This window comes from Dipodomys spectabilis, unplaced genomic scaffold (assembly GCF_019054845.1).
Source record: "Dipodomys spectabilis isolate Male_0828 unplaced genomic scaffold, ASM1905484v1 ptg000260l, whole genome shotgun sequence".
Classification (NCBI taxonomy): Eukaryota; Metazoa; Chordata; class Mammalia; order Rodentia; family Heteromyidae; genus Dipodomys; species Dipodomys spectabilis.
In genome coordinates this window covers 971465-1115643 of record NW_024870937.1, presented here as the reverse complement: position 1 = coordinate 1115643, position 144179 = coordinate 971465, and the positions used below count along the sequence as shown (strand labels likewise).

General features: G+C 39.7%; 1 pseudogene; it reads right to left on the bottom strand.

Moving 5' to 3' along the window:
- Positions 1–136319: 136319 nt before the first annotated feature.
- Positions 136320–136890, bottom strand: LOC122125087 (annotated as a pseudogene).
- Positions 136891–144179: the final 7289 nt, after the last annotated feature.

Below are 144179 nucleotides of genomic sequence, written 5' to 3'. Positions count from 1 at the left end.
GTGGAGTTTTGCTTTCAGTCCCACAGGAGAACAAAGGATAACCAGGAGATTACAAAATACTCCGCAAATATCAAATGGCAGAGAAAATTCCAAAAGTAATTCCTTCTAATGTTGCAACATAGCCTTCCACTGAGACCTCATTGATGTGAGTGGCAGCTGAAGTCCCAACTCCTAAACACTGTAGTTAGCCAGAGGATTCCTAGCACAATGATGTCTCCTGGGGACCCAGGATTTCACCTTCCCACTCAAGATGCACACCAGAAAGTGAGAGGCCACAGGATGTTTATAAATAGTAAATAATCAATGACAAATGTCTTTTTTCCTCTGTGTGTGTGTGTGTGTGTGTGTGTGTGTGTGTGTGTGTGTGTGTGTACTGGGACTTGAACTCAGGGCTTCAAGCTTTCATTTGGCTTTGTTCTTGGTTAAGGCTAATGCTCCAGCACTTGAGTCACAGCTCCACTTCTGGCTTTTTGCTGATTAATTGGCAATAAGAGTCTCAGGGCTGGCTTCAAACTTTGATCCTCAGATCTCAGCTTCCTGAGTAGGATTACAGGCTCTTCTTTCTTCTTATACAAAATCCTTGCTCCACATTATACTGCTGCATAGAACTGTTTAGAAAACCAAAACAAAGCACAGCAACCATCAGTATGAACATGTACTGCACTTACTGTGTCCCACACATATTTCAAAGTATTTTACATGGAACAACTTGCTTAGTCCTCCCAGAAACTCTGTGACATAGGAATAACCATTGTCCCAACTCTATAGAAGCTGAGGTGCACAAACAGGACAGGAAGGTAGCCACAACTGGCTAGTTGGAAGTGATGGAGCTGGGATTCAATCTAGGCTGTCTGCCTCTAGAGCGGGAAGCTTAAACAGGCTACTAGGAGATGGGAAAGCCCTTACGCATGCAAATATTATACAAAATTTCACTGCTATTCTCATTACTTCAAAAAGACCTCCTTTACATACTGAGTACCAACTTTTCATTTTAATATGACTTAAAGATAACTGTAAGGTGCAGGGAAATGCACAAGAAAGGCACAGCAGCTTTACAAAATTTACCCTCAGCCATGTGACTAGTGAAAACATCTGGCCCTCATTGAATCTATTAGCTGGTTTCAATCTGCCACTGCCTTGTTTTAGGCAATATCTGATTCTTGGCCCAGGCAGCTGTGTGCTTGTCTTCCAGCAGAGTTGTAGGAAGACTCACGGTCCTTCCCTTCATCTCCACGTCAGTCAGTGCTAGATGGACTAAAAATGGAGCAGCTGATGTCTTTTAATGCATGTGTGAAATTTCTGCAAGTTCTTCCTGAAGGTCAGTTCTAAGGAAAGGACAAGTGGAATGGTATCATAATTGGTTAGGAAGATCTACTACCTGTTGCCTAGTCCTGATTCCTGTGAGTCTGATCTAGAATTGGACACTAGACAGCTCACTGGTGTCTGGTGAGCAGTACATTTTTTGAGTTAGTAACTGCAGTGATCCAAGCTGAGACCACTGCAGGTTGAAAGACTAAATTAAGGATGTTGATTAATTAATAAATTAAAACCAGCCTTAATGATACAACCACTTAATTATGCTTGCAAACTGAAATGAGACTGATCTCATGTTGTGGGGTTTTGTGCTAGTATCAGGGCTAATAATGGGCTTCTCAATCTTGCTTGTTTTTGTTGTTGTTGTTGTTCAAGGCTGGTTCTCTACCACTTAAACCACATCTCTACATCTGGCTTTTTGCTGGCTAGTATTCTGACTGGGCTAGTTTAGAACCTTGATCCTCAGATCTCAACCCCCTGAGTAGCTAGAATTTCAGTACAGACATGAGCCACCAGCACCCAACTTCTCTTCTCATCTTACCATATGGAGGCCAGATAAGCTTTACCAGTGTTAGAGTTATTACAGATACACACAATGGCAGTCCCACAGATGATCAGGTAGCTGAAATATCCCTATCACTTAGGAGCTATACTGTGTCTTTCCTATATCTTGATACACAAACCTCATTTGCTTGAAGGGCTCTGTATAGTAACAAACAGTACAGGTTTGTAGCCTAGGCATAATAGACTGCACAATAACCCAGTACATTGTAGCCTATACCAGTTTGTTTGTGTTAGTACACTTGAATACATTTATACAACAAAATGGTGTAATGATGCATTTCACAGAACACTGCATTATTAAGTGACACATAACTGTAGATAGAATTTGATTTTATTTACAGTCCATGTGGTTTGTACACATTCCTTTTATTATTATTATCATTATTTGTAGAGTGGGTTTTACAATACCTTCTGCCTGGTGAGAATGAATGGTACACTATAAATAAACACACCATATGAAAGACACTCAGGTGGTGGTGGCCGTAATTGCTAACTACAATGCATAAAAGGGTTTAGGAACCTTATGTTACCTTTAATCCATGCATACCCACTCAGAATCATGTTTTGCTTGAGCCCAACTTATCAAAATGTTAACCATCCTCTTAGGAAGTTGCTGTTGTTTACACAGACAGGGAGACTGTCACCTATTTTGTAGACCAAGACATTAAAGAAATACCACCACGGGAGATAACCTCCAAAACAGAAGATAATGCAAACTTTTCAACCCAAAGAAAATGTGTTTATATTCTATTCGCTTCCTGCATGCCAGATTTTTTAAAAATGCATATTTGACATCTTTTTTACTCCTCTATACATTAGTTTCTTTCTCTGTAAAAATGAAGGCATTAGTTAATCTCCAAATTCTTTTCTAGCGAAAACCGCCTATTAGTGTATTGATGAGGTGAGGGATGCATGATTTACAGGCTCTAGGTTTAGCAATTACGGATTTTAATTATCAAACTGCTCCCTACAAAGCAAGTCACTTTCTATTATCTGTTGCAGGTGGCAAGAGGAAGCTGTAAGTCTCAAGAGCAGAGTTACTGTTTTAGGCACAAGGCTTTATTGAACAACAGAGAGGACAAATTACTTACAAATTCAAGGAATGAATAGGGCTGTAAGAAGCTTCTGGTCTGAAAACATCTGAAGCTAGGAAAACAGGCTGGCTTCAGAAACACAACTACATGAACCTTGCCTATGGTTCATTCATTTCTAGTTGAAAACACCATTCCGGAATACAAACACATTCATTCCTTGACAAGTTTTTGTTTTATTTTTCCATGTTGCTTGGGGGCAAACTGCCCATTTCTAAAGGCAATAAGCATTTTCCACCCACACAAGGTGAACAATGTGACACACCTTGGATTTGAAGAGCCAGAGAAATTTAGTAACCTGCTCTAAAAAGTTCAAACAATTAATTTAGAAATCACGACCTACATGGAAAACGAGCGCACGAGCAGTACAACTCTGTGAGTGTCCTGAAGGGGGCGCTGTCTTAATTCATCTTTATGTCCTCAGCACCTGCCACACAAAAGGGAGCTATTTCAGTAGTAAAGAGAGTATTGAAATTTGCACAAGTGTATGTAGTACTTTTCCTTGAAACAGTTGAGCAACTTCTAGTGTTCTATCAACTTTTTCTCAAGTCAATCTTTACCTGTTCATTATTTCACTGAATCTTTAAGAAAATAGAATTAGCTGAGTTACTTTAAAAACTAGGAGTGATTCTTTACCCAGGCTCTGACAGTCAATTCAAAGCCCAAAGCCCATCTATGCTTTAAAAATAGTCTCTCTCTCTCTCTCTTTTTCTGTGTCACACACACACACACACACACACACACACACACACACACACACACACACACACACACACACACACACACACACACCTACAATGTTAGAATCCAGGAAGGGATAGGCGTCTGGAGTTCTGTGAACTTCAACCATTCAGCTGTATGAACTGCACGGATTCCTCAATTCTTTCAAGCCTCCGTTTTCTTGTCTGAAAAATGTCTTGAACTCAGGGCTTGAACTCAGGTCCTTGTGTGCTTGCTTTGACTTTTTGCTCAGGGTTGGCTCTCTACCACTTGAGTCATAACTCCCTTTCTGGTCTTTTGTTGCTAAGTTGAAGAGTCTCTGGGAAATTTCTGCCCTGGCTGGCTTTGAACTGGGAGTCCTCAGATCTCAGCCTTCTGAGTTGCTAGAATTACATGTGTGAGCAAGTAGCCAGACTTCACTTTTGTTTTAATGAAGAGTAAAAATGACATATATACAACCTTCTAGCACAATTTCTAGCATGTGAGGAGCTATTATGAGGGTCATTTTTAGGAAGTGTTTTTTCCCACTGCTAGTGAGATAGATTTTTCTGCTGAAAATCAAAACCTCTTGCTTGTCACTTAATTAAGTCTGGACACATTACCATGCCCCCACCCTCCGCCCCCTTTCTGCTTAAGGATCACATGTGGGATTTGAGAATCGACACAGACAAGTGAAATGTTTAGCCCCTTACCTCCCACCCTTAGGTTCTGGCTCAACCTGACCCAATCGGAGTGGAGGACAAGGTCCCCAGCAAGGCAGAGTGACTGGCATGCAAGCGCCCTTGTGACCCCTTAACGAGAGAGGAAGGGACTACTCTGTCACGCTCAGGGACGCAGTGGGTGTCTGGGGGTGTCCTAGCGTCTAGGTGCGTAACTGGGCTGCAGTCTGAATGCGGGGTGATCAGCCAAGAACGTAGCTGAGCCCAAGACTGACGATTCACGGAGGTACCAGGGGCAATTAGAGATTCATTACAATCCCATAGTTTGTATCATGGCTCGGGGTCAGCACAGGGTCACCGCACATGGCAAACTTAGAAATCTGTGTCTGGCAGGATGACGCCAGCCTCTGCAGCTTGGAGAGCCAGCGGGGCGGGGGGCGCAGGGCCACAGCCAGGGACTGGCGACAGCCGGATGTGGGGCCCCGGTTGGGGAGCAGCTGAACCGGCTTCCCCACCGCCATCACTGCCATCTCCAATTAACCTCCCAGGCCCGCAGTTCCCAGAGACTGGCAAGGCCAGGGCCCAAACAATTTTATTTAAAAGAAAAAAAAAAGTAATAATTGGGGCCTGACGTAGGGTGCCCCACTTCTTATTTTGCAGAGGAAGGACATTGACCTCACACAAGACAGTCGCCACCTGCTACCCCATCTTTTCAGAGGAGGAAGGCGATTTTTACACTCAGTAATGTAGGGAGGACCTAATCACAGGATAAATGACAGTCATGTAAATTTAATTAATTTAGTTCACCAAGTTGTGGTTGTTTTTCTCATTAACTATGAAGACTTAGGGCAACTCTTACTGCCTGGCTTTAACCTTTCTGTTTTCCAGATTTTTGCACTTTGGCAAGACTTGGGGCATAGTTATAGTGCAGAATAGTTGGGGTGAGTTTGGGGTGGGGGAATCACACTACAGATCTCATGAATTTTATGAAGAAACACTTTATGAAGATTTCTTTACAAAGAACTTCATAAAGAAAAATAGCTTCCATCCCTTTTATCTTTAATCCTTTCTCTATACATTCTTTTCACTCTTCAGTTACAAAGAAAAGAAAGGAAAGGAAAAGAAGAACTCGGCTATTAGTTCATTTCATTAGGGAACCTTTCAGAATTCCATGTTAAAAGGTTCTAATAGATTTCGCTTGGAGTTTTTGACCATATTTTTTTTTCTTGTAAGTGGACACAGCACTGATAACATATATGTAAAACTCTATTTGTAAACGTCTTTCACATTCCCATTTATAACCTCATTTAATATTATCAATTGGATGGATAAGGAAACTGAAGGTAAGATTTGCCTAGGTTTTAATACTCAGTGAGTGTGGAGCTAGGTGGCTTCCACATCCTCTGGCTCTTTGTTCCATATTCTTTCATTAAGTAACAATCACACAATTCGGAAAAAGGGAAGGAACTTACTCTGTTCTGTTCTCTGGAAACAACTGGAGAAATTGTAACAGCCACAATTTAATTCAGGTAGCTACTCAGGGGCAGTTATCTAAGGATCCCAGTTCAAAGCCAGCCCAATCAGGAAACTGTGAGACTCTCAGCTCAATTAATCACCAAAGAGCCAGAAGTAGAGCTCTGGAAGTAGAGTACTAGCTTTGAATGAAAAAGCTAAAGGACAGTGCCAAGGCACTGAGTTCAAGCCCCAGTACACACACACACATACACACATACATACACACACACAATTCATCTAGGTTAGTCCCCAAATGAAAAGCCATATTCTGTCCCGAGACACTCTTAACAACTGTGGTCCAATTCCAGTGCTACAGTGCTAGACACTTAGGGCCTTATATTTTATTCTAAGAGGACTATTCTGCTGGAGGGGAGGGGGGAGTCGTCAAAAGAAGAAAAGGTTTGGTTGTTAAGAAAATCAAAGGAAAAGAGACATCAGTATTTTACTTGTATCCAATGATGTCCTTCTTGTTTGCAATTTTAGATTGTTTTGACTTGAAAGACAGTTTTTGGTACCTCTTTTTATTCTGTCAAATAAACTGGAGGCCAGTTTATCAGATTCAAGCGAGAGGAAGTGGTGCCCGGAGGATGGGAGTGGGGAGGATGCTGTGGTTTGGGTGATGGACAGCTGGCAAGTGTCCCCTTGTGTGTGACCAGACAGGCTGCAGGTGGCTCCTGCACCTGCAGAGGCTGAGGGGACCCCCCTCCCCCCCAGGACGTGCAGGCTCTCCCTAGGCATGGGGTCACCTTCGTGTACTGTGACCTTTTCTTCCAGACTTCTTTTCCCTAATCCTCATCTAGCAGGCTAAAATGCTTCTGGAATTCTTCGCCTGCCCTCTCAGCTTTATTTCACTCTAACACCAACTCTCAGCAAGACCTAGAACTGACAGGAAAGGAGGAATTCAGTTTTCTGGGAAAGAAGGGCTTTGACCTTAGAGGTTAAAATCAGGGATCCTCTTGTCTGTCTGTCTGTCTTTCTTTCTTTCGTTCTTTCTTTCTTTCTTTCTTTCTTTCTTTCTTTCTTTCTTTCTTTCTTTCTTTCTTTCTTTCTTTCTTTCTTTCTTTCTTTCTCTCTCTCTCTTTCTTTCTCTCTCTCTTTCTTTCTTTCTTTTCTTTCTTTCTTTCTTTCCTTCTTTCTTTCTTTTTTGAACTGTGAAGGGCTTTGTGTTTTGTTTTCCCAGAATGGAAAGACTAGATCTCTAGGGAAGCTGGGACTAATAGTTTTGTAAATTTTAAAATTCTTCTTTTTTTTAATGTAAGGAATTATATAAGTTACTGTTTTTCATATGCTAATGTCAGTGTCATTTGCTTGATTAATGGAGCCAAGATATGATCCCAATTAGCTCCTAACTCTAAGATTAAAACTGACCCTTCATATGAATTAAAATTAGCTTTGTATCTGAGTTAATAGGAAGACACCAGCATAGCCTATGTTAGCAGCACTGGTAGAAGCTAGTGATGGTTATATGTACAGAGACAATGTGAGTTTTGAAGTCAGAGTTTTAAATTAAATCAAATTCAGCTGAGCGCAGTGGCCCATGCCCATAATCTTAGCTACTCAGGAGGCTGAGAGCTGAAGATCCATTCAAAGCCAGTCAGGGTGAGACTTTGATCTCCAATTAACCAGCAAAAAGCCAAAAGTAGAAGTGTGGCTCAAGTGGTAGAGTGCCAGCCTTGAGTGGAAAAAGCCAAGTATATACACGAGGCCCTGAGTTCAAGCCCCAGTACTGGTACAAATACACCAAAAATTTACATCAAACTCATTTTCTTAACTCTTTAAGTTATTTCTAAAAAGTAAAACATTATTGAAGAAGTAATGTGTTGTTTATCTGTATCCTCAAATGTTGAGGGTTAGGTAGGAATTTGCTGCTGTTTTGGGTGCTGCTTGGTTTGTTTTTTGTTTACTGTCTAGGTAATAATCTAAAATACTTCTTTGCTTGTTACTTGCCATGTTGTTTCCTGGGTAGCTGATTATCTTTCTCATGAATTAGTAAGCAAAAAGTCCTTCACTTTGAGCTAATCAAAATTACTTTGCTTTTGGAGAAATTGCATAATAATTACCATCCATATGCTATTTCAATATAATCCTCACAATAACAGGTAGCTACTATTGTGCCCATGTTGCAGTTAGGAGAACTGAGGTACAGAGACAGTGAGTGCCTTATGCAAGGCCATGCAGCCATGACTGGCACCTCTAATAGTTGTCACCTGCTGGATTTCATTCAGCTATTCTAACTCATTAAGATCATCTTCCACATACATTCCACATTCACATTCACTCAGTCGTTGATTGACTTGTGTATTCAACAAATGTTTCCAGAACACACGGTGTTAGGTACTACAGAACTAGGCAAATGTGCTTCCTGCCTTTGCCCCTCATTGAGACAAACAAATGAATGGATACATATTTCAAGAACTGCAACAGGTCTGTTGAAGAAGGAGGAGGAGGAAGGAGAAAGTAAGGGAATGGAGAAAGAGGGAGCTAGGTAGGAAAGAAGATGGCTATTTGGGGGGTGGGGAGAAGGGTCTGAAGAAACAGCATTTGGACTGGAACCTAAGGGCAGTCAGGAGAAACACAGAAGAGAACGGTGAAGCAAGTACCCAGACCCCAGGAGGGGGAAAGCTGGGCTTCTTTCAGAGAGGATGGAACAGAGGTAGGAGGAAGGTGAGAGAGGTGGCCAGGGCCTAGGTCACCACAGGGTTTTGTAGCCTGTGGCAAAGAATTTGGGTTTTATTTTAATTGTGATGGGAAGCCACTGGAAAGAGACCCGGTCAAATTAACATCTGAAAAGAATCACTCTGGCTGCTGCCTGGGGAACTGCAAGTGGGGGCCCTGGGCAGAAGCCAGGAGATCTCTGCAGGCACCCTAGCCCGGGATGCGGTAGCTTAAGGGAGAGTGAGAGTTTTCTTCTAACCCTGGCTCTAAGATCCATGCCTTCCGGACAATAAACTCTAATACTGAATGCCTTTTGGCTCAACCATGTAGATCTCAACCTGCCAAAGTTGTGGGCCCAGAACAAATAACACATTTTGCATTCTGAGTGTCTCTGGGAAAGGAAGAAAAAAAAGGACAGGCAGAAGGGAACAAAGAGTGTGTATGTGTTTTGCCATTGTCTCTCATGTGCATTCAATTCCTCTCCACCCCCCCCCCCACTCTCCTAGGGCTTATTTTTGTCCCACTAACTTTTACATCATCACATGTGGCCTCTTCATACAACTTCCCTGTAAGGAGACAAGGCTTTTCTCCTCAATAGTGCAAGAGGCATGATAGAAGATAGCACGTTGATACAGCTCTTTCAGTCAAAATCTTACAAAAACAGTCCTTTAAAAAAAAAAAAAAGTATACTTTTAGCCAGGTGCCAGTGACTCACACCTGTAATGAAGCTACTCAGGGGGGTGAGATCTGAAGATCACCATTTGAAGCCAAGTCAGGCAGGTCTGTGAGATTCTTGTCTCCTCCAGTTAATCACCAAATAGGAAGTGGAGCTGTGGCTAAAGTGGTAGAATGCCAGCCTTGAACAAAAAAGCTCAGAGACAGTGATCAGGCCCTGATTTAATCCTGGATACTAGCAACAACAAGAAGTATACTTTCAAGGTGATTTCATATTGGTTGGAAAGTATCTTGGTCAGTGAATGTTTCCTGATTCTAAAGCATCTTTTCCAGAGGACATTCTTGGACTAGTGTTGCACAGGAGGCTTCCAGGTGCTATTTGGAAACAAGGCTTTCCTTATCTGATAGTTCTTCACTGTTAGATTTCTCACTGGTTTTGCTATGCTAATGTCCATTGCAAATAACCTGAGAGTGACATCATTTATAGTCTCTCCTTAAATTCTCTGCCCATGGAACTCTTTTTCCTAGTCCAGAGAGCATATCTTGAAACTGTGGTTATGGAAAACACACTTTAAAAAAAAGATTATAGCAGAAATCATGGTAGATAATAAATTAGGTAGGCTTTTCTTCTGATCATTATAAATTTTTAAAATATATACGCACACCAAAACCTATAACAAGAAAGAACACTTCACAAAGGCTTGAATTGTCTTTCTTTCAAACTGTTTATCAGGAAGGCTGAAAATTGAAGCACAGCAAAATGCTGACTAAGGTTATTCCAGAGTGAAGAATAGAATTCATCACTTCCTGCTTTATAACCAAATCTATTGTTAGTTTGTTGGAGATATAAAAAGGGATTATAAGGGTTTTGTTTTGTTTTTGGTTTTTGCTAAAGGCTATGCTACTAGGCATTTTCTTTCTGGAGGGAAGAAAGTTGCACCAAAGTTAGTTGTTGGAAATGAATTCTTCAGATTCAGTGGTCACTTGGGCACTCTATTTTTTTTCACAATTTCACCTGAACTTTGAAATATTAAAGGTGATCCAGCTTTGCTTGTCCTTTATAATTGCTCATGTACTCCAAAAGTGGCCATGAGCAGACTGCATTTTTAGGAAGTGGCTGTAGTGACCTGGGATAAAGCTTTTGGAATGAATCCATAACTATGGTTCTGGGCATAATGGAGTTTCCAGGCCTCCAGCAGTTATAAAAGTGGTCTGGCGAAGTAATGCAAACAGAATGTATAGCAAATAATTAATCACTCAACAGGAGGCAACTGATACCAGGTTATTACCCAGATGTGAGCAAGCCTATCCAAACCTATGCTCACCTTCCTTCCATGAGCATTCAATAGAACCTGACTGAGAACCAATGAGTGGAAGCTACACTAAAGACAACTGCACATGGAAAGAACTCAAGAAACCCCATGAAGGGATATATTTATTTTGTAAGATATAGACAATCTTCTATGCCAGATACTAGACCTTAATTCCATTATAACTCTGTCTATCTGTCTGTCTGTCTAATGGTCTGCACTAGGGCTTGAACTCAGGGCCAGAATGCTCTCCCTTTGCTTTTTCTGTTCAAGTCTGACCTTCTCCCATGTGACCCATACTTCCACTTCTGCTTTTTGCTGATTAACTGGATTAAGAATCTCACAGATTTGTCTGCCTGGTCTGGCTTTGGCCCACAATCCTTAGATCTTGGCCTCCTGAGCAGCTAGGATTACAGGTGTGAGCATATTAACAGCACTAACTTGTTGTGTATTTATATGTGTTGGTTATAATCTCTTACAATCTATTAGTTCTGTATGCGGACTGTTTTCTTTCAGTTTAAGTTGTGTCACAACTCTCAGGCAATGAGATTTGCATATAGTGCCCTTTTCAGCAAGAACAAGCTCTTAATACGTGCTCCGTTTTGGATAGAGAGAAACCAATTTGTCAAGGGAGCAGCCTGGAAAGATCTTCCTAGTATAAACACATTCCTGACTCATACAATTCATTCTGAAATTGTGAGATGTTATGACATCATATCACAAGATCAATTGGGTCAAAGGTACCACCTCCTCTCAGGTGCCTTTCTAAGTCTGAGGTGAGGCCAATATTCTTTGGAATATGTCTAAGGCTTTCTATTTACCAGTTCAGCATAAACTTCTCATGCTACTTCCAATATGTCCTGCCTCACGTCTGGCCCCCTAGCCTTAGACATTCCCACATATACCTAGCTCCACATTCCCTACTTTCTCTTTTTCTCTAGGACTTCCTTTGGAGCCTCATCTCACATCATTTTTACTTCCTAAGTTTACCTACCTGATGCACACACTAATACATGCAGGTAGATACACATATATACATACATATATGTACATGCATGCATGCATATGTGTACACAGATAACTACTACCAGCTATATATTGTTAAGGCTGTCTTTCCAGTAAGTCCCTAAGCTCCTTCAATAGTTTTTATAAATTTGCTCACTGTCTCATCCTTTGCACCTGTGTGCCAAGAAAATATTGTTCAGGTAATGAATAAATGAATAAGTACAGCTTCCCTGATTTTTACACAATGTTCATAATTTAGTGAGCACAGTACTAAAATGAAAAGAGAAAGAGAAATTGAAAATGTTGATCAACTTTTTGTAAATTATACATTTTATCTGGAATAATAATACTAAAAAAAAGAGGTGAAGAGCTTAGGACTTAGAACTCTTCCTGTCTAAAAAAGTCAGTACTGGTGGCTCCTGCCTGTAATCTTGCTACATAAGAGGCTGAGATATATGGATTATGGTTGGGAGCCAGCCTGGGCAGGAAAGTCTATGATACTCTTATCTCCAATTAACTAACAAAAAACTGGAAGTGTAGCTATGGCTACACTAGTCTTGAGAATGCTAGTCTTGAGCAGAAAACCTAAGGACAGTGTTCAGGCCCTGAGTTCAAATTCCAGCATTGGTACAAAAACAAAAAAATCTCAGATTTGGAAAACAAAAAACAAAACAAAAAAACCTGGCAGATTTCTGAAGAAATGTTCAAAAGTCCCAATCTTCACTTTTCCTGGCTCCTTAGGGGCAGCTGATAAGTATTTGATGGATATGGACATAGAAAGACCAAGGCCTGAGATTCTAAAGATCTAATACTTGCCTGTGGTGGTGGTAGTTCTTCTTCTTCTTCTCTTCCTCCTCCTCCTCCTCCTTCTTCTTCTGCTAACCTAAGGAATGTAACATTTTGCAGATTTTCTAAAATTAATTGGGTCTGGGTTGTAGAAGTGGATCACTTTTTTTTTTTTTTTTACTTACTCATTAGTTAATGTAGTAACCCCCCAAAATAATGAAATCAAACCCTCAAGGGGTATAGGGGGCTATTCAGTATATACATAATTCATACATAATATACAGAATTATGTAACTCCTGGGCAGGGATGGGAAGGGGAAACTGGAGGAAAGCAAAGGATGACATTGTCCAAAAAAAAGAAATGTACTTATAAGGTCTGCACAGGGACAACTCCCTCCCTTTTGGCTAAGTTTCTGCCCAGTATCTATTCTAGGTAACTGGCAGACCTGGAAACAGTCACCTTCCCCTCCTGCTAGGTCACATCCTAGGCCACCTCTGGTCACATGCCTCCCCTCTGACCTTAGGAGGGTCCCAGACCCTGAGGTCACATCCAGATCCAGTGTGGCCACACCTTTCCCCCACCTGACCACACCTCTTCCTGTCCCTGGCCTAGATAAGTCCTGGCCCAGGGGTGGGTCACCCCTCTTCTTCCCCGCCCCCCCCCCACCTTGCCTTTTCAGCCATGCTTCTCCACCATGCATAGCGGGGGCAGCAGTTCGGTAAATAAACTTCTTTTCCTGCCTGAATAGTGTGTGCTGTTCTCCTCATTGGCTACCTAATGAAACCTACCTAGTTAATATACCTTACAGTACTCATTACCTGACTTATGAAATGGTAACCCCCCTGTACAACACCTTAATAACAACAATAAAATTATATTTTAAAAATAAGACAAAAATAAACTTGATTTGTGCAACAATACCTAGTGAATGAAAAACAGAAAAGTCAATAAATTTTTGGAGAGAAGGTATGCAAAGATAGGATTTCATTCGACATCTAGGATCAGGTTCAAACATTTCCTTTTTCTATAGTCTGGGATTATTAGGGAATTTAAGGAGTATCCTTTATAAGCACTGAGGATCTCACATGCACATACGCATTTGGTATTTTACCACAGTTGTCATCTAAGGGAGAGATGGCAATTGTTCATACTATAACACATCTAAACATTTTGTCGTACAGAATAAGCATTTAACCATATTTGGCTTCCTCAGGTGCTAGTGGTTCACATCTGTAATTCTAGCTACCCAGAAAGCTGAAATCAGAGGGTTAGAGTTCAAAGCCAGTCCTAATAGGAAAGTCTGTGAGACTCTTATCTATAATTAACTAGCAAAAGCTGGAATTGGAGCAGTACCTTAAGTGGTAGAGCACCAGTTTTAATAAAAAGCTAAGAAACAGTGCCTGGGCCTTGAGTTCACAAATACACACATACACACCAAACACACTCACACACACACACACACAAACGCGCACACGCACATATTCATGCAAACCAGAGTTAAACTAGAAATGTTGTTGTCCTCGTAATAGAATTGAAATAGTTTTCTGAGGGACTCTAAAACATCTGGACTGTTCTACCAAAGTGTCAGTCACTCTTGCCATCCTAATTAGACCAGGATGAGACTAAACTAGGAGTAAGTTTGTGTGTGTGTGTGTGTGTGTGTGTGTGTGTGTGTGCGCGCGCGCGTGCGCGCTAGTCCTGGGCTTGAACTCAGGGCCTGGATGCCATCCTTGAGGTTCTTTTGTTCAAGGATAGCTCTTGAGCCACGGTTCTAGTGCAGCTTTTTATGGTAGTTTATTGGAGATAAAAACCACACAGACTTTCTGTTGGCTTCAAATGGCCATCCCTAGATCTTAGCCTCCTGAGTAGCTAGAATTATAGTTGTGACCCAGCAGCATTTTGCCTATGGTGCTATTTTTTGCCTATGGTCCAATTTTTCTTGCGTGAGTGGCTCCTCATTCTGTTCATTTGAGAGGCTATCATCCCTGGACATTGCCCTGCCATGGGGTATCAAGGACAGAGCCAGGGTCATAAGTGTGACCGTGTGACCCATGTCATCACAGGGCCCCCACTCAGAAGGGCCTCGTTCTGTTCTCACATTCTTAATAAGTTCATCTCTGGACTCGAATTTGGAGGTTAAGTCCGTGGGAAAATGGAGCCACAGTGGACAGTGGGAGGCACTTAAAGCAAGTCTAGAACTTGCTTCCAATATAGCAACAAGGCAATGGGCATTCTAAAAACTCTGATGGTCCAGAGCTTACCAAACCTTGTAAATTCCCAGTTAGGCTGAAAGGGATGATGGGGAAGGAAAAGGAAAGATAGAGCAGTCTGTGGCTCCTGCCTTTCAGTCTGTATTATTCATCAAATGGCTAACGAAACTAGAAGTCTGTGCACAAGGAAGAAGCCAAATATGAACAACTGAGTTAGTTTGATGCATCATTCATACTGTTTTGATGAAAAAAATATATACACTTAATTTGTTTCTCATGGCTTATATAGATATATGTATATACTATATATGTATATAACATATATATGCATGTACATATGTATGTATATATGCATATATATTTGTGTATGAGCTGTGGGAAACAAATAGCATCATTTCAATGATACCACATGGTATGCTATGCTATTTGATAACACTATCATTACAGGATATGAAAATAAATGGTGAGCCCGGAGCTGGTAGCTCACACCTATAATCCTTGTATCTCAGGAGGCTGAGATCTGAGGATCCTAGGCAGGAAAGATTTTGAGACTCTTATCTCCAATTAACTAGCAAAAGCTGGAAGTAGAGCTGTTGCTTAAAAAGTAGAGCTCCAGTCTTGAGTGAAAAAGCTAAAGGACTGCACTTACAGAGCTGAGTTTAAGCCTCAGTGTACTCACACACACACACACACAATATGAAGAGTAATAATTTTTTGTTTGTTCTGTATTTAAAAAGACTTTAGTTAATAACTCCACACACACAAAAAAAACACAACAAAACAAAAACCAAACAAAAAACCATCATGACAAGAAAGAGACCATGGAACACAAAGAACATTTTCTGTTTTAATACCTTGAATGGCACATATTTTTGTTTGTTTGTTTGATTTTAAGCAAGGGGCCCATGTTTTCATTTTGTACTGGGTCTACAACTGGACAGCTTACTTCTGGTCACTGATTTCTGTGCTATGAGCCACTAGGACTTACTGATGAGCCTCTGACCACGCTTCCCGTTCAGGGCACTCTGCTCTAGACAGAAGCCTTTGTTAGGGATGTACTCCACTTGTATGCTGAGCCCATGTGGAAGGAGAAGGAGGGTTTAGCTCAACTGGAGAGTCCAGGTGTATCCAATACAGTGATTTCAAAATCCCTCAACCCTGTGCTACTTAGCAAGTAGTGCTACTAGTCATTACAGCCAAGCTTTGCTTGAAATTGCTGACGCCTTAGAAACTGCTTAATGATACATAAAATTCTATTTTTTCTGTGTGGAATGCCACTGGGCAATTGGGTATTACTTATAGATGTATAAATATTGTGCATATTAGCATGAAGAGTCACTTACAAGTCAATAAGCTTTCTGACTGTAGAAGAACAAAAGAGGAAGAAATCACAGAAAAATGAATCATTTCATAGGATTTTGCTCGATTATTTCTTAACCTTGAAAAAAGCAATACATTTCTATAAAAGGGTAACTTTAATTTTATTTTGAAGGTAACATTAAATTAGTTTTCCATTTTATCATGTAGCCTTGAAAGGAAAAAAATTGCTTTCATTATAGAGTTCCAAGTGGAACAACAGATTTTTTTCTTCCTTCCTTCTTTCTTTCTTTCTCTCTCTCTCTCTTTCTTTCTTTCTCTCTCTCTCTTTCTTTCTCTCTCTCTCTCTCTCTTTCTCTCTCTTTCTTTCTGTCTGTCTGTCTTTCTCTTTTTGAAATGTTATAAAGCTAGCATTCATTGTCATTTCTTGAATCCTTCTTGCCACTTTGGACTTTGGCTATGTTCTGTTCTGATCTGCATCTATTGTTTTTCCCATGAAACAATCATATGCATGAATATTAATGATAAATACACCTCCCTACAACTACGACTTATTAGCATTTGAGGTCAAGGATGGCCTTTGCTGTGGCAGGGCTGGCTGTCTGGGACAAGTCCTGTGTTTCAGGTTCCAGTTCCCAAAGAATATCTTTGCTTTTGCTTGGGATTCCTCTTAATAACTTCATAAGGAACTTAATTCAGTGTGTCTCATTGAAATGAAAACATCCAGAGTCTGATAGCTGAGAAAATTGGACTGAAACTATTTGTGCAGCTCCTGAAGATGATCAATCATCTTCCTGGGAGCTGGGCACCAGTGGCTTACATAGCTACAGTGGTTTACCTAGCTACTTAGGAGGCTGAGAGCTGAAGATCATAGTTCAAAGCCAGCTCAAACAGGAAAGTCTAGGACTCATATCTCCAATTAACCATCAAAAAGCTGGAAGTGGAACTGTGGCTCAAGTAGTCTTGAGTGGAAAAGCTAAAGGACAAGTGGGAGAAAAATGAGGGAGGGGGCAACATATTAAACAAGAAATATACTTATTACCTTACTTATGTAAATGTAACCCCTCTGTGCATCACGAATAAGAATAAATAAATTATATATATAAAGCTAAGGGACAGTACCCAATCCCTGAGTTCAAGCCGTAGGTCCAGCATGTACAGAAAAAGTCAGCTTACTGGATTTTTTCTTCTCTTTTTGCAGAGTGTAGGTAAATGTTTCCTTCTTGGGTTTTGGTAGGACTGAATGAAGCAGCACATACAGGGTTGGATCTATAATATGCTGAAATGTTCCATGACACTGCTTCTTTCTCTCTTTTCTTTTTATATAAAGCTTTTGGGGTTTTGTTTGTTTGGTTGTTTGGTTTTGGTTTTTAGTTAGTCATGGTGCTTGAAATCAGGGCCTGGGCTTTTTCACTCAAGGCTAGCATGCTACCACTTTGAGCCACAGTGCCACTTCTGGTTTTCTGGTGGTTAATTGGAGATAAGAGGCTCGTGGACTTTTCTGCCCTGGCTAGCTTCAAACCTTGATCCTTAGATCTCAGCTTTCTGAGTAGCTAGGATTACAGGCATGAGCCACCTGGGCTGGTAGCCTTTTTTTTTTTTTTTGCTTTTGGTGGAATTTTATATGTAAATACATTCCAGGTAAAATCAATGTCTCTGTTTCCTTCAGTCTACACTTTAGAATTGACCCTATGTGGTAATGTCACTCCTTGTTCCTAAAAAGTAGCCGTGAATTACCTAATGTCCTAGGAAAGCAAATGGAGCTTTTGGTCTTAAGATGTCATCTCTAAAAGCCTAGCTAACCAATCCTGTGTTACCTAATTTATCTGCCTTCAAAGAGTGAAGGATTGAGTTGAAGCTTTTGAGACTGAAATCTTTAGTTCTAGGGAAACTTGTGATTTTTTTTTAAAATAAGTTTTTTATTGTGAAAATACTGTACAGAGGGGTTACAAGATAGGGACACAAGTGGTTTTGTCTTTCTTGCTATTGTTTCTAACGTATTTATAAGGTACCGTGTGATTTTTGTTGTTGTTGTTGTTGTTGCTTTGTATGTCCCTCCCCCACAGTGATAACCCCTATTTAAACTGTATTTGATGTTGGTATAATTTGGGGAGGAGAAGGGAAAAAAATAAATTGTTTAAATAGGGATACAGGTTGACCCACTGCAACAATAAGATGTACAAGATGCTATGTTGAAAAACGAACTTTACTGGGCTGGGAAGGTGGCTCAGTGGTAGAGCGCTTGCCTTGCATGCCTGAGGCCCTGGGTTCGATTCCCCAGCACCACATAAGAAAAAAGAAAAAAAGCCGGAAGTGGCGCTATGGCTCAAGTGGTAGAGCACTAGCCTTGAGCTGAAAAGCTGAGGGACAGCACCCAGGCCCAGAGTTCAGGCCCCACGACCGGACCCCCCCCCCAAAAAAAAAAACCCCAAAAAACACAAAAAATGAACTTTACAATTTAGGCGGGGAGGAGGGGGGGACTGTAGTTGAGGAGGTGAGAGGGAAGGGTAGGGGAAAAACAAAGGAGGAGGCAACAATGCTTGATAATGTTTTTTAAGATAATGTTTTTATCATAACAAAAGTTTCTGCTGGGCGCTGGTGGCTCACGCCTGTAATCCTAGCTACTCAGGAGGCTGAGATCTGAGGATCACAGTTCAAAGCCAGCCTGGGCAGTAAAGTTTGTGAGACTCTTATCTCCAATAAACCACCAGAAAACTGGAAGTGGCGCTGTGGCTCAAGCGGTAGAGCACTCACCTTGAGCTGAGGAGCGCAAGGACAGCACCCAAACCCAAAGTTCAAGCCCCACGACCGACAAAAACAAAACAGTTTCTAAAATTCATATTGGTAAGAATTCTAATTCCAAATTTCTGGGCCCAATTCAAGTGACATCTATCCCCAAACTCTGGATTTAAGTGTTTCTACCTAGCAAGTTAGCACATATCACAATATCCATAGTCACAAATGAGGACATTCTATGCATGTATTATGCAAATTACTCTCCATATCTGTACATAGTCCGTGTTTTTTATATTTTTCTATACCATCATGCTGTAAATCTTTTCTTTTTTTTTGGTACTGTTGCTTGAAGCAAAGGCCTGGGTGCTATAACCTTAGCTTTTTTATCCAAGGCTAGCCACTCCTTCATTTCTAGCTTTTTGGTGGTTAGTTGGAATAAGAGTCGCACAGTGCTTCCTGCCTAAACTGGCTTTGAACTGAATTCTTCAGATCTCAGCCTCGTAGAAGCTAGCACTACAGATATGAGCCACCAGCTCTTAGCTGCAAATCTATTTACAATTGACTTTTGATTTTCTGAATTTTGTTCGCCCATCACTGCTGCAGTGAACATATTATAGAATATATCTGGGAAAGTGCTCATGTAGGAGTATATTCCCAGAAGTATAATTGCTAATTTAAAGGGAATATTTACTTTTAGTGTGTGTGTGTGTGTGTGTGTGTGTGTGTGTGTGTGTGTGTGTGAGCTGGCCCTGTTGCTTAAACACAGAGCCTAGACACTGTCCCTGAACTTTTATGTTCAAGGCTAATGCTCTATCACTTGAGCCACAGCTCCACTTCCAACTTTTTGGTGGATAATTCAAGAGTCTTGTGGATTTTCCTACTTGGGATTGCTTCAAACAGGGATCCTCAGATCTCAGCCTCCTGAGTGTGAGCTACCAGTGCCCAACTTATTTTTAACTTTGATTGCTTTCTGTGTTTCTTCTCCAACTCCAGTTCTACCATGAAATTATTTAGTATAAAGCTTAATTTAAAAAAATTAGTTGGGCACTTTTGGCTCATACCTCTAATCCTAGCTATTCAGGAGGCTGAGATATGAGGATTATGGTTCAAAGCCAGTTCAGGCCAGAAGTCTCTGAGACTCTTATCTCCAATAAACCACCAGAAAACTGTAAGTGGAGTTCTGGCTCAGTGTGGTAGAGTGCCTTTAGCAAAAGAGGTCAGGGACAGGCCCTGAGTTCAGGGCCCACAACTGAAACAAACAAACAAACAAAAACCTAAAACATTAAAATGTTATTGTCATTCTACCTACCAGGTAGTTGTAAACACAAATGCTTGGTGAAAAGCTTATATCAACCTGAAATATTCGGGCAAAATTTGGTACAATTTAAATTATAACATCATCATACATAATAATAACATTTTAGCTGAGTGCCCGTGGTTCACGTCTAAAATCCTAGCTATTTAAGAGGCTGATACCTGAGGATCACTGTTGGAAGCCAGACCTAACTGACAAATTTGTGACTCGTTAAGGTTGTGGAAAATAGTCCCACAAGAAGCAAGCAGCTCAGAGAGTTGGAGAACTCAGGTTTGTTATGCTGGATAGTTCAGAGTATTTCCTACTTCAAATTCTGAGCCTGGACCAACAGGAGTATAGACCTTTCATATTTGGGTTCCGGGTTTGAGGCTTTAGGTAGAGCACAGGTGTTTTGAGTTTTGGTATACCCCAATGATCATAGTTTCTTAGAAATTACTTACAAGCTGGTTCTGGCAATATCAGCTTGAGCTAGTTGTAATAATGTCAGGGTTGAGTTAATTTTTGTAATGGCAGGTTTTCCTTATCATTATCTCTAATTAACTAACAAAAAGCAAGAAGTAGAGGTGTAGCTCAAGTGGTAGAGAGCTAGCTTTGAATAGGAAAGCCAAGCAAGAGAGCGCCCAGATACTGGCACACACAAACCCCCTAAAAAATCAATTAAATTAAATTTCATCACTGAGGATCAAGAGCAAGGCCTTGACTGTTTTAGGAGTTTAGGGAGACAAAGTCATGTTTTTAGAAGTCTGGAGGATAGTGTAAGATAGTGTGGGATAGTGTGTGTGTGTGTGTGTGTGTGTGTGTGTGTGTGTGTGTGCGCGTGCGTGTGTTAGTACTAGGGCTTGAACTCAGAGCCTTACTTTCTTGCAAGGCTGGTGCCCTACCACTTGAGTCACACTCTAATTCTGGCTTTTTAGTAATTAATTAGAGATAAGAATGTCATGGACTTTCCTGTTCAGCTTGACTCCGAACCTCAATCTTTAGATCTCAGCTTCCTGCATAGTTAGGATTACAGGCATAAATGCCCTTGGTATCTGTCCAGAGTGGTTTTTTTTGGAAATCTATAGGTTTGTTTTGAAATCAGTTATTATATTTGGACATTTTCTCTTTCATTTTTTTCCTTCTTTCTTTCTTTCTTTCTTTCCTTTCTTCCTTCCTTCCTTCCTTCCTTCCTTCTTCCCTCCCTTCTGCCCTCCCTTCTACCCTTTCTTCCTTCCTTCCTCCTCTGGGGCTTGAGTTGAAGCCTAGAGCATTACACACACCAGGCAAGTGTTGTCCTCTTCAGATTCATACCTCCACATGGAACATCTACTCTTGAAAGCTATCGCTATAAACGCCAAACCTTCCCTTGGATCCTTTTCACTGAACCTGTGCTGGATCCTAAACCTAAGGAACAAAGAGAAGAAGGCCACACGAATGGACTGTTCCCCAACAAAGCCTTCCATAGCATTACACAATCAGTCACAAAGGGAGATGCTCTCTGGGTATTTTTCTCAGACTTGGTAAGCTTCCCTAAGTGGTTTTAGAAGCTCAAATTACAAACAATTTCCTAATTGTCTTTGAAAACCAGCCTTCCTATGAGTGTTGAGTTATTGCTGATTGAGTCTTATCCTTGGGTTTAACTGTGTCCTCAGAGACATGTCCCGGATCCAAGGAAAATACACAGAAGTCTCTGAAAGCAAAGCTTGCGCTTCCCCATAAGAAAATGCTGTTATTGCCCTGCTGCTGTGGAGCCAGGGAAACAATGTGTGCCTTTCATCCCTCTGTCTATAAGAGTCCTCATTGTATCTGCCCTGTTGGTGGATGAATTCCACCCCACAGGAAGTGACATGGCACCATGACGTCAAGAATATTCTTTATTTTTGTTCAGTTGGATGACACTAAGTGTCCACCTTCATAAAAAGAAGGTGGTGCTAACCTGCCTTCCGTGTGTGTGTGTGTGTGTGTGTGTGTGTGTGTGTGTGTGTGAGGTTCCTTAATCCTCTGATTGGCTTATCTGAATGAACCTTTTCGATCAAAGCCGTGTCATATATTTAAATCATGTAGCCTCCGGGGAAATTCTCTATAATAATCTATTTTTTTAAAGTGGGGGTAATTTATAAAATAAATAGGTAAGCAATGTCATCCCTCTTCCTCCAGAATATTTTGGCACCTAATAGTGCAGCTAGCCTATATGGAATGCTTATGATGTACCAAACTTTTGTGTGCTTTATCGCTGAGTTTTACACCTCTGGAAGGTGAGGGCTAGTATGTCCATTTATAGATAAGGAAATAGAAACAGAGAGGTTTAAATTGTTTTCAAAACTACATAGCTAGTTCAAACTCAAATCCAACTCTTAAATCTTGGTTTTTCTTTTTTTTAATTTAAGTTAATTGTAAAGGGGATGTACAGAGGGGTTACAGTTACTTATGTAAGGGAATGAGTACATTTCTTGTTGAACATTGTTACCCCCTCCCTTGTTTTTTTTCCCATTTTCCCTTCCCCTCAGGACCCCCCAATCCTGGTTTTGCTATCATATAAGGTTACCTCTTAAATAAAGGGTCTCATAGCTCCTATGTAAGAGTAAAATACTTAGTTAGCAGTAGTTTCTGGGAGTTTGAATTGTAGGGCCCCACTCATGTGTGGCTTGCCTGTTTGGAGGGCAATCTATCACTTGAGCCATGCTCCAAGCTCTGTATTTTGCTGGTCTCACTGACTTTTCTGCCTGGGCTGGCCAATATTTTCCTAATCTCCCATGTAGCTAGGATTATAGGTGTGAGCCACCAGTTCCTGGCAAGATTTGAATTTCCTTAAATATATAAACTTTTTCCGCAAAGTAAAAATTTTCTTCACAGATCAGTGATCAGGAGAAATTCTTCCTCTTACCATCACAGCTATAAATTATAGAATCTTTCAATCCATTGTTGAATGGATCAGATGAAAATGATGGGGAAGATTTTCACCATATTTGAAGAATGTGTTTGAGATTCTTGGATTTAACTCATAGGATAATGGCTTGCACAAACTTTACTTTGAGGAATCACAAAGAACCTAGAAAGAGGTCATCTAGATTAATAGAAACTGAGGCACCCAGGGAGCTCTGTGTGACTGTCAGCTGGCAGAGACTAAAGACAGAGGGCCCCTCACAAAAAACCAAAAAAGCAGAGCTGGTGACTTATAGAAGCTCCAAGGCAAATATCTCAAAATATCACTGGCCTATACAAATGTGTTTTAGAGTTGACCTGCTTCTCACCTGAGGACCATGGGTATTGTACTAGGGAATGAACTGTACCTAGAACTTTCTTACCTAACAATGGCCAACATATATAGTAGTTTGGGTTGTTTTAGCAATAACCTTTGTCTCTCTAGTGGGTTACTAATCCTTCCCACAGAGCTCCCTCAGTCTTCTTATTGTTAAAGTGTACTTGATAGAAAAACACAGCAGCAGGCCTTGAACACAGCCATGCGGTAGAGGCTCTTGCAGTTAACAGCTAGGCCGACTCCACATCCTAAGTGTGTAGAGCCCCATTTAAATCTGTTGTCTTGCCCTGGTAGGCTCTCTGCCTCTTTTAAGGAAATGGTTCAAATTTCCCAGATTGAGTAATAAGTCATATGGTCACTTAGGCTTAGCTAATATGAATGAATCGTTGAGTCCCAAGTTGAGTCATGAGGTTACCACTCTCAAGTAGGGGCTATAAACCCAACCTGGCAGCCAAGCTGCAGGTCCCTTCCTAAAGAGTTGCTTCCTGGGAGTGCAAACTATGAGTCAATTCTCCAGTAGCCCAAGCTATCCAGAAAAGGCAGAATTCCCCACCCTGAAGGCTAACTGTGGCTGGTGTAGACACCTAGAAGGTCAAGTAGCCAACAGGATGAGTGGTGCTCATTCTCTAGGTAACGTAGGCTCTATTAATCCTCCTAATCCTATCTCTCCCATCCTAGATGCAAAACTCTTGTTATCTAAGATGCTCAATAACTATTTGTTGATTTATTTATATTGTTGATTTACTGTCAACTCTTGTGGACCAGCTTAAGCCTCCACTCCTTCATGCCAGTGGCTCTCTCTCCATTTCCAGCTGGTAAAGAATGCCTACAAGACAGTATTGTGCCTTCAGCCAAAAGCTTCCATAATTCCATATCTCTCTTCCTTAACATACCTGTGTGTGAAACAAACAATTGTGAATATTTTTGAAGTCTCTGAAAGCTCCAAAGAAAGAAGCTAATAAGAAAACAATTCGAAATTCTATTCCTTGAATTATGCTAAGGAGAGAGACAGTCCTTGGACACAGTAAACACATATTCTTGGAGGGGAAGGACTGAGAAGATCGTCTTCTCCCCTTGACACAGTGTGGCTTTGTTTATCATCCTGGCAACTTGCCACCGAGGAGTCCCTCAGAGCCCTGAGGAGATGGGACTGAAGATGAATACATGCTTGTGGGTTCCTTGAGGCCAGGGTCTGATCGTTTATCATTTGTCTCTGTAGAAGCAGAGATGTAGCAGGTGTTTGATAATCTTTCTTTAACAGAACCATAGCAAGAAAGACCCACAGTGTTAGGCCCAGTCTGAAGATTTTCTGTACGGTATGGAATAGAATTCTGAGTGCTGGAGTATTAGGACAAAGGAGTTCTCAAAGGACAATCAGTAGTTTAACTGGGAACTGGCCTAATGTCCATACCTTCCTGGAAGTCCAGAGCCTGGCAGAGACTTAGTTCTTATTTGGAGCAAAGAATATGTCTACTGTGAATAGGCACCCAGATTCTTGGGCCCTGACACCCACTGACCTTAATTTATTTCCTATGGATTCAGTCTAGGGGAAAGATTCATTGTTTTCTGTCCATTAAAGAATGAAAAGCAGGAAAGCGTTTCAGGTAAACACAGTAAGTTTATTTGAAAGTGAAAAAAAAGGCAAAAGAGGAAAGAGTGAGACTATCTAGTGAGAGGCATTGAAGAGAAGTCTAGTGTTGTCCTCTTAGAGGGCAATTATTGTAAGTAGGGGGCTCCTCCCATATCTTTTCCCCTGGGCTTTTCACAAGTTGCTTAATGGTTTGTGTATATATCACTCTTGCTCTTTTCATTGGTTGGGTGGGCACCCAGGACATTATGGGAAGAAGAAGCATTTGAGCAAAAGCCCATAGCACTATGGGAACAAGAACCACCAGTTTATCTGTCATGTGTTGAGTCCTCGATTTTTGTATCCCTATCTGCCCAACAGTTCTCCTTTCATTCTCTCTCTATCCCACACAAAGACTTTTTACAGATCAATGTTTCACCAAACCCCAGACTGATTGTTTCGTTGTTCTCTTTGCCTATCATCTTTCTCTCCTCCAAGATGCTGGTTTATTCACGTCGCAGCCCAGGCACTCTGTATGCCAGCCACCTCCCCTTAGAAAAATACATCACCACCCACCTCTTCAGTGTTCTCATGTCAGTGTGGGCACAACTTAGTTCAATGAATTGGAATTGCTATTTACTTCTCATCTTCCCACAGAGTAAGCTCTGGAAGTCAAGAAATTTATCAGCTTCACACTGGTGCTCCTAAAACTTGGCAAAGTCCTCATGTATTTTAAGTGTTTCATAAAAGTGTGTGGAATTGGCCTAACCCTTGTCTCCATACTGCTGATCATTACTGTGCATTAAAACTCCATGGGTGAGCTGTGAAATATTAACTATAAAATTTAATGCTTTCCAGTTTATCTTGCTTTGAAAAGCCAGAGGCTAAATTTAAGCAGCCCCTTGCTAGTTTATTTATTTGCAATTAGAGTGAGGATTTTCAGGGGAAAAAAAAAAAGAAAGAAAACCCAACCTATGAGTTTATTTGGTCTACCCAACCCCCAACCTCCCTCCCTAACGCCCCAAAATCATTTTCTGGAAGGATGGTACCTCAGCGCTGAGATCAAAGATAATTGTGCCTGTCTTAGAAACCCCCAGGTTATTTTTAAGTAAAACAAAATAAGATGATTAGAAAAGATTATGTTTGGAAATATAATTATTTCCTAACTTCTGAGCACATGCCTCGAGAGTGCTTCTTTGAATACATGCACTGACAAATATGCCATTAAAGGATAGACTTGTTTACAGCAGAAACATTCCAATGCAACAAGGTTATCTACTCGAGACTTTCCTAAGGTATAGTCGAATTATATACTGTAATTTCAAAATTTCTGATGACAAAAAAGCCCACATATGAATTCTAATGATGATTTGCAAAGCTCACGTATTAAAATATGTCCAATTCAATATAAAATGCACTGAAGTTAGAATATCTAAAATGGAGAACCAGGCTGATGTCTTCTTGACAAAGGGGCTGATAGGATAAAATTTTAAAACTAAGTAGTGAAAATAAATATTGCCTTTTATACCTCACAGAAATATAAGCAAATATGCTTTCATATATCTGCACGGTGGACCAGGCAGTGTGGTTGACCACTGTTACTTAGGCCACATCTCAGAAATTTAAGGAAGACAACTCACCTTTCACGGGAATAATGAGATGGGGGCAGATACCAATTATTCAAAGCCATTATAAGTATGCTTGGTTGTCATTTACTCATTATTCCACAGGTATAGCTTTCCAGTAATTTCAGGTCACCACCTAAGCTCTGTTCATAGTATGGGGTCAAGATCTCAAAGTGAAAACATGCTAATAACATGATGAGGCTCCAAAGAACTGTCTGGCAGATCTGTTAATCTTGAACCCTGACAACTACATTCTAAAATTCTAGAATTGAAAAAAAAAAAGGTCTTATGTGCTGTTATAATTTGACTATGAAACGTCTACCAGAGGCTCATATGTCCTCCACTGATAGCTCTATTTTGGTAGGTTCAGGAACATTTAGGAGGAGTGGCCAAACTGGAAGGAGTAAATTCTTGGGGGTGGGTTTTTGGGAACATTGTCCTTATCCCCTTCTTTTTTTCTCTGCATCCTGTCTGCCACAAGATAAACTGCTCGATTTTACTGGTCAATCCTGCCACCATGATGTTCTGTCCAAGTACATGAGTCAAGCAACCTCAGACTGAACTCTGACATCATAGGTAAAGATAAATCTTGTCCCCTTTACGCTACTATGTCAGATATTTCATTGAACTGACAAGAGCTAACTAATATACGTGGACTGGCTCAACTGTAAGGATATGAAAAGTTAGTCAATAAGTTTATTCATTATGTATCACCTTAGGAGTCAATTCTCGTGCCATGAAGGACAAAGAAGCATACTGCATGTTTTTTACTCTACCATAACATAAGTGCTAATTTGGAAGACACAGCTCATCTGTTAATGTTTCAAGAACAGGGAATGTAATCCCAGCTCAGAAAGTGTCATGGGAGATTAGAAAGTTATCAAGCAGGAGATTCTGGAGGAGTGAAAAAGGTCAGTTGTTCCTGCCTACCTGAGGCTAGTTTCCAGGTTACAGATTGTGCAAATGTAGATTGCAGGATGTGCTTTTGCTTTGTGGTCTTGATGAAAGCCTTGATTTCAGAGAGAAATGTCTCTGGCCTCTGCTGATAAGTTTGATTACATGATGCCAAATGGAACTTTTGCTTCCATTCTCATCCAGAGACCCCCTCGTCTAGGAATAGCAAGAACCTAGGTCTTCAAAAACATTGTGCTGACAAATAGACGCTGAGCTGTCCTGCCAAAAAAAAATTTTTTTTAAATACAGAAGGGCTATCAAGCATGTAGTATGGGAGAATTAGGTTGAGAAAAACACATTTGAAGAAAAAAAAATTTTAATTGCCAAGTTTGAGAGAGCAGGATGAAGCAACTCAGATTTCAGATGTTTCCAGAAACATGCTTATCCCAAAACAAGTCAGAAATTTAGAGAGCAGACCCCTGGTTCAATTCCCAATGGAGCAAGAATAATAAATAAGTAAATAAATAAATAACAACAATAATAAACAATAAAGGAGTTTCTTCCATTTTGACTTGTCTACTAGAAATATTCCAAAACAAAGCATGAATTCAAATGCACATTGTTTAAAAACAAAAGCAATAGCCCAGGAAAGATCTTATTACTAAGAACTTGCCTTTCCATTCAGGAACAGCCCGGTGTTACAGAGGACTTCCTACTCCCTGCAGTGAGCTGTATTCTCATTGACATTCATGCCAGGCACTCCCACTGAAGTCAACGTATGGGGGAGAGCATTAATCCCAGCCTGAGAGTTTGCACCCAGGAAAGGTTGCCATGGTGCACGCCCACTGCCTCTCGAAGAAGGGAATATTTGCTTACCGGATGTCAGGCTTCATGATTATGAGAATCTCCTTCTTTCTTCATTGGAGGAATAGCTGACATTTTCTCCTGCTAAAGGCTGCAAATTGGAGACAACCAGGGGAAAGAAAGGTTCATAGAAAAAGAGAAGAAAAAAAAAGACTTTTTTACAACATCTTTTATAAGCCGTGACAATTGCATCTTGATAATTATTCATATAGTTTCAGAGGTTTCAGGAGTTCAAACAGAGGGAGCATGATTCATAAAATTTAAATAGTAGCAGGTAAAGTCAGATCTGTGACAGGAGCAGGAGCTGCTACCGTGCAATTAGAGATTTCTAGATCATCAGGGAGGGTGAAACTTATTAAAGCAGCTGCAGCTTCAGGTAGTGGTCTTGCTCAGAAGGCTTTAAAATGTTCTTGAATTATTTACTCAGATAGAGATCCAACTCCCTCCAGTGAAAGTTGTTAATTGGTCTCACAAGGTGAATATTTGGGGACCAAACTTAGAAAAATATTCATGCTATGATTCAAAGACACGAAACAGAAAATGACCCCAGAGATCTTCTCCTAATAATAGTAAACACTCATAGAAACTACCAGGTTTCTGCCTGCTTTAGACGATGACCTAAAGGTTCTTGTTTTTATTATCCTCATTTACTGGTAGGAACACTACAGTGGGAAGTTTAGGAACTTGTCTAAATCTACACACAGATAAGTTGCATAACCAGAGATGCCAACTCAGGTTTTCTAAGGCCCAGAATCTGAAATCTGAGAAGACTGTGGATGGTATACATTACACTCTGATTAGAAAGAATGCTACATTGTTGGTAGGGACAGGAGGGAAAAACTGGGAGAGAGAGTGAGGGAAGGGGTGATATTGTCTAAAAAAAGGTACTCATTACCTGGCTTGTGCAACTGTAACTCCTCTAATACCTCATCTTTATAATAACAATTTAAAAATTAGAGGAAAAAAATGTTACAGGTAAATAGTTCATTGCTTGGAAAAGCAAGTTCTTAGTATTGGGATCTTTCTTTGTGAACTAGAAACATTTGTAATAGCGTTTTTGTTGCTATTGTAATATAGTGAGGAGCAAGTAGAGAACATGAAGACAAGGGAAGTATGAGGGAAAATATGAAGACGAGAATGAGAAAAAGAGAAGGGAGAAAATTGGTCAAAGTTTAAAAAAAAAAAAAAAAGGAGAGAAATGGCAGAAAGTCTCTAGGTGCCAACATTAGGGTTAATGTGCTTAGCCCAGGCACATGAGCCTTGAATCCTTCACTGTGCAGCTGGATTTCTCATGCAATTGTCCAACAGATTACATCACGCTAGCCAAGAAGACACTTGTGACCATAAGAGATGTAACTTGCTACTTCTAGTTCTTATTAGCCAGAAAGTGTTCCCCTCGCTAAGAAATTCCCATCCCCACCTATATTGTCCCCATTTCTGTCTTTCAATACTTGCATCAAGAATAGTTCATTCTGACAAACTTCTTTTTGTGTATTTCATGGACCTGGGACTTGAGCTCAGAGATAGGGTGCTGCCTTTGAGCTATTTTTTTGCTTGAGTGGCACTCTGCCACTTGAGTCACGGCTCTACTTCTGGCTTTTTGGTGGTTAATTGGAACTAAGAATATCATGGGCTGTCTTGTCCCAGCTAGCTTTGAACTGAAATCCTCAGATCCCAGTTTCTTGAATTGCAAGGATTATAAGACAGGAGCCTCTGGCACCTGGCCAAGAACTCTTTGTGGGTGTGCAGGGGCAGGGGTTAGGGGCTTAAACTTGGGGTTTTACTCTCTTACTTGGCTTTTTCACTCAAGATTGTCACTCTACCACTTAAGCCACAGTTTCATTTCTGGCTTTTTGCTGGTTAAGTGGAGATAAGAGTCTCATGGACTTTTCTGTCTAGGCTGGCTTTGAACTATGATTTTCAGATCTTGGCCTCCTGAATAGCTAGAGTTACAGGTATGAGACATGTACCTAGCTTCAAATCTTTGCTGATGACTTTAACTTTTCAGGATTCTTGGAACACTTTGTAAAAGCAGAATATTAGGTTTAACTATTTTCAGACAATGTCAAGTTCAAATCACTCTTTTACAAATGGGGTACAAAGACATGAAGTATGCCCAAGTTTGCTAGCTAGATGTGACAGTGCCAGAAGTCAGTCCACTCTTCTGACTGTCCTGCATGGCACAGGATGGTTGTGTGTCTTTTCTCTAATGAAACCCTCAAGAGCCAGGGCAGACCTCCCTTGACATCTTTGCTGCTTCACCTAGCATAGGGTTGTGGGCTTAAGAAATGATTGACTGATCAAGAATGAATGAATTTCTCTTTGGATATTAAAAGACTGTTTATAAAAATTAAGTGACATTTTAAAAAGATTCAACTCTGCTTTAATGCAGAATTAATATTTTATCATTTACCTGGGAGCTATTACAACTCATACATGTTAGTGGTAATTGTCAATTTTTGAAAGTATATGTATCTTTTAATAATAATCTAAAGCAATGCATCCTCATTAGCCCTTTTTGTGTTATGTTATGCAAACAGACTACTTGTCTCTTTCTCAGGGCAGCAAGAATCTCATGAAATGAAAACATATATGAATTTTCCTTTCTTACAACGCAGTCTCCATCAATAGTAAATAGAGTAAAGGAGCATCCTGAACCATACCAACAAAGGCACTCATTAAACGCTTGCTGGCAATTGATCAAGATTAATGTGTGGGTCTGCTCCCTGGACAAAGTGCAGAGAAGGCTCTTACTTATTAAACATAACAAATTACAAGGAAATAAATCGGTTCATTACCTTTAATTGGAGCATCCCCAATTGACCACATTATCAGGGTCAAATACAACAAACACATATGAGCTTTGGGCAAATATCATTTTAGGTTTTTACATTTATCAATTACCCCAATAGTAGGATTAATAACAAGTAATAATCACATTCTGAAAAGCATTACTTATAGTGTTGTGAAACCATAAATCACAAGAAAAGGCAGGAGAATGAAAGACAGGCTGCAGAAACATGGAGAGATAAGACAAAATCCTGGCTAGCAAAGGATACATGCATCTGAAAGCTTTCCAAAAGGGAGGCTTAAGAGAAAGCCAGTGTTCAGTGCCGGGAAGGTGGCTCAGTGGTAAAGTGCTTGCCTTGCATGCATGAAGCCCTGAGTTCGATTCCTCTGCACCACATAGGCAGAAAATGCCGGGAATGGCATTGTGGCTCAAGTGGTAGAGTGCTTGCCTTGAACTGAAGAGCTGAGAGATAGTGCCCAGGCCGAGTTCAGGCCCTACAACCGACAAAAAAAAAAAAAAGGAAAAGAAAGAAAGCCAGTGGAGAGGATCACCATGATGTGCCATGTTCTGTTTCTATATGAGCCATGCTAAACATTACCTTATTTAATCTTCAAGCATCTTCATAGTTGAAGGTGGGGTTTCTTTGGTGCTGGTGCTGATGGTGGAGGAAGTAATGGTGGTGGTGGTGGTGGTGGTGGTGGTGGTGTGTGTGTGTGCGTTTGTCTGTATGTTGGTAATGGGGCTTGAACTCAGGGTCTTGAGCTCTCATTGGCTTTTTTAACTCAAAGCTGGTGTTCTGCCACTTGAGTCACATCTCCATTCCAGATGTTTGCTGGTTAATTGGAGATAACAGTCTCATGGACTTTTCTTCTCAGGCTGGTTTGAACCATGATCCTCAGACCTCTTAGCTACTCAGCCTCATGAGTAGCTAAGATTACAGGTGTAAGTCACCAGTGCCCGGGTATATAATAGTTTTTTTTAAAACCCTATTTGACATACAACTATACTAAAATTTAAATTTAAATACTAAAATTTAAATTGTCTAAATTGAGCCTGAGTTCAAATTCAGATCTGTATGGTTTTGACTATGGTGACCATTGTTGGTTTCTAGACAATATCCATCAGGGCCCACTGTTAATGTTTGTTCATAGAGCAAAGTCATCAGGAAACTTTGTGTTTCCTTGGAGCTGACCCACCTAACCAACAGCAAGGAGGCAATCTTGAGTAGCCTATTGACTTCTTGTCCAATGATTGGGTCAAGGACCAGCAATAACCAGAACCCAGACATAGACACTTGAGAAGCCATCTCTTCTAAGCATCCCAAGAAGATTCCTACTACTTTTGAAAGTGGATTCCAAAGAAGGAGTATCTTTGATCTCTGAAGACTGTGGTCACATACAAGGAATCTAAGTCACCTGCTAATACTATAAAGGAGAAAAATGTTAAATACTGTATTTGGATCTCTGGTGGGACCATTGTATCATTGAAGTCACCAGCCTGCTAGTTCTCAAGCTCCTACTTTTTATTTTATTTTCTGTTATATGAAAAAAATGCATTCCCCTTCTTGTTAGATTACCTTTAGTTTTATAGCCTCAAACATTTCCATGATACAAATGTCATAGTTGTTTTCCTCACAAAGCTAAGATACAATTAGAACTAGAGAATTAACGGGCAGAAGAGAAATAGTAGAGACATAGAAGGGAAATAGTAAAGGACAACACAGCAGGACAGGAATGCCTATGTTTACAATGATGGTGTGAGGCCAAAGGCTTAGCACCAAGAACCCATTTCATCCATAATGACACTTTTCCTCTGAGAAGCTTAACAGACTTAGGGGAGAGGGAGTCCTTTGCTTTGAGTAGGCTCTGACAAATGCATTTCTTTTTGGCCCCTTCCTTCTCCTCAAAGAAGGGAGAAGTCTTTTGGAACAAGTCCATCTTTGCAGAAAAGAATAAAAATTAGCCAAGCAAGAAATATATCTGACTGGGCACTGCTCAGATCATAGAGTAAATAAAATTACCATTATTTAGAATTGGTTCTTGGAAAACCAGTCTTATGGGTCTTGAGAATTGGCAAGACCGGGCAAAGTTATTGCAACTTTTTAAATAAATACTCCCAGACCTGACTACTGTGACTCTGTACATGTACAAGGAAAGAACTGGAAAAGGTTCAATTGTTGATAATTATAAATCCTGAAGGCTGGAGACCGAAGCAGCGTTTCTGAGAAATAAGATCATATACAAATATAAAAATATTTCCGTAAGAAACTAAACAAGAATCCCAACTAAAATAGATCAGTTCATTAAAAAAATGAGGTCATGAAGCCTGAAGTAATGGAAAAGAATAATGGGTGCATAGCCATTTAGATGTAGATGTAAATACTAACTCATTCTCCTGTAACTGCATGACCTTTGTAAATTTATCTAGAACTTTTCTACTTTCAATGTCCTTGTCTGCTGATTGTTGAGTGAACTGTCGTGACCTTATGGGAGTGTTCTGGGGTCTGCGGACATCAATAGCATAATTTCTTTTCTTTTTTTTTTTTTTTTTTTGTTGGCCATGGGGCTTGAACTCTGGGCCTGGGCACTGTCCCTGAGCTCTTCAGCTCAAGGCGAGAGTTCTACCACTTGAGCCACAGTGCCACTTCTAGCATAAATTCTTCACATTTACATCATACTTACATAACATCATGCATTGCTCTAACATTTGATAGGAGTTAGGAGTTATCTCAGTCAATCCTCATAGCCTAGCAGGTAGATATTTTATTTCTCCCTCCCCCCTCCCCCGCCACACCCCCAAATTACAGTTGTAGAAAGTGAAGCCAAGCAAGGGACAAAAAATTTTCTCAAAGCCACAGCTGGTAACAGGTGCAATCAGGTTGAAGCCAGGTTTGCTAAATAAGTACAGTTGCACAGTGAGCATCTTCCTCACCAAAAGTCTTCCTCTGCTGTACTTTAGGAAGACTCTCTTTTCCTTAGGTTCCATCCTGCCTCTCAGGCAGAATTTCTTTCTTTCTTTCTTTCATTTTTTGTCGGCCATGGGGCTTGAACTCTGGGCCTGGGTGCTGTCCCTTAGCTCTTCAGCTCAAGGCGAGCTCTCTACCGCTTGAGCCACAGCGCCACTTCCGGTTTTCAAGTGGTTTATTGGAGATAAGAGTCTCACAGACGTTCCTGCCCGGGCTGGCTTTGAACAGTGATCCTCAGATCTCAGCCTCCTGAGTAGCTAGGATTACAGGTGTGAGCCACCGGCGCCCGGCTTCAGGCAGAATTTCTGAGCATGGAGTCATTCTATTATACCCTACTCATCCTTTACACAATAGGCCCAAATTTAATTGGTGATAATGGTAAATGCTTGCAGGCAGTTTCGTGTCTCCTTTGATTTTTTTAAAGGGCTTTCTTCTCTGTTAAGGAGGTTATCCATTATCTTAAGCTCTCATGTTACCACTAGTAATGGTGTCTACCTATAGTCCCAGCTACTTGGGAGGCTGAGGTAGGAGGATTGCTTGAGTTCAGGAGTTGGAGGCCAGCCTGAGAAACATACCTGAAGCCCTGTCTCAAAATAATAACAGTGCTAGGCACCAGTGGGTCACACCTATAATCCTAGTTACTGAGGAGGCTAAAATCTGAGGATTATGGTTTGAAGTGAGCCTGGGCAGTAAGGTCCAGAAGACTCGTATCTCAAATTAACCACTAAAAAACCAGAAGTGGAGATGTGGCTCAAGTTATAGAACTCTAGCCTTGAGCAAAAAAGCTAAAGTACAGCACCCAGGCCCTAAGTGTTAGCCCTGGTATTGGCACACATCAGAAAAATAGCAACTACCATCATGACAAAATACAACAAAGTTCATGTTAAAGCTTGTATAATAGAAGCCATTGAGACACAGGCTTCTACCAGAACAGAAATTGTCCCATTAGGGATCATTGCTATGCTGCAATGGGTGTGCCTTTTGCTCCCTGGGTGGCCCCCACTTCCCGCCTGCCAATCAAATTTTAGGCTCAACCCTCTCCAGTGTAGTGGCTGCTGATGTGTGTGGTGGTAATACAGGAATCATTTGCTACCACTCCTTAGCCATTCCTATTTCACCCTTGAACTTGAACTCCTGGCAGTCCCTGAGGTTGGCCATTTGGGCAGAGTGGACCTAGGTGAAAAACTAGAAGTGAGGTGACCTGCTCTTCTTACTTCAGAAATGCAGGGAGAAGCAAGAGAAACTCAGCACGGAGACTATAGGCAGGAGCTTGGCTATTCCTTCCTGAGAACTGGAGGGTGAGGTAGGAATGACTTGTGGGACCACGATGAGGTTCCATTTGGGAATAGGTAGTAATTAGAAGTCTCTAGGTATCCCTTTCAGCAGTGTGTGGGGCCAAATGGAGAAGGATTGACCCAGAAAATTCCTGCCCTGGGGCTTGTAGCCTGAGCCTGCCCAGTCAGCCACCTCAGAGCTGCGCCACACTGACGGCTAATTATGCCGTCATCAGAATTTATATGATTTGCTGGCTCTGAAAATCCTCTTTCTTACCTACCACACATTCACAATCTGTCATTTCAGGATGATGATACATGCCCTGAGTTGTGCCAAGCACTATTAATGTTCACAAGCTATTGCTATTATCTTGACTTGCCTGTCTGTCCAAATAGACATGACAGATCTCTGCAGCCCTAATGTATAGCTCACTGTCAGGCATAAATAGGTGCATAGTAAAATGTGACAAATGGGGTAAGCCTGTGAATTCCTTTTGAGACATACATGTTCAGATCTCACTTCACTTTCTTCTCTCTGGGAGACTTTGTGTTAACAGTATACAATGGATAAAAAATGATGGAGCAAGCATACTATTAAAAATTAGTATTGGGGCTGGGAAGTTGGCTCAGTGGTAGAGCGCTTGCCTTGCATGCATGAGGCCTTAGGTTCGATTCCTCAGCACCACATAAGCAAAAAGAAAAAAGCCAGAAGTGGCACTGTGGCTCAAGTGGTAGAGTGCTAGCCTTGAGCTGAAGAGCTGAGGGACAGTGCCCAGGCCCAGAGTTCAGGCCCCATGACCAGACCCCCCAAAAATTAGTATTGAACTGATTTTTGTGTGTGTGCCAGTCTTGGCGCTTGAATCCACACTAGACACTATCTCTGAGCTTTTTGCTCAAGGTTAACCCTCTACTGCTTGAGCCACACCTGTACATCTAGTGTTTTGCTGGTTTAGAGATAAGAGTCTCATAGACTTTCCTGCTCATGCTGGTTTTGAAATCCTCAGATCTCAGCTCTCTGAGTAGCTAGGATTATAAGCATCAACCCCTGGTGCCTGGTAGAACTGATTATTTTAAAAGACACTTAGATACTTTATTTGGAGATTCTCAATAGGTACATGCCCAGTGGATTGCCAGACAGGATATCTTTTATTTGTCAGTTTTACAAAGACTGTTGGATAGTATGTGTGTCCCTTGCTTTGAGTTTCAAGTCTTGGGCTGTTTGGGTAACCAAGTATATCGTAAATGATGTCCTAAAGGATATTAAATTACAAAGATGAAGAAGAGCAAATGTAAGACATAATCAAAGAAATCTCTGTAAACACATTCAGTTTGCTTAAATATATCCATATACCGGTACACTTAAACTATGTTTCTGTGTAGTGATTTTTTTAAATCCTTCAAACTAGGTGCTACTGGCTCACACCTGTGATCCTAGCTAAAGTCAGGGGCTGAGATATGAAGATCATGGTTTGAAGCCAGGCAGGGCAAAAAAGTCCATGTAACTCTTGCCTCCAATTAACCAGCAAAAAGCTGGAAGTAAGAAGTAGCTCAAGTGATAGAACATAAAATTTGAGCAAAAAAGCTAAGGGAGAGTGTCCTGGTCCTGTGTTCAAGCCCCAGGGCATGCATGTATGCATGCATGTGGACTTCTCTTTCTTGCAGTTAGCTGTCATATTTACCTTTCTGTTCTATGCATGAGCTAGATCATTTCTGCCCTTCCCCATCCTTAATCTTTTACAAAAGATGTTTCTAGGGGGATTCACTATAGAACTGTCTCTTACTGAACACTAGTAAATTCCCTGCACATCTTTAAAAACACATCTACCTGGCTCTAGCTAGTGAGCAAACATCAGTATTTCCCTCAACTTCATGAATGATATGGTAGCCTGTCTCTGGAAACAATCTTAGAATTTGCTACAGAAAAACTCTTAGGCTTTGAGAAGCTTTGTAATGGGATTCGACCAGCTGACCACATTTTATCTTGGTTTCCTTGAGAGAAAGCAGCCATGCACTTAATTTAGATATGCAAGCCAAGTTCTCTTTCTAGTGCCAAGCTGGCGAAAATCATGGTCTTCAGTATTGGGTTGTGAATAGAAAAAGGCATCAGGATGAGAGTTTTGCAAATAAATATGAGATAAATTGATCTTTTTCAGACTATAAGCTACAGATTGCAGGAATACTTGCTTGAGCTAAACTCACCTTGCCAGTTACCCAACTCTCTAGCAGTGAACAAAAAAGGTTTTAAGATAGAAACTGGACTATTTCACCTTCATTAATCATTCACACTGTTCAAACACATCATCCAGTAACTGAAGAGGGGTTAATGGTAGCTAAGCTTGAGTCTGTTGTCAAAAGTAGGTTTAACTTTCTATGAACTCACTGGACACAAAGAATGCTGCCTGCTTACTATTCCAAATGTCACCAGCAAGGAGCAAACGGATGACTACTAATGGTAATTAAATACCTCTGAAGCCATTTGTACCAATAACAAAGAGTTACTGTCAGAACTTGAATGAAGTCCATCTGCCCATTTCAAAAGAATGTTAACATTATATAAGTGATAAAGCAGACAGCAACACACAACTAAATAAACAGACAAACAAATACGTCTGCTGATAATATTTCCCTAGGTACATGCAATTGCCATGGTCTTCCTTTGGCAAGCAAGAGATTAATAAAAATGCCCATTAGTTATTTAAATCCTGCTTTGGTTTGTGTAGTAATGAGGAGGAGGCTTGAAAGAAAAGTTGCTTCATCGATAATCCCAGAGCGGTGAAAAAGAATTATTTCAAATTATACTTGACTTTTTTTTCCTTCCTGCATTGTAAAGTTCCTAGATTCAGTTTCCATTACTGATGGTTTTTATATTTCATTTCCTTTGCTCTAATCTCCTTAAGTGAAGGGGAGAGAGGAAGTGAAATATCCCCACTTTCTGGTGTGTGGGCCCAGAGTCCTACAATTGCCACTTCTTATATGGATGGGTTGGCAGCTCAGGGTTCCTTTTTGGCGGAATCTTCTATTCAGCTGTCCCCAGGACCCCTGCAAAGGGTTGTGTGGCTTCGGCTGCACAGGTGGATGGGGTTTCTCGGCATCTCTTTCTACTGTGACAAGACAAAATATGAAAGGATACTGTGGGGAAGAATCAAATGGTGAAGACCATCTAGACAGTTTTTCAATATAACTAAGATCCTCAGACAGCAAGGTTAAAATCTGAACTGAGGGTTGTAATGGGCTACTTCATTCTTCAAACCTTCAAGAAGGCAGTTTCTGGTAAAGCTACGACTTAACTCAGCTCTTTTTTGTAAGACACAGAACCACTTATACACCTGATGGTTTAGTTCTAGAGAGGAAGAACAGTGGCTGGGGATTCGAAGAACACAGCAAGAACATTGGAGGTGATTGTGGAAGAACATGGCTGGGAGTAAGCACTTAGACATTTGCTCTTACAGAGTACTTAAGTGAGTATTAAGAAAGAAGAGCAAAAATCATCTTGAACACACAGGGATCAAATCCAAGAAGGAAAAATGGGTATATAAAACCTAAAACAGGGGCTGGGAAGGTGGCTCAGTGGTAGAGTGCTTGCCTTGCATGCCCACATAAGCAGTAAACACCAGAAATGGTGCTATGGCTCAAGTGGTAGAGCACTAGCCTTGAGCTGAAGAGCTGAGGGATAGCACCTAGGCCCAGAGTTCAGGCCCTACAACTGACACAAACAAACAAACAACCAAAAAAAAACCCTAAGCCGGGCGCTGGTGGCTCACGCCTGTAATCCTACTCAGGAGGCTGAGATCTGAGGATCGCGGTTCAAAGCCAGCCCGAGCAAGAGAGACCGTGAGACTCCTATCTCCAATAAACCACCAGAAAATCGGAAGTGGCGCTGTAGCTCAAGTGGTAGAGCACTCGCCTTGAGCTGAAGAGCTGAGGGACAGCACCCAGGCCCAGAGTTCAAGCCCCACGACCGACAAAAAAAAAAAAAAACCCTAAAACAACAATCTATATTAATTAGGATTTTTCATGTTCCAAATGACCAAAAACCTAAGAAGAGAAAGGTAGGAAGGAAGGAAGGAACGAAGGAATGAAGGAACGAAGGAAGAAAGGAAGAAAGGAAGAAAGGAAGGAAGGAAGGAAGGAAGGAAGGAAGGGGAAAGGGAGGAGGAGGAGGAAGAGGAGGAAGAGATGATGATGCATTGATTTATATAACAAAGAAGTCTACAGATAGGGACAAAGCTTTGAGATTGGCTTGATTTAGGTCAACAATATCCCCCCAACCCCCTATCTGTCATTTTGTGCTGCTTGTGTGTATGTGTATACACGTGTGTGTGTGTGTGTGTGTGTGTGTGTGTGTGTGTTTGTGAGAGAGAGAGAGAGAGAGAGAGAGAGAGAGAGAGAGAGAGAGAGAGATTGTTTTGGACTTAAACTCTTTATACTCTTGCTAGGCTTTCTTGCTCAACTGGTACTCAACCATTTGAATCACACCTCTAATCCAGCATTTTGCTAGTTATTGTGGAGATAATGTCTCAAAGACTTTTCTGCTCCAGCTGGCTTTGAACTACAATCCTGCAGTACTTAGACTCTGAGTAGCTAGGCAGGAGCCACCAGCACACAGCTTGTGCTATCTTTAATTCAGCTTGTAAATTTTATTCCAAGCCTGTTTTCCCACATGGTTACAAGTCGGCTGAAAAAGATCTAGGGTCTACATTCTGTCTTAACTTCAAATACCAGGAGAGGTAGAGTGAATCTCTCAAACAAAAGACCTAGATTTCAACTCTGATAGGACCAGTGTAGTTTAAGTGGGCAATGGGCATGAGCTTGAACAGATTAGAAACTTAGTGTTTACTTCTGGAATTAGAGCTAAGAAATCAATAATCCTAAATTTCAAAATGGTGGTATGGGGAGAATGCTGTTACCATGGGAAGATGGGCCACTACATGTACTTATGTTAAGGCTGCACTATTTGAGAAAGGAGACTTCTTCTCAAGTAAATCTTTGCCTTACTCTGTTTACAGTTACCCTGGAGGAGGTATAGCTCACATACTTAAAACTGTAAGTCTGGCTTATACAAATTCTTCAGACCTTCTCATAATCTTGTGAAGCAAATCTCTGCAAATAACAAGTGGTGGGAAAGAGTGCATTTTGGCAAGTTCTCTAGGTGACTTTTACATCCACTCCAGTTAGGAAGTCACTGATTGCATTCGCCTGAAGACATCAGGACTGATGTCTTGCTTTAGGAAGATTTGAGAAAGTTCCCTTTGTAAACTATATTGAACATAATAACTAACATCAGTCATCACCTCAGAAATATCTCGCATTAACATGAACCTTATTTAAGATGACTGAAATGTAAGTATTTCATTTACATAATGATTTACAGAGTGTATTTTCATGGAGAAGGAATGAATCCAGTTATTCGGCATAATGCAGATAAATAAAAAGATCATGCACTGCCTGCCTATTGCTATTCTAAAGGATGTTTTTGGAATTCCCCACATATACACAGACTATGCCTTAAAGTCCTTTGTCTTCCAGACATTGCCACATTTAGCAACATTTGCTGAGGTAGGGGGTTCCAATACATTTGGAAAAAGGGCAAATAACTTCTAAGTCATTTGATCCCTATATAGAAAGACTAAAAGTATTTCCGTCTTGTCAGAAACTTGGGGAAAAAAAGAACATAGTCTCTGATTAACTATCATTATAGGTAAGTTTCTTCACCAATTAAATTTTTTATTTATTTTTATTTTTTGCCAACACTGACTTAGGTAAATAACCTTGTCTCTGCACTACCTCACTGGTCGCAATGAGTCTCCAGCCTGGAGAACTTACTGAGATTTACAAAGACACAGTGTCTCAGCATTAAGATTTTTGTAGGAATTAAGTGTGCAGATTTTAAAAATTGATTCATTCAAGAATATTATTGTTAAAAATTATTATTGTGTGTCTAATAGGTGCTACATTCCTACTAAGTATTGATGATCTATCAGAATAACAATTATATATTTTAATTATTATATTATAATTCTGTACTGTTCAATATAAGGACTACTAGTCATCGCTGCTTATATCTACTCAACTTTAACAACATTTTAAGAAGTAACCAGCTATTTAGCTACTTTTCAGTGTTTAGCTACTTTTCAGCTATTTAGCTACTTTTCAGCTACTGTATTGGACAGCACAGATGAGAATACTTTTATCATCATAAAGATTCCCTTGGACATCAATGGTGGTGAAATAAAACAAAGTTGAGGGATCGGGCAGGGGTTAGTGCTAAAACCTTAGATTACATCCCTAGCAATAAAACAAGCACAGACAAACTTAGATTCCAACCATGATTCTACCACTTAACAGTTGTATAAACTTCGAGAAGTTCCTTATTTTCTCTGGAACCTCAATTTCTTAAAAAGCTCAACTTCCTAATTTGTACTAAGGAAAATAAATTAGCTACAAAGCAGAGTTAACAGGGAAGATTACAAGAGATAGTATTTGGAAAGCTTTTAAGGGAGGAGTCGTACATGGTGAACACTCAATAATTCTTGACTTTGTTATTAATTAATTACTTGTCTACTTATTTATTTGGTTTGTGTGCCAGCTCTGGAGCTGGCACTCAGGTGCTGTCCCTCATCTATTCTGCTTAAGGCCAGCATTCTACTAGTTGAGCCACAACTCCACTTCCAGCTTTTTTGGTGGTTAATTGGAAACAAGGATCTCACAGACTTTCCTGTGAGGGTTGGCTTTGAACCATGATCCTCAGATCTCAGCCTTCTAAGTAGGATTACAGGTTTGAGCCATGACTATTTTTATTATTTCAAATTGCCACTCAGCAGATTCTGTAAGAACAGAAGATAGATCTTTGCTGTTGTCCCCTTCCCACTGAGATGACATTCAGGGAACTTCTCCAGGAGATGTTTTTAAATCCTTTGTCTCTGTTTACCTGCAATGTGAACTGCAGTATATTATACTGCATCTAAGCAGTAGAGAATTTTAAAAATGACTCCTCTTTTTACTAGTGTTAAGTGATAAAATAAAGGACACAAAGATACTGTCTTTAAAAAACAAAGTTATTACAGGAAGTGGGTAAAACTACTAGAATCATTTAAGGCAAATTATCTGCCACTGCAGGGTAAAAAATTGCTTACATCTTCAGAGCTATCTCTAACAAATTGATAGAAACTTCTCCTGGGAGATTTTAAGAAGAATGGGAGACCAATCAGAACCCAGCAGAAAAGAACTCCATAATCAATTAGTGATGCCTGCCAGCGTTGACATGCATTTCCCATGTCTATCAACCTTTCTAAAGACTGATTACAGAAACCAGCAGCTTTGTTGTTTTCAGTGACCAATGCAGCCATCTTCAGTAGACTGAAGCTTATCTGTCAGAGGTACAAAACACAACCTCAGGCCTATTTTATTTGTGTGTTAATCCTATGAACTGTTGGCTTTACCATCTATAAATATGGTATGAAATCCTGCCCGACTTAGATCTGATGACAGCTTTTGAGTCACATAATTTACGCTCTTACTCTCAAGTGAAAAATTTTGAAATAAATATTCATGTACGAGTTTGGGGATAAATTATTTCATTTCAATGATACCACTTTGAGATCTGTCTACACACGAGTCCACAGTGGCTCCCTAAGCTCAAAGGCATCTCTTTTTTCACTCCAGTTTCTGTAATGCAGGTCTACATCCCATCTTACTAGACTTATCTTTACAACTCACAAACAGCAATAGTCCATCCCAGAGTATCCGAAAGCCACAAAGTACTCTCTTTATTTTCCTCTAATTGTTTCATGCATGTTGTCTTGATTTTCCCAACCAGATTGTTTGCATTTCAAAAATCGGATTACATTTTACACATCTTCTAAGCTTTCAGTGTGTTGATTATAGTGCTAAGTAGGCACTAAAGGATACGATCCTTGAAGATATGGGCCTTCTTAAGTTACTGGGACATAATAAATATTTGTTGAACTTGTTTCTTTTTGCTTGGTTTTTCAGACAGGGTCTTACTATGTAGCCCAAGCTGACCTGGAATTCACTCTCAGCACCAGGTTGGCTTCAAATTCAAAATCTAGCCAATGTTTCCCAAGTGATGGACTTATAGGCATGTACAACGAGGCCTAGATTGATCTTGTTTTTTAATTGCATCATTTTGAAAAAAAATTATATTTCTTTTTTATTTTTAAATAGTTGTATAAAAGGGCTTCAATTTAATGTATCAGTTTATAAGTACAATGCTTCTTAATCATTGTCAGCCCTTCCCTCATTCTCTCCCATCGCCCCCATTCTCCCCATCAGATTGCCTGACTGAAAGGAAAAAACAAAGTGATATCATACTATTACATTCTGTTGTTAATTCATTGTCTAATCTGTATCAGGAAGTAACCTGCTGTAAACAACAGGCATTCATGGATATTGAGATAAAAGTAAATCATTCTTCTATTAGCTTCTCCAAGGCAGCTTTCTGGGAGAGACCCAACTTCCTGACTTTTATATCTGAAGGGTGATTTATGGCATGTTATTATGGCTAACAAGAAAAAGGCAACTCTAGACAGTCATAAATATAACTTATAAACTATAAGTAGTACTTAATAATCACAAACCTAAGATTCCAAACACTTAACATATTAAAAGATTCAACACAAAGTTTTACCCGAGTATTGAAAAATTAGTACCTCAATATTTTTAACAGAGTAAAATAACTACACTAAAACTCTTAGATTCTTTTCACACTTTTTTTCTGGATTGAAGGTATTTTAGAGTCATTTCCAACAGTCATTCATTTGCTTTGTGTGTGTGTGTGCACACACACATGCGCACATGCCTGCAGGAGAGCTTGAGTTCAGGATGTGGGCTTGAGTTTTTTGCTCAAGGCTAGCTCTTCACCATTTGAGCTACAGCTCCACTTCTGGCCTTTTTATGTTTAACTGGAGTACAGGTATCACAAACTGCCTGAGCTGGCTTCCCATCCCAGTCCTCCGGTATCAGCCTCCTGTGTAGCTAGGAATATAGGTGTGAGCCACTGGCACCTGGCCTATTCATTTGCTTTTATTCTAACTAAAATCATGAATGATATAAAGAAGAAAATTTGAGAAGGAACAGATACAGGTGAAGTTAAACATTGGCTTTACTAGTAAAAGAGGTTAACATAGGAATTGGTAAAGATAACAGAAAGGCAACATTATTTAACAACAACCAGTAGAGAGTTTCAGAAAGGTAATTTTATACTATTATCAATAAGTAAGAACATTTTTTTCTCTTGGTTTTATATGTAAGCCACAGAAGCAGTATATAACTTGAGTTCTTGAAGTGAGTTTTGTGATTTTTTTTCCTCCCTCTTTTCTCCCCTCTCCTCCTTTTTTTGGGGGGTGGGGGTCCGATTGTGGGCCTGGGTGCTGTCCCTCAGCTCTTCAGCTCAAGGCTGGCGCTCTACCACTTGAGCCACAGCTCCACTTTCGGCTTTTTTCTTTTTGCTTATGTGGTGCTGAGGAATCAAACCCAGGGCATCATGCATGCAAGGCAAGCGCTCTACCACTGAGCCACCTTCCCAGCCCTCCTCCTTTCTTTCTCTTTCTCTCTCTCTTCCTCTTTCCTCTCACTCATATCCACTTGATTCTATTACATATACTTTCTTATTCAAAACAATTGACTTAGAACAAAACTCCAACATGGGTATAAATCTTGGTATGCAAGTGTACAGACAGGTTTTGCTAATGGACAGTAGGCTAATACCTGAATACCGGGATGAAGTTGTATATCAATATTTCTAAGGACAGAAATACTATGAGTCTAGTGTTACTCAACTCTCTGCTACCATTACAGGTCTCTGACTTTTCCTGACTTTACACATCACACACTTTACTGCTCATGACATTCTTCCTGTGTCACCTTGGTAACCCACACACTTCTCCATTATACCTTGATTAGTCACCAGGCACCTCAGTACACACACACACACACACACACACACACACATACACACACACACACACACACACACACACACACACATATTCACAAACAGAGTTTCCCCTCATTGCAGGCTTGTTCTGGTATAGTAAGTAACAATGCATATTGTCACTTGTCAATCAACCTGATTTTTCCCACACTTGCTCAGTGAGGACAAGGAAGATGCTAAGATGCTAGCTAGCACCTAGCCCATTATATGTATTGACATAGCGATTAGGCCACTTTTATTCAAGATTCTTCAGAAATGCTGAAGAAATAAATCCAGTCTTACTAGGTTATTAGTCCTTCTAGAACAAGGACAGTATCTGACTTATTTATTAAGCCTCAGCACCCAAGGCAATCCCTGATCCTTTAAGAAGGTGCAGAAATGCTTGTTGCAGGAATTGGATTGTTACTTTCAAGTATAATCAATAACTACAATGAGGCCCTTGATACCTCTTACCTAGTCATACTTGGGATTGGGAGAAATTGATTTTTTTCAACAGACAATATTGGCCTGTAATTTGTGTGTGTATGTGTGTGTGTGTGTGTGTGTGTGTGTGTGTGTGTGTGTGTGTATTTTTTCAGTGGCTGCTTCTGAGACAGGGTTTCTAACAGTTGTCTGACAGTGACAATCATCAGAAGGGCTATTCCTAAAAATACACTTTTCCCTTCCTCTCTTAGGTCTACTGTATCTGGACCTCCAAGAGCAGGATTGCTACATTTTTGGTAACTTGGGAGGTTGGGAATAAGCTTCATTTGACTCAAACAGTTTTTCCTATACCACATTGTTTCTGTGTATGGCTTTAATCATGCAGGTATATGTGTGTGTGTGTTATACCTGTGTGTGGTATATACCTGTGTGTGTGTATATATATGTACATATACCTGTATATATAATAATTCATATGTATATATAACCATTCAGGTATATATATGTGTATATATATGAATATGTATTTTTTAATATGGTGAAAAGAATGTTTTATTGACAAGTTATAAAACTGCTGTAGGCATGACTCAGTGGTAGAGCACCTACCTGGCCAAGTGTACAAGGGACCCTGAACTGAAAGTACCAAAACAAAACACAAAACCCAACCAAAAACTTGTTAAGAAAAAACAAAACATAAAGTAATCAAGTAAGTCCTTAAGACTCAAAGAAGAGAATGAGAATGGCTTCTTTACCAAGGATTTGGCTACATTATCCCCTCCAGGTGAGTCTTTAATCTTCTGTCGTGTATACCAAGCAGGTATACATGTGTATGACAACTCCCTGCCTTCACTGAAAAACAGATTCCGAAGAACAAAGGACATTATTAGCTTTCCGGTGTTGAGGAGCTGGGTAACCTGCAGAAACTCACAGGAGACAGAACAAACAAGGAAGAACTAAATGACTAATGAACAGGACAGGAAACCCAAGCAGAAAAACAAACAGGTAGAGAAAGCAACTGGTGATCAAACAAAGGGGCAGAATGATCCCACAAACCCAGGAGTCTGGTGCTCACCTGGGGCCCACCTGCTGAGCAGGTGGAGGCAGACAAGCCAGAGCTGAAACCTTTTGTGGGCTCCATTTCCCTCTCCTCCACACCCTGAATCAGGTAGAATGGTGGGGCAGCCAGGAAAGCTGCATCTACCGTTTTTATCTGATGGAAGACAGCACAATTATTTATTATCAAGAGCTTGTAAACAGGGCAGTAATTACAGCAAAATGTAGCAGGGTGGCTGGACTTTAATAAAACAGAGCTATAATGTTTAGCGAATTAAAAGAAAACTTCCGTGTGCAAGGTAGTGAGTTTCAATTGCAGCTATACTAGAGGTAAGGGTAATGTAAAGTGACTGTAAATGAATATTGTAATTTGTTTGCAATTTAAAAAATCCCTTTCCTTGGGACCTATAGTAAATGATATATGTTAACCAATATTTGTTGAGCACTTACTCCAAACAAATGATTGTAGTTTGGCTCTCTATGGGAACTGGTACATTATAATATATGTATTTGATATAATCTATTAGAGTATACAGCATGATAGTACTGTTTAGTGGGCAAACGTGCTTAAAAAGATTGGTTGTAGTAACATTTCTCTCTTATGAGCTCATTTGAAGACTATTCAGGATGGAGTGGAGGTATGGGGAGGAAATTGTCGAGAAACATTTTTTATTCATTTATTTATTTTTAATTTAATTTTATTGTCAAGGTAATGTCAGAGGGGTTACAGTTACATACATAAGGTAATGAGTACATTTCTTGTCAAATATTGTTACCCCCTCCCTCGTTTTTCTCTCCCTTTCCCTCTCCCCAACTCCCTCCACCCCCCAAGTTATACACTTCATTTCCAACATAGTGTGTTGTGAGAATCCTTGTTACATTGATTCACCCTTTGTCCTTTGGCTCACCATTTTGTTGTTCCCCATCCTTTCTCCAAATCAGATAAATGTATATACAAGACACAGGGTACCAAAATCAAATAAAGTAACAGCAGGGGATAAACCAAAGGAAAAAAGAAAGAAAAAAAAATAACTTCACACAGTACATTAAAAACAACAAAATTTAAAAAAAAAGAAGAAGCACAATAGATTTGCCCTTTGTGGCTGCATCTATAGCTTTCATAGAGGAGGTATTTATATTCTATTTTCCTAATGAAATTATATTTGTCCTGCATGAAAACAGTCTTGCAAATTTTCTTATGAAAAAAATAAAATTTAAAGCATTTCTACATGTTTTACCTTGATATTGGTGGTTTGAACTCAGGGACTGGGCATAGTTCCTTAGCTTTTTCGTTGGTGCTCTATCACTTCAGCCACAGCTCCATTTACAGCTTTTTTGTGCTGAATTGGAAATAAGAGTCTCACAGATGTTCCTGACTGGCTGGTTTTGAACCATGATTCTCAGATCTCAGCCTCTTGACTAGCTAGGATTACAGGCATGAGCCACAGTGCCCAGCTATAACATGATGTTGGTATTTCTTCAGTTTAGATTGATAAAAGAGTAACATAATTTCATGGATATGAAACAGGAAGTGAGATTGATGTAAAACATTTAACCTACAAATTCTTTTCTATATTTCTAAAAATTGAAGCACAGATTTGGCTCTGCCAAAGAAGAAAGGGTCAGTTAGAAGATCCAGTACATACAGGAAAGCAAAGCAAATCAACTTCTCAAAGTGCAAAAGTCCAGTTAATAAGACAAATAGAAACTGTCTCCCACAGTGGCTTTTAGAAAAACTGTCAATAAGGAATGAACAATATCTTCATAGCATTGTTCTGATAAATGTGATTGCCTGCTTGTTGATTATTGGTATGACTTAAGAGTGCTAAATTTATTTTGGAGTAAAGATTAGGGTAGGTAGGTATGCAGGTGATATATGCATCAGAATTAGCAAATGAAAAAATAGCCTCTGGAGAGCCATTTTTTGCTCAGTTTATTAAGTATCTGCTTACTTTGTTTTTAAAGAGAATATGCTTCTTCACTTTACAAGACAAAGTCCTTCTGGATTTCTGTACCAGAGAAACAAAGCTGTAGATTTCTTAGCCCTGCGTGTTCCTTTGCAAGCAAAGTAACAGAGCCCATTTGCTTTGGAATGATCTGAACTTTTAAACAAACACCAGAGAGAAGAGCTGGGACCCCGAGGTTACTAAAACAGACTTTTTCCCCCAGTTAGGGGGTGGGGGCTCACAGTTGTAATGCTAGCTACTCACGAGTCTGAGATACAAGAATCAGTTCAAAGGCAGCCAGGGAAGAAACATCTATGAGACTCTTATCTGCAATTAACCAGCAAAATTCCAGAAGTGGAGTTGTGGCTCAAGTGGCATTTTAGAAAAAGCCAAGCAAGAGCAGAAGGCTCTCAGTACACACACACACACACACACACAGAGCAAGATATATATATATATATATATAGATAGATAGATAGATAGATAGATAGAGAGAGAGAGAGAGAAAGAGAGAGAGAGAGAGAGAGAGAGAGAGAAAGACAGAGACAGATAGAGAGAGAGAGGGAAGATTTTTTATCCTTCCTCTTATAAGTTTCTATTTTCCCTAATCTGCCCTGTACATTCCCACCTCTACATTCTTGCTCAAGTATTGCAGCTTCCTGGAAATACGTTTCCCTTGCCCCATGTATGTTTGTTTACAGAATCTATACCTATCTTTCCAAGGCCAATCCATTGACACATCTACTAAAAAGCCTTATCCAATCACCGAAATGTCATTCCTGCCCAAACTTTTCCAGTGTTCCTCCGCTACCATTGCCCCAAGATACATCCTAGGTTGCAGCGTAGACATCTATACATAAGCCCGACTTCTCCATTTAGAGAAAAAAATTCCTTTATGGAGGTGACTCTGATTAAGGTATTTTATGTATATATGGACATATTAGAATAACATCTCATAATAAAAATGTGGGCAAAAAGTTTATTTATTTTTTTAAAGTTTATTATTTTTGCAATTTCCAGTGGATTTGTGATCATTTAGAAATTAAAAGTTAAGCTGAAAAAGCAACCTTTTCCCTCCCCCTCAAAAATAAAAACACTGAAATTATTTTGTTGGGCTGTGGCTTAGTCTTTTTAAAGAATTATTCTATTCATGGTTTCCATAGAGTCTATTAAATTTCAGTTTATTCGTTTGTTAGCCCTTAGTCACCACCAGTGTGTTCACTTGTAGATTTATAGACACAGTCTAGCTACCAGAAATGAGGGAAACCAAGAACTTTGAGAATAAAGGCAAGAATTCACTGTATATATCAGAGAATTGAGAAATATAAGGGAAGAAGGGGATGAAGATGTTGTGATAACATAGGTCAAGATGCATTGTACACATAATCAGCTTTGGTAAGTTGCAAAAAAAATCAATACCTAAATTTAAGATAAATAAGGGAAGGGGGTCTGAGAGGGGTAGGTAAGAATGTTGAAAGAGGTGACACTGATCAAGATAACACTGTATTTCTGTACTGCTTCAGTGAATGGCAACTCCTTGAAGATAATAAAATATTCAAAAATAAAAGTAAAATAAAAACACTGAAGAGAAAATCCCCATGAGAATTGTTATTAGTTGGTTGGTGCTGGTACAGGAGATGGAATTCAACTATTTTTTTGCTGAAGGCTGGCACTCGACCACTTAAACCACAGCTCTACTTCAAGCTTTTTCTGGTTTTTAATTGGAAATAAGAGTCTCACAAACATTCTGGCCCTGCTGGCTTTAGACTGTGATCCTTGGATCTCAGCTTCCTGAGCAGCTAGGATTACAGATGTGAGACACATGGGTATTTATTTTTATACACCCTTCTTCTAAGGGACAAGAATAGTGACTGTCACTAAGTATTGGGCCTCAATGAGGGGCTATGGTGTGAATGTCAACATGTCAACCTTGAAGCAGTACCTGGGAACAGGTAGAGAATGGTACATAAACCATGGGTATGGGTCTCGGCTTTCTTCCTACTTGGAAAACCATGAAGCAAATCACTTAGTCTTTTTAAGCCCAATTTTTCATCTGTCAACAGGGAATAATAATAAGTCACTTCACAGAGTTATTGTGAGAATTAAATGAGATAACGAATGTACTCCTATTTCATTAACTGTCAGCACTATGCCACTGTTAGTTATTATGATTGGTGCTAAAGCAATTATACAAATAACCTTTGGAGGTGCTCTGGGTGCCAGAGGGCTTTAGGTGGTATAATTCTAAAGCAGCCTGCCTTCACACCTCTTTGTTATCTTTTTGTCACACTTCATGACATTCCAGAAGCACTCATTCTCGTTCTGTCCCTCCCAATAGTCCCCCAAATGACCTATTCTATCATTTCCAATACTTAGAAATAGTTGAAAACATGGAAAACTGAAACATTTTCATAATGTTGCGGTCCAGGGAGTTTGAAGCATTAGTTAATTTTAATGGGCAAAACATTTTCTGGTTTAGTATATGCTCTAAATGTTGTCATTCTTAGTCACAATACTTATATGAAGTCCCTGACTTATAAATTGCAACTCATGAGTGATCTGGTGTGTGTGTGTGTGTGTGTGTGCGTGCATGCGCATGCACGCACGCGCATTCGTGAGAGTGCACATAGATCCTAGGGCTTGAACTCAGGGCCTGTATGCTGTCTCTAAGCTTCTGTGCTCAAGGCTAGCACTTTGAGCCACAGATTCATTTCTGGCCTTTTGGTGGTTAATTAGAGATAAGAGCCTCAAAGACTTTCTTGCCTAGGGTGGCTTTGAATCTCAATTCTCAGATCTAGCCACTGGAGTAGCTAGGATTATGAGCTGGCATCTGGCTCATGAACAATTTGTTTTTAACAGCCATTTTAGAACAGGACCTGGGATAAATACTCAGACATGATCTAGAGCTCTTGGGCAGTGACCTCACAAGCCAAGGCAGTGAGCTCATCGGCCAGGTACACTGATGATAGCATCCTGTATCTTATCCGGATAGTCCTCTGGCTTAGACACCAGACTGTCACTATAATACTAAAAGTTTATTAAAATAGTTGAATCACTGCAGATAAATAGTAAGAAATCCAAGTCAGAGCATCTGTTTAAGTCCACTAACAGTGTGTCATGGTGTGATGGAGGCAGTGTGGTGCCTCTTCCTCTCATTCAGAGACTGAAACAAGAATTGGTTACATACCAGAAGCAGCTAATGCTCTTTCTTGGGTGACCTGGGATCCATGTAGCCAATATTAGAAGCAAAAGTAGACTGTAGTGGTAGGCAAAGCTGGTGTCCGGGGAAATGTCCTGTCATCATATAGACAAGGCAGATGGCTGGTGGTGGCTGAGCACACAGGAGGGAGACTCACCTGGAATTTTGGAAAGAGTGGAATTACCACTGCCCTGTAGGTAGGACCCAGTGAGGAAAACACGTCTGTGTTTCTATTACTGTAATATTGAAGTAAGAGCTTGAAGAAACATGGCTTCTTTCTACTGAGAAGCATATGTGGAAGAGAGCTTGACAAACTCATTCTGTATGCTACTTACTTATACTACTCTTTATTCTGTACTCCACAAGAAAGAATCAATTAGTGTTGGTTTAGTTAAGCCATATAATTTAGGGATCATCTATTTCCATGAATAGAGCCTTGAATTTCAATACTCTGCATTTTCATGATTTTGTACATTTTCCTATAAGGTATATGGTTTCTGTCTCTGAATTCAATCCTAGGTTGTTGCCCTTCATTGATGTAAGATGTGACAGTAATTAACATGCTATACCTTAGCTTGGTTCAGTGTTGGTGAGGAAGAGTCAGGAAAGGTAAGGCTGAGCTTCCTTATCTCCTCCCAGTGGTGGGGACAGTGCCCTTCATCCCCCTCAAGACCTTGAAAGACAGCTAGTGGCCAGGATGGAAGCAATGCCTCTGCCAACCCTAGAGCAGATTCTCACAAGAGACAGATGCCCATCCCTTTTGGGTAAACTAGACAGAAATCCAATCAAACAACAGAACAGCAGAGACTCTCCCATAGTGATATAAAAGGGAGACCCCATGAGCATTGCAAGCTGCCAGGTCCTCTTCTCATTAACTTACTTGAAAATCTTTACCACCACCCCCCTCCTCCCCTTCCTCCCCCTCCTCCTCCTTCTTCTCTTCCTCCTCCTCCTCCTCTTCCTCCTCATCTTCCTCCTCCTTTTCCTCTTCCTCCTCCTCCTTTTCCTCCTTCTGCTTCTTCCTTCTCTTCTCTTCCTTCCCCTCTTCATCCTGGAATCTGATGGACAGGACCTCATATAGCATAAAGAAGTCCTTACAGCCAGGAGTCTGAGTTGGGCGTTTATACTAACCTCATTTTTCCTGGAACCTTACTTCCACTTTCAAATAAACCTGGCCTCTGCTCTCACTTTTCCTGCCTCATGATTCTTTATTTGGTGGAGAGAAGATAGGACAGAAGATTTCCCCTCTAGGAGGTATCAGTGATGTGTATTTGGTGGCATCTTTCTATCATCTCCACTGAGCTCAACAGCTAGATATGGTTTCTTCTTTGCTAAACAACTAAGTATATGGAACAACTCAGAATACTTTGGTAAATTATTTATCAGAAGGTCTAGCAGCCTGTCAATCTCTATTGCAAAGCAGTGGAATCTTAATTTTTTAATGAAGGAATCATGAAGATATACTGGGATAAAAACCCATAGGTCCCACCCAGAGACAGGCCGTGACCTTACAACCATCACCTCCCATGGGACTCACCTCCATCTGACCTTCTCTGAACCAGGCTGGGGGAGTTGGTTGGTACAAAGGCTGACTAAGACAGGAAAGGTGGAGTGAGGGAGAAGCCCAGCTCTGAAAGGGGATAAAACAAACCTCCCTGGGGGACTATTGTATGCTCTTTCAAAAGTCTGTTTGGACTAATGCTCTGTGCTATTCAATTTTACATCCTTAATCTGTTGTGTCTGTTTTTAATAAAAAATAATAATCAGGGGGCAATTAAGGACAATGAAAGAGTATTAATGAATACAAATAGGTGAGAGATAAAAGCACCTCTGTAGAGAGAAAGCAACTGCAGTATACTCTGACTGTGGTCCCATCTTAATTTTACCATTCCTGTTTCAATCCCAATGTATTTTTGGTTTGGTATGGTCTTACTAATCAATTTCCCAAATTGTGAAGAGACCTTTTGCTGTTCCAAGAAACTCAACAGATTCTCTTACTGTGTTTGTTCCTTCTTGTCTTTCAGCAACAGACCAAAGTAGTATTATGTGGAATTTTTTCCCCCATTGGCTATATCTCTTGAAAAGAAAATTGATTTTCTACAACTCTTTTGGGAAAAAGTTTAATAGTTTTAGATCACATACGTTCAGAATGATTGGGATTTTTTCTTTTATTGCTTAACTTATTATACAGCACTTGCCCACTGAATGTCTTATCTGTAACAGGATTATAAGAGTTTTTAATATAGGCATTATATGGTATTTGTCTTGAGTTGTTAAATATTAGACCTTACATGGTTTTTTTTTTTTTAAATTATTGGCTCTCAACTTTTCACTAAGCCATTGAGGAAAAGGAGGCTCAGAAATGCTAAGTGGCTTGTTCAAGGTCACAAGGAAGATAATAAAAACACTTACCCAATAGTACACCTACTTGGAGTCTACCCCATCCCTTTTATCCACTCTGTTCCATACCATGAATCACCCAGGAGACACACATAACAAGGTCTGAACCATAATACCTCTGACCCAATACTTAAACCATGCTCTTCCTGCAGACCCTATTGTTTTCATCACTAGTATCTTAAACAAACATCGGGAGGACACTAGATGGTGAACATTAGTACTGTCTTCAGCCATGGGACAGCTGTGAGGTGACTCAGTGACAGCACATAGGAGAGGGCAGAGTGAAGGGAGCAGAGAGGCTGATCTCTCCTCCTCTGAGGGGAGCCAGAGCTGCTTCCTTTATGAGTGGGGAAGAAAGAAGCTGCAATGGGTTTGTGCAAAATACCAGATCATTTTAACCAGACAAAACAGAGTTTAACTTCGTAGACAAGAACGCTATGAATCACTGGGGTGGTGGAAGGTGGAACTCTGTTTGATACTGGTAATTAGAAAATTGTGAACAGAAATTGCTGTATAAAATAAACTTTCTGTGGTGTTGCAACATGCGTAAGAGACAGGTGGAGATGCCTGGAAACTCCTTAATGATGGAAATTCCAGCCGCTTTTTTGCAGCAAAGCTTTGTGACTTGAAATCTAAATCTATCATCCTGTTCCTGTTCGACAAATGTTAGAGCTCACTGGATAATGATATCCCGTAAAGATTCACCAATTATGTTGACAATATTGTAAATTAGACATTCATTAACTGGAAACTTATTTGAAGATATACCCACTGAATCTCCCGCTGGCTCTCTCTTTTTCCATCTATGGAGAGAAACTTGGCTATACTGGACAACTAAAAGAGTCTCTTTTCTATAGAGTAAAGCGGGATAGAAATGAAAGGCTCAATCACTGTGGTTCACCAAAATACTTTTTGAACTTTTATTGTGAAGATTTCAAGTATTTAGTATAAGACTGAGTTCTATCACAAATGGCTACCTATTAAATCATTCAGATTTAATCATTTATAGTATTTTCCCTATTTGTACTTTTTTATTCAACTTTTTCCATGTAAATTATAGAAATCATTTCATCTCTCAACACACTTAATATATGTAAATTACAGACAATATGACATTTCATCTCTAAGCACAGTTAATATAAATGCCTAATAAGAATGCTTTCTATAAAACAATTCCAGAATTTCAACTAATGCAATTAAAGATATTTCCTAATATTGCCTAAAACCCAGTTTATACCCAATTTACTCAGTATGCATTTTATAGCTGGGTTTGTTTAAACTAATATCTAATTAAGACCACACATTACATTAGGCTCTTATGGCTCTTAAATTTCTTGCAATCCAAACCAATACCAATTCTCTTTTGTCTGCCACATCTTTTCTTCACATGACATGCTGACTTGTTGAAGACAGCAGGCCGGTTGTCCTGTAAAATGTCATATTGTTTATTGGTTGTGGTTTAATATTTTCTTCTCTTCCCTGTACTTCCTGAATAGGAACTTGTATTTCTAAGCCAGGTTGGACTTTAATGAATATTTTGGGAATATTTCACAAAAGTCCTAACAATTCCAATTATAGTATATACCCAAGAAAAATGAGAACACATGCTCATAAAAATGTCTTTTGGGAAGAATTTCATAATAATGTTATTTATATTCACTTCAAATTTATAATAATTCCAAATTGTAGGCAATCCAAACATCTGTCAATAGCAGAATGAACAAACAAAATGTAGAGCTGTGAAGGTGGCTCAGTGGTAGAGCGCTTGCCTTGCATGCATGAGGCCCTGGGTTCGATTCCTTAGCACCACATAAGCAAAAAGAAAAAAGCCAGAAGTGATGCTGTGAAGAGCTAGAGCGCTAGCCTTGAGCTGAAGAGCTGAGGGACAGCGCCCAGGCCCAGAGTTCAGGCCCCACGACTGGACCCCCCCCCCCAAAAAAAAAATAAAAAATAAACAAAATGTAAAATATTTGTACAGTGGAGTATTGCATAGCATTAAAAAGGAATTCACTTGTGATGGACATATCAATAGGCATAAGTATTAAAAATAACATCCTGAAAGAAGCTGTTGACCAAAATATACATAGAATATCACCCCATTTAAAGTTCAAAAATATGCAAATTAATCTAAGATATAAAAAATCAGAACATGGGGCTCCAAGCACTGGCACTGACTACAGAGCACCATGAGGGAAAATTCTAGGGTATTGGGGGAGTTCTCTTATGATTTCAGAGTGGTAACATGAGTGCAGAGATCTTTCCTTCTTCCTCTCTTTTCGCTCCTCTCCTCTTTTCTCCTCTCTTCTCCTTTCCTTCCCTCTTCTTTTATTCCTCTTTCCCTGCCTCCCTCTCTCCCTCCCTCCTTCCCTCCTTTCTTTCCTTCCTTCCTTCCATTGTTTTTTGTGAAGTACTGGGGCTTGAACATAGAAACTCATGTTCCCATTTGGCTTTTTTACTTAAGGCTGGTGCTCTACCATTTGAGCCACAGCTCCGTTTTCAGCTTTTGCTAGTTAATTGAAGATGGGCATGTCATAGACACTTTTGCCTGAGCCTGTTTTGAACTACAATCTGTAGATTTCAGCCTCCTAAGATTACCAGTTTGAGGCCATCAGCGCAGAAACTCACCTGCTTTGACTTTTATAGCATATAAATACCAATGAACAAAAGAGGCATATGACATTAAGACTATCCCAATATTAGTAACAAAGATCAATGACTGGACAAATATAAAACATAGAAACTTCAAACATATCTTTGAATTTATAAGAATAATCCGGTTAGAGCATGAGAAATATGCCATGATCACAGATGCCTTTCACAAATTAATTCTTTTTTGGCTAACAATTAAGCTAAAACAAGCCCATTTTTTCTCTTTTGTGAGAAAGAAGAGCAATCCACTAGGAATGGGAAAGAAAATCCTACACAACAGTAAGGTATAAAGGGATGCACAGTTAAAATGTCAAGAAACTCAAGAAAGTATGTGAGAAAAGTTGAGCAAAACTTTCCACTTAAAAGTGCAACGTTGATGTCAGTATAACTTGTGGAGGAGATGGGAAAAAACAAGTCGTTTAAGGATACAGGTAGACCTGTTGCAACAATGAGAAGTACAAGTTGTCTTGTCGAAAACGAGCTTTACAACTTTGGGGGGGGGGGTTTGGGAGGGGGGGAGGCTGGGAAGGGAGGTGAAGGGTAAACAAAGGAGGAGGCTGCAATGCTTGATAAGAAATGTATGCATTATCCTGCCCATGTAATTGTAACCCCTCTGTACAGTATGTTCACAAAAAAAAATTAAATTTAATTTTAAAAAAAAGTGCAACGTGAAGAGAGAGAAGGGCTGAAGTGCCCCAAGTGGAAGAGAAATCTACTGTAGGAGGAAGTGCCTCTTGGTCCGGGTCCCTGGTCAGAACTTTTATAGCCCGTGCTCCTCTGTAGTCTCTGTTTGGGGTCAACTCCAGTCATGCCCTGACTTCTGAATGGGAGAAGGAAGCTGAAAAGGGTGTTGGGGAAAGAGCAGCCCAGAAAGTTTTAGCAGTTGGACAGCACTGGACGTTTCTCAGGGTCAGGCCTGTGTGTCTCTCTGGTGGATGTGAGAATCTGAAAACCCACGAATGGGTTTTATCCCAATAATTCACAGAGGGATTACTGTTTCATCTACTACACTGTGTAATGATGGGGCACCCACACAAAAATTCTGGGGCATCACTCAGGGCAGCAGCTTCTGAGTCTGACTTACGCAAACCCACCCTATTCATGGATTTTTTTGCACGTGTTTCTGACCAAATACCATCAAAATAAATACATAAGTTTTCTTAAAGAAAAACAAATAAAAAATTTGAATTCCTGGCCAGGAGCTGGTGGCTCACACTGATAATCCTAGCTACTCAGGAGGCTGAGATCTGAGGATCCTGGTTTGAAGCCAGCCTGGGAGGAAAAGCTTATGACTCTTATTTCCAATTAACCAGCAAACAGCTAAAAGTGAAGGTGTGGCTCAAGTGATAGAGCACCAGTCTTGAGAGTGCAAGGCCCTGAGTTCAAGCCTCAATACCAGCCTAAGGAAAAAAAAAAGGGTTAGGATGGGAAGGGGAAACAAAGAGGAGGCAACAATGCTTGATAAATGTACTCGTTATCTTGCCCATGTAATTGTGACTCCTCTGTATGGTATTCTCACAATAGAAAGAAAGAGAGAGAGAGAGAGAGAGAGAGAGAAAGAAAGAAAGAAAGAAAGGAAAGAAAGAAAGGAAAGAAAGAAAAAAGAAAAAAGGGTTAAATTCTTGTGTACACTATACAACTCAGTTGATACGGAGAAACTTGTAGTTATCCCTCCACTACTTCAGTGATATTTGCTATTCTTCTGCCCTTGATTTTGTGAAAATATACCTCCCAAAGAGCAAATGGTATACAAATGTAAAAAAAAGAAAGAAATCTATGATAGAAGTGAATGTGCTTATCTGAAGTGGTACAGTGAAAATTCCAGATTTGTAATCTGCCTTTTAGACGGAAAGGTAGCATGTCTTTGTGGAAGCTGGGTGGCATTATGAGAAAAATAAATTGTGTTCACAGTAGAGTACATAACTTATGCATCCTGAGTATTCACAGTTGTTCCTCAATGGTGGGATCTTTGGAAATACCAAATACCTATGGATCACCACGGTCTACCATTTATCATGGTGGACTTTATTTTGTGAAAGCTTGAGACACAAAAATTCTAGGTTATTTGTGTGTGTGTGTGTGTGTGTGTGTGTGTGTGTGTGTGTGTGTGTGCTGGTCCTGGGCTTGAACTCAGGGCCTTGGCGCTGTCCCTGAGCTATAGATTTAGCCCTGAACTTGGTGGTAACTAACAACAGCTTACAGGAGCATATCAAAATGTCCATGAAGCAACCACATAATGTAGTTTGTAGACCTTCATGTAGTGGACCCTCATGAAGAGGACAAGGAACAGTTAAAAAAAAAGACAGAGATAGTGAATTTCATCTCACTGTCTCTCGTGATGTCTCTGAAAACGTGGCTAAAACCCAAACTGAATTTTCCCAAAGTAATCACACATACATAAAACTTTATACCACAACACCATTTGAATTCTAAGCCTGCAGCCTCTGTGCCAATGGCTTGATTTAGACAAATGGATGGGAAGCATGTTCTTTGAGCTATTCTCCTTGATGTTTTCCATGAAGATTTTATACTTGTACATTAGTAAAGAGATGAAAAGTAGAGAAATTAAATGTATACTCTCTGGCAAGGATAGCATTTGATAGCTGATTTATACCTAATGGGTACTTATTGTGTGTTAGGCATTTCTTTTGTTTGTTTTTGTTGTTTATTTTTGAAAAAGTTTCTAATTTTAAGTAAGTGTACAAATGAGTTTCAATTCAACATTCCAGGTTATGAGTACAACACATCTTGATCAGTGTCACGTCTTTCATCCTTCTCCTTCATCCATTCCACACCATCCCCTCGATTTTCTTAGCTCCATTTTCACCTCTATATATAGATGAAATATTATAACTCCTTGCCCACTCTCTCCATTTGTCTACTTCATGACCCCTCCATACATTCTTGACATTTCAGTTCATCTTCATGGCAATCCTATAAGTGGTCATTCTCTCTCTCTCTCTCTCTCTCTCTCTCTTTCTCTCTCTCTCTCTCTCTCTCTCTGTCTCTCTCTCTCTTTCTCTGTGTGTGTGTGTGTGTGTGTGTGTGTGTATGTGTATGTGTGTGTGTATATATGTGTGTGCTGGGGCTTGAACTCAGGACCTGGGCACTATCCCTTAGCTTCTTGCTCCAAGGTTAGTGCTCTACCACTTGAGCCACAGCTCTACTTCCAGCTTTGTGGTGTTTAGTTGGAGATAAGAATCTTAATGTACTTGCTTGGGCTGGCTTCAAACCTCTATCAGATCTCCGTGTCCTGAGTAGCTAAGATTCCAGGCATAAGCCACTGGCACCCTACTGGTCATTCTCATTTTTTCATGATGAGATGGATGGAGAATCATGGGAAGCTAAAGGCTGGAGAACTTTTAGGTATTAAGGAATATGCTAGGTGATATGGCTCCACTGTGCTGACCTAAGTCAGGAACGAATCCTTGTGGATCACTGGCATCAATCAGATCCTAGGGCAGGGAAAGGCCAGTGTCTAAGCCTTCAGATTCAAATGCCTTCCCAGGGCCAGGATTCAATACACTTATCATACTTGTGCACCAATGTGATATTAACTACTTTTTAAAAATTAGATTTATTTTTACTGGTACATAAAAACATAAAAATTACACATATTGATATGTGCTATATATAATGATCAAATAAGGGCAAATATATACGTATCTCTTCAAACATGATTTCTGTATGAGGAAAACTTCCCTAATCCTTTGTTTTTTTTTTTTAGCTCTGTAGAACTTTACAGTACATTGTTGTCATCTACAGTCACCTTACTATGCAAGAGCCCATCAGAACTTCTTGACCCTTTCCATGACTCAGTGCTCATTAACCAAAATTTTCCAGCCTTTCCTGCTCCCACCACCCCCTCTGAAAACCACCATTTTATTCCTAACTTCGATGAGATCAACTTTTATAGACGTCTCATATGACTGAAATCATGGAATACTTATCTTTTAATGCCTGGGTTGTTCAACTTCACAGAATTGTTTCATCCATGAAACCACTCAAATTCCAACTATGTGGTCACACAGGACAGGATTACATTCGTATTTGTAACTAAATAATATTCCGCTGACTATGTATATGGATAAAGTATTTCTTTTATTTATTCATCAATCAATGGACATAAAAATTATTTTCATTGTCTGGTTACTATGAACATGCCCATTTTTTTGCAGTCACAAAAATGTCTGGGAGAAAAAAAGTCAGCAAAATACAGGATGCTTCTCTAGTGTGTGAGTAATCAAAAGAGTCATCCAGCTCTGTCATCTAGTCTGAGATGTTTTAGAGTACTTTAAATTAACTCAAAATGCAGTTAAGTAGTCTGCTAAAGTGAGTTGTTGCTGATAGGTGTGTACATTAGTCTTTAATCTACAAAAAGCTTTGGTTTCTCAAAGTGTAGTTCTTGGGACTACAAGTATGAATGTCACCAAAGAGATGATTGGAAATATAAATTTAAAGATTTCCCCTCAGAGTCACTGTTTGGAAAACTCTAAGGCTGAGGCTCAGCAATCTGAATTTCAGCACATCTGTGTGTGATTCCAATGTACCCTTCAGTTTGAGAACTGCTGCTCTAAATCATTGTTGTACAAAGAACTGAAGTAGGCGTGGCCATGACTGTTCAGGCAGTCACAGAGAGTTGGAATTGGGAGGGGTTTGGCAATGGCTTTTTGGGTAGGGCCTAGTATGTGCAAACTAAGGCCTGGCGGGGAGTTGAGTGTCTTTGCTTCAGACCACACATGAAGAGAGGAGATGAACTTGAACCTCAGTTTCCTGACTCAGATCTGAAGGTTTCCCACTTCTCTGGCTTCAAAGAGTTGTATTCAGTGGCAATCTCTCTCTCTCCCTCTCTCTCTCTTTTGCTGTCTTTATGGGTAGAAGCCTGTAACAGTATTGCATTCAGTATACTGAGTCTTTCTCCTTCTTATGTGGGATCTGCCTAAGGTGGTGAATAAGCAGATTCCATTCTTCCATGACATCTAGTTCTGCACAATTTGAAAACTAGAAGTATCAACAGTCATTTTTTTTTTTTGCTTTTAAAATGCCTGTAGAAAAATCCCAATTCTAATATCTGAAACATTGTAGGATGAGCTCAGATTATTAGCTTTAGGATTTCCAGCTTTCTGAGTTTCCCCTAAATTTGAAGCATATTTATACCCAAGAAGGCCAGTTACTTAACTTTCCTTAGCACCTTAGTTTCCTGATCTAAAATAACACTACCCTTAAGAAAATGTTATGCAAAATGGTGCTTCAAGTGAAGTAAGTAGTTAGTTGCCTAAAAAGTAATGTTCCTTCTGTCTCTCCTTCTTGGACTTGTTGACATTAGTATAGGAGAAAGGGAGGATGGGTGATACAATGTCACTGTTAATGCCACAGGAGAGAGCCAGCTGCACGAACTCCTCAAGAAGCCCAGACCAACTGAATGTAATCCTAGCTACTCAGGAAGCTGAGATCTGAGGATCACCACTTAAAGCCAGCCCCAGCAGGAAAATCTGTGAGACTCCTATTTCCCATTAGCCACACATTTGAGCCACCACCACTTGGCTCAAGTGGTACAGCACCAGCCTTGAGCAAAAAAAAGCTCAGGGACAGTGCCAGGCCTTGAGTTTAAGCCTCAGTACTGGAACGCATGCATACACACAAACACACACACACAGACTAATAATAACGTCAGCATTCACAGTGACTTTAACTGGTTTGTGGAACTCCCTCTGACCCTCCACTGGTCCACCCACTCAATGGTGTGTGTACTCTAGGCAGCACCTCCAACTGTCTGGTAAGTGCTCATGAAGGCTTCTGGTTGGGGGGAGGAGGGGTTATTTTGTTACATTCAGTAAAGTATGCAGACATGATTCAAAGTGCTTCCTCTTTTCTCTGATTTGTTTAAAAGTTCTATCCAAACACCCTATTCTAATACCAAGTCCAACTGCCAAAATTAGCTTTGTCACTTTTCTCTGGAAGCACAATTCTCCAATAAGAATTACAGAAAGGTAATCAAAATAGATGGCTATTCAACCCCAGGAGAGGGAGGGAAACGCAAAGCACCTTTTCCAGGGTTAACTTTCTCAGAATCAGATATTGGTCCAAGCTACTGTTTCATGGCCCCCACACCGGCTGCCAGAAGGGCAGTGTGCAAGGGAAGGGCGATGTGGGAGATAGGTAGTGGTTTCTCATGCAGTTCTGTTTACCTGGGAGAATGGCTCAGATTCATGGGGTGGCTCATCTATTTGTTTCCCAGGAGTGTCCTCCTCATCAGGTACAAATGCCTTGTTGTTCCCCCTGTCCTGTCTGCCTCCTTGGTGACGGACAGAAGAGAACGGTTCCCTGTGCTCTGGGACTCTAATGTGATCTGGGTCGGGCTGGTGGCAGGAGGGGAGGGGTGAGGGGAGGGGGTGGGACCGGCAGCAAAGGGGAACAAGGGGAAGTTAACACAGAGGGAACTCCAGTCTGTCTTGGAAAAGAAAGTGTGTTTGTGTTCTAGGGCTAGTGCCCTTCTCTCACAGCTGTTACAATATTGATCTAGCCATGATGCAGGAGTCGATGTTAACATTGCCCTCGTCAGTGGGAAAGTGAGCCAGGGAAATGGAGAACTCAGGATTTCTTCTGATGAAGCAACTTAAGGAAACTAAATATTAGAATGGAGAGGGGCAGGGGACAGGACCTCCATGGCTTGGAGTCTCAGGGCTGATACAGGAGCCTTGAAATGAATAGTAATACCTGTGGCTTGTATAGCTCTACTCCAGCCAAAGCCTGGAAACTTAACTGTACACTAATTAAAATCTCCTGTCGGGGGAGGTGATTTTAAGATACATATTAAACATGAGGAAATGAGGAAGAAAGATTAGCAACTTACCCAGATTCCCATACCATTGGCAACCCCCAAAGCCCCATTTATCCCATAACCTGAAGGTTGTGTGGAGAGCTATCTCCTGGGCACTTTAGGACACTCAGAGCGCATGGCTCTCAGCCCTCAAACATTTCCATTATTTGCTTGTTACAGTGCCTTGAATTTCCACCACTAGCAGGACAAGTGTTTGAACAAGTTATTGTATCTCTATAAGAACCCTTTTAAAGACCTTAAAAAGAAAACCCTATTAATAACCATCTTTCTTTGAGTGTCTACTACATAAGGTCTAAGTACTTTATATACAGTATTTCTAATCTTTAACTCTGTTAGGTGAGTGTTAATACCTTTATTTTATAGAAGCACGTAGGGCCTGTGAAGTTCAAGGAGATTGCCCACGTAGGCATATGGAGCTCAGAGAGGCAAAGTGATTTTCCTGGTCACAGAGAAAGATGTTCTGAAGCTCCAAAGGATGTCAGATTCTTCTAATTCTATTCTTTCTGTGGAGCCATGCTCTTTTCTTTGCTTTTTGCTAGAAGATACTTAAGCTAGTGCCTCTGTTGGCTAAATTTCTCTAATAACATGTCTTGCAAATTGGTAAGAATGAGTTTAGGGAGGTGAGTGAAGGAGGAGATGACCTCATGTAGAAGACACATTTGGTTTCTTTCACAATCTTGCCTGGCCCTTGCCAGGCTTACTTCTAGATGAAAGTTTCCCCAATGCCTTATTTAGCTTCTTAGCCCCTGTTGGTCAAGATAAAAGACCCTGTCTGAATATAAGCCGAGGACTAGTGGTTCATGCCTGTAACCCTAGGTATTCAGAAAGTTGAGATCTGAGGATAGCAGCTCAAAATCAGCTGAGGCAGACTGATCCATAATATTATCTCCAATTAACTAACAAAAGGCTAGAAGTGGAGGTGTGGCTCAAGTGGTAGAGTATCAGGCAAGCAAGAGCATAAGGCCTTAAGTTCAAACCCCAGTAGCAGCATATACACAAAAGTGACCCCAAAAGCCAGGTACTTGTGGCTCATGCCTGTAATCCTAGCTACTCAGGAAGCTAAGATCAGAAGATCATATTTTGAAGCCATCCTGGGCAGGAAGGTCCGTGAGACTGTTATCTCCAATTAACTACTAAAAAGCTGGAAGTGGAGCTGTGGCTCCAATGGTAGAACACTAGCCTTGAGCAAAAAAAGTAAGATACCGCACCCAGGCCCGGAGCCCAAACCCAAGAACAGGCACAAACAGAACAAAACAAAACAAAATGAACATCATCATCATCAACAACAAAAAAAATCCTGTAAGCTTGGCAGTATTGGGCTCATACTTGTAATCTTAGCTACTCAGGAGGCTGAGACCTGGAGCATTGCCAGTTTGCAAGCCAGTCTAGGCAGAAAAGTCTTTGAGATTTCATCTTCAGCAGCAACGAACCAGCTGAGCAATCACCAGCCCCTAAGTTCAAGTACTGGTCTCAGTCAAAGGAACAAAACAAAACAAAAACTGTAACAGAAATCAAGACAGCCAGGAGGAGTCAAAGAATTCTACAAATACAGAGATTCCTGGGTAGAATAGCTAGTTAAGTCAATATGAGAAAGGTTTAATGAAGGAGATGATATAGATGACTTTGGTTTTGAAGGATACATTAGGCAAGAGGACAGGGGTTGCTGGGAGGGAATTCTGGCAGAAAGAACAGTATGACTAAGGTCAACCAGAGGTGACTTCATTGAAAGGAATGACAAATACATATGTACCAGGAGCAAAGAACACATAGAGAAAAATGTAGTGGGAGATGAGATAAATAATTTACAGGGAGCCTTAAACTTTTCTAGAGGAAGAAAGGGCTCAGGGTAGACTTTTGAAGAGGCAGCAACATGATCAGACTTGTTTCAGAACCACCCTAGGATGCGGTGGGAAGTAAATTGCTCTGTGAAAGTGGGCAGGCTAAGTGATTTCTGCACGATTTTCTTTGATCCCAGGGTAAGAGTCCTTTGCAACATTTACTTTGCAGAGGCCATAAAACCACATCAAAATGAATCATGCACTATCATCCTCTATGTTTCCTTCAACATCGACATCATTGGGCCTGATGCAATGCTAAGGTTTACTGAAATTTCAGGTCATCAGGGCGGGTGGGAAGTCATTTTAGCAAACACAGGCCATTTGTGTGGCACGGCAGATCAACCCATAATCAATGTTGGTGTCAAGGAGAGGACAGACATCACCAGGCACGTTTCAGAGAACCCTCCTATTTCCCGTGCACTGTGTCATGCCCAGTGGGGTCCATTTTGTCTCAACCAGGCCAGTTATGACTTGAGATACTTCCTTCTGTAGGGAATCTTGGAACCTCAGCCCCAGGAACACTTTGCCTGGTTTGGGTAGTTTGTGCTTTTTTTTTTTTTTTTTTTTTTTCCATCAGACATAATGCTGCCAGGCACTTAGAGGCACATTTTCTGCACAGTGTGTAGGGATTTAGTGGTGCAACTCCCATTCTCGTTAATGGAAATCCCGCCAGGAAATCTCCATGCTAGGCCACACTGCAAATTCACCTCTGATTGTTCTGTTTGATTTGTTTCACCTGTGTCTTCCTCCATTCTGCCCCAAGGATGTTTGGGGGCTCCTGAGTGCTGGCCTGAACTCAGGGCTATGTCTTAATCCCAGGCAAAGTGGAAAGACTCAGACAAGTTGTATGAAAGGATAGCAAGGGCTTGGCTGGCAGCAGTGCAGTTATATTTGGAGCTCTCTTGGTTCTAGAGAAAACTAAGGATCCCCGGGGTGCTGCTGTCAGGACAGACCTATGCTCATATTCAAATCTCAGTGTTGTTTGGCTCAATTCAGAAGAAAAAGAAAGGCAATTTCCGGTCTGACTGAGGAGACCCTTAAGCCACTCACCTGGACATTACGATGGAGTGAGGGGCACTGAGTTGAGAAGCAGCAGACAGGATGCATGCTCATGAGTGGGAAATAAATCCCCCTGTCACACATGGCTCAAAAGAGTGATTAGTTTTCTCATAGCATGCCCCATCCATGAAATTTTGAGAGCAGCACATCATTGCTGAAGGCCCTGAGTAGCTATGTCATTTTTTCTAGCCTCTAATTTAATAGTTTCCCTCAGAGTGGCTTCATTTGCTCTTGCCAGTAGAGGTGCCATGACATGCTGCTTATTGAATTTTTCTCTTTGTGATGCTGGAATGCGGTTGGCAGGTTTGACACCAAGACTCAGCTGACAAGTTGTTTCTGTCTTTGGCCACTGTTACATAGCCTGTCTGATGTTTATGCTCATCTGAGTACCATTTGTCTTTATGCCGAAACTCAACTTTGGTTCAAGATACTTGCTCCACAGCCTCCTTACCACCTAGAAATGTTAAGAGTATTTATTTTGGAGTCGGATTCCCAGGGCAGACAGCCCCATATGTGTCTATGAGCAAAATAATTCAAACTCTCTGAATCATGGTTTTCATCTTCATAAAAATAACTATACAATAGGTGCTAGGGTAAAACTCAAATGACATAATTCCTGCAAAGAGCTTAGTTCTGGATCTCTCTTATAGTATGATCTCAAAAATGTTATGGCTCTTATTATCGTTGTTTTTACTGCTCTAAATAAAGCCTCAGGTGTTTTACATGGAGAAGGGGAAAGAACGTATAGTAGTATCTTTTTTATGTAATATATTTTTTCAAAATTATCTTAAAATTTAGCTTCAATAGTAATAATAAAAGTAAGCCATCCTATATGTATATCATCCTGTGACTTACTCTAAGCATCCACAAAAGATAGGCAGCAATGACTAGCTAACTTCCCTTTACAGATTAGATAACCGAGTCTCAGAGTGGTAAATTACTTTCTAAGAGCATATAGTATATATGTGATATGGTGAGACTTAATTTCAAATTCTCTTTCTCTAAATATTGTCTTTTATGTCTGTAAGTGAAGTAAAAACAACAGAAAGGAAAAATAATAGGATTTTGAAAGGAAAAAAGAAAGAAAAAATAGGTCAACACCGATTGAGTTACAACACATAACCAAGAGCCTCCGGAATTCTGTCAGGTACTTAATTTTTTTTATGTTGTTAGAATCTGAATGACTTTCTGAACTGGGAAGAAAAACAGCAATGGTGTGGAGACTACTCATCTTTCTAGTCTCTCGAGGATAAGTGTAGTAGTTTGGAATTTTCGTTGTATTTTTACCTCCAACCTTGTTGTAGAGAAGTCACATGGTAGCTATATAGAAACCTACCATAGTAACATGGTAGGTTAAAGGACAGGAATACAATGAGTTGGAGCTATATTGGTAGAAAAAATATTCTAGAATATTCTGAATGGTTTGGTGGCAGAGGACTACATTAACTAAAATATATTGGCTGTTGTATAAGTCTGATTGAACTTCCATAGAAATCTAAGTTCACAATCTGAACTCAAAATTGCTGAGGGAAAAGGAAGTAAGAATGTCCCTAATATACATTTGCAAAAAGAGAACATAAATTTTAAAAAATGCATACCAAAAGTTTCGATCAAATTTTCTTCTAAGTTATTACTATTATTTAGTAAAATGAGACATGAAGAGCTCACATAGTCATATTTATTCCAGTATATGGCAAAATATTCAGTTTACTGGTTAGTTTACCAACAAATTAATATTTGGACCTTTGTCAGAGAGAAAACACTATAGGCTAATTTGTAGAAAAGAAAATCAGAATTTTTCATACAAGGTCCATCCACCTTAGTTAACTCTATCTCCTGGTTTAGAAAGTCATTTAGCTGAAAACTTCTAAAGAACTAAGCAAAAGACAAATTATCTTCCCAGTCTTTACCCTAACCTTGAGTTTGAAGACTCTCCCAGGCTCCGTAACCTCAGCTGGGATTTTTATTTTTAATTAATCAATTAATTATTTAAATTTTGCCAGTCCTGGGGCATGAATGCAGAGCCTGGGCATTGTCCCTGAGCTTCCTTTGCTCAAGGCTAGTAATCTACCACTTGAGTCACTGCACCACTTCTGGCTTTTTCAGTTTATGTGGTACTGAGGAATTGAACCCAGGGCTTCATGTGTGCTAAGCAAGCATTCTACCACTAAGCCACATTCCCAGCCACGGGATTTTTATATACTTTCCTTCAGAAGAATTTTCATTCAGTCCTAAGAAATAATATCTCCTATTCTTCAAAGAACACATTTCTCATGGTCACTGTGAATGCTGTGGCTTGGATGTATTCATACTAGGAACTGGTTTGATCCAGTTGACTGATTTTAATGGTTACCAAACAGAGGAGTCCCTTTCTAACTACCTTCCCAGCCCAAAACCATAAGAGAGTCCTGGTACTTGGTGCTCCTGGTTAGAAGTGAGATTATTTAAACATTGTCTGGGATGAAACCAGAATTTATAGGAAGACTGAGCCGAACTATTGTGCTGCTAACTCTTGAAAGTTCTGGAACAAGGGAGAACGTGGTTTCTAGAAAACATGTATATTGCCCCCGCTGAAATGAGGCTTCTTTGGCCAAGCTTACCATTTCACATAGGCACATGCTCTTACCCAAACACACTAGTCATTGTGTCAAAGACCTTTCAAAGTTTTTCCAAGCAGGAGAAAAAGTTTCCAAGAAAATTTTGTTTGTGTCTCCATTTCTCTATGTGGTTCATTTAATGATCATTAATGTATGCATAACAGGAGAATGAGGTTCAGGACATGTAAATAACTGAACTTCAGTGCAGAAAGTCATATAAACCACAACGATTATGGGGGCAAAGTACATACCTATCATCTAGTTAAAAATCTGGTTTTAATATTGTGTTACATTGGGATGTGAATATGAGTGTGAACATTATAGTTATATAGATATAACTTGTGCTATTTTTCTTCCGTTTTCTAAGTTGTTCATGGTTTAGAAATCTTATGCATTCTTGTCAACTTTTGCATTTCATTGGATGTTTTTGTTTTCTAAGTTTTTATTCAGAGGGCTGGGAGTGTGACTTAGTGGTAGACTGCTTGCCTAGCATGCACGAAGCCCTGGGTTTGATTCCTCAGTCCCACATAAGTAGAAAAGGCCAGAAGTAGTGTTGTGGCTCAAATGGTAGAGTTCTAGCCTTGAGCCAAAGAAATTCAGGGACAGTGTACAGGCCCTGAGTTCAAGCTCCAGAACTGGAAAAAAAAAAGAAAGAAAGAAAGAAAAAAAATTCAGATCCAAATTAGAGAAATAAGGCTGATATAAAGTTTTCTATCTCATTTAGTATTTCTTATTTCCTGGGTTTATGATATTACTACTCCTTTATGCCTTTGAATAATGTGTAAATTGAAAGTCTGAAAATTTACCAGCTTATAATTTTGCTTCCTCCAATAGCTAATATTTGAGCATTTATTTTCTACTAAGTAACTAACTTTGGTGTTACTTTATTTTTACTACTTAAAGGAATCCTAAGAGGGGATACAATTGCTTCGTATCTAACAAATAATCCAGTTTGGCATAGTGGTGCATATTTGTAATCCCAGCCACACAGGAAGTAAAAGTAGGATGATAGAAGTGCAAGACCAGGTTGGGTAAATTAGTTTGAGACCTTCCCTCTCCCCCAAACTAAAACAAACTAAAAGGACTAGAGAGGGCCAGATGGCCCAATTGGTAGAGTGATTACCAAGCAAGCATGAAAGCCTGAGTTAAATCCTGAGTTTAGTCCCACAAAACAAAATTAAAAACAAGTAATCCAAAGAAATTAAGTCATTGACCCAGGGCCACACAGATCATAAGTTGACAAATCCAGGAAGGAAACCTAGATAGAATCTGAGTACAGATTCCACATGCTCAGAAACTTTGTTGTTATTATAAGTTTTATGGTGGTCCTTCCTTCATTTTCCATCCAGCCATACAGCTTCACTAGTTAGCTCTTAACGGATCTGGGCCTTCTATGGGCACAGAGGTTAAGTATCTAAGTGCAAGGATTCTGTCTTTGTCACTACTGGGTACTTCCCACAGTTCTTTAGTACAGGGTGCTTGAGTACCAGATACTCAATATCTTTTTATTAAGTGAATTTAGTCTTTAACCTTTGTTCGTACCAGCTGTTAGAATAGAACATCATAAATGGAGCGGCTTATAAACAGCAGCTTTGGAAGCTAGGAAGTTGGAGTACAAGGTGCTGGCTGGTTAAGCAAGGCCTATTTCCTGGCTCACCAAGGATACCTCCTTGCTGTGCCTGTACATGGTGGCTGAGCTCTTTCTACCTATTTAATAAGGCCAACAATTAGCATTCATAAAATCTCTGCCTTCAATATCAGTTCTGCACCCACCAAACACCACTTCCTCATACTACCACCTTTGGTATTAGGATTTCTACATGAGGATTTTTTTTTAAATTTTTTTTTTTTTTACTTTTTTAGGAGTGGAGCAGCAAGTATTCCAACCATAGCAGTCCACCATACTCTTCATAACTTACACATTCTGAGCATACTGATGATTTAGCTAACAGTTCTCCCTTAAGCTCCCAACCAACTCCTTGAACTCTCTTAGACATCTCCAGTGCAATGTCTTGCAAGTGGAGTCTTCAATGCAAGGCTCTCAAATACAGATCCAGCATCTTTCCCTCTTCCTTTCCCCAGACTCTCCATTCTCCCCTCCAGTCTCTGTATAACATCCTTATCTACTACATACCCAACTCAAAATGTATGAATCATTTTCCACATCTCCATTTCCAATATTCTCTCTCCACCATCCAGGAAAAATGAAGCCTTTGGAAACACTTTAATACATATCACATCTTAATATTTGTTTCTCTCTCTAAAATAAAAGTATTGAGCACCTGTTCTATGCCAGGTGTTCCTCTGGAACAACAACAACAACAACAAAGATTAGGCCAATCTGTGACAAGATGAAATAATAAGGAAGGAAAAGGTAGGTTATTAGATATATTATAGCTATTTATTCTGATACCCTAGAGACAGTATATCTCCATGAAGGCAGAATTTTTAAAAATCTCTAATATAGCTGACACATCATAGATGACATACATAATAGCATAAGTGACAAATGAATGAAACTACTATCTTTATGGTGTACTGATTCCTTCTTTTAGACTTCCTATAACATGTTACTGATGACTGCTCCCATTGAATTCTCCCTTGAGGCTAGCTTGTTCTGTGACTGGTTGTTGGGTATCTCTCCATCTTTATTATTTAAACTCTGCATCAAGGGATTGGATCTATAAACCTATACAGTTCAGTATAGTGCTTCAGGGCCAATAGACCCTCAACTATTTATTGACCTGACTGACACATAGGCCTTATTGATAGAAATCATGGGAGTTACCGGATACTCTTGCCATTTTTTTTTTACTTGAACTTCAAGTTTATGTTGTTGTCTAGGTAATGGGTCATTAATATTAGGTTGGGCTTTGGGCTTTCCACCTGGTCATTTTATAGGATAGAGAGCCGGAAACAGCCAGTTTAGGGCAGGATCACTCACTAAGCTGAGTAAAGGCCACGTGCTTTTTTTTAAGTTTATATTGGAACTCCATTTAGTTAAATGATAGGTAAACACAGTGTAACAGGGAAAAGCTTGATGGTGCCTAGCAAAACTGGTTCTTCTGTTTGACTCTCCAGTGTGCTACAGCCTAACTCACGGATAGGACACTGAAGAGGGAACCAACCGAGGTTCATTTATTTATTTCCCTAGAGTCAGAGGCAGCAAGATCTTTTTGCCTGGAAGCAGTTAAAACAAAATTGTACACCGCAGAGAGAATGGCAAACATTGGTTCCCATCAAAGAAATGTGAACTGGTTTCGATATCACCAACAGTTACCTGACACATATTCTTCCTAGAGGGTTTTAACAAGAGGGACTATTTTTAGGGAAATTCTTTGCCTTGAACTACATTTATAGCCTTAAAGTCTTCTCGTCCATTTTCCACGTGTGCGTGCTCCAACTGTCCAATTTATAACTGACACCTTTACTACCTACTAGCATATCAGTTTCATCTCCCAGAGGAAGAGAAAACCAGACCTTGTGACTAGTGAACTGGATTGAAAATCTAGTCTAATGCTGACAGATAAATGCACTAATTTTCTTCTCTGACCGGTTCTGCATTGCAGGGTGAGCTTGCTTCTAACAACTCTCTCAAAAGGCTCTGTAACCCATCCAAAAGATGATGTCAAGTGCTGCAGGGACCCAGGTCAGCCTCGCATCATAGGTAACAGTTACCCCAGTGATAAAGTTACCAGGCAGGTTTTGAATGAGATTTTGTGTGTGTGTGTGTAGGTGTGTGTGTGTGTGTGTATGTGTGTGTGTGTATTTTTTTGTAAATGAAAGACTGGCAGGAAATGTAGACTTGGACCAAGCATTTAATAGGGGAAAATTTGAGACAAACAGAGGTTAGCATTTGGTTTCTTTGTGGTGTTCAGTAAAAGTCAGAGAAGGTTCTAAGGCAAATGGAACCCAGTTGCATTATGGAGTTGGGTGTTCCACTAGTACATGAGGATATAGCAGAAACAAAACAAACTCTGGGCTTAGCTAAGAGCAATTTTATGATATGGAATTGATCCCCAGGCAGTCAGCTGGGACTGGTTTCTTATTTTGGATTACTCTTTGAGTAGTTGAAGATCTTGATGGGGGTCTGGTTTAATTTTATTCAGAGGAGGAAGTAACCCTTCTCACCCCCACCTTCAAGCCAACTGTTGAGATCAAATGGGGAGGGAACATAGAAACAGCGGGCGTGGAGCCCGTCAGCTCGCCTAAGGGATGGACTTTATGGTTTTTAACTGCTAGCTGTGGAGGCAGCGCATGAATCGATCAGAGCCCAAATGGCAACCATGTTCCCATTATCCATCTGTTAGGTTTCTGCACAAAGGTTTAAGTACAAGATTGATTATGCATGTCTGACAATGTGAAGCTCAGAGGAAAGAAACTCCAAACAGTTTCTCATTCTGGACAAAAGAAAGAAGATAAATGGTGAAAATTCTGGCAATAAGTATAGAGAAAATACCTGTGCCGTTGTTGTTGGTCCTTTTTTTCTTTTTTTTTTTTGTTTTGTTTATTTAAAAAATATTAGAAGACCCACACTTTGAAATGGCTAGGTTTAAAGTTTCTCTACAAGTTACTCTTTTTAAAAAAAGCACATAATGCCTTATGCAAACCTAACTAGTGAGAAACTAGAGAAACTATATTCTGTTGCTGAGAGCAGGTTTTATATATGGTGGAGACTGGGGGTGGGGAAAATTCCCTGGCATAAATCTAAAATGAAGTTTCTGCTTCTAAAAGGCAAAAACCAGATTGTTTGCTCAAATGAAGAGTTTCTTACTGCTGGTACATAAACAAAGCATAAAAAATGTTCCATTTTGGAAAAGACAACAGAAACTGGGCAAGTATTTTGTGTGGATTGTAATCAAGAGGCGGTATTAGAAACAGAAGCTGTGGCATACGAGTGGTGGTGGGGGGGGGGGGAGGGGTGCTTCTCCCGGGTGCAAAGTGGAGATTATTTGCTGCTTGTAAACGCACGCACCAGCTTCCCTACTCCTCCAGCAGCTGCTGCCCAGCAGGCTGGGGCTCCAGGCCCCTCTGCCCCCACGCTGCCCCCCCTCCAGCCCTGGGCAGTGCACGTGGGCTCACCCCACCCACCCCCAGAGCCTGTTCTGCCCCAGCAATGTCTAACCCTGCATGCCTCCTCGGGTGCCACCTGTTCCTTTCTCTGCGACCCTTTGCAATGGGAAGAAAGCTGTTTTGTCAGGGATTCTTGATTGCAGAGTGTTGAAGAAGGGTCTTCTTTCTTTCCTCTTCTTCCTGAAAGGGGACTTTGCTTGAAACCTTCCCAATTATGAAGACAGAAAAGTCAGAAAAATGATACCTGTCCAGGGAAATACACCCCACCCAACGTCCTTCACCACTCTTGAGAGTCTCCATTTCTATCCCAATGAGGTGGCAGGGTAGGTGTTCTGAAGCCCCATTTTGTAGATGAGGACCAAAGGCTCAGAGAGGGCTACTGGTCCACTCAAGCTCACACAGCTAGTAAGCAACATCCAGACTAAGAACTCCAGCAGCTCCTGAGCTTTAACTTGTCCAGAATATATTGGTTTGGGGTCACAAGACTACACTGCTTTCTACAAAGCAATTGGAATGAAATACATTTGGGAGAGAGAGAGAGAGAGAGAGAGAGAGAGCGCTTTTCAGTCCTTGTTTCCTTCTTTATATTGCTACTTTAATTTCCCATTCCAAAGTGAAGTTTTCTTGCCATCCGTCTTCTTGAGAGATAGGTAATTACATTTTATGTAAGTTTTCATTGATATATCCAGAGGTCTAATGTGGGTTATATACTCTTTATATGTAATGGGGATGGATAGAAAAAGACATATAGATAAGAAATTAGAAATATAGAGAGTGAAAATAGAACTAGGAAATTGAGGAGATGGATGGGGCCGGAAGAGATGGAGAGGTTGGCGGAAGGGGTGACGTCGATCAAGATGTTTATATTCATAAACATGTTCAGTTGAAACCCTTTTGTACACCTACTTAAGGATAATAACATTAAAAAAAAACAGACACATACTTGTTGGTAGTGACAGATATGTTACTTTTTAATTTCCTAACACAATAGTTTTACTTGATGATATTTTTGTGTTTGTTGTTTTTTTTTTTTATTTGTTGTGGTTGTTCCTTTCTCATTCAAAATTGAATTCCCACAGAATTTTTTGGCAACCAGAGTTTAGGTGGAAACGTCAACCAGGGTACACCCAATGTCTTCCAAGGATTGTAAAGTTTCACTAGAGGGCAGTCTCACTTCATGGCCAGGAAGCAGGAAGGACAAAGGGCCCCAGTGGTCTGGGATGCTTAACTTGCTGCACTACTGGTTTGTTTTATCTTTCTCACTCTTTCTCCTCCTCTCTCTCTCACTCATTGTATCAGAAAAAACAAAGTGAAATTATACAGGTCTCCCTTTAAATATACGAACAGAAATGAACTACATTGAAAACCCAGCAAACATGGACCACTGTGAATTATGGTTTATCTCGTGACAACAACAGGGCACAGTATTTGAAATCTTCTGCATTCAACTTTTGACTGTCAACACACAGGAGAGTATAAAATAAAGTGCAAGCTGTGCATTTAGCCCATAAAGAAAGCTGTTGTCTGGGCAATCCAGGAAAGAAAGCCAGTGGTTGCTTGGCCCTAATTTCTGGTTTGCATGGTCATCTTCGCTGGTAAATTATCTGAGTAAACCCAATGGCAAAGATGTGTAGTCAGGAAATAGGATAATTAAAGACAAATCGAAATGAACACCCCAATAAAATTGCTTAAGAATAAATTATATATCCCTGCTTTTCAGTGCATGTACCACAAGTATAATATACCAAAGAGCCTGAAGATAGTTTTAAACACGTATTTTAGCAAAACAATAAATGGAGTATTTCTTGTGGGAGGAAAATAAGGTATTTCAAAGTCAGAAGGGAAGTAGCCTGTTTGCCAAGTGTAGAAGCCCACAGAGCCCTCAGGCCTGAGGTTTCAAACTGATCGCAACCCTTTGGGGGTTTGAATTTCTTTGCTGTTGGCAAAACACAAGTTCCTGCTTCAAAGTAAAATGGCATTAAGAAGAAGGCCTGTTACAGAAAGACTCAAAAGACTTTTTGGGCACCAAATCACTCTTACAAAACACCATTTTGATGAGCTTAGTAAAGATTAATCAAAAACATATGGATTAAGTTTTTCCTTAAAATTGCATTGGTTTATAAAATAAGAGAAAAGAAGCATGGTAACATGTTTTAGGCTTTGTTCAGTCCCCCAAAAGCTTGAAAAGTGGGTTAAGATGCTGATGGCCCCATGGAAGCCAGCCATTTTTCTCTCCATCAATGACAACCGTCCTTATTTGACTTAAGTTTATGAAGGCAAAAACCAAACAATATTGCTTTCTGCTACTATTATCCACAAAAGGGAAAGACACATTTGCTTTCCAGCCAGGAGCTTACAAACTTCAGTAGACATGTGGGTTTATGTGTTTATTTTGCAGTGATGCAAAACTTAATTTGCTTGTGTGACATGAAAGGTTTTCATATTGTTTGGATGGAAGGCAAGGTCTCTAAAGATAGGCTAAGCTCTAACTCCTTGTGAAATTTATCAAACGGTGAAATATTGAAATTACTGAAGGCTTTAAAAGTGAAACATACCTGTTACAAAGGTCTTACTCTGGTTATCATGTTGGGAAAATTCTTCCTGCAGTGGATACTGGAATAGCCAGCCCTACTACCAATTGCCAAACTAATCAGGAGCAAATAAGCTTAAACAGATCATATGGGGATCCAAGGTGAACAGCAAAGTATTCCAAGGCAGTTGGGGTTCAATGACTGAGCACTGGAAAAACTGATAGATCCTGCTGAGTTTTTCTTGTAATTCAAGTAATTCACTTACAAATGAAGCATAATAAAGAAATAAATAGTAAAATGAAATCAATATGTAGCAGTTAGGTTTTAGAAATCATGACATACATTTCTCCCTCCTACAAATTGGCTAAGGTGAGCAATATGGAAAATTGTCTTTATCTTTGAAATATGTGTATATATATATTAATAGATACTATGTTTTCTTATATCGTGATAGGTGCCAAATTATTATAGTAGGATTAGGCAAATGTAGGAAGCCTCATCTTCAAATATACTCTAAATAAATATTATCTTTTTATACAACACATTAAAAGGTTTTCCCAAGGGAACTTGGTGATAAACAGTTGGTATATAGGCAAAAGGTTCCAGCTTAGGAAGTGTGTCCAACTTTCCTTTTACATGTTTGTGAACAATACTGCCAACTTCTATCAAGTGTTGGCTTTAATCCAGCATCATTATCATGAGCAGGTATTTCACTAAGGTGCAGTATTTCTGTGCTAGATCATAGGTTGAGTCAATCTCCCTTTCAAGATACCCAATGCTTCATCTGTCACTCTTATTGTCAAATGTTCTATTTTTCCTGTCCCTGCCAGCAGTGATTTCAATTTGGGCTTGACTTCAAGACAGGCCACATTGTATCTGATGTCGATGGGAAGGGGGATAAAAGTCATTAAAGATATTTGTTATTTTGAAAGGTTGAAAGAGTTTTTCTTGGTGGGTAACTCTTCCTCTGGAAAGAACCTCAACTAATTGTCTGACCAGGGAATGGGCACCTAAGTGAGAAAAAATATATACTTAATAAAGCATTGGTGTCTATTATTTTTCCTCTTTTATTGTCTGGTGCCTGTGGTCCTGGTGGGCTTTCTGGAGGCATCTGAGCTCAAATAGTCCTTCAAACAGCAGAGCAATGATTACACTGCTGGGCCGATTCTCTTTCTGTCTGCCCTAGGTAAGGGATTCTTGCTTCAAACACCATTTGTAGAAATTGTTGCTAGGGTTCTAGAAATTGTGTGTAGATCCTTAAAAGAGTCCCCAAAAGATAAAATTGGAAGTTCATATAAAATACTATTTTTTATAATTAATTTCCACTTCACCTAATGTCCATTGCTACAGAGTAATGCAATCAGAAATTAAGAATAGAATATTTTCTTTAAGTGCCAATGATACCCAAACAATTTGAACTCTTCTACAAAGATAATGACACAAAACAATCAACTAAAAAACAAACTAAAGTCACCCCAAGAAACATCATTCACCAAGTACTTTGAAAAGAATGAAACTGTACCATTTCCTGTGGGAGGAGGGGAGAAACAAAGACAATACTTTCAGTCACATGAAATTTGGGTTTTAAAAGAACCTGTACCAGGTGCTGGTAGCTCACACCTGTTAATCCTAGCTACTTAGGAGGCTGAGATCCAAGGATTGTGCTTCAAAACCAGACTGGGCAGGAAAGTCTGTAAGACACTAATCTCCGATTAACCACCAGAAAACCAGGTGTGGCGCTGGGGCTCAAGTGGTAGAGCACTAGCTTTGAGCAAAAAAGTTCAGGGATAATGCTCAGGCCCTGAGTTCAACCCCCAGAATGGTGGGGGGTGGGAGGGGTGAGGGGGGCAGTGGGGAAGGGAGCCTTGCAGCTTAGTAACAATCAAAATAAAATAGGTTTATATTTAAATAGGAAAGATAAGCTTTCTCTCTCTCTTGATATTGTTCTCCCATGGATGGCAATAATTCTCTGCAAGCCACCATTTTCGAAAATGGAGTCACCCGCACACATCTGAATAACACAAAAAGGAAAAGGCACATTTTGATGTGTTGAGGAGGTTGTTTTGACAAATGTCAGTGGCTGGGTCTTGCTGGCTGAGGCCTGTTGTTAAGCTCCAGGGCTGCCGTGTGCTCTGCCTGATGCCATTCCTGTCAGGGGAAATTGGCCATACCCAACACAATTTCATTTCCATTTCTCTACAACATTACAAGCTTCCTTGGCAGCAAAATCACATATTCTTATCACAAAAGTAAATGAGAGAAAAGAAGACATACATTTCTGTCAAGTTATGTCAAGACATATTTGGTATGTATTTCACTTCACTATCGCTGACAGCAAAGATGTCACATATTCTTAATACAAAGTAAAGAAGTATTTTCCTTGCTTTCCCCCTGTAAGGCATCAATTTCATTTTATTCACTTGCAAGTACCAGTGACAGGAAGGTGTCTTTTTAAAACAAAGCTTCAAAAGAGGCAAAAAAAAGTTTTTGTGTGTGTTTCTGAATTTCTGAATGGACATTTTGTGAATTTGGCTTAACACTATCATAACAACCACGATACTAGTCTCTATCACCACTTCATTATCTGTGTGCACAACACCAGAGCATTGTTTGGATTTGCTTCTTTCCATGGATGTGATAGCACATCAGACAGACAGGTTTTGTTCCATTACATTAAAGGTTCCAATAAAATAAGAAAGTTAAAAACAAGAAAGAAAGGAAGAACAAGAAAAGGAAAAGAAGGAAAGAAAAAGGTAAAAAGGAAGAAGAAAAGAAGGGAGGAAAAGCGGGGAGGGAGAAAAGAAGGAAGGCAGGAAGGAAGGAATGGGGGAAGGAAGGAAGAAAAGAAGGAAGAAAGGAAGGAACAGTCAGAAAAAAGAAAGGAGGGGAAACAATTACTTCACTCAAAAAAGAGAACTGAATATTTAACATGATATAAAACTAAACTCTTGAAAGGTCTAAATGCGGTATACTAGGAAAGTTAACATTAAATTACCATTTGCGAGGGTCATAGTAGATGGTTGATTTTTTTAACCTTCTTCATACTCTATTCAATTATGGAATTTTGGGAAATATACTTAAGAGTCCAATGCAATAGAATGCTATTTCCTCATCAGAAGTGGCTGGAAGCCAGATATGGTGACTTAAGCCTGTAATCTCAACAACTTGGAAAATGGGGATTGGCGGATTGTGATTGCTGGCCAGTCTGGGCAAAAAGAAGTTTGAAAGACTCCATCTCAGCTAATGACTGGGCTGAATGGTGTGTACCTATTACCCTCAGCAACATGGGAAGCACATGTAGGAGGATTGTAGCCAAGGCTGGGCCAAGCATAAAGTGCAATACATTGAAAATAACATGGAAAAAATGGCTGGAGGCAGGGTTCAAATGGTAGAGCAGCACCTACCTAGCAAGCTTAAAGTCTTGATTTCAATCCACAGGAACCACTACAAAAAAACAGAGAAAGAAAGGAGGAGGAGGAAGAGGAGGAAGAAGGAGGAAAGAGAGAAAGAAAGAAAGAGAGAGAGAGAGAAAGAAAGAAAGAGAAAAAGAAGGAAAGAAAGAAAGGAAGGAAGAAAGGAAGGAAAAAAAGAAAGAAGAGAGAAGAAAGAACGAAAAGAGAAGAAAGAAAAAGAGAAAAAAGTGTGCGGAGCTCTTGCTCCTCAGGGCACCACCACCCACACTTCACTCAGCTGGGCCATAGCAATGGATCCCCAAGCTGGTCTCAGCAGCCTCCCCCAAGAATGCTTTATTTTCTTTCAATGTCATATCTATAATTCTCCTATCTATAAATTCATAGAATTTTGGAGCTAATCATTATTTTAGAGAGTAATCGAACTACAATTATTTATAGCTTTCAATGGGAAACCCAAAGCAGTTGAAATCAAGAAGACAATTTGTTACCATGTTAGACTTAAGATTTAGCCCTTACTAAAAAAAAAAAAAAAAAAAAAAAAAAAAAAGAATTAGCCCTTACTCATTAGTAATAAAGGCCTACTGGAAATTTCTATGTTGTGAAATAGGATGATAAAAATAGTGAGTATATATCACTGTGTTCCAGGCTTTGGAATTCAATAAAAACATCCAATAAAGTTTTGAGAAATGCATAAGCCACCAAACATAAGTAAAAATTGGGCAAGATAGTATAGTATTGCAAATTCTTCCTGTGAAAATAAGCTCATAAACACATGATGTTCACCAAATACATGTTTCTGAAAATTTCATTTGAGAAATACTTTTAGTAGGAAAGAATTTTGAAATTTTCGTGCTTAAAATTTTTGTATTTATTTATTTAGTTCCAGTACTAATGATTGAACCTGGGGCCTAGGTGTTGTTTTTATAGCTTTCTCACTCAAGGCTGGTGCTCTACCACTTGAGTCACAGCTCTAGTTCTAGCTTTTTGCTGGTTAACTGGAGATAAGAGTCTCTTGGGTTTGTCTGCACAGCCTGGCTTAGAACCACGATCTTTAGATCTCAACCTCCTGAGTAGCTAGTATTATAGATACGAGCCACCAACTTTAGCTCACTCCTTGGAGACTCTAGTTCACAAGTTATTCCGTCTTCCCTAGAAGAAATATTTCCCTTAAGTTCTTACGTACAATGGCACAGTCTCTGCTGGTGCTTGTTCTATTTTTCCCCTTGAAAAGAGATTTTAATGATTGGCTTATGCAAAGAACATCTGGGTCAAAAGATGGGCTTCATAAGGTTAGCTCGTTTTCTTCACATAGAAACAGAGAATTCATTAAAATAAGAAATTCTCACCCAAGAAAATTCAACAGGAGTAGAAATATGGGAAGTTCTCTGTAAACTCTACACATTCCAAGTGATTGTTGCTTCACGAAATTAAGGAACAGATTTTTGATTTCTTAACACTTCCAATGGCTGAGTGAAACGCATTGTTATGTCTCATTGCCACCCTATCCATGAATACAAAAATTCTCAAAACAAAACATGCCAGATATGTTCTAAGAAAACCCTGGAGGTGATTATTCAAGTTTTCTTCATCTAAATTTCCAAGGAGCACAGGAACATCTTGGAATCACAATGTGTTTAAATTCTCACCAGAATAAACACCACAATTGTCTTTTTTCTTGATTCATATTATATTCATATTTCTTTTCTAAAAAAGAAAAAAACCCCAAAACACACAAAATCAAAGCCATGAAAGAAATTGAAGTAGTGCTCATTGGCACATAAAAAAAACTGGAATCAACATTAGATGCAGTGAATCCAGCCTGTGTTCACTGAAGGATACTTTTTTTCTTTCTTTTTCTTCTTTTTGTCAGTTGTGGGGCTTGAACTCAGGGCCTGGGCACTGTCTTTGAGTTCTTTTGCTCAAGGATAGTGGTCTACCCCTTTGAGCTATAGCACTTATTTCCAGTTTTCTAGTAGTTAATTGGAGATAAGAGTCTCACAGACTTTCCTGCCCTGGCTGGCTTTGAACTGTGATCCTCAGATCTCAGCCTTCTGAGAAGCTAGGATTACAGATGTGAGCCACTGGTGCCTGACTCTGAAGGCTTACTTTCAACAATTCAGTTCTCTCCCTTTCCTTGGAGGTGCCTAGGCCTATGTCCTTTCTGAAGCATCATCAGTGGGAAGGGCTTGTCCCTTCCTATTTCACCTGGGATTGTGCCTTAACTATCAAACCTACACAAACGATGCACACACATGAACTCATCCATGCCTGGAACACGTAAAGACAGTAAGATGGGCACACAATGGCTTGCCCTACCTCCCTCTCTCCACCTCTTTGGGGAATAAGTAGATTCAGCTATTGATTCTTGTTTATTCTCTGATTTATTCGTTCAACAATTCAGTGAGCCTTTGATATTTGGTGACCAATTGTTATGTGTTTCATGGTGAACTCAGCAAAGTAGAGTAGGAAAAAGAAGTAGAAAAGAGAAGATATATATCTGAGAAGTAAATCATCGCTGCAAGTACAGAGGTACAATTGAAAAACTCAAGTGAGAGCAAGACAGCACATTTAGAAACCCATAGCACAACATAAATGAGGAAATTTACAGCTACTCAAGAAAAGTTTGAGTGGGAAAAAGAAACATTCACTAAAACAAATATACATGTAAGAAAAAACAATTAATTAATGAAAATCTTAGATGTGAATCTCCAGTACAAAGCTGTGATCTACATCACACACTAGTGCAACATGTGGTAGGTAGTCAATAAATATCTGTGAACTGGGTGGTGTAGGTGTAGGATGGACTGTGTGAATCTGTGCCCTTGGTTTCTAACTGGGGCTAGGAATTTTAACCCACAATTAAGTGCACCTAAGATACTATATTTGTTGAATGTATGGCCCAGAACTTTGGGCCTTTATACCATGCCTGATTTTGAATGGAGTTTGAGGAGTAATTCTTAGATGATTTCATACACTTAAATATGAAAATAGATCCATTATTCTCAAGGTTTAAATACTTTAAAAGTACTTTCACATACAAGGAAAAAAATAAAGATAAAATGGTTTAAGAACATGTTTATAGGAACATACAGCTTTCATTCACATTTTAGGCCCCAGTGCAGCTTAGTATGATAATGAAATGATTTAAAACTTTGACACTTATTTATCCTTGCCATTAATTTTGTTCTCTAAAAGTACAGCATTAGAATAGTATTGATTTGGCTGGGCATTGGTAGCCCATGCCTATAATCCTATCGACTTAAGAGATCTGATATCTGAGGATTGTGGTTCAAACCTAGCTTAGGTGGGAGAGTCCATGAGACTCTTATTTTCACATAACCACCAAAAAGCCCGAAGTTGAGCTGTGACTGAAGTAATAGGATGCTAGCCTTGAGCAAAGAGGCTCAAGGAAAGCAGCATCCAGACCCTGAGTTCAAATCTGAAGATGGACGCGCGCGCGCGCACACACACGCACGCACACACACACACACACACACACACACACACACACACACACACACACACACACAGCGGAGTGATCCTTTTTTTGGCCCTATCTTGTTCCCCTTGATCCTTAAATTTTTTGTCAGAAGCTAGTGCCCATCCTGGCCTCAAGAACAATATTTTGCCAGTTTCCACTGGCTCAAGACTAAGTTTAGCTACTCAGGAAGCTGAGATCCAAAGGGTTGAAGTTTGAAACCAACCCAAGCAGAAATGTTCTCAGAATTCCATCTCCAAAGTAACCAGGAAAACAAAGGGTAGAGGCATGGGTCAAGTGGTAGAGCACAAGTCATGAACAAGCAGGCCAAGCCAGCTCAGGACCCTGACCTTAAAACCCGGTACCAGGAGGGGAAAAAACAACAGCAGTCTATAGGTTAGGCTTCTTAGGGTGGGACTAGTTACACTAAAGAAAATCTGAAAGATCTGATGGAAGATGGAGGAAACCAATATATTGTTCCTGAGAAGCTGAGAAAAACCTACACCTTTAGCAGCCAAATTGGATTTCAAAGTCTGTACAGTAGATTCTAAAGTAAGATTTTTATATTTATTTTATTTATTTTTTTATTTTTAGTGTCCTAGTCCTGAGGCTGGAACCCAGGGTCTGGGCACTGTCCCTGAGCATTTTTTTTTTTTTTTGCTCAAGGCTAGTGCTTTACTGCTTGAGCCAAAGCTCTACTTCTTCCCTTTTGATGATTAATTAGAGATAAGATTTTTCTACCCAGGCTGGCTTCCAACCATGATCCTCAGACCTCAGCCTCCTGAGCAGTTAGGATTATAAGTGTGAACCACTGGTGCTTGACTTCAAGTAAATTCTTTGATGTTACTTATACAGAAAGCAAAGATCACTTTTTAATCATGTATTTGTGCTTATACATTATGTTTATTCACATAGTCTTTCTTGGTCAGTCTGAATGGTTATCATTTTCCTCTTTTTTCTACTCTACTATTAGAGAAGAAGAACAGATGGTGATGAGCAAAAACTCACCAGTGGATGGAAAGGGAAAAAGAATGGGAAGTGATCTGCAAATAGCTTGGGGACTGGGAGACCCTGGAGTGTGTAAAAATCACTTAAAACTCATGCTTTAAATATTCCCAGAATAGAGTTAAGGGGCATTTGTTATGGGCAGAACAATTTGTTCTTTCCATATATTCTATAATAGCTATAACTGGGTAGGGTAATTTTATTGTGCTACAAAAAATTATAAAAATATTACAATCCCACTGTCTGTAAAGTTGGAAACTATTTACAATAAAGAAGAAAATGAAAACCACTCATAATCTTAGTATACAGAGATAACTATTGCCACAAACTTTAGTAATTTCCTTCCAGTCTTTTTAATACCTACCTACCATCACTATTTTCAGCTTTGTCCTTTTTTATTTACTATTATGTATTGTACACAATTATATATTATATAAGTATGCACATTATATATGATATTACACATAATTATGTATATATCATATGTATATACATAATTGTATGTTATTATTACTTTTTTTGGTGCTGGTACTGGGACTTGAACTCAACGCATGGGCTCTGTACCTGAGCTTATATGCCTAAGGCAAGCAATCTGCTATTTGAGCCACAATTCCACTTCTAGCTTTTTTGGTAGTTTATTGGAAATAAGAGTCTCAGACTTTCTTACATGGTCTAGCTTCAAACTCAGCCTCCGAACTCAGCCTCCTGAGTAGGTAGGATTACAGACATCTCATTATTACTTTTATTATTTATTAATACTGTTATATCATCAGCATTTTTCTCAATGACTGAATAATGTCCTGTTGTATGGATTTACCAGGTCCAGAGTTGGTAGGCATGAAGTTTATTTTTGGTGATTTGGGGGCTTTGCACTCAAAGTTTTGTGCTTGCTAGGCAGAATCCATTTGAGCCATGCCCTCAGGCCCTTCTCTAGGTTGCTTGTTATTTATTTTTTCTCTTAATTATTTTTCAAAGAGTGCTTTTTTTTTTTTGGTACAGGATCTACCTTGGACCATGATCCTCCTATTGAGTTTATTTTCAATAATCACCATTAAATTTCAGTAATTAATATCTTTGTGCATGATTAATTGGCCTAATTTCTGTCCATAGGCAGGTTAACCAACTTCCTAAAAACAGAAATCAATTTTTAAATTTTTAAAAACTTTTTTAGCTCTACATTTATTATTTTAAAGGTATAATTAAATCTCATCATTTACTTATTATATATGCACTCTTTTGGTCTCCCTGCTAATTTTATGTCGCTGAGAAATATCGAAGTTTTTATAGTAAATAGGAAAATATGTTAGCAAAACGCTATTTCAATCCAAACTTTTTTCTCTGGCAAAATGAAATGGAATATTTTTTTTCTTTTGAATGGAAATTTTATCAGTTGTTAATAGTTATTAAGTGCTTGCCTGATTTTTCTAATACTTTTCTAATGCTTTTTTCTAATACTTTTTACATTTTTGTGTTATACCACTGATAAATAGGATGTTTGGAAGACATTTAAAAAAATTAATTAAAAATATTTTGTAATGATTTTTAAATAATTGTAACAAGGACTCTCAATACAACATTACACTTACGAGTATACTGCATCTTGATCAGTATCATCCTTTCCATCATATCTGTCTCAACCCTACCCATCCCCTCAAGTTACCTGCTAGAAAACAATGATTCATGTGAATCTTTTTTCTCTCTCTCAATGCTGCCTGGGCCAAACTTCACAAACATCATCTCTTCCAATTACTTCCAGCTCCTCTCTGCCTCCATTAACTTCTCAGCTCAGTGTTTCCGAAGAGTCTATGAAGCTAGGGTCTACCACACAACTGCTGCCCTTGCTTTCATCATTTCTGAATATAGTTTGGCTACAGAAAACTCTAGATTAGAGTACTGAACATCAGATTCCATGGTTTCATTCAGTTGACAGTTTTTACTGACCGGATTGTTTAAACAAAGGAAAAGCCTCCAAAAATACAAACAGGAACCCTGCTCAAGAAACTCCTGGAGGTGTGTCTTATGACATATTGTCATGATATATTCTTATGACATATTGTCATCTGTGGTGGTAACTAACATTTTAATTATGTGGCTCATCAACTTAACTTTTTGCTCCCTTCTACCTATTGGGTTTTACGCTCCTCAGCTGCCAATGGACTACTTTACAACATACTACTGGAATGAGGGTGTGGCTCAAGTAGTAGCAACCCTGCCGAACAAGCACAAACCACTGATTTCAAATTCCCGGTACCAAAAACCAAACCAAACCAAACCAAAAAACCCTGAAAAGGAAACATAAAACCCAAACCTAAAGCAAAAGAAAACAAAACAAAAAAATCCTACAATACTCACTGTGCCACTTCCTTCTTAAAGGCCATTAATGGTGCAGACTTCGTGTCATTGGCCTGTTGTGCAAGGTCTTTCATGGCCTGGCCCCTAGCTACCCATCATGCTTTCTGTCCCCACATCCCCTTGTATACAGCCATGCCAACCATTCCATGTTACTCTCTTCTTCACTGAAGTTCCTTCAGAATTCTATGCTTATGTTATAGTCTGGATTGAATCAGTCAAGAATGACCCAGAGCCTCAACTCATTTCCTGGTCTGGCTCTAGCATTCAAGGTGGATGACCATGCCAGTAGGAATTGGCCAACAGCAAGATGACTCAAGCCAGTGAAGCAGGAAGAACTTGTTGGGAACTGGACTAAGATTTAAGTGTTTCCAAAAGCTTCAAACCATGTCTAGTATGAGTTTATTTCTCCCAGCTAACTTCTGGAATGTGGACTGTATCCCAATTCCCAACAGCACCTTCATTCCTACCCCAGGTTAGCTAATGGTCTTAGGAAATAATAGTACCACATTTCTGCATTCCTGGCTAATTCTTTTTTTTTGGGGGGGGGGGGAAGGGTCCGGTCGTGGGCCTGAACTCTGGGCCTGGGCACCGTCCCTCAGCTCTTCAGCTCAAGGCTAGCGCTCTACCACTTGAGCCATGCTTATGTGGTGGTGAGGAATTGGACCCAGGACCTCATGCATGCAAGGCAAGTGCTCTACCACTGAGCCACCTTCCCAGCCATCCTGGCTAATTCTTGAGAGAAGGCCTTGATCAGAAAATCAATAGTCTTGGTTCTAGCCCTAATTGGTTGATCATCACTTCGGTTGAACTTGTGGTGTTTTCCTATGTGTAGCAAACGTGGGCTCAAATATGAATAAACTCAAAACTGACCTCTCTCCTATGAGGTCATTCACTGAGGCCACATCCATTAAAAACTTGCCCTTTGTAGCCTACAGGTCATAGCTCATGCCAATATCATAGTGTAATCAGCTGCCACATCTGTGAAAAGAAACAGAGATGATAACTTGGAACAGGTTTTTCTTTAGACTCTGAGCCTCATTTTAGACGTAGTTTTCCATCACTTTACATATTCCCAGTTCCCAGACCCCAGACCTTAACACACACACAAGAGTACCTTCCTTGCTTCCCACTGTTATGCGTTTATTCATGATGGTAGCACTGCTTAGCATTTGCCTAGATCCATTTTACCCTTTAAAAAGGTAACTTGAAGCCCTTTTTTAAAAACTTTTATTTATTTTTTATTATCTTTAAGTAGTTGCACAAAGGAGTTTCAGGTTAACAAATCAGTTTGTAAGACAGTGTATCTTCCTCAAAGTCACCATTTCCATGGTTCTCCCCCATTTTTCTCAGTCCCACTCATATCCTCAAGGTAAATGGTTCCATGTTCACATATGTACATTGAATATTACCGCGGCATTCATCCACCCTTCTTTCCCCACCCCCTTTTTTGCCAGTCCTGGGGCTTGAACTCAGGGCCTGGGCACTATCCCCAAGCCTTGTTATGCTCAAGGCTAGCACTCTACCGCTTGAGTCAGAGTGCCACTCAGATTCCTCTCTTCATTCAACTCGGAGTGCACACTCTCATGATGGTATAGCTTGATGTCCAGACGTCCTGAGTTGGTCCATGCTTTGTCAGGGCTGATCATGTACAGTCATCCCTCACTATATTACTGTTCACTTATTTTGGCTTCACTGTATCAGGGGTTTGAAAAGAAAATACGTAAATAGTGACCCCTCACCTATCGCGGGAGCTATGTGTGGAAAATCTGCAGAGTAGCCATAAAAGAACCTCAATATAGGGAGTGACAACTGTCTAACTAATGCTGCTGCTCCTCCACAGATTCTCACCTATGGTGGGGTCTCTGGAACGTGACTCCCATGATCGGTGAGGGAATCACTGTAGCCGGACCCTCAAGGTTATAAATCATGCCATCTGTCACTCCAACGGTCCCCAGAAGTGCCATAAGGAGAAGAGACACAAAAAATCATGGTGGATGATTTGTTTTCTTAGAAAAATGAGTTGCAATAAAACTGATCATGAGCCATAGTGGAAGAGAAGGTTTGAAGAGTTATGCAGCCCTGAATTTTCAGGAACTGTTTCAGGAACTTGGTCAAACATCACAGTGTTTAGGTTTTGAAATTAACACTCATTTACTGAAGAAATTCTTTTTTTTTTTTTTCTAGTCCTGGGGCTTGAACTCAGGACCTGGGTACTGTCCCTGAGCCTCTTTTGCTCAAGGCTAGTGCTCTACCCTTTGAGCCACAGCTCCACTTTCCCACTTTTTTGGTAGTTTATTGGCTATAAGAATCTCATGGAATATAAGCCAGATACTTTATTGAACATATTGCACACATTAAACCATTTGACTTTTCATGAATGCTCTGCAGGATAGATCTTTGTCCCCATTTTACACATGAAGAAATTGAAGTTAGGGTTTGGTGACTTGCCAAGGTCATCCGGCTAGTTAGAGGAGACCCAAGAGCCAAAACGCAGTTCTGAGAGGCATGATGTCCTGTGATCTGTGCATACACCACAGCTTTTAGCCTGGCAGGCACTCTCTGAGCCTTCTTTCCCATGCACCTGAATCATGGCAAAGGTCCCACTGTGTCTTCCCTCTGGATCAGGGTACTTGGGGGAGGCCCTATTGGTGCAGGCTCTTTTAAGCTTCTGTCAATGACTGAGAGGTCCAGTTCATCTTGGGATTCTGGAAAGCTCAGAGACACCTGGAGCAATCTGGTTTACTCAGATTGAAGAGGTTAGGATGACCTAGGGCCAGCAAGGAGGCCCCCAAGGGTCAGTGCTAATTGGAGCAGATTCCCTGAGGGTACAGTGCCCAGACTGTTCCCAAGGAGTTCAGCTGGAACCAGAGTGCCTCAGGAATGTGAGTGAGGCAAACAACTACTTAATTGTTTGAGCGCCTACACTTGGTACTGGATGCGGCTTCCCAGCTAAATGTAGGCCAACAGGATTTCTGAAAACTGTTTGCAAAGCTGAACGCAACACTTCCTTCATTTGCATTTAAAAAATAAACTCAGCCTTGAAATAGGCATTAGGCAAGCCCTTCCTGAAAACTGAGAAAGAGTGTAATGAGACATCTTGACTCTCTAAATGCCCCTCTCCCCAATTTACATGCAGGCAAGGAGTGTTTTTGTTTTGTAAGACTCTTTTCCATTTAACTCCAGCTCAGGCTTTGAATGATGAGCTGTAGCCTTTCTTTTTTGAGGGTGAAAATGTCTTTATTGAGGGACTTGCAGGTAAAACTAGAACTTCTTTCTAACATTACTGTTTTAGACCCTTCCACTTGAAGATTCTTCACTGAGCTCTTGCTCAGCATCATCTCCAATCCTTAGTCTGTCATTTATAAATTAAGCTGGTCTTCCTCTGGATATCACCATGGAAAGGCTCAGTATCAATCAGAAGTAGCTGATATTTTCTCCTGTCTGTCCCATTTGCTCCTGCCCTGTCATTCTCAAGCTATCCGGGCCACAGGTTTAGTCAAGTTTGATATTACATTTGCTGGTTTCTCCACTACTAGTCCCCCCTATCTCTTGCATGATATGTGATCTAAATAATGATATTTGTATGAGAATAATAAAATGTGAGCACCTCCAAATTCAAGCGCATTCTAAAGTATTATAACATGGCATTCTGAGCTTTGTTGATTTGCCCTCTGGGAAAAAAATGTATCTTCATAAACACAGAGTTTACATATACTAAACAATGTTTGTAGATGACTTTGGAAGATGACCCTGGCCATTTTTTTTCCTCCTGTATACCCTAGGCATCAAAGGTGATATCACTGACTTGATCTTTCTGAATGTGGGCAGATATGACCTGAAGAGACAATCCATAACCAACATGTGGCCAATATAATTTATAATTTAAATGACAGGGAACATTTTCAGAAATATTAACATTTTTCCTTCCTTTTGACACTTGCCTTTCTTCTCTCACTAGAATGAAATAGTTTAAGGAAACAGCAAGTAGAGGCAGCCCTTTAAAGTGGTTTTTACATGTTTGTTTAGTAGTGTTATTTATTTTAAAAAATAATAATTCTATTGGAATAACTGGGGGGAAAATGTCCAGCAAAGTTTGATTTGCTTTCTGTGTCTGTAATCACATTAGTTATAAATGATATGACATGTTGCATAATGTTTGAAATTTGGTTGTCAGAAACACACATATGTGCTTTGCAGTTGATCTCAGGCTTTATTTTAAATCACATAGGTCTCAGTGAGCCATTCCCACCAAAATGTGGTAAAATGCAGAAGTTGGCAATTCAGTTCTATTCAGCCTTTCAAGAAGGAAGGCCCAGATAAGCTTTACTTGTTCATGTCAGTGATAATATTCATCAGTGAAACCTAAATCGAATTCTGGAGACTTGCTCTTTCTTTGTTGTACTGTCATTTCTGAACCTCCATCTCCCCTTCCTCCCCCCGTCCTTCCCCCCTTCCCTCTTTGCCTCCTTTCTCTCCCCCTCTCCTCTTTTTTAATCACACCAAAAGTTTCTTATGAGCTTAACTTGAAGGTGAGTGGCAGCTCCCCCCCATGCCATTTGTCTGTCCTCTCCTCAGCACTTGTGCGCTGCCTTCAGGCAGAGGTGAGCCCAGTTCTCAGGGCCCAGCTCTGTGGACACCCTCAATGATGACCTCATTAGAGTCACAGATGTTTGCTGCACTTTGGGAGATGTGGAAAAAACAGAGCCATAAACTAGGCCAGCTTGCAGTAAGGCTGTTACCCACAATTCAAGATAAAATGCTGGATAGTTCCCACTAGGTTCTGGTCGGCTAGGAAACGGCAACTTATTAATCTTGTGTCAGAGAGCCAGCTGCAGCGGTGGCAGTTACCATATTTCACCACCAACTCCATGTCTGGACAACCATTGTCTTTTTTTTTTTTTATGAAAAAATCTCTACAAATCAGCTGTGTTCACCCTCTCCCCTTCTCTTCTCCTCTTCTTCTTTAACTTAGCAAAGCCCCCCTCCCTACATTTGTCCTCCTTGGAGAAATGGTCCCACAGCCCTGACAGAGTTGGGGTGCCCTCGTCCATCCTGTGGTTGGTTTACTAATTCAGAGAGACTGCTTACTTTCCAACTTTAATGATATTCCCTCAGCATATCACTTTGGTTGCCTGGCGACCGGATTTGAGCTAGGGCTCTCATTTGATTCCCACACATCAGACCCTGAAAAGCACTTTTTTTTCCCCCGTCCCTCAGCTTTTGATTCTTTCTGCTCTGAAACCCTTCCCCCTGTGGTGTCAGTATGGGTGGGCAGAGGACTGGTAGAAGGAGGGCAAGGGTGAAGGGCGGCATAGCGCGCTCTGGTCACACATCAAGGCCTCTAAACAAAGCCTCCAGGAACCCTTCCTGACGAACACAAATTCCCCTCAGAAAAAGCAAATTTGGTTTTCCCTTCATGGTGTGGGTGTCAATTTAAGACTTTGCTTAGATACTTTATTAAATCTGATGCTTTCCATTGTTTTTTTTTTCCTGCCATTTCTCTTCCCGAAGACTTCCTATTATCAACAAGTTGCTATAGATTATGAAAAAGTGAAATAATTTCACAAACATGAAGTTGGCATTCCTGCTTTTAGAACATAGCTTTTAATATTATAATGTACATAAGTGTGAGGGTTCTCTACCTGCATTTCAGCTACAATGCATGTAATATTTTCTGCTGAAATCCACATGTGAAAATCTACAGTGTCACTGGCAAAAAAAGATGGAAAATTTGTTCTTTTGGTATCTTCAGAGAAAAATAGAGGTGCTTGAAAAGAGGGAGAAAAAAATACAGTTCACAGATTTTTGCATGTTACAACATAGTAAAAGAAAAATGCAGAAAGAAGCATATTACGTTTTCTCGTAGTATTATTGCAATGGTGAATTAAATTTTGTATGTTGTAATCTTGTTTTTAAAGCAGCCTATACACAGACAAAAACAGCTCACTTAACAAGCTCCTTTTACTGAATAGTTAGTATTATGATCACAATGCTGCCTACAAATTTAAAATATACAAGCATGTTTTCATAACTGTGTATAAAGGCATGTATAAGATACACATCTGTACATTTACACATTTGTTTGTAGAGTGCTCTTGAAATGCCCAAATGTTCATATTTTTGTCTTTTATGATCATCAGTCTATTATAGAATGTAATTCAAATATTCTTGTTAGTTTATTTTCTCACAGATCCCTGAAGGATTTGCTCATGTAAGGCCCATTCTCTTGAGCAAATCCTCTGTGTATTGATTTGAAAATGGACTTCTAATTCCACACTACAACTCAAAGTAGGATTCTTAACCTTTACTCTCTTCTTGTTGAACTTATATAAGGCTAACAAAAGTTCTTTACCCTTTCCTCAGCAATGATTAAAAGTGTGTACAAAGTTACCGCCTTTCTGAAAACCTTTTTAGGCTTCTCCACACACACAAACCCCCAGCCTTCCTCTGTTTTCTGTGCTTTGAGAATCTATTACCTGCTCTGTTAGTACTTACTTATGAAGTTGGTTGAGGGACTCGAATTCATACTGTACATTCTTACATGCAAACAAAGAGTGTTTTCAGATTAGCATGTAAACTTTTGTGTTTCTTTTTGTTTAAAGTGTTCATGAATATATCATTTGCATTTTAGCTGCACAAAGTAAACAAAGCACATATCGATCTTTAAAGTCTATTGATTTGGTTATTTTCTTATTTGATAGTTTTAGAAAATTCCAGATATAGATATTTCGGTAGATACTGAATGAGTACTGTATAAAATATTTCTGTGGAAAAAAGATAAGCAAATACCTTTAACTTTTCTCTTTACTTCTGAATGGAAAGTTGGTAGATAAAAACAAGAAGATACTTTTAAAAATTCAAGATGATTACATGAATACCAGCCCCCAAATATAGGGGGCTAAGGGCTAAGTGAAAAAGAAAATTCAGTTCTTTGTGGAAGGGGACTTTCTGGATGCTCAGTATAGAGTTAATGATATTACTCATTCAACTGGGGAGAAAGGGTGGAGAATGTAGTCTTAATATTCAAGGTATATATATGGAAATGGAACTAGGAAAATTGAGGGGATGGATGAGATTAGGAGAGATGGGAGAGAGTTATGGATGGGGTAACACTGATCAAGGTACATTGTACTCCTAAACTGACACGTAGAGTTGAAACCCCTTGCTTTTAACTAACAAACAAACAAACAAAAATGGATCAAGAAAATGTGGTATATATACACAATAGAATTCTATGCCTCCATCAGAAAGAATGACATTGCCCCATTTGTTAGGAAATGGAAAGACTTGGAAAAAATTATATTAAGTGAAGTAAGCCAGGTCCAAAGAAACATAGGTCCCATGGTTTCCCTTAGTTTCCCTTGCAATAACTAGTATATGTCTGAGACAATCGGAAAAACTCAGATAAGATGGTGTTAGGCGAAATGAAGCCCAAGATAAGGACACAAGTGGTTTCTTCTTTCTTGCTATTGTTTCTAACATATTTATAAGGTGATTGTTTTGTTGCTTTGCATGTGTCCCTCCCCCATGGTATAACCACTGTTTCCACTGTATTTGATGTTGGTATAATTGGGGGAGGGGAAGGGAAAAAACAAATTGTTTAAATAGGGATACAGGTGGACCTATTGCAACAATGAGATGTACAAGATGCTATGTTGAAAAAGAACTTTACAACTTTGGCTGGGGGTGGGGGTGGGGGGGTGAGGTGGGGGTGGGGGGGTGAGGTGGGGGGGGGGAGTGTAGCCGTGGAGATGGAAGGGCAGAAATGGTAAGGGAAAAACAAAGGAGGAGGCAACAATGCTTGATAAGAAATGTACTTATTACCTTGCTTATGTAATTGTAACCCCTCTGTATGGTATTTTCATAATAAAAAAAACTTATTAAAAAATCTTGAAAGATTTTCTTTGAAATATTTTAAATCTTGCTCATTTCAAGTTTTCTAAAAATCTTGTTATAGAAACCCAGTGTTATCCAGGTCTTTTTTAGTACATGGACCACTGGGAAGATGATATGTACTTCTGGAAGCTGGCATACACTGTTCTGCATACATTCACATAACTAAAAGCAAGTCATGGATGCTGTAGGACTGTCTTGACTCTAGACCTCCATCTGTATGACAGAATCAGAGAATGTGCAGAAGGAGTGGATATTCTACTTTGTTTCTGTGGAGGGTAGAATAGTGTCAAGTCCATGTTTGCAAAAATGGACTGATGTTCATCGCATTTGATTATTAATCTCAATGATTTTACTGAATTTATTAATTTGAAAGTATTTTGTGTTATACTTACGATAACAAAGTATACCCCATGTAACATAAAGTAAAAGAAAGAAGAAATAATAATCCATTAGGATGAACTCCAAAGAGTTAAAAATTAATCATGATTATTGTTGGTATTGTCATTGATAGGTATAACATGATTTTTTACATTAAAAAAGAAATATGTTATATTCCCACAAGCTGAACCTAGCTCTTATGGTATGTTACTTTTACAAACAATACTCATAAATGATTAAATGTGTAATAATCAAAGGAAGAGGGAAATGTTGAAATCTAGAGATACGTCTTCCCTCTTGTCTTGTCAAGACATTCTTAGGTATAGAGCCAGGGAGCCAGGTTCACATAGAACATTGTATACTGTCTTTACTGTTTCGCTCTTACCATTCTGAACTCTCTAGGAAGAAAACACCCTAATGATCATTCCTGTTCATCTGTCATGAAGAGACAAAGGTTGTTCCTGGGCCTCTATATGTGCATGAGTGTGTGTTTGTATGTGTGTGTGTGTGTGTGCACACACACACATATATAAGGACCAAATGGACACACCAGCCTTTTTAGCATGATACTCCAACGGGTCTACATGGTACTCCTGTGTGATCACAGCTTTAAAAACAAAGGCTCAGGAAGGAGGAAGAGAAATAGAAATAAGAAATCCCATCCCAATGTGGACTTGCAGAGGCACTCGGAAGCCTCATCCATTTACTGCTTTTTGTGCCTCTTAAAAATCAATGAAAAGTCAAAACAGACTTCTTTTTGAAAACAGCTAGTGGATTCCACTGTTCCCCTTGTTGCATGCACTGAGTTTAAATTCCCAGCACAGATGAACACAGCCCAGCGGAAGTTCTAATCCTCAGAAAGTAGACAAATAACAGGCAAACTCCAACGGCCCCTTAATACAGCTGAGCTCCCGGGATGCAGGATTCTGAGTAGGGCTGGAGTTGGGGTGGCTATTTTGTTTGTCCCCATGAACCCCACCTCGGCATGCCGATGCACTGATGTAAGAATTCCAAATGAGCTTGCTCAGAAGAGCCCAGATTAGCTGGGTTGCTAGGATCTGGCCATTCCAACCCCTTTTTCCACTTCACTGGACTGAGCTTTTGACACTATGAAAAGCACCATTTAAAATTAATTAAAGCTCCTTATTTGGTACCAAATCTCATCACTGCTGACTACATTTAATATGTTTTATGTGTGACGTTAAGTCCCTGTCGCATCATGTGTTGTATGATCTGCAACGAAGCAGCTGCAAGTTAGAATACACAGGAACAACCCAAATTTAGTTCTTTGGTGTTTTATCTGCTGTGTGAGTTAAAATGCAAAGCTACTCTTCTAGTTCTCCTGGGTCCTGCACATTTCATTAAATGCACATAGCATTAAGTGATAGAACGTTGCTTTCTGGACTTGAAGGCAGGAGAACTCAGTTCTAGGTGTACTGAGAGTAACGTTTTAGATAATGTACATAACCTACTTGCTTTGTGTGTGTACATGTGTGTGTGTGTGTGTGTGTGTGTGTGTGTGTGTGTGTACGTGTGCCTGTGCGCACACGTGCATGCATGCTGGTCCTGAGGTTGAACTCAGGGCTTGGGCACTGTCCCTGAGCTTTTACACTCAAGGCTAGTGCTCTAAAACTTTAACTATAGTTCCATTTCTGGCTTTTGGTTTATTAATTGAAGAGTCACATGGACTTTCCTGCCTGGGCTGGCATTGAGTTGTGATCTTTAGATCTCAGCATACTAAATTTCTAGGATTACAGGCCTAGTTGCTTTTTAAAACTTCAGTTTCCTGCTCTAGAAAACAAAAAGAGGGCTCCATGAACTGCAGTCCCATGAGACAATGTTATAGGTTAAACCCGTAGGTTTCAGGGGGAGGAGAGAGGGCAAACTGCTTTGGATTTAAATTTCAGTTTAACAGATTACTCTGTAGTATTGAGCAAATGATGTATTCTCTCTAAGCTTCAGATTTCACCATTTGGAAAATTGGGTCAATAATAATACCTGTATATAGGGATGGTTGTGGAGATAAATGAGATAATGCACACAAATACTTAGCCTAGTATTTGAGCACATTAAACCCTCAGTAGATGTAAGCTAGTATCACTTTAAGAACTGTGTAAAGAATTCTTCATTGTTATCACATTTGGAATCAGCATCATCTGTGATCAGTTCTGTGAGTTCTCAACTTCCAAGCATCTACCACTCACAGTACCTTCAAATGGAAGACATTTTGTCATTTAAAAGGGCCATGGATTAGTTTCCAGCTTCCTAGACTCAGATGACTTATTAATAACTTTTCCAAAAGTCAGAGTTGAACGTGCCCATCTCAATTTTTTTCTTCAAACATCAGCATGTATCCATTAGGTTAAATAATATCCATAATCATAAAATGATGATGACCCTTTAAATTCAGGAAAGTCTTAAGGGCAAACAAACAAAAAAGGCAAAACATTAAAACAGGGGCTGGGAATATGGCTTAATGGTAGAGTGCTTTGCCTAGCATGTATGAATCCCTGGGTTCCATTCCTCAGCACCATATAAACAGAAAAAGGCAGAAATGGCACTGTGGCTCAAGTAGTAGAGCACTAGCCTGCAGCAACTGAGTTCAAGCCCCAGGACTGGCAACAAAACAAAACAAAACAAAAAAAAAGAGAAAACAAAACTGGGAAAAATTGTTATGAACAATCTTCTACTTTATATCCAGCCTGTGTCTTAATCTGCCTCCAGGATTCTTTTTTTTTTTTTTTTAAATGATGCCATTTCTAACTGCTGTTTGTGTTGATAAATTATAGTATGCATTATTTGGGACCATGGCATTTTACCCCAATCCTGAGAAAGATAACAGTTGCCCTGAATTATATCCAGAAACTTTTGTCTATGTGAAAGACAAAGATTTTTCTTTATTGGTTGGTGAACCAAATAATAAACTATATGCTTGTATTGAACCCATCTTAATGTATGAGCAATCCAACACCTGAATATTTCTGTATTTGCTACCCAGTGGCGGGGGGAGGAAACCCCAAACAACCTCTAGATCTTTTAACAAATAGGGTGTTTCTTAAAACACTATTGTGTCTCTGTATTTTTTTTTTTTTGCTGGTCGTGGGGCCTGAACTCTGGGCCTGGGCGCTGTCCCTCAGCTCTTCAGCTCAAGGCTAGCGCTCTACCACTGGAGCCACAGCACCACTTCCGGCCTTTTCTGTTTATGTAGTGCTGAGGAATCGAACCCAGGGCCTCATGCTTGCAAGGCATGCACTCTACTGCTGAGCTACCTTCCCAGCCCCTGTCTCTGTATTTTTGTAGTCTTATGCTGCGCACATTCTGAAATACACTTCTCTTAGAAACTTCAACATAGAACCTCCAAGGAGAATGAAAAATAGGCAGGCACCCGGAGTAAATGGTGAGTCGCAGTAAATGGTGAGTCTCTATTCACCTGCAATGACAGCCCAGCTTTAGGGAGCAGGGTAGCTCTGCCATTAGTGGTGTCAGCAAGGGGAATCATCTCATATTGTAAACAAGTGACTTATTCAAACTGGAAAATTCTCCGATTACAGAAGTTTGCTGAATTGTCCTGAATAAAAGTCCTCTTCAGAGCTATTGAAGGCCGATGGAGGCCTGAGTTTTTAGACATCAATTGACAAGTTCATCAGATTGTAAGATGCCTTAATTATAAAAGTACTAGCAGGTTGCTTGCTTCATCCAGGCCTCAGTTTCTTCATCTGTAAAATGGGAAACACAGCAATGCTACCTGCCAATGAGACTACGGTGGGGTGGTTGCTTTAGTCACATGTTTGTAGTCTCTGCCATGCCTGCCACAGAGCAGGGTTTCGGTGAATGCTGTTTCCCAACCCTTTTACTACAGCAGGGCATCAGACAGAGTTTATTTAGATATTGATTGTGTATGAAGACACAGTTGATCAGTTTTAAGCTCTCCCCATGAATCTTATGTGTTGTTTGACTTAATCAGAAACAATAAGAAAGCGCTGAGACGCATAGGATGAGTTTAGAAACTACCAGAAAGCTTTTCCTCAATGTAGGAGTGTTAAAAATACAAGGGGTTTTCGTGGAGAAGCAAATAAATTTATTTCCTTGCATAGAACTAGCCTTACTATGTCAGAGCCAGCATACAGCTACTTTCAGAAAGAAAGCCCTACTGTTCTGGACCTTTTGTTTACTGGGTATGACTGAAGATCTCTGTGTATGACTGAGATCAACAGCTAGATATACAAGAGCTACAGATCAATTACTAGTTCCCTCTAACACTACTGTCTGCATGCAACTTGCAAAATGCTTGTGGTTGCATGGACCTCTAAGCAAAAGTATTAATTAAGTAAAAGACCCAAAGAGAAGTGAAAAGGGAAAATCTATAAGGTTATAGGTAAACTTAAAAGGAGGAAATATGAAAATGTTTATTCCCCTTGGCAAGTACCAGCAGAATATTCATTGAATTCAAATTTCACTTGCATGCGTTTCTTTGTGCTTCCTCCCCTCCCCGCTTTTATCATAAAATGATTTAGGAAATCCAACTTGAATATTAAATATTTTCACTAACAAAAGATACGTTGTATGTCTGAACAGACTACTCTAGTAATAAAATTCATTGGGTGGCAGTTGGAAACAATTGTGGACATGAGATATTTTTTTTTGGGGGGGGAACAAACTGTATGTCTCCAAACTAAATATTTTGTTACTAAATTGTCTTTATACCAAAATACTATAAATGCAAGCCCTTCTATTTTAAATATAGACAAAAAATTTGGCATGTTACTTGCCTAGCATTGCATGATAGAAAAAATAAGTACAAATTTATTTTCCTTCTTTTTGATAGTTAAGAAGTTTTTAAATCAGAAAGAAATAATCAAGGTATTTGAGCTCTGATAAGAAATAAACTAAGTAAACATTTCAGTTTTCACCCTAGGGATTTATAATAACATGACAATAACACTAATAACAATAACACTAATATTAAACCTAAGACAATCTGTTACAACTTATAGCCCCATAATTGACCATAGTGAGTCCAAAGTAAAATGCTAGATTAGTGGAGCACAACTGATCAATTTTATAGTTCTTTCAGTGATGTATCCTTGAGTGCTGTTTGCATGACCTTACCCCCCTTTTGCTAAGCTCTATTTTGGACACAGGTTTACCTCAAATAAATCTTCGAAGAGAAAAACAATGTAAGAATGTGTTCTCCTTTCCTGTCAAAATAGAATCCACAAAATAATCCTTGTTGCAGACTTTTCTTTTTCTTTTTTCTTTTACATTCCCCCAAACCTTCTCCCCCTGCCCCACCCCCCCCCCCCCAAACTAAAGACATTTGCCTCTCTGGTTTTCCCAAACAACTCTTTGAAAAACATCAGTCTCCCTGTAGACATTAGGATGTTTGTTGATCCTATCAGTTTAGGAACAGCTACAATTCACAGGAGCCACTGTTTCTTTTCTGAAAGCTGCATGAAGACATCAGACTTACCACTTGTTATTGGTGTATGACTAAGATTAAATAACTGTGCATATGGGGAAGTGACAAGCTTCACACAGTAGATCATCCTGAAGCTGGAGAAATCATTTTTACTTTGTGACAAGGGGAAAACACGCCTCTCTTTAAATGCTGTCTCAAATATTAAAATAAGCATGCATCAAAGTAAAAATTCTCTGGTCTCTGAGAGGAAATCCATCACTTAACTTTGAACTCAACATGTGCAATAAAGATTCTCATCTCAAAAGGTGGAGTTACAAAAGTCCAATTGGAACTAAAGAATTTTAGTGATTTTTACATTTAGAAGTTGTTGAAAGACTTCAGATCTGAAGAGACTTATTTCTGGTGAAATTGGATGAAACCTTTGTTAACCATCCAGAAAAAGGTTCCCAGGTTTTTATTATTTGGAAGAGAAGGAAGAATACCATTGCAACACTCCTAAAGCTGTAGGGACAATCCCCCTTTAAAGAAAAAGACTGAGCCGAAGAACTTTTCTTATTTGGCCAGAGGACCAAATCTGGGTTTTTCCTGGTTAATTAGGCAATTAGTATAAATCACTAATAAGGGACAAACAACTCCAGGGGAAATGTCCTTAGAACCAAGGTAAGTAGAGTATCATTTCATTGACTTCATAAAGGTCTAGAAGAGGAGTAAAGAAAAAGTTTTCATCATAATTTTGTAAACTTAGTCTCTATAGAAGTCCAAACAATAAATTTGTTTTCTGATAAAGTAGTGGTCACAGAAATAGTTCCATTGATAAAATGGATTGTAATGAAGGGAAAAGAGAAATCTATCCATAAAGAAAAATAGACCAGCCGCTACTGAACTTCCAGCCTCCTGTGCCCTGTTTGTCTTCATAAGTACTCCTGCTAATCTCCTGGAAACCTAATACATTTGTTATTTTAGTAGTTCTCAGAAGCTAGAAAAGATTCTTTCTCATATTCTATGTAGTATTTCCTTACTCTACCACGCCCCCCCCCCCAGAACATCACTATATTGTAATGTACCTAGAATGAGTTTTACCTCTTGTTTTAGTATGGAAGGAATTTGATCCCAAAATTAAACAGAAAAGAGAGTGGAATTTATACAAGAAGGTAAATGTTAAATGGAAGTAGGGGAAAATAGTTTGCAAATTGTAAAATGTGTTGCCAATTAAGGGATATTATTGCAATTCAATTGTTTTAAGTACTTTTTGCTATGAAATAAAATGAAGTCTGTAAGAAGAAACTCTCACTTTATGCTCATTAATTGATTATGTTTTCTTTTGAAGTGAGGAAGATTAAAAACTAAATACTTAAAAACAATGAAGATTAAAAACATACTTTTGTTGAAGTTATTTGGATTCTAGATTCTTTGCAAGAATTTTATACTATATGGCAACCAGATTTTCTCTGGATGACCTCTGGTTGACATCTAAATCACAATAAGTGCTTGTGGCTATTGGCTTCTTAAATAAACTTGATTTGCTAAGAAAAAAATCAGTAAATCAAACATCAACCAACTTGCCATCACAAATGGAGAGTAGACAGTCGCTTACATTGTATAAATCACCATTCCAGCCCCCTTCCAATGTCAATCCAGTTCTTAGTGTAGAGAGGGAAAAAAAGGAAGGGCTCCACTAACTCATGTTAATTCTATTGAATTCTGCATGTTTTATCAAAATGTTTAATGTAGAGGTAATAATTTAGTTTAAAGATAGCTGTTGAGACAAACTAGATATGTTAAAGAAGTTGATACCAAAAATGGTGTCAGTGAAACTCAGCCCAAAGCCAATAGGACTGGCCACCCAATGACAATTAAGTATGCTATAAATTTAAATCTTTGAAATACTTGTTGAGATTTATTCAGGCAGACAAACAAAGATAACAAAAGTCTTTTGTGTGTTTGTCAGTCATTTCCACTCCTCTGTTGTTGTAGTGTCAAATAATGTCAGTTATTTAAGGGCAATTACTGTAATTTTAAATTCTCAACAAATTAAACTATAAAGACTGGAAGTCCAAGAAGGACCCTACTCATTTTTCAGCTACCTTTTCCATCTTTCGTTTTTTAATGGTGTTTTAATTGCCTGAATGTCTAGAAAGAGAGGAAAACATTATTTTTTTTCTTGGTCTATTGGTGTTCTTTTTTTTATAACTTGTTATGTTGAATATTTCTTTTTTATGAGCTATGTTTTATTTTTAAAAAAATTCTAATAGCATGATTTTGTTCAAATGGGTAACTGGAGTTATTTATATTAAACTTTATTCATTTAAAAGTATTTAGTAGCTATATTTTCAGTCCTCTCTCATATTCAGTTTGTACACTTCAATGAACTGAGGGTTAGAGTTCAGAAAAAACAAGTTCTAAGAAGCAGAATGGGATTTGAAAATAGTGAGAAAATCATGAATTTAAGTGGTGATTGATAATAGAACATTCAACCAGTAAAAATCATGAAAATTAAATATACTAATCATTAATTTGAATAAGATCATTAATAGTTTCATAAAATAATTTAAACTGGAGTAAGAAAATAATTACCTTTATAATCTTTAAGTCATGTTGACAAAGTTTAAATGTTACATAATTGAACAGGAAGAACTCAATACATTTTTTTATTTCATGAGATCTTTTTTTTAAGATTTAGAGCAGCATCTAGGATTTCTGTGCAGTAATAAAGACAATGATCCATTATGTTCTTCTATTACTAATTATTCTGTAAAGATTGTCTGTTCCAAAAGATAATTAGAAAGGGTGAAATTTAATTCCATTAAACAGAACTCAACTGAGACATAATGAAATTTTGCTGTGAAGTTGAAGACTTTGAAGCCAAATAAAAAGCTTTTACACAGATGGAGAAAATGAGATTGTAAAACTCACACCTTATTTATGCAGGGCATATTTAGAACAGACTAGGGTAAGATTATATTTACTTATGATGAGTTTTAAGTGTTCAATGAATATAAGAATCCATAAAGTATGTTTCTTTTTTTTTTCTTTAGATGCTAATTTTAGTGATGGACAAAGGTGCTTTTTTAATGTCTTTCCTCTAGACTGGAAGCAATGTGAAAGCAAGTGCCATGGTGTGATGATGTTTACCCCAGGCTCTTCATGCTAAACAGACTAAGTACCCAGCACGTAGATGGTGCTCAGTGAGTGCATAAGAGAGCACAAGTAGCCAGACCACAAGCACTCTGTGATAACAACCACGCCATCTCATAAGTAATTACAGAGCTTCAACTTTTCTTTTCCATTTTAAAGGAAGACATGGTTGTTAAAAAGCAGAAATGGGGCCAGGCACCGGTGGCTCACACCTGTAATCCTAGCTATTCAGGAGGCTGAGATATGAGGATCATGGTTCAAAGCCAGCCTGGGCAGGAAAGACCGTGAGACCCTTATCTCCAATTGACCACCAGAAAAACAGAAGTGGTGCTGTGGCTCAAGTGGTAGAGCGCTAGCCTTGAGCTGAAGAGCTCAGGGACAATGCTCAGGCCTAGAGTTCAAGCCCCACAACTGACTAAATAAATAAATAAAGCAGAAATGGGGTTTGAAATCAGGTCTAGATAACCCCCAAACATATGTTCTTTCCAAATGTTCTTTTCAAGTCATAGCTCTGAAGGAATTCTAGGCAGTGGAGTTAGTGAAGTTTTGTGTTGTCTTTTGAAAGAATAGAACTTGTATGTCTAGTTTAAGTGGTACAGGGTGGGATGGAGTGGGAGATCAGCCACTAACAGAAGGGTGTTGACAGCAGTGTGAAGATGGGCTCAGAGAAGTGGGCTTGACATGGAGAATATACATTCACCATACAAAAGAAAGGAAAGTGTATGTATGTGCTGGTCCTGGGATTTGAACTCAGGTCCTTGCGCAGTCAATGCATGTCAGTCCATCTTGTGTATGATCAAACCCATTTCTGAAGTGTCTGCCTCCATGTGCTATCATGTCTAAATGTGTGAAACTGTCCATCTCTGTGTTTTAGGCTCTGGGGATATAGGCGATATAGCCCTAGGGAGTAGACTATGAGTTGATGTTGATTATGGTTGAGAACAAAAATAAATCTTTTGCGGAAACATCACTGTTTTTATTGACATAAAGAAGACCTTACACAAATAATGAGCAGAAGATTCACATCAATGGTGTGACAAAACCTTTCATTTTTTAAAAACAGTAGGAGAACTATAGCTCAGTCACTCACTATCAAAGAACCAGTAATAAATATGAAGCCGTACCAATTCATCTGGACACAGGATAAGTCCACAAAAGGTCTAGAATTGTGGAAGCACTCTGACTTTTACCCCTAGCCTCAGTGTTCCTTTAGGAACAATCACAGAAACAGAGATTAATGGCAAAATACACACAGACTATCAAACACAGAGATGCCCAGCTCACACCTAATCAGATCCTGTTAGTCTTGTTCTTTACTCGCCAAAAAATTTAAAGTATTATATTTAAGACTAAAAAATTGCATTTAGGGATCTTAATTACATAATCTTCCTTCTGCAGTGGGATTTGAAAACATGGGTGTTTGAAAACAGTGAGTGTGTACAGTTATTAAAATGGCTCCTAGCAATAACCTGCTAGGCAACACACACACACACACACACACACACACACACATCAGGCCCTAAGGAACACTCTCAAACAGGAAAAAGCTTCCCATGGGGAAAGATGATATTTATGTTATATAAGTGCTGCCAGCCCTGTTCATTTAGGCAGAAAATGTGCATAAAAGCCTTGGGACAGATTTGTAGCAAAGGTGTGTTTTGGAATGGAGGAGAAATGCTTTGTGCGGAGCATCAATCTTCGGTGAAGGCCCTGAGTATCAAGCATTCTCGCCCACACAGCTGAGGGATAGGTGCTTCCCACTTTTTGCCAGTTGAAGGAAAATATAGGGCTGTTAAGCCCTGAGGCCTGTGTTTGAAACCCGTCAGCAATGTGATTGCAAGCAATTGAAGAAACTCTCTTCTGCCCCTCAGTTTTCTCATCCATAATATGGAGACGAAACGAAAGGAAAGGTACAGTTAAGTTCGTTTGTTTCTTCTAGATTGGAGTCCATCAAACTACAAGTGGTCATAAATCTGACTCTCATATAAAGTGTCCTTTGGAGCTTCACCATTGGAACAGCACACAAGATATGTCTCATCTGTCTGAAAGACCCCTCCTGGAGGATCCCAGACTGCTGTGCCCCACTCTGCCCTCTCTCAGCAGGAAGTAGCCTGGGGTGGCCGTCCCCTCTGTTCCCTGACATTGGGGATTTTCAACCAAGAGGAGAGGAATGAGAAAGGGAAACTGTTAGATAGCTAGGGATTTAAAAATGGCGAAGATGTAACAGAAAACATGGTCCTATCCTAATGCTTCTTGTTCTCACAAAGCCTCAGGCTCCTGTTCAAATGCTCCTTCTTCCCATAATGCCCTGGGTGCTCACTCAATCAATGGAAAGAGCTAGCAGTGGCTCACACACAGCAATCAGCAGAAAGCCCAGGGGAGGAGATACGGGAGGAGTCCCATACTATAATAACTGCTTTCTAAAAGGACTGCATTGCACTTTTCCTGGAGGCTCCTTTTCTGGATGGAGAGAATCTTACTACTTTCCTGTCATGGATTTCCCTCACTCTCAAATAAACTTCATCTATTTACCTTTAAAAAGAAAAGGGACAAAATTTAGTGATGAATTACCTTCAGTGTTGTAAGGACTGTAACAGGTACCCTTGAAATGATTGACTCTCCCTCTGAAAACATGGTTTCTGATCCCTGTCCTGAAATATTTAAAAGGAACTGGCCTAGAGCTGAGGATAAGAGATCTTTTTCTCTATTCCATAAGCAGAAAGGAACACCTGAATATAAAGTGTTCACCACACCAACACAACATTCTAACAATCAAGTATTGTCTGGCTAAAGATATGGAAAGTTCTCACAGTTGATAAATTTTTAACAGTGAAATTTGACTTGCCTCTTGTGCTCCACTGCCTTAAATTCATTTTGGAAATAGGCAGGGCATAAATAAATAAAGTCACCTCTCCTCTGGATGTTTGGGTGAGAGCAGGTGGAGATTGAGGAGATATGGGTCAGCCAGTGTGCTTGGAAGATTAGAAGCAAATATCCTGAACAATGAGATTGGACATCTTTCTTGACCAGGACCCTCACATGTGGTGTTTCTACAATGGGAGCCTCTTTGTGTGTTCTCAATGTTAGTCTAAAGGGGAAAGCCCAGTTCTCCTGCCTTTGCCACTTTCTCTGTCCCTCCTATGTTCTGTCCTTTCCACTTATTGCTGATGGGATTTTTTTTTCTCTCACCTAGTAGAAAAGTCTTTTCCCATTGCTCTCCCCTTCCTCTGCCTTGCCTGGGTGGCTGTTATTATCCTGCTAAACCTCTTCACTCGTGGGAGTTGGATGGTCTTTTGTTGGAAAGCAGGGCAGAGCAGGGCAGCCAATACTACACAGGATCTCCTCTTTCTATTCTCCATACAGCCTGGAGTATGCTGCTCCTCACCAGTTAGTCAGAGATGGTGGAGGACACCGTGGTGCTGTGCTGAGGCATTCATTTCCTCCCCTTTAAAGAGAAGGAAACAAATGGGAACAGCCCAGTTGCACTCAAAACTTGAAATGGGACCACTGTGTGATGTTGCTTTCTCAACACAATCCCCTGCTGCATTCTCCCAAATCTCTCCCAGAGCTTCCAGAATCCTTTGCTGAATACATGTGTGTAGGGGGAGCCATGCCTCCCTCTCGATTAGTGCTGAATTATATACAGGAAATTCAAATTACACTTAGGGCTCTGCCCAAGCAGAGGCGTTGAACAAAACAAACTCTTAAGCTGCATCAACATGAAAAAACAAACAAAAAACAAGAAGACAGAAATGAGCAATTAGAAGACCTAGAAAGAAGCAATTCTAATTTAAAGACTTCATATCTATGTCTTTAAAACATTTACATTGTATTTTAAATTCCTGTTGAAAGGGAACACCACGAACCTTCTAGAATTTTGGTAGTCCTCAATTTGTACTCTGTCTGATCTTGATGAGTGTTTCTTATGTGAGATCTCCACTAGCCCCCTGAAGTCATCTTCAAAGTCAAGTGCTTGTGAATATACATTGAAAATATTGAATTTCATTAGATTCTTCAAGGGTCCTAAGGATATGTATGGCTTAAGAACCACTGACTAGTGAATAGGATAGGACTGTGTTTAACTATCTTTGCAGATCTCAGGAGGCTAAGGTTTAAGGATCCTGGTTTGAAGTCAGACCAGGCAGGAAAGTTTGTGAGACTCTCCAGTTAATCCCCCTCCCCCAAACCAGAAATGGATCTGTGGCTCAAGTTGTAGAATAGTAGCCTTGAGCAAAGCAACCCAAGGACAGTGCTCTGGCTCTGAGTTCAAGCCCCATATGGGCAGAATAAAAATAAAAACTGACAGGTACTGCACAAGAAGAAACCAAATCCAGAAAGTTGGATCCCATTTATCAGAAATTCTCCCTTATCAATGTGGGGAAGCAGGGGAGTTAAATCATTGGTCTGGAATCCACATTTTTAACGAAGACCCCAACTGATTCTGAGACAGGGATCTTATTATCAGTCTTGTGAAGTACTGGTTTGTATTGGCTCACTCTCTCCCATTAATATTCACTGAGTTTTAAACCTAAATTTAGAAGAAAAAAAAAAGTAAGTACATATTGATCTTAAAATTTTCCTTTGAATCTGAACTTCTGGGAGACAAAGACTATATATGGAAAATACCTTTAGGGAAGAAGCTCTTAAACCTGGTTTAGGCTGTGGTGTTCTACCTTGTTTTGTTTTCAATCTGTGGGTAGTTTCTCATTAGGGAAAATCTAGGTGGCATTGTGGGAAAACGTTTCTCACTATTACATCTCCATCTTATTAAATGTTAACCCTGGAACCTGCCAAGATCTTCAGTTCTTGAACAATGGTGAAATTGGCTTCACTCAGTGTATTACAGCTATTTATTGAGTTCCAACCCATTGCTACAGATAAATGTACTGATGATACAGAGCCTCTCTCTTTACCCATAGACCTGATAAGGAGAACTCTCCAAGGGTTTTGGTTTGCTTTTTCTAAGAACAGTTAATGCGTAACTTGCATGTGAGAATTATAGGCAGTTGACTTCGCGTATGTTTCATTTAGTTCTCACAATTGCTCAGCCATCTAGGGCTATAGTTTTGGATGCCACATAGATGGCATATGATGGTGGTGGTGTCTGTGTGTGTGTGTGTGTGTGTGTTTGTGTGTGTGTGTGTATGTGTGCTGGCACTGGAGCTTGTCCCTTAGCTTCTTTATTCATGGTTGGTACTCTACCACTTGAACCATAGTTGCACTTCCAGGGCTACATTACTGTCATGATGGTAACACTGCCTTAAGCACTTCAAGGATTGTGTCATCCTGATGCTGGGCATCAGATAGTATAGTACAAGATAGACAGCATTTCTTTGATCCAGTAATATTAACTACATTAATATTTTGGCATTTCAAATATTTAATTAGTAGTTGAATTAATATGATTTCTGTTCTGTAAAAGAAAAAGCTGAACTAACCAAGGCTAAGTGACTTGCCCAAAGTCATTGCTGGAAATTCTGATGGTGAGGGTGTGATTACCAGTCGAAGTGGTTTACAAACCCAAGGCTTGCACAGTTGTGTAGCCTGTGTATGGTGATGCCTGTTGTGAATGATTTTCCATAACTCATCAACTTCCCCATGAAGTAGAGGCTGATGCTTAGTGAGGACGAGGTATTCTGGTGGAGTCTCCAAAGGGCACAGGAGACCAGGAACCCCTGCTACCTTATTCCTATTTGAGTCTTTTATGCAGGGTAGCTTGGCATCTGGAACAATGTCTATTCTCTAGATAGGTCAAAATGAGGACATAGTTGTTCTTTAATGCAATCTATTTCCTTAGTTTTAATATCTAAGTAACAAAGTTTTATGAATTTTATGAATTCTTGCTAACTGCTTTATAAATAGCATTTCTAAGAGATTGAATGGGTCTCCCTCAAATTCATATGTTGAAGCCTTAATCATCAATGTGGTAGAATTGGAAGATAAGGCCTTTGGAAAGAAATTAGTGTTAGATAAGTTCATGAGGAAGGGGTCCTTATGGTAAAATTTAGTGTCCTGATACATAATTCCATCTCTAATATGCAAGGATACAAGAGAATGACCATCTACAAGCCAGGAATAAGGCAGTTCCCACCACTAAGAACTGATAATCTTGGTCAACTATTATTATTAGTAGTATTAGTATTATTTTTATTACCTTAAATAGTTATACAAAGGGAGGTTAATTCAATATATCAATTTCTGAGTACAATGCATCTTGTTCAGTGCCACCCCTTCCATCAGTCTTGGCCAACACTTTGACATTGGACTTCCAGCCTCCAGAATTAAGAGAATTTGTTATCTGTTGTTACAGTCGCTTTGTCTATGGTATTTTTGTTAACAACAGCCCCAAGAGAGTAAGGCAGTACACATGGAGTTGATAGTACATGCCAGAGAAGAAACTGAGGCACAAAAATTTCTATAATTTCTCAAAGTCACACAGCTAGGCTTTGGACCAGGTTAGTCTTATACTCTGGGAAAATGGCTGTTTCTCTGTACTAATATGCTTCCCATCCCTCACTATCTGAAGACATGCACTCTGTTGCAGAAATACTTGAAAAAACAAAGATCAGAATCAGTGTTGGTTTTAAATTGGAAGTCAATTATGGTATAAAATAAATATTAATAATATTATGAAATATAACAGATAGGCAGATCAGGGGATTAAAACTTGAAAGCTTGATTCATAGACAGACATTGATGGTTCTCATTTCTTAGTACTGTTGTGAGACAAATTTTGCTTCCAAAGAAAATAATGATTCTGAGACACAGACAAAGGCTTACCAAGAACTCCAGCTACCAAAATTCTTTGCCTGATCACCCTGGCTAATGGATGACAAATGAAAGATTTGGAACTTAGTGGGAATGCATCCATATATGTAACCATCAACCCTTGTTTTATATGGCTCTTGGAAACCCACTGTCTCTATCTTAGATTGCTTGTCTACAAAATGAGAAATAATACTGAGATTTTATCTTAAGCAAATTGCTAAGAGCAGCTAACAGAAATGAAAGCTGGGTGCCTATGGCTCATGCCTATAATCCTAGATTGAGATCTGAGGAGGGCAATTCAAAGCTAGTCAGGGCAGAAAAGTCCAGGAGACTGTTATCTCCAATTAACCAGCAAAAACCTGGAAGTGGAGTGTGGCTCAATTGGTAGAGTGACAACCTTGAGTGAAAGAGCAAAATGATAGTGCCCAGGCTCTGAATTTAAGCTCCAGTCTGGCACACAAAAAAGGAAAATAGAGAAGGGAGGGGGAGAAGGGGAGAAGGGAAGGGGAAAAGAGAGGGGAGGAAGGAAGAAGATGGTAGGGGAAAAGAGGAAAGAGTAGAGAAAGGGAAGGGAAGAAAAGGGAGACGAGGGTAGGGGTGAGAAGAGGGAAGGGGAGAGAAAAGAAGAGAATGAGAGGGGAGGAGAGGGGAGAAGAGAATAGAGAGAGAAGGGGAGAGAAGACAAAAAGAAAGAAGCAGAGTAGAGGAGAGAAAAGGGAAGGAAGGGAAGGGGAGGGAAGGGAAGAGAAACGAAGAGAAGAGAAGAGAAGAGAAGAGAAGAGAAGAGAAGAGAAGAGAAGAGGAGGGGAGAGGAGATTGGAATCTAAGTACATTTGCTGCTGTAGGTGCTGAAGAATGACAGTGGAAATGCTCTGAGTTAGGAGAAATCCAGAATCAGACCCAGCTTATGCTCCATGCTGCCATTTCCAAGTCTGACAAATTGCCACAGATGGCCTAATCTATATCCTGCTTTGATTTCCTCACATGTAAAATAGAATTATGAAAACCTGCCTTGGAGCATTTTCATAAGGATTAAGGTAATTTGTGTCTGGCACAAACCAATGCACACAGAGACCTTGTTAGTGTGGATTTTTTGTTTGTTTGTTTTTTAACTGGACAAGAATAAAGATAAATAGTCCCAATGATATATTTTTATAGGAAAAATGATATGATTATGCTTTGAACATAAGCCTGCATCTGACTTCTTTCTAATAATGAACAGGTAAATCTACAGAAATATTTTAGAATTTTCTTAGGTGAGCTTTATTAGTATGTGTTAGAGAGCAAAAATCTTTTACTATAAAATGAGAAGGAACAGAAAAAAACACAGCTGCTTTCAACAATGAAGGAGACACACACACACACACACATATAAAATATACTTTTTTCAGTATCTTAAAGAGCCTTTTCTTATACAAACAGGAGTGTTTGCTGGTCAGTACCCAGATTTTTTTTCTTTTGATGTATATTTAAAAATTAAAGGGCATATTCTTAGAAAGACATCTGTGCTTGGGTGACTCACATTTGATCAATCCCTGTAAGCCTAGCTTTTCAGGGGATGTGCAATTATTTGTTCTGTTAGGCTTATACTTTTTATTTATCTAATCACCCCCCCCTGTAATGCTTTGATCTGAACTTCCAAGGCCTACTTTTCCACCACTTTAGCTACATATTTTAAGTCTTATAGTCTAATCGACTCTAGCCCATAAAACATGCAATGTCCTGTTTAATGCATCTTATTAGGAAATCAGCTGCCACACATAGACTTTGTAATCTCCCACTCTGTGCCTGGGTGAGCTGTTTGGGAAGTGTCATTACTGTCATTCTAGGAGAGCAGGAGGGAACCAACGTGTGAGCACATCCTTTGGATCCTGGCTGGCTTCTTCTAGTAATGTTTGCCAAGTGACTCAGGAGTGACTCACCGGCTTCTGCAGGTGTATGCTTTGGAGCCCTGGAGGCCTTGTGCATCCCAGCAGGGGCAAATGTTTACTTCATTAGTTCATAGGGTTACTCAGGAATTCAGCCAACTTAATCTGACTCTACAACATTTGAGAAAAAACAAAGTACACACACACATACACACACACATACATACACACACGTATACATACACACACACACAAATTTTGCTGTCCATGTGTATTTACTTATTTATTTAGATCCCACAAGTACACTGCAGCTTAGAAATTGAAAAATAAAACCCGTCATTGAGTAAGTAAGAAGCACAGTGTTGATTGGAAATCTTTGAGGACGAAAGTAATTTGCATGAGTGTCCCATTACTGTAGAAGGCACGCTGGCCATGTTAGTTCCTGCTTTTCTTCTCTGGTTGGGCCTCTGTGCGAGGTAGGGGGTCCACAAACATTGGCGACTTCACAGGCTCCCATTCCTTTCCCAGTGTCTTCAGAAACTTTATGTTTAACTCCTTTCCTTGATTTTTGGTTTATGAAAACAAAAATAAAGTAAATATAAACATTTTTTATAAATGCTGAATAGATCTTCCTTTTGCATAAGATTAGAGCCATTAAATGGAATAGAGAAACAAGATTTAAGGATCTTGAAATATAAGCAAATACAGTAAATATTTGCTAAACATTAAGCCATTAATCAATATCTGTGATAATTCTGGATGTTAGTGGTTCACATCTGTAATCCTACCTACACAGGAGATTGAGATCTGAGGATTTTGGTTCAAAATTAGCCAGGGCAGGCAAATCTGAAAAACTCGTATGTCCAATTTACCATCAGAAAACCAGAAGTAGAGATGTGGCTCAAGTGGTAGAATGCCAGCCTTGAACAGAAAAGTCAAATAGGGATGTGAAGCCCTGAGTTCAAGTCTTAGTACTGGCACAATGACAACAAAACCCTTTGGTGTGGTGCAATATGTTCTGCCACAATTCAAAATGCCTCATATACACTAATTAATTTAATTGTCAAAACACCCTATATCATTGTTTCTATTTATTCCTGCAATTCTAGCTACTCAGGAGGCTGAGATTTGAAGATCACAGTTTGAAGCCAGCTTGGGGAAGGAAAGGCCATGAGACTCTTATCTCCAATTAACCACTAAAAAGCCAGAAGTGAAGCTATGGCTCAAGTGGTAGAGCACTAGTCTTGAGCAAAAACAGCTCAGGGATGGTGCCTAGGCCCTGAGTTTAAGTCCCAGGACCAGCACAAACAACAACAAACAAACAAAAACAAAACAGTCCCAAAATTGGTTGTACTTTATATTATAGTTTTGAATTAAAGTTAATATTCTAAGTATGACATAATATTTGCTGAAAGGTATAGGAAACTAATAAGTGGGAGGAGGGAGAAAAAAGGGCTATGGGGTAAATATTATACATATACATATACACATACATATTTGTATATATATATATATATATATGCAAATAAAAATGAAACCAACCAAAAGATGTATAAAGACCAAAGACAAAGAGGAGGGATGGTTAAATAGAAAAATATAGATGGAATAAACTTGATCAAAGTTGTTATATACTTGTAAATATCAAAAGAACCCCCTTTGTAAAATTAATTCATACTAACACAAATATTTTAAAATAAAAAGATCATTGATTCTATTGTTGTCCCATTGAGTATCTCCAGGCAAAAAGGTTAAGCAATTTGTCTCAGATTACATACAGATAATAAATGATAGCTATTCCGACCCCAGACCTGTATTACAAAACAGTATGTGGTTATGATGATAACAAAAGTTTTAGCCTTTATTTTTATTTGTTTATTTAGTTTTGCAGTGCTGGACATCAAACCCATGACCTTGTGCATGCAAGGCAAGTTCTCTACCACAGAGCTAACCCTCAGCCCTGACAAATTTTTAATCTCATCAAAGCAAAATCTCTATGTCTAAATGAATCCTGCCAAATTCCAAGGTAGTCAGTCACCTACTTCTATGTGTATCATTCTAAGTATTGTCGAAGTTCAGTTCATCTAGAACTCTTTCTCTTTCATTAAAAAAAAAAAAACAAAAACATTTCCTTTGGACACTATGACTTGTTATTCCAAATATCACCTACAACCTCTTGATTCGTTGAAATCAGATCGGATTTTGTGAAATAGTAAAAATTAACTCAGAAGCCAGGTCAGTGAAGAGAAGAAATATGGAGTTTGGTAAGATCCTGTTGAGAAAGAGAGAGGATGGACCATTCCCTTACCTGGGGGGCACGGGGAAGAACTTGATCCACAAAGTTCAAGGTCACTGTTAAGAAGAGGGCTACTTTGCCCTCTATCACTTGAACCACTGTGCCACTTCCAACTTTTTCTGAGTAGTTTACTGGAGATAACCAGTCTCATGGACTTTACTGCCTGGGAAAAATGGCAAGAAATGCCGATCTCAGATCTCAGGCTCCTGAGTACTGTAGCTAGGATTATGGGCATGAGTTGCTGGTGACTGGCTGTTCTTTCTTTATGTTGTACTAGGGTTTGAACTTAGGGTCTTATGCTTACTAGGCAAGTATTCTACCACCTGAGTCATAACTCCAGCCCTCTAAGGGCCTTTATTAAGGATACACAGTTAGCCGAAGTGATGAAAATCAGGGTGGAGCCTGGTTTGAAATAAACACATCTCCCTTTTCTCCTGCCCTCCTCACTTCCACTGCCATTCTCAGTAACCAAAGTCCACAAAACATACAGACAGCGAAAAACCATCTGCTGCTGTCAAAGGCCATAGCGATCCCCTTTCAAGAGGGCAGAGCAGGGTTGGGGAGGACCTGTGGCTCAGTCTCCAGCCCAGCGTAGCTTGAGCCGGGAGAGTTTCTGTTGCTCCTTGATTATTAGTAACAAAATCTGAATTCCCACTTTGTTATCAAACCTATCATATCCTGGTTCATCCTTTCCTAGAGGAGAATTGAAAAAATCACAAAGATGTTTCACAGAAAAATCAGGGGCTGGAAAGGAAGAACCTGGCATTTATTAAATACCTTTTGTATACCCTATGTTTTCCTCTGTCCCTCTTTCTTCTTCCTCCCTCTCTCCCTTTATTCCTTCCCTTTCTTTAAAAAAATGATGCATACACAGATTATTTATTTTTTCCTGAATCCATAACTATATTTTAATTATGAGGTATGTATTGCGGGACATTATAAACAAACAAACAAAAAACCTTACTCTGTTACTGAGGGAATGTCTGGTACCTATTACTCCTTGCACAGAGCCAAAGCCTTGACATGGACTGGTAGCTTTGCCAATGAATACCTAGCCCCTCCTACCTCGGTTTATTCCCAGGCTGGAATTTCTGTTCTTTCCTTCTTACTCTCCCAAACCACCTACCTTGATATACCATGGGCTATCTCACACTGAGAACAGTATCTGTCCTCAGAAGACCACTGAAGGTGTGTTCCTTGCACGGAGGTCTTGTCTTTCCTCTAAGGAGTGAAAGGCAGAAGTGAGGAGAAATGAGAAGCAACAGAAGTTCAATATCTTGGCAGCCTGCAGAAGTTGCAGTTTGGATACTGCCTTTGTCCCGGGTCACTGAGTATCATTGTGCGAGTCCTTTCATGTCTGTTTTCTCATCTCAGAAAGAGGGATGCAGATAGGAAATAAAACCTAGGACACGGGCTGGGAAGGTGGCTCAGTGGTAGAGTGCTTGCCTTGCATGCATGAGGCCCTCGGTTCGATTCCTCAGCACCACATAAGCAGAAAAAGCCAGAAATGGGGCTGAGGCTCAAGTGGTAGAGCCCTGGTCTACAGCTGAAGAGCTGGGGGACAATGCCCAGGCTCAGAGTTCAGGCCCCACAACCAAAAATAAAAAAAACAAACCTAGGACACATCCAACCATGATGAGCTCTAAGGAGATCAGTTACCCTTGGAGCTGAAGTCGTGGCTTCTTCTGTATGACAGCACTAGGACAATCTAGATTCTACTAGATTCACTGGAAGAATTTCTCAGTTAGTTATTTGGCATTTCACATGTCTCTGGCTTCTTTCTCCTTACTGGACTGACCCTAAGGACTCTTTGATCATGTGCCGTTGTCTAGAAGAGATACTCATGGGTAGGGAAAGATTTTTAGTGAATGAATTAATAAACGATGAGAAGGCAATTCTACAGAGCATGTGCCCAAGAATGCAAAAGTTTATTTACATATTTGTGCAAATGCATGTTTCTGCATGCACATAGTTACACACACACACACACACACACACACACACACACACACACACTGCTCCATAAACACACCTCTGTGAGAAATGACTCAGGCATATTCATGACTCGATGAGCAGACCACAAGTCTTGGATTTCAGTGGGTTTTTTACACAGCTTCAAATCAAGTTTTAAATGTGAGAGAAAATGGATGCTGAACTGGTATGATTGTGCTAGAGAGCCTCTGAAATTGGGTATTAAAGCATGCTAATAAAAAGTGCCAAGTGTAGCTACATATATCTGTGAAGAAGTTCACAACAATAAGTGTGCTTTTGAAGTTTCTCAGGAGAACATTTTCCCCTGTGCCTACTTCAAACATGAAAGGGAAGATGTGCCAAATTTTGAAGTGCTCTCCCTCCTTCCATTAGGGAAAATTCAATTATGTCAAGATAATACTCTCCTAATTGCTCACCAAAAATAATGGTCACATCATGTATTTATTATTAGTTCTTTTGAATTTGAAATAATCCATTCCAAAGCATTAGTAGTAGGTTCGTTCATGTAATGTTTCCTGGCTCAGACTTGATTACCATTTTCTTCCTCAGTCTGTTGTTGCACATCTTCTCTGGGTGTGATAAGGACACACGTATGAACAGTGTCTTCAAATCAATGATTCAGGCCCAAGAAGTTTGATAACAAGGACATAAGATGAAAAGGCAGAAATAGAGAATTAAATATTTAAAATGAACAAACAAATACCAAATATACTTAATGTCTCTACAATGTGAGAGGAAAAGACCTACCTCACATAGGGTCTCTGTGCCCTGTGCCCATTAAATAAGACAATTAACAGAAAATGTTTGGTATCCACTTAGAACCTGTAATATTTGGTTACAAAGATGGACAGTTGCCAGGCACCAGTAGCTCCTGTCGACAGTCCTTCCTAGCTACTCCAGAGGCTGAGAGCTGAGGAACAAGGTTCAAAGCTAACCCAAGCAGAAAAAATCTGAAAGCTCTGTCTCCAAATAACCATCACAAAAAGGTTAAGCTAAGACATGGATCAAGTGGTAGAGCATTATTGGTGAGTAGAAAAAAAAACAAGCAGGAATGTGAACCTCTGAGTTCAAGGTTTGGCACACACACACACACACACATTTCCTTAATAATAATAATAATAAAGCTCTCCCTTCTTTGCAGAGAATTAAAATTGTCGAATGTAGGTGGATGTCCCCAAAGCTAATAGCTGCAGTGAAGATGGTTCCTCAGAATCTCTTCCGTTTAGGTGTCAGCTGGAGATGAAGGTGTGATGTGTGAGTGGTGATGCAGAAACAAAGCTAGCGCATGAAAATCACAGCCCTAGAAAGAACATTTGCCAGGATTCAAGAGGCCAGAATTCCTGCCTCAGTGATGTTCTCACCATATACTAGAGACATATAGTACATTTCCTATCTTGCTTGGGATTATCATGATATCTTTCCTCCTTTGGTCTGTTCTGTCTGGTACCTAGTCCTTCACTGAGCATAGAGCAAGTCTCCACTAAGTTGTACCTGTGGCAAGGGGAAATGGAGGAGAGACTGGATGACCTCTCACATCTGCTTCCCTGTTAGACTTTCTCCATGCCTAGTACTTTACCTTCTCTTCTTACTCCATTCAGATCTTGACTCCTTATTTATTACTTTTTGGCAATACCAATATTCCACCCCCACTCAGCCACCTAATCCTCTGAGTTGGTTTATGTTGTTTTTGTTTTATTTTTTCAGAGTTCAGAATACAGAATTTGGATAATGCTTTTGCACTTGATGTATCCCACAGTTTTATTTATTATCCCCTCTACTAACCTTCCTCAGAATATTCACTTGGCATGGCATGAAAAAGAAATAACTAAAAAGCTTCAAAGTAGCAACTGAAGGAAGCTGAAGCACTGATAGGATGAAGGGGTGTCAGGAGAAAGTGGAGGTGCAGCACATCTCCAAGATATCTCTGTCATCCTATTGGGTCAGTTCATCAGAGGAGGAACCATTTCCTCCCCGCCCCCCCCCCCCCCCCCCCCCCCCCCGCCAGTCCTGGGGCTTGAACTCGGGGCCTGGACACTCTCCCTGGGTGTCTTTTGCTCAAGGCTAGCACTCTACTACTTGAGTCACAGTGCCACTTCTTGCTTTTTCTGTTTATGTGGTATTGAAGAATTGAACCAGGGCTTCACCCATGTAAGGCAAGCACTCTACCACTAAGCCACGTTCCCAGCCCAGGAGGAGCCATTTGAGTCAAGTCTGGACAGAGGGCAGAGAAAAGCAATGCTGAAGAGAAACCCTGTGCAGTCATGGAAGGGAGTGGGGGAAAGGAGAGTAGCAAATACTCACATCACACTTTGTAGGTCAAAGGACCTTCACATACTCCTGTCTGTTTATTCTGCTCAACAAAGTAAATTACTCTGTCCTTCAATTAAGGAGGATAAGGCAGGGATTATAGGGGTATACAAAAGTGAAGGGACTCATCCAAACTAGAGATTGAGTCAGGACTAGATATGGCTGTTGATTGAATTGTAGTTTGACTTCATCTCCCCAGGTGGGAACATACTGTCAGGAGGCCATGTGAAGCCCTTCAAGTCTTTTGGTGCAATCTGAGCAGATGGATTTGCTCCTTGTATGACTCTTCTCAGCTGTCTGCTGTACTGATAATTTTGTATGGTTTGTCAATGAAAATCTAAATGGCTCCTGACAGAGACAAAGTTCCAATGGCCAGTGGTTCCACAGGTTGTTAATGGCCCCTGTGGAAATTTGCCAAGTGTTGCTGATTAATGATCAGTGACTTGAAGGGGAGAAAATGGCAAAATTCTTGATTTTCTAGTGAGGTTGGGAGGGGGCGGGGCTCAGTGAATACCTGCAAAAGCAAAGACCCTAAGAGTGCTGGGTATGAAAAAAGAACCAGGTAAGGCAGGTGACACCCTAGGGAGGAAGACACAGATAATAATGAGCCTTTAGTCTGTGCTGTGTTCAGAACCTGTGAGGCTCAGCAGTGAGGGTCAGGGCCTGGGGCCTCCAGCAATCAGGGACAGAATAGAATTAGATGCAACCTTCACACACAACCTTCTTGGATCCTGGATCAGAGATTCCTGCTTGTGCCTTAGCTGACAGACTCCTTCTGAGGGAAAAAAAAAATGCTTTTCAATGAATAAAAAAAGACATAAGCTTCCAAAAAAAGCCTATGTATTACTGTGAAATAGTTATGATACAGCTAATACAAATAATTATAGCATATTATAATTATATAATAGTGTAGTATATTTAGTTATATCATATAATAATACACTTTAGCTATAGTAATACAAATAATAATTCATAGTACTATGAAATAATTTTATTAAAATTTAACTAGAAAGCTATTAACTATTTCACATGTTAAACAGGGTGCTTCTTTGCTAATAGATTCAATGATAAGAGCTAGTGGCAACTTGTAGATTAGAAGTTGTAATGAATGTAGATGATATGGTGATATGTCAGCAACAATTGCAAGTGGAATGAAAGTATCTGTGATTTCTATTTGGGACAGTCACAGGCAATGAAACTGTTTTGTTCCAGTCAAATTGTAAGAAAATGCAGAATTTCAGTGAATAGTAAAAATTAGAATGTCAGTTTCTGTCCTAGTTTTTCTATTCTATGAAGCTGCATGAATTTTTGAGTTCTTGTTATAGTAAGTCCTAGGTCAGCTTCTTTGGCCAGGTTAGGCTTCATATGGGGATAAGCAGCAAGTGGATGTAACTGGCCTCACCTTTCCCACAGCCCAGTGCTGTCTTCACTGCAGTGGGGCCTAGTGGATAATTCTTTAGCAAGAAGAGCAGGGAACTGCTTATATGGGTCCAGAATTGCTAGGATAAGCATGAAAAGGTGGCAGGAACAGAGAAAAGACATCCCAGGGATGGCTGCCTAAAGGATTATAGAGAAAAGGTTCATGAGTTTATACTAAAAACTTAACACCACGAGAAAGACTGAGGATAGAGAGAAAGGTACAGAGGAGCAACAAGAACCTGCTCCTTTCCCTCCAGTTTTTCCAATGTAGAACAATAAGGAATAAGGTCAAATCCCATGGTTCTCATTTTCCAAGCAGATTGTCCAGGCCAGCAATGTCATCCTTCTGCATCCTCACTGCCTCATCTTCAGGAGGAACCTGCAGATTTGATGGCTTGCCTTACTGACTAGCACTTGACAATATTCCTCTCTGCTCAGTAAGATTTAGGCTGAACCGCTATAAGCTGTTTCTAGAAGACAAAGATGGTTGAATGTAATTGATATGTTAAAACTCCTTTGTATGGCTTGTCAATGAAAATCTAAGTGGCTCTTGGCCATTTAAAAAAGTTAAAAAAAAAGTTGAATGTGGATAGGTTCCTGTGACTCAAACTATAGTTCCTGAATATAATTGCCAATGTGAGCATACCAGATCTAATTGGTAGATTCAGTTGTTAACACAGACCCATGTCTTGTTCTTTCCCCCTTGAGGAAAGGTTTGTTACTGAGAACTTACTTTCCCATACCTTCCCTGTGATCAAAGTAAATTCTGTAAAACAGTGTATTCACAGCCTTGCCTTTGGTATCCAGGAAGTACCAGATAACAAATCAGTGGGTACAGGTTGACCCAGTGTACTAATGAGATGTACAAGACACTATGTTAAAAACAAACTTTACAACTTCAGGGTCGAGGGAGGGAGGAGTTGGGGAGATGAGGAGGGAAGGGATGGTAGGGAATAGGGAAGGAGGGGGTAACAATGCTCTACAGGAAATGTACTCATTACCTTACTCATGTGATTATAACCACTCTGTACACTATCTTTACAATAAAAAAAATATTAACCAAAAAACAACAAATCAGTGGGCTGCATGAGCTTGCACTGCAAAAGGTCACTCCTATGTCCTACCCATGGACAAAAAGGCAGAGGGAAAAGAAAGAGGACTGTGTATTTCCTTGGAACAGCACACCTATATTCCTGATAAAAGCAAAAAGGCCAAGAGTCATGAATGGTAAAAATTCATGACCTAGCCTTAGGCTCTGACTCCTAGGATATTTACACGCTTCTTGAGGCCATCACAGCCAACAGCTTCATGATCATTTTTTAGAAAAAGAGGATACTGGATCTTCATATGACCCCATCATAGATAACACGGATAGTAAAGGCTTTGGTTTGCTAGGTAACTCTGCTACCAGGATAGCACCTGATCGTTCTGAGTGTCTAGCCATCAGCCCAGCAACGTAATAATACCCCAATCAGGAGATAAGTTTGGAGAACCCAAATCCAGAGATGCAACAATGCATTGATCCTAGGCACGCAAAACCAGACAGCTGTGTCTTGAGCTAAAGCAACGTGAACCAGTAGGAGTGGTCACCACAGTGACTGGGGACAAGACAGAGGACTTACTGCTTAGGTTTTTGAAGTGGTGTGTTTCTTTTTTTTTTTTTTTTTTTATTGTAAAGCTACTATACAGAGGGTTACAGTTACATGAGTGAGGTACTGAGTACACTTCCTCTTGAACATTGTTACCCCCTCCATTGTTTTTCCCCTACCATCCCCTCCCTCCCTCCCTTCCCCGAGGTTCTTTTTTTTTTTTTTTTGATTGTGATTAAATGATTACATAATTTCAAAGTCACAAGTTCATTCTAACTTCCCTGGAGCAAATTGTCTACCACAGTCTGTAATATATAACAGTGTTCACATGTTATATACCATATTTGTGATCAGCAGCATGGGGATATTTAGTAGTGGTTCAACCAGATGAGCGGGAGTTCTTTGTTTCTTAAGTCCTGTTAAGTCCTGTTAGTTTTGTCGTATCACCTAACCTTTTGGATTTAGCATCCACTTATCAGGGAGACCATGTACCGTTTGTCTCTTCGTTCTTGGCTTACCTCGCTCAACATGATTCCTTCTAGCTCCATCCATTTCCCTGAAAATGCCATTATTTTGTCATTTCTAATGGCTGCATAATATTCCATTGTGTATAGATACCACAATTTTTGGATCCATTCATCTGTGGTGGGGCATCTAGGTTGTTTCCATATCCTAGCTATTGCGAACAGTGCTGCAATAAACATGGAGGTGCACGTGTCCTTGTATATTGGTTCCTGTTGTTCAGGGTAGATGCCTAGAAGTGGTATGACTGGGTCGTAAGGGAGGTCAATCTTTAGCTTTCTAAGAACCCTCCAGACTGCTTTCCAAAGTGGTTGTATAAGTGTACATTCCCACCAGCAGTGTAATAGGGTTCCTCTTTCTCCACATCCCCTCCAGCATTTGTCGTTGGCTGATTTGTGGATGTGGGACATTCTGACTGGGGTAAGGTGGTATCTCAGGGTTGTCTTTATTTGCATTTCCTTCACCACCAGGGATGATGAACATTTCCTCATGTGTTTCTTTGCCATTTTTATTTCTTCATTTGAGAAGTCCCTCTTTAGTTCCCTTGCCCATTTAGTAATTGGTTTGTTAGGTTTGGGAGGGATTAGTTTCTTGAGTTCCCTGTATATACAGGATGTTAACCCCTTGTCTGATATATTGCTGGTAAATATTTTTTCCCAATTAGTTGGTTGTCTTTCTAGCTTAGTTGTGATAGATTTAGCTGTGCAGAAGGTTTTTATTTTAAGGTAGTCCCATTTGTTGAGTCTCTCTCCAACTTGTTGTGACCCTGGGACTCTGTTCAGGAAGTTCCTTCCTGTGCCTATTAGTTCAAGTGTCTCTCCTACTCTGTCCTGCAGTAGTTTCAGAGATTCAGGTTTAATGTTAAGGTCTTTAATCCATTTTGAGTTGATGTTGGTGCATGGTGATAGGCTGGGGTCCACTTTTAGTTTTCTGCATGTGGCTGCCCAGTTTTCCCAGCACCAGCGGTTGAAGAGGCTGTGTTTCTTCCATTGTATGTCTTTGGCTCCTTTGTCGAATATCAGCTGGCTGTAGGCCTGTGGATTTATATCTGGATCTTCTATTCTGTTCCATTGGTCTTCGGGTCTGTTTTTGTGCCAGTACCATGCTGTCTTTGTTATTATAGCTCTGTAGTAGAGTTTGAAGTTTGGCATGGATAGCCCTCCCATATTGTCTTTATCCCCTAGAATTGTTTTGGCTATTCTAGGTCTTTTGTTGTTCCATATAAATTTTTGGACTGTTTTCTGTATTTCAGTGATGTACGTCATTGGGATTTTAATAGGAATTGCATTGAATTTGTATATTAGTTTTGGAAGTATCACCATCTTTACTATATTAAGTCGGCCTATCCAGGAGCATGGGAGGTCTTTCCATTTCCTAGTGTCTTCTGTAATTTCTTTCTTTAACTTTTTATAGTTCTCATTAAATAGTTCTTTTACATCTTTGGTTAGGTTAATTCCTAAATATTTTATTTTTTGGGAGGTTATTGTGAATGGGGTTGCTCCCTTTATTTCCCTCTCTTCCTGTGCGTTATCAGTGTATAGGAAGGCAACTGATTTTTGTGGGTTTATTTTGTATCCTACTATTTTGCCGAAGTGACTTATGATTTCTAAAAGTTTGGGGATGGAGTTTTTGGGATCGTGGAGGTATAGTATCATGTCGTCTGCAAAAAGGGATAGTTTAGCTTCTTCTTTCCCTATGCGGATCCCTTTAATGTCTTTTTCTTGCCTTATTGCCCTGGCTAAGGGTTCTAGGACTATGTTGAAGAGGAGTGGAGACAGTGGGCATCCTTGCCTTGTTCCTGTTTTTAGGAGGATTGGTTGTAGCTTTTCCCCATTAAGTATAATATTGGCTATTGGTCTGTCATAAATGGCTTTTATTGTTTTTAGAAATGTTCCTTCTATTCCTATTTTCTCCAGAGCTTTTAGCATGAATGAATGTTGAATTTTATCAAAGGCCTTTTCTGCATCTGTGGCGATAATCATGTGATTCTTGACCTTGGCTCTGTTGATATGCTGGATTACATTTATTGACTTACGTATGTTAAACCATCCCTGTGTCTCTGGGATGAAGCCTACCTGATCATAGTGTATTATTTTTTTTATGTGTTTCTGGATTCTGTTAGCTAGAATCTTGTTAAGGATCTTTGCATCTGTGTTCATCAAGGAGATTGGCCTGTAATTCTGCTTTTGGGTTGGGTCTTTGCCTGGATTGGGGATGAGTGTGATATTGGCTTCATAGAATGAGTTTGGGATAGCTCCCTCCTTCTCTGTTTCTCTGAAGAGCTTGAGGAGTATGGGTATTAGTTCTTCTTTAAAGGTCTTATAGAATTCTGCTGTGAATCCATCTGGTCCTGGGCTTTTTTTTGTTGGAAGACTTTTGATAGCTTCCTGTATCCCATTATAGGATATTGGCTTATTTAATTGGTTAACTTCTTCTTTGCTCAGTTTGGGTAACTTGTATTTCTCTAAAAATGCATCCATTTCCGCCAGATTTTCTTCCTTTAGAGAGTATAGCTTTTGAAAGTAGTCTGTTAGAATTGTTTGGATATCTTGGGTACGTGTTGTGATGTTTCCCGTGGCGAAGTGGTGTGTTTCTAAAAGCTCCCTTCATATTACATTACGAGAACCTTATGGAAAAGTGATTATAAGCTCTCTTTACAATAATCAAACAGCCCTTGGGTCAAAGAAGCACTAAGGCTGAATACATCTAAAAATGTCTCTTTTTTTTTTTTCCTCCTGTGGGCTTGATTGAAACTGATGGAGGTGTACTTGGCGTTTGACTTTGGGGAGGCTGTGCCTTTTCTTCTTCTCTAATAATACCATTTGGCAGCTTTTCACTCTATCTTACTACAGATCTTTGCCAAAACTTGGAACTTACTTCCGTCAGATTAACTGTCTCCAAAAACAAACTGGCATTTCTTCTAAGGGCTCCTGTAAAAAGGATAAGCTTGAGTGACACCCTGTCCATGGCTGGATGTTCTCACAGGGCTAGGAAATCCTAAGTGGAGCCACGATGCAGCCGGGGTGTTAGGACAGTGGCAGAGGCTGCTGAGTTACAGCATTGGGTTTAAGAACCACGGGTGAATTATGATTTTGAAGACATACTCCTTGCAGGAGCCTGTGGGCAAAAAACAAAACCCTCAACCAGTGCTTTGTTTTAGGTCCCAATCCTTCAGCTCTTTGTTTATCTGAAATATCAACTTCAATAATTTTTACTGATCAAATTAGGTTGGCTTCCTCAGAGCTCCAAGGAAACAGAGGGCCTCTTCTGGCTGAACACTGAATGCATATGGAATTTGAATGAGCCCTCTATGTCTGGGTCAAAGAACTTTCTCTCTTTAACATCCCAGTAGACAGAGAGGAGAGTCCAGGGAAGACTGAAAGCAAGAAAAGACAAAGGAAATCTTTGCCCAGTTTCCCCTTTACTCCTGTCTATAACCGGATCCTTCAGATGTACAAGGTAGAGTACACCTATAATCCCTGCATTCAAGAGGTGGAGGAACAGGACTGGGAATTAGAAGGCAAATTTAAATGTACCCACGTTTGGGGAAAATAGGGAGGGATGGGAGAGAGGGAGTAAAGTTGCTGATTTTCTTAACAGGTTCTGAGTTGAATGCCTATCAAGCATACAAAAATTTCAAATAAGGTAACATTTCCGGAACTGAGTTGGAATGTGGCTCCTGATCATTGTCTGGCTGCGGGCCCCCATCCCCCCTCCACATAAGAGCACCTCACGTGGAAGAGCTCTAGACAGCAAGGGAAATCTGCAAGTGCACATACCATGCTAAAGAATCCTGTCCTGAAGCAGCTATCTATGGAAGGAGGCCAAAGTAACTACCAGTGCTTACCTTAAAAGATTATTTCTCAACCTGAGAAGATGGAGGATCTGTAAATACTATTCTTAATTCATTCTTAGGGGGAGATAAAAAAAGTTTGGCTCAGATTATCATTTATAGTCAAACCTTTTCCTAGTTCAACTTCAAACTTCTCTGGGTGAGAGAACCATGTGGTTTGTTTAAGCATGGTTATGCTATACTTTTAATTTAGGTTATCAATCACTGTGAATACAAAAACAGAGGATGATATCACTTCTTAGATAATTTATGGTGAGCAAGTGTTAGAAACTGACCAGCCCTATGTCTATCCAGTGACTGTGGCTCCTTTTGGTTTTTCTCTATGGGGCAAAGTCTGTGGGTAGTCTGTGAATGGCTGAATCAATGAATAGGCCTACCTATGAATGGCCTGAGAATCCTGTGACCTCAGATGTGATTTAACTACTCCATCAGAAATGGGACTGTATATAAAACTCACTATAAAGTGATTTAAAAACTTCATCTTAGCCAGGTGTGGTGCACCTGCCCATAATCTCAGCACTCAGGAGGCTAAAGCCAGAGGATAGTAAGTTTGAGGCCAGCCTATGTAAAGACCCTACAAATTCCCCTTAATGTGTTATGTTGGTCTTCAATGGTGACTAGTGCTATTATTCTTGAGACAGATTTCCATATTCAATCCTAGAAACATGTAGTTGCCAATCTTTGTGATCATACATTCTAGTGGCATCATAATTTGGAAATGTATTCTCAAAATATGCATATGCTCTCATTATTTATATTAGTTTTCTTTATAATAGTATATAAAGATATTATGAAATGTGTTCAAAACAAGCGTGTTTTTTTTTAAAAGAACAATCTTGTGAATAGGAAACATGCTTTTGGATAATTATTTACAATATTTTCCTGTAAAAATATACTGGTAATATTTTAATTCTTGAGAACAATATAATTGAGGAATGTATTGTGTGTTTTGAAAAAACTCTAATACCAGTAGATCATGGAGTCTGGCTCTTAGATAATGTTTAAAGGTTTTTTTTTGCACTTACTAGGCAGAGGAAGAGGACTGTCAGTTAGAGGCCAGATCTAAATGCACATATTACACACATTATCCTAGTTCTTAGCTCACTGGGGCCTTTGTAAGCTTTTCTAGGGGAAGAGAAGTTTAGTTTGGCCAGTTTCTTGTTTACTTGTATTCACATTATTATTAGTGGTTTTGATGCATAGTTTCATTATAAGGAATCTTTAAAACCTTTAGTTCAGTTTGGGAGGAAGGCTTTAATTAGAACTAGATCATATAATCCACACTTTAGCTGAGCTCATGAAAACCATCATACCTTCCAACATACTGAAGATAGCTGAGGGGACCTTGTGATATTCTTCCTTTCTGCTTTCTGAGCTGTGTGCAATGACCAGTGATCCCAGGGTTAATCTATAATTGAACCATTGGAGTCAATAGAGTTCTAATTATAGGTAAATATGTGTATACAAAAGTATAATGCATACTATAAATATATATGACATAAGTATATGCCATATATATTTATATATAAATATTTGTTATGTAATATATGATACATATTTATGGTATTCATTCTAAATACATACTATAAATATACCTACCCATCTATAATGTGTCTATTTTGATGTATATTTACATGACTATAAATATATTTATATATATGAAGACATCAATATATATATGTAGATCCATCCATTTTTTTTTTCATTAAACCCATAGGGTAAGCAGACCTGATTATTGGAGCCATTTACTCTAGCCTACCTTATAAAATACATACTCTTATTTTTACCTTAATGATGAAGAAAATTAAACCAACTTTCTCAGGATCATAATCAACAATTCTTACTTCTGAAGTCTATATTCCTTATAGCTGCTGTCAGAAAAATAAAATAAAAAACATAGTAGCCAGGAGTCTGGCTCACGCCTGATTCCTAGCTACTCAGGAGGCTGAGATCTGAGGATCACAGTTTGAAGCCAGCCTGAGCAGAATACCTGGGGAAGGACATTACAGAAATCATTCTTATTCTTACTTTTTTTTATATGATCATTTTCAATTGAAATAAGGTTGGAACTATCTGAAATTGGATGAAGAAACACTATTTAAGAAATATACAGTAGCGCGCTAGCCTTGAACTGAAGAGCTGAGGGACAGGGCTCAGGCCCAGAGTTCAAGCCCCACGACCGACAAAAAAAAAAAAATGTATATATATATATACAAGGATATATTTATAAGTGTATATGTATATAATTTGTTAGTATACAGGAAAAAGGTTTATAAAGCAATTACTGAAACCAAATATTAATATGTATAAAATATATGATTAAGAGTATACATAGATTCTATAATTATTATACATAAACCAGATTATATATGTGAAGAAACAAACCTCTAAAATCTACTCAATTGTTATCTAGTTCTACTGAGACTCTCAGTATTTGGATAATTCCACTTGCATTTGTTTTAATTTTCCAGCATGGTATGGTTCCAAGCCCTCCTGGCTTTTACATAAAATCAGTGGTGCTGTGTCTTTCAACATCAGAGAATTTAAAGATCTAAGCTCTGTGCTGCTGCTGAAGTAGGAAGCCATCTTAAGCCATTATCTCTAGCTGAGCCTCTTCAAGCACTTGGGAAAACTGAAAAATTTGACCAACCTGGTGTTAATATGATAGCTGTCTTTCATTTTTCTCTTCCTTCCTTCCTTCTCTTCTTTCTGCCTTTCCTCTTCTTTCCTTGTGATTTTAACTGGGTTCATAGAATGTTGTGAATGTTCCAGGGCTCTGTGTTTCAACTATAGACAATGTTAAGTTCCTTATCCTTTTTATTTTTTTCCTAAAAATTGCTGAAAACATACTTCACAGAGCCAGAAGACAAGCCTCAGGAGCGCTTCTCCTGGGTCCCTGGCTTGCATCTGAGATTTTAAACGTTTTGAGAGTCTTTTATTCATCTAACAGAGTGAACAAAATTGCTAACTTCTTGTTAGTAATTTTCTAACCGAAATTACTTTTGAATTCACAGGAAGGATATGAGCCAGAATTAAAGAGAGAAGAGTCAGTTCTCAGCAGCTGTGGTGTCTGACACACCTATGTTGAGTATGATCTTGGATAGAGGTTTTGGAGCCTCAATCTCCCATCTGTTAGAACAGGAGCACTAACGATTCCTCCTCTCACATAGGATGCCAACCTGTGATGAAGCAGTGTCTATACAATGCTAGCAAAGCACCTAGAAGATAGCAAAAGCTCAGTAAATGAACACTCGTTCATGCAGCCTTTCCTTCCACATGTACAAACAGCAGTAACTTGTGCTGTATTGAGCCATTGCCCAAATACTCAGGTGTGTTGCACAAGGCTACTTGATTCAACTTTTGAAAATTGTTTAAAAGAGCCTCAGACAAAGAGAGGACAGATATTAGAACCGTTAGAGATTATAAACTAAAAGACATCTTAAGAAATGAAGGGTCAGACAGCAGTGGCTTCCACCTGTAACCTTGGCTACTCAGGAGGCTGAGCTCTGAGAATCACGGTTCAAAGCCAGCCGGGGCAGACAAATCTGTGAGATTCTTATCTCTGGTTAACCAGCAAAAGGCTGGAAATGGATAGGTAGCTAAAAATAATAGAGTACTAACCATGAGCAGACAAGCTAAGGGACAGCATCCATGTCTGAGTTCAGCCCCTCCACACCACACACACACACACACACACACACACACACACACACACACACACACAAAGAGCTGCTCAAAAGGGGGCCTTCCACCTCTCTTTCTATAGAATTTCACAATAAAAGTCTTTCATGTAAAATCCCAAGTTATATCCTTATTCATCCGTCAAATTTACTTTATGACTGTTGGGTGACATGAACTCTGTCAACATAATTCACCAAATATGAAATGAAGGAAGGGAGAATTCATTCTCAGTGAATGAAAGTGTAGGTTAGAATGATTAGAGTCTCTTTATAACATACCAACATGTGAACTTCCTCTTACTGAAAAAGGCAATCTATTAATCTGTCTCTCATAAGGGAGTACTATTCCCTCCACTTACATAATTTTCCTCCCTTTTGTTTGATGGCAGAGATTCGTGTTTTAATACACTAAATAAAGATGCATCTTGGGGAGGAAAAGGCCCAGCCCAGGACTTTCTCTTTCCCTGAAGGTCTTATGGTGTTCCCAACCAATTCAATCAGGAGTAAAATGAATTAATGAGTTTAAAGTGATAGTTTGAATAAAACAATTAGCACTTTAATCTAATATTATAGGGGGTGGAGGGACTTTGCCAAGTCCCTTGTCTTTTGTTGAGATGAATTCAATCTCAAAGTTAATTGTAAAAATTAAAAGCACAGCCAGCACTGGTGGCTCACACCTATAATCCTTGCTACTCAGGAGACTGAGATCTAAGGCTCTCATTTCAAAGCCGGCCTGGGCAGCACAGTCCGTGAGACTTATCTCCAATAACCTACTGAGAAAAAGCTGGGAGCGGCATTGTGACTCAAGTGGTGGAGCGCTAGCCTTGAGCACAGAACAGCTCAGGGATAGAGTCCAGGCCCTGAGTTCAAGGCCCAGGACTGGCAAAAATGAAAAATAAAAAATAAAAAAAAGCTCAGCCTTGAATGTCTACAGAAGTAACTTCACGATTTGCAATGTTCATGTCTAACCTGCCTCTGAGGAATGAGTGAAATGGTTTATTAAGTGACCTCTGCCACTTAATTTAGAAGAAATAAAGGAAGCCAACAAAATATAAGCAAAGATGCGGAAGGGCAGCGGGCTGGCTGGTGACCCTGCTGAGGTTCTCAAAGACTTCTGGAAAACCACCTGTGCATTGTATAAGAAACACAAATTATAGACTCGGCTATTTGTGAGCAGGGGAGATGAACACATGGTAAACGACTAAGAGGAAACCAGCAGTGACTTTTCATGTTCTATACCAGATATAAACATCTAACATTATGTTAACAATTTTTAAATTACATACAGAGCAGACAATTGTATACACTGAACCAAAGAGCATAAATAATAATATAGTTGTTTATGCAATAGCTCTGAAATACTGGAAAGTATTTTTTAATTTTATTCCATTATTAGAAAATGTATGAGCCAGGTGTTGGTGGCTCATACTTTTAATCTTAGCTATTCAGGAGACAGACATGTGAAAATTGAGTATCAAAGCCAGCCTAGACAGGAAAGTCCATGAGATTCTCATCTCCAATTAACCACCAAAAAGCTAGAAGTAAAGCTGTGGCTCAAGTGGTAGAGCACCAACAGGCCCTGAATTGAAGGCCAGTACCAACACACACACACACACACACACACACAATCAGAAAAAGAAAATGTATGGGGGAGGTTGTGAGAGAAAGGGTTGGAAGATGGAAAGGGTGACATTGCTCAAGAAGCATTGTACTCATAAACAGATACAGTGAATTGAAACCTCTTTGTACAACTACATAAAGATTATTGTTTAAAATATTGAATAAAATAAAAATAAAATAAGTAAATACAAAGGAAGCTTTCAGTTTTGTTTAAAGAGGAGAAATTGAATGAGGTTTTAAGATGTACACATAAATTCTTTCTTTCTATATCTTTAAGGTATCTTACTTTGAGCCAGGCACTGGTAGTTCATACCTCTAAGTCTAGCTAGGCTGGAAAGGTGGCTCAGTGGTAGAGTGCTTGCCTCACATGCATGAGGCCCTGGGTTTGATTCCTCAGCACCACATAAGCAGAAAAAGCCAGAAGCAGCGCTGTGGCTCAAGTGGTAGGGCACTCACCTTGAGCTGAAGAGCTGAGGGACAGTGCCCAGGCCCAAAGTTTAGGCCCCACGACTGCAAAAACAAACAAACAAACAAACAAAAAGACTATAAGTCTAGCTACCCAAGTGGCTGGGATCTGAGGATGATGGTTCAAAGCCAGTCCAGGCAGGAAAGTCAATGTGATTCTTACTTCCCATTATCCACTAAAAAGCTGAAGTTGAGCTGTGGTTCAAGTGGTAGAGCACCAGCCTTGAGCATAGATAAGGGATAACTCTTAGGCCATGCTTAAGCTTTAGTACCAGTGCCTGAAAAAACTAAATACACACACACACACACACACACACACACACACACACACATCTGGGAAGGCTAAGTAATACTAAAAATTTAATATTGCAGTGTGATTTAGCAATGCCCTCAAAAAGTACTGACAATATTTATGGTAGAAATCTATTGGGTATGACTGATCTGTCAAAGAAAACAAATACTGTAAACATAAGCCAGACTACATAGCAAGTGATAACTATAGGATTAAAACTGAGTTTTCCAACTCCCAATGTACTGGGCACCTGCTAGGACAGACTTGTGAGAAGACAGAGGCACTTTGATAAGAATGGATCTGTCTTAGATCTGGTTGATGTGAGGATCATAAGCAGTCATCATCAACCATGCTTCTGTTTGGAAAAACTGAAAAGTCTGTTGCACCCAAACCCGAATAGCAGTGCCCTGCACACACAAATGAATAAAAGGCAAAATAACTTTTTAGTGAATTGAAATTTTCCTACTTCAGAGTCATTTCTAACTTTGCTGGCCCCAGACATTACTTGATGAACAACTTTGATAGAGAGTTTTTTAGCCACATCACTAATTGGTCTACTTTTATTTTTCTCTTTTATTTAAACCCCAAAGAAGAAAAAAATACCCACATCTGACATGTGTGAGCAGAAATAAAAGTATTTTTTAACTTGGATTAATTAGTGTTATAGGAAAACAAAGGGAACAAAGCCACCAGTGTAAGTAGTGCATTAATCATATTGCTAGTAATTAGTGCCATGGTAGAAATACAAGACAAAACAAAGAAGTTGAGAATAGGTCTGAAACTAGTCATTTTCTGTATGTATCACTAGCTAAGAAATAGACATGTGGACGTGCAGGGAAGGGTAAAATAGGTGGCTATATTCATTTGATTTTAAACAAACTGCCTTAATAATTGTAAGGAACTACTATCAAAAAAAAGTGAAATAGAATCTCAAAAATCATAGAGTAGAAAGACTCAGCTTCATAAATGCTCTCTCCCTAAAAAGGGGAGAAATCGACATATTTAATGTCTAAAACCCCATAGTTAAAAGAATAACGAGGAAAAGCTGAGTGCCAGTGGCTCACACCTGTAATCACAGCTCCTCCGGAGGCTGAGATCTGAAGATCTTGGTTCAAAGCCAGCAGAGGCAGGAAAGTTTGTGAAACTCTTCCCTCCAATTAACTACCAAAACTCCCCACAAATGGAGCTATGGTTCAAAGGGTAGAAGGCTAGCCTGGAGTTCAAGCCTCAGGACCTGCACTAAAAAAAAAAACAAAAATAGAGAGGGAAGGATAGGATAGGGGAGAGGAATAGAATGTATTTCCATTCTTATTTTTATTGCTTTACATTTTTGAAGGAGAGTTAGAGCTTATACTGTGAAATGAATGCCAAGTCTACCCAAATCTCAAATATCAAGAAGGATCATTATGGAACTCAGAAGTAGTAATATTTCTTTTAGTTTCAAACAGATGATTGGATAATGTTAGGGAATACAAAACCTCCTTCAGAGCCATAAGCCAGTAATTATAACTTTACCACAGTGAAGCAATTCATAGGATGTGTTGGCCCTCCTTTTTCTGTATCAGAGTGTACTGTATTCTGAGCATCCATGAGCAATGTGCTTTATATGAAGTACATTGATTTGTGGTGATTCATTTTACAGATTAAGACTAAGCCCAGTGAAATCCAGAAGAATACAGAGAGAGGAAAACCAACATTTTTCTTCTGATTCTGAATTGTCCATACTTTTATAAATCTTCTTACTCAGAAAAATTAAAAATTTAAGAATTAATTAAAATTAAATTAAAAATTCAGAATCAATACATAGTCCTAGTGTTATTTCCTGGAAGATGGTCTGTGGGGTGTCAGACTTCCTTTCCCTTACCAACACAAAGAAATAAATAAGAAAGCTGCACACCTGCAATTGGATTCATCTTGAGGCCTCCCAGCATCAAGCACAGGGAGCAGGGACTCAGAGAAGGGGTGAGGGAGGGATGCTTCTGCCTGCCCTTCCTCTCTCACTTTCCCTGCTCCATCCATTTTTCTTTCTGAGCTTCCCTAAACACATTCCTCACTGGCATAGGCCCCTCTTCACTGGATCACTTCCTGCCATTCCTCAGTTGTTCCTCAAATTTCTTTTCTCTTCATAAACCTTTACATTTCACTTCCATGCTTTCAGCATGTGAATCTGAGGGTCAGACACCCACCCAATTCCCTCTTTCTGTCACCTTGATGGAATGACTTTTCAACTCAATGAACTTTAATTTCCCTGTTTATATGATGATAATGCTAGCATTTCCATTATCCTTAATGGCTTCAATCTTTCAGATAAAAGGAAAATATTTTAAGCAAAACCCACGGTCACAATTTGGCTGATTAAGTGGCCAATATGTTGCTTTAATGGTCTTTGCAGTGATAAGAAAGAGTTTGAAATATAACTTCTCAAAAAGTTATGTTTGAAGTATAAATATGACCTCAGATATTTAGAAATTGTAGAGGAAAAGGCTAACAATTGACACATAAAAGTAGATTTATGTGACAAAAATGAAAGTTAATATGTAAAAAACATATTGCAAAGATATTTGTTCAATGTAGCTGCTAGAAAAAAGGTGAATTTAATGTGTACAAGTTCATTTACATAAAAATTTAAAGTGCACATGGAAGCTGTCTTAAACTGGGTCACTTTTTTTGGGGGGGGGGGAGGTCCAGTCATGGGGTCTGAACTCTGGGCCTGGGCGCTGTCCCTCAGCTCTTCAGCTCAAGGCTAGTGCTCTACCACTTGAGCCACAGCGCCACTTTTGGCTTTTTTCTTTTTCTGCTTATGTGGTGCTGAGGAATCGAACCCAGGGCCTCATGTATGCAAGGCAAACGCTTTACCACTGAGCCACCTTCTCAGCCCCTAAACTGGGTCACTTATAAACAAGAGAAATAATTTTATTCCTTTCAGTTTTAGAACCTGAAAGTCCAAGGTCAAGGCAGAATGGATTCAAGGACCAGTGAGGACCCACTTCCTGGTTTAGAGTGCTGACTATGAACTACTATAACCTCACAGGACAGAAAGGGTAAGACAGCTTTCTAGAGTCTCTTCTGTATGACACAAATCTGATGAGGGCTCCACCCTGGTGATCTAATACCTCTCCAAAATGCAATCTTCAAGTACTTTCACATAAGGGATTTGATTTTAGTACAGGAATTTTAAGGAGACACAAACCTTCCATGTATGACATAAAATCTGTGAGAAAAAAAATAATTCAATAGAAAATGGACGAAGAATATGAAGTTTTTAGAAAATTATATATAAATGACCAGTAAGTCAGCAAAAAAGAAGAAAAAGAAGGAGGAAGAGGAGAAGGAAGAGGAGGAGGAGAAAAATAGTTGCCATCACTCACGATTACAGAAATACAAGCTAAAGCAATAAAATACCACTTTCATCTACTAGGTACATGGTGTGTGTGTGTGTGTGTGTGTGTGTGTGTGTGTGTGTGTGTGTTTGTCAGTTCTGAGGCTTGAACTCAGGGCCTGAGCTTTTATGGTCAAGACTAATGCTCTATCACTTGAACCACACCTCCACTCCTGACTCTTTGGTGGTTAGCTGGAGATAAAGATTCTCACAGACTTTCCTGCCCAGCTGGCTTGGAACTGTGATACTCAGATCTCAGCTTCATGAGTAGCCAGGATTACCGGTATGAGCCACTGGCACCAGCCAGATGAATATTTTTTTAAGTTCAACTGTGGTTTTTATTAACAAAAACATAAAAGCATTTTCACATACATTAAACAAAGCATTCTCTCATACATTAAACAAATATTTGCTGTTATAATTTTAAATGCTCATGATGAGATTACAAATTGAGGAATTTTTTTTTTTTCCAATAGAACTCTCTTATTGCATCACTGAAATATCAGAAACTGGTCAGGACTTGTGGTAGTGTCTCCACAGATGGGTTAACTTGGATCTTATTCATCAGCCTGTTGAACTGTTGCTTTTTCAGAAACATAGACAGCATCCCAAAGTTTCCTGATATTCTTGTTTTTAACGTTGTTGCTTGCTGAATCAAAGCAACTGAATTTGAGACAAGTTCAATATCATTTCCTTCAAGGATTAATTCATCTTTCTGGGCTTGAGAGACTGAACAAGCAGCACCTATCCTCATCCTAACTCTTCAGATGTATTTCTTACCCAAGAAGTTTCAGATTTCAACTAGAGAGAGACCCAATCTCCCGAATAACGAAATGGATGGGGAAGTAGGCATACAGAGAATTCATCTTGTAACACCTTTGATCATGTTCTGTGCATGACTACAGATAGTCTGCACAGTGGCCAGTTCCTTTCTGTTTCCCCACCATTTGCCAACCTGGAGACTCTTCTTATTCTTTCCAAGGAGACTGAATTCTACATTGATGTGGTTGAAATCCCTCCGCAGGGTTCTGCAGAGGCCCTTTAAGGTCACCCTTCAGAGTGACACCGACATTTTCTGGAATGGCGATAGTCTGATTGCTGAGAACGGCCTCCATTCTCGAAGTAGATGGGCGCAAAGAGCATAAATTGTGGAAATCTTTTAGCAGCACAGTATAGAAATACCTAATAAAGATTAAAATGCACGTTTTATTAGTATCTATGCTTCTCAGACTCTATGTTCCAAGGTGGCATCTACAAAATTAGTTTATTGTGGCAGTGCTTGTAATAGTAATGATATTGAAAAAAATGTGTTCTAATACTATTTTATGCATTTTATGTATAAAATAGCACACAGATATGTATTTTTGTACAATCCCATTTTGTAAAATGAAGAAATATATTTGTATTTACTCTCTATTAGGAATCTTCTGGAAGGCATAGCAGGACTTGTTATCAGTTGTTCCCATGGAGAATAGTAGTAAGAGGCAGGAAAATATATTTCAATTTTCATCTTTATATTCCTCTGACTTTCAGAAATAAAATCACTAGTGTTATAGTGTTAAAACTTACCTACAGAACATGCCATTAAAAATTTTGTCTTTGCAAAATTTCATTTTAAAAAGGAACAGTCACCAGTTGTCAGTGGCACACTCCTGTAATCCTAGCTACTCAAGAGGCTCAAGTCCAGAGGATTGAAGATTGAAGCCAGCTTGGGGAGAAAAGTCTGTGAAACTCTATTTTCAACATACCTAGCAAAAAGCCAGACTGCAGATGTGGTTCAGGTTGTATAGAACCAGCTGAGTAAGCAAGTCCACCAAGTTTCTGGCCCTAGTGGTGGGAATTTTTTTGTGCATGGGGTGGTGGGGGAGGCTAGAGAAAGTATTGCAGGAAATTCAGTGGTATAGTTTTAATAAAAGTCCATAAATGAAGCTAAAAATATTTTCCATCATTTACTCTATATTCCACGTATAGATATGAGCACCACAGAAATAATTAAAATGGCAAGACATCCAATTTGCCTGGAAGCAGTCTTTTTTCTTTATATATTTCAGTTTGTGAAATCAAGATCAAAGCTAATTGCAATAATCCTCTTAAGTAAGAGAAGGAAAAGTAGATTCCTAATCTTAGTAGCGTTGACCAGTATGAATTTTCTACCATTCTTTTGTAATATGCCTTCCAACTTTAACAAGACTATCTTTAAACTGGCTTTAAATAATGCCAAAAGCTTGTTTAACATTCAGTCAAGGACAGGTGACTTGGGAACCCTGATGTGGCTGCGATGTCAAGCCAAGGGCTTTGGGTACCAACCTGGAGTCCACCCCAGCTGGCCCTTCCAAAGCAAGCTCCCTGTCTCTCTGAGCCTTGTTATTTAAGTCTATAAAGCAGAGTAATAACACCTCCCACAGGAGCTGTGTTTGGGGATATAATTTGATCCATGAAGGGAACACAACACTGGGTAAAGAATATCCCCTTTGGAGTCAGTTCAACCTTTGAATCTGCGCTCCACCACTTGCGTGCCACCATGTAAACTTGGTAAAGGAACCTGTCTCTTCCTTGCCCCTGATTTTAAGTGTAACAGTGCCCATTTACTATGTGGGGAGTTTCAGAAACATAGGAGGAAGGTGACAGCATAGGTTCATGTTAGCCAATTCTAAGCATTAGTCTCCAGTCCCCAGTGAGATATTGAGAACAGAAAAACAGCTTGGCTAACCAATCTGGACAAAGACCCCTCCCCTCTGCATCCCTCACCCAGGCCTTGAAAGGTCCTGTGTGCAGGTCCCTAGACATCAGGTCACTTGAGCAGTTCTACATGCACAGAGGCCCAAGGGGACATCAGGTCATGACCCCTGGAAGACTTGCACATGAACAGTAGGCTGACTGGCCCCAGAGGTGTGAGCTGGAATAGGAACATTGTCATTAGAGCTACAGGATGCAGGAGAGCTCGTCTTCACAGTCAGGTAGCTCTCTCCTAGAGACATCCTACACAATGGCACCCCAAACAGTACCCTCTTGTCTAGTAGGATCTCTACTTTTGTCTTTTCTTTAGTAAATCTTTTCCATTTTGCTTCTCCCTCTTGGTCCTATTCTTAAGGGACCCAATCTATATGTTATAAATTTTTGTTATCAATGTTATCCGGTTATCTGCCCACTGAAATGATGGAGTCCTTTCTTTAGTTGCCTTAAATTTTTTTCTTTTTCTTTTTTTATTGTGAAAATACCGTACAGAGGGGTTACAATTACATGAGCAAGGTAATGAGTGCATTTCTTATCAAGCATTGTTGCCTCCTCCTTTGTTTCCCCTTAACCATCCTTTTGTATCCTCCCCCTTGCCCCGCCCCAAGTCACCTTAATTTATGAAGCAAGTAAAGGAGAGCAGAGGGAGGGAGCTGAGGTGTATCTATGACTTGATTTTTTGACATGGGACAAGGCTTCAGCAGTTCCTATGCACTTCTCTCTAACAAGGGACCAGATTTACCTCATACCTCATACTTCATATGAAAAAAAATCCAGTTTTTGAGACACTGGTTTTAGAGAGTGATCTTTGTGAAATAGAAAACCTATTACTCTGGCTTGAATGCTTGTGTCCCCTCCCCAGCTCATGTGGTCTTAGGAGGTGGGGCACTTTGGGAAGTCATGTGATCAGTATCTTTAAGAAAAAGACTCTCCCTATGAGAATGCAGCAAGAAGGGGCCATCTGTAAGGAAAGGCACTCACCAGACACCAAATCCACTGACATCTCTGTCCTGGAACTCTCAGCTTTCAGAATATGTCCATTGTTTGTAAACCACCCAGTCTAAGGTATTTTATTTTAGCCTTAAAAAACCGAGGCCTGCTGCCCCTATTTGTTGCCTTGAGAGTTTCTAAGCTCTGATGCAGGGAGAGAAACCAGATGGAATCCAGTATATCCCTGAAGTGGGCCTGATACGCAGTTCTGAAATATTGTATCCAAGATCAGCAGTGTAGGCTGGGTACTGGTGGCTCAAACCTGTCATCCTAGCTACTCAGGAGACTGAGATCCAGAGAGTCTTGGTTTGAAAGAGAAGTTTGTTAAACTCCATCTCCAAAATAACCAGCCAAAAGCAGAGTGGGAGGTGTGGCTCAAGTGGTAGGCTACCAGCCAAGGCATGAGATCCTGAGTTTAAACCTCAGTACAAGAAAGAAAGAAAGAGAGAAAGAAAGAAAGAGAAAGAGAGAGAGAGAGAAAAAGAAAGATGGATGTATATATCTACACACACACACACACACACACACACACACACACACACACATATATAATCTTAGCTTCTCAGGAGGCTGAAATCTAAAAATTATGGTTCAGATACCTCCATTTACCCCTGCCCCTCACCCCCAAAAGCTGGTAACAGAGAGTGGAGATGTGGCCTAAGTAGTAGAGCACCAGCCTTGAGGAAAAAAGCTAAGATAGTGCCCAGGCTCTGAGTTCAAGCCCTAGTACCAGCATACACACACACACACACACACACACTCACACACACACACACATACAATGAGCAATTGTAATAATGTCATAGTGTTAACATCAACAGACATTAAAAAGACATTTTATTCTGTTATTTATATTCTTTAACCAGAACAGGAAAAGAAAATACAAACAGAATTTGGTACACATGCATCTCTCAACGAACATTTTGATTTTACTTTTGCAAGTAAACTGACTTTTAGACCTAAAGAGGAGACAACATGGATTAAAGGACGGCTTCAAAATTAGAGGGTTCCATGCTAGCAAGAGCAGCCTCTTCATTATAGCAGAAGCCAAATAAATAGTTGCTAATGCGACCTTCCTGGAGCAGCATTCTGAAGAACAAGTCTTTCCAGAGACCTTGAGTCAGTTGTAGAATTTTTGTGGCTTAGGCTAGAATAGCATTGGGCCCATTTAAGCCAAGGTTAAATTTACAGTTTCTCTCTCATTCAAACATTTTTGATGTGTTCACCTTTTGTACTCGAGCACTGTATTACTTATGGATGTTGCCAACTTAGCTTATCTTATCTCTCCCCATCTTACCTCTCCTTACCTTATCTCATGCTCAGAAGTCATTACACTAATATTAAGCCACGTGGGTAACAAAAGGCTTTTGTTCTCAATCAAACCTTTCTAAGTCCTTTTCCCTCTCTACCCTGACATAAAACATGTACTCTGGTTTTCTTTTCTTTATGACTTAAGCATTTATATAGACGTAAAAAGAAAAAAAAGCAAGGAAATATTTTGTTGCACATGAGCAGATATACAAGTACATGCACTCCCAGACTGAAAGCAGGCAGAAAATCCTAATGCCTGGGTGACTAGAAGGCAGGTACTTTAGTTTAAGCAGGTGCTTGGGAACAGAGGCACCAGTCAGATTTTGCCTTCCTCACTGCTGGCTGTTGAGCATCAAGAAACAAACAAGTAGCAAGTAATGAGAGATCTAGGCCCAGAAACAGATGCATGCAAGTATGACTGTATCTCTGTAATTTTCACCCATCTAAAAGGGTGAATGAAACAACAAACGGGAGGGCTATTGGTTAGCTTCAAGACATAAATTTCCTACTAGAAGGTAATTGGAAACCACCACTAGCTAGGCCCTAGTGTTTCATACCTGTGGTTCTAGCTACCAAGGAGGCTGAGATCTGAGAATTGTAGTTGGAAGCCAGCCCTGGCAGAAAACTCAGTGAGACTCTTATCTCTAATTGACTAGCAAAAAGGTGGAAGTGGAGCTGTGGCTCAAGTGGTGGAGCACCAGCCTTGAGGAAAAAAAAAGCCCAGGGACAGCATCCAAGCCTTGAGTTAAAAAAAAAAATACCATCAAAATCTAGGTGAGTCTGCTTGTGAGTGTTCAGTCCCTGGGTCACTAGCTGAAGCAAAGGGAGAAAAGGAGACTACCTACTGTGTACAGGGCCCTGAGTGCTAACAGGCTGCTGTGTGTTAAGGAGGAAGAAAGAGTGTGTTGAGGGGAGAGAAGAAGGGAGAAGGTGAGATCATGGGGAATTTTGGCAGAAGCAAGTTTCCAGTTTCTAGTTTCTTGGTGTGAAACTTATCTCTCCTTACACATTTTCCCCTTCTTTTTCTTCTAGTGTCCACTCATCATGCCATCTTCAGGCTCCTCAGGTTGTCTGTGCCAGTCCAGAAGAAAATGGACCCTGAGGACAGGAACCAATGCTAGGAGCTTGGAGACAGCTGTTAAGAATCAACTGTGTTTGGCTGCTAAACTGACCACTCGGAAGCCATAAGATTTGGGACAATTCATGTGTGTGTGTGTGTGTTGTGTTACTGGGGCTTGAACTCATGCTTTTGCTTGTCTTGTTTGTTCAAGACTAGTGCTCTACCTCTTGATCCACAGCTCTGCTTCTGGCTTTTTGCTGATTAAGTGGACTTCTTAAGAGTCTTCCAGATTTGTCTGCCTGGGCTGGCAGTTCAAGCTTCAAACTATGATCCTCAGAACTCAGCTAGGATTACAGGTATGAGCCATGAACACCTGGCTCATTTTATTTTCCTTAATTTAGTGTAGTTGTCCAAAGTATAGCCTACCTAGGTTTAAATCAAGGAGTAGGACTGAATGTGTAGCTCAAGTGGTAAAGCCCTGGGTTCAATCAGCAGTAGCACACACACACAAAAAGGAAATCCAGGTGAAATTTACTGGCTGTGTCCTGGACAGTTTCATCTCTTGCTGGCTATAATGTCAGATACCTAATCTCTCTCTCTGTCTTTCTCTCTCTCTCTGTCTCTTCTCTCTCTGTTTCTGTCTCTGTCTGTCTCTCTGTCTCTGTCTGTCTCTCTGTCTCTGTCTCTGTCTCTGTCTCTCTCTTTCTCTGTGTTCCACTGGGACTTGAATTTAGGGCATGGAGGGTGTTCTACATTTGAGCCACAACTCCACTTCTGGCAGTTTTGCTGGTTAATTGGAAATAAGAGTTCTCACAGAAGCCAGGCACCACTAGCTCATGGCTGCAATCCTAGCTATTTGGGGATCTGAGTATCCGAGGATCATGGTTTAAAGCCAGCTTGGGCAGGAAAGTCCATGAGACTCTTATCTCCAATTAATTACAGAAAAAGCTGGAAGTAGCATTCTGGCTCAAGTGGCAGAGTGCTAATCTCAAGTAAAAGAGGCTCAGGGAAGGCACCCAGGCCCAGAGTTCAAGTCCCAGGACCAGGAAAAAGAAAAAAAGATTCTCATTGACTCTGGCTTCATCTAATTTTTCTCCTAATTTTTTTCAACAGCTACTTTCTTGATAGCTAGTTAGGGGTTATTTTCCATAGTTATTATTACTTTCCCCTGTTGGTTCTTTCTTAGGTTGCAGAGAAGTCCTTGTGTAGAATAAAAGTTCCTTGGATTTCTGCACCAGTTTTCTGACACCCTCCCTCCCGGTGGCCTTTTTGTTCAGGTGAAACATCTGAACCATAGCTGGTAGTATAGTGATGGTGGCTGGTTATTATCATCTATCTGCATTTCATGTTGGAAGAACATGACTCACAGGAATCTTGCAGAATGGAAGGCTCAAGGTAGCCCAGGGTCCATGGGCTCCTCTGATGCTTGGACCTGCTCCTCACTGCTGACATAAGCCCATCTCAGGAGCCACCTACTTTTGTCATTCTAAAGTAACAGCAACCTCATTTCTGCCCTGTTCTTAGCCCCTGGGGACCTGTGACACTGTTGTGTACATATCAGGTGGGCATCCAGAGGCAGAAGGCAATGTCAACTGGCACTGCCGACATGGAAATTTGGTGATATTTATTGCCCTCATGTCAGAATTGTGTAAAGACGTAACTAGGTGGAAGTTTGACAAAATGTTCTTAACATTACAAATTACCATTGTATGTTAAAGGTTAAAATCTCTAAAGGGGGTTCTGTGAAAGACTTGTACCTTGGGGGTTGCCTTAGCATTATGTAACCCCATAGCATTTACAAACTTTTTGGGGAAACAACTGAATTAAGGGCTTAATTCACAATAAAATTGATATGATTTGGATGCAAAGGGGACATGGTAAAATCTAGAATTATAGGATGGTAAATATGGAAGAGATATTATAAGTCATTTAGTTTGGTGATCTCCCCACTCTACTCACCCATTTTACAGACACCGAAATAGACTCAGAAAGATTGCCAACTAAATTTACCTTGAAAGTTGTTACTATTTATTATTATTGTTATATTAATTTTGTGTGTATGTGCCAGTCTTGGGGTTTGAACTCAGGTCCTTGATTTCTCATTTGGCTTTTTTGCTCAAGGCTGACACTCTACCATTTGATCCACACCTCCACTTCTGGCTTTTTGCTGGTTAGTTCACAGATTTATCTGCACAGACTAGCTAAGATCTCTGCTTCCTGAGCTGCTAGATTACAGGCATGGGCCATTAGCATTCCACTTGTTTGATGGTAATTATTATTCCATTATTAGATTGGCTGTCTCCAAATCTA